The sequence below is a fragment of the Passer domesticus genome, chromosome 3 (assembly GCF_036417665.1).
Source record: "Passer domesticus isolate bPasDom1 chromosome 3, bPasDom1.hap1, whole genome shotgun sequence".
In the NCBI taxonomy this organism is placed as follows: domain Eukaryota; kingdom Metazoa; phylum Chordata; class Aves; order Passeriformes; family Passeridae; genus Passer; species Passer domesticus.
Genome location: NC_087476.1, coordinates 75,960,759 through 76,103,769, shown reverse-complemented (window position 1 = coordinate 76,103,769; position 143,011 = coordinate 75,960,759).

Here is a 143,011-nt window from a genome sequence, read left to right as displayed (position 1 = left end):
CATCTGGGAGGTATCCTCAACCGTGCGGAATTTCAGCAGGCAGCCGGCCCCACTGGGCCGCAAGGCCCTGGACACGATCTATGGCCTTTCCCCAGAGAAACAAAAGTCACCAGGCCAGGTTTCTGATGTCAGTTTGCAGGAGGCACTTGGCACTGTCAAACCAGCCACATGTGCCTCTGCGGGCACTTTCCATCTGGGAGGAATCCTGATCCGTTCAAAATTTCAGCAGGCAGCCAGCCACTCCGGGCCACTAGGTCCTGGACACGACCTATGGCCTTTCCCCAGAGAAACAAAAGACACGAGGTCAGGTTCCTGATGTCAGTTTGCAGGTGGCACTTGGCACAGTCAAAGCAGCCACAGGTGCCTGTGGGGGTACCTTGCATCTCGGCGCCATCCTGATCCCTTCGGAATTTCAGCAGGCAGCCAGCCACTCCGGGCCACCGGGCACGGGAGAGGACCGATGGCCTTTCCCCAGAGAAACAAAAGTCACCAGGCCAGGTTGCTGATGTCAGTTTGTAGGAGGAACTTGGCACTGTCAAACCAGCCACTGTTGCCTGTGGTGGTACCATCGGTCTGGGAGGTAGCCTGATCCATGCGGAATTTCAGCAGGAAGCCTGCCACTCCGGGCCACAAGGCCCTGGACATGAACCATGGCCTTTCCCCTGAGAAACAAAAGTCACCAGGCCAGGTTCCTGATGTCAGTTTGCAGGAGGCACTTGGCACTGTCAAACCAGCCACAGGTGTCTGTAGGGGCACTTTCCATCTGGGAGGCATCCTGATCCGTGCGGAATTTCAGCAGGTAGCCCGGCACTCCGGGCAGCAAGGCCCTGGACTCGACCTATGGCCTTTCCCCAGAGAAACAAAAGTCAGCAGGCCAGGTTCCTGATGTCAGTTTGCAGGAGGCACTTGGCACTGTCAAACGAGCCACTGTTGCCTCTGCGGGCACCTTGCATCTAGGCAGTGTCCTGATCCGTTCGGAATTTCAGCAGGCAGCCGGCCAATCCGGGCCACCCGGCCCTGGACACGAACGATGGCCTTTCCCCAGAGAAACAAAAGTCACCAGGCCAGGTTTCTGATGTCAGTTTGCAGGAGGCACTTGGCACTGTCGAACCAGACACAGTTGCCTGTGGGGGCTCCTTTCATCTGGGAGGTATCCCGATTCATACGGAATTTGACCAGGCAGCCGGCCACTCCTGGCCACCGGGCCCTGGACATGAACGATGGCCTTTCCCCAGAGAAACAAAAGTCACCAGGCCAGGTTCCTGATGTCAGTTTGCAGGAGGCACTTGGCACTGTCAAACCAGCCACAGGTGCCTGTGGGGGTACCTTGCATCTGGGCGGCATCCTGACCCGTTTGGAATTTCAGCAGGCAGCCGGCCACTCCGGGCCGAAGGGTCCAGGATATGAAGCATGGCCTTTCCCCTGAGAAACAAAAGTCACCAGGCCAGGTTGCTGATGTCAGTTTGTAGGAGGCACTTGGCACTGTCAAACCAGCCACAGGTGCCTGTGGGGGCTCCGTGCATCTGGGCGGAATCCTGATCCGTTTGGAATTTTATCAGGCAGCCGGCTACTCTGGGCCACCGGGCCCTGGATAGGAACGATGGCCTTTCCCCAGAGAAACAAAAGTCACCAGGCCAGGTTCCTGATGTCAGTTTGCAGGAGGCACTTGGCACTGTCAAACCAGCCACAGGTGCCTCTGGGTGTACCTTGCATCTGGGCGGCATCCTGACCCGTGCGGAATTTCAGCAGGCAGCCGGCCAGTCCGGGCCTAAGGGTCCAGGATATGAATCATGGCCTTTCCCCTGAGAAACAAAAGTCACCAGGCCAGGTTGCTGATGTCAGTTTGTAGGAGGCACTTGGCACTGTCAAACCAGCCACAGGTGCCTGTGGGGGCACCGTGCATCTGGGCGGAATCCTGATCCGTTTGGAATTTCAGCAGGCAGCCGGCTACTCTGGGCCACCGGGCCCTGGATAGGAACGATGGCCTTTCCCCAGAGAAACAGAAGTCACCAGGCCAGGTTCCTGATGTCAGTTTGCAGGAGGCACTTGGCACTGTCAAACCAGCCACAGTTGCCTGTGGGGGCTCCTTTCATCTGGGAGCTATCCTGATCCGTGCGGAATTTCAGTAGGCATCTGGACACCCCGGGCGACCAGGCCCAGGAGAGGAACGATGGCCTTTCTCAGAGAAACAAAAGTCACCAGGCCAGGTTGTTGATGTCAGTTTGCAGGAGGCACTTGGCACTGTCAAACCAGCACAGGTGCCTTTGGGGGCACCTTGCGTCTGGGAGGTATCCTCACCCGTGCGGAATTTCAGCAGGCAGCCGCCCAACCCGGGCCACCGGGCACTGGAGAGGAACGATGGCCTTTCCCCCGAGAAACAAAAGTCACCAGGCCAGGTTCCTGATGTCAGTTTGCAGGAGGCACTTGGCACAGTCAAACCAGCCACAGGTGTCTGTGGGGGCACCTTGCATCTGGGCGGCATCCTGACCCGTTTGGAATTTCAGCAGGCAGCCGGCCACTCCGGGCCTAAGGGTCCAGGATATGAAGCATGGCCTTTCCCCTGAGAAACAAAAGTCACCAGGCCAGGTTGCTGATGTCAGTTTGTAGGATGCACTTCGCACTGTCAAACCAGCCACAGGTGCCTGAGGGGGCACCGTGCATCTGGGCGGAATCCTGATCCGTTTGGAATTTCAGCAGGCAGCCGGCTACTCTGGGCCACCCGGCCCTGGATAGGAACGATGGCCTTTCCCCAGAGAAACAGAAGTCACCAGGCCAGGTTCCTGATGTCAGTTTGCAGGAGGCACCTGGCACTGTCAAACCAGCCACAGTTGCCTGTGGGGGCTCCTTTCATCTCGGAGCTATCCTGATCCGTGCGGAATTTCAGCGGGCATCCGGACACTCCTGGCGACCAGGCCCAGGAGAGGAACGATGGCCTTTCCCCTGAGAAACAAAACTCACCAGGCTACGTTCCTGATGTCAGTTTGCAGGAGGCACATGGCACTGTCAAACCAGCCACAGTTGCCTGTGGGGGCATCTTGCATCCTTGTGGTATCCTGATCCGTTCGGAATTTCAGCAGGCAGCCGGACACTCCGGGCCACCGGGCCCTAGACATGAACCATGGCCTTTCCCCAGAGAAACAAAAGTCAACGGCAAGGTTCCTGATGTCAGTTTGCAGGAGGCACTTGGCACTGTCAAACCAGCCACTGTTGCCTCTGCGGGCACCTTGCATCTGGGAGGTATCCTCAACCGTGCGGAATTTCAGCAGGCAGCCGGCCCCTCTGGGCCGCAAGGCCCTGGACACGATCTATGGCCTTTCCCCAGAGAAACAAAAGTCACCAGGCCAGGTTTCTGATGTCAGTTTGCAGGAGGCACTTGGCACTGTCAAACCAGCCACATGTGCCTCTGCGGGCACTTTCCATCTGGGAGGAATCCTGATCCGTTCAAAATTTCAGCAGGCAGCCAGCCACTCCGGGCCACCGGGCACGGGAGAGGACCGATGGCCTTTCCCCAGAGAAACAATGGTTCCTGATGTCAGTTTGCAGGAGGCACTTGGCACTGTCAAACAAGAGACACAGTTGCCTGTGGGGGCTCCTTTCATCTGGGAGGTATCCCGATTCATGCGGAATTTGACCAGGCAGCCGGCCACTCCGGGCCACCGGGCCCTGGACATGAACGATGGCCTTTCCCCAGAGAAACAAAAGTCACCAGGCCAGGTTGCTGATGTCAGTTTGGAGGAGGCACTTGGCACTGTCAAACCAGCCACAGGTGCCTGTGGGGGTACCTTGCATCTGGGCGGCATCCTGATCCGTTCGGAATTTCAGCAGGCAGCCAGCCACTCCGGGCCACCGGGCACGGGAGAGGACCGATGGCCTTTCCCCAGAGAAACAAAAGTCACCAGGCCAGGTTGCTGATGTCAGTTTGTAGGAGGAACTTGGCACTGTCAAACCAGCCACAGTTGCCTGTGGTGGTACCATCGGTCTGGGAGGTAGCCTGATCCATGCGGAATTTCAGCAGGAAGCCGGCCACTCCGGGCCACAAGGCCCTGGACATGAACCATGGCCTTTCCCCTGAGAAACAAAAGTCACCAGGCCAGGTTCCTGATGTCAGTTTGCAGGAGGCACTTGGCACTGTCAAACCAGCCACAGGTGCCTGTAGGGGCACTTTCCATCTGGGAGGCATCCTGATCCGTTCGGAATTTCAGCAGGTAGCCCGGCACTCCGGGCAGCAAGGCCCTGAACTCGACATATGGCCTTTCCCCAGAGAAACAAAAGGCACCAGGCCAGGTTCCTGATGTCAGTTTGCAGGAGGCACTTGGCACTGTCAAACCAGCCACTGTTGCCTCTGGGTGCACCTTGCATCTAGGCAGTGTCCAGATCCGTTCGGAATTTCAGCAGGCAGCCGGGCAATCCGGGCCACCCGGCCCTGGACACGAACGATGGCCTTTCCCCAGAGAAACAAAAGTCACCAGGCCAGGTTCCTGATGTCAGTTTGCAGGAGGCACTTGGCACTGTCAAACAAGCCACAGGTGTCTGTGGGGGCACCTTGCGTCTGGGAGGTATCCTCAACCATGCGGAATTTCAGGAGGCAGCCGGCCAATCCGGGCCACGGGCACTGGGCACGAATCATGGCCTTTCCCCAGAGAAACAAAAGTCACCAGGCCAGGTTCCTGATGTCAGTTTGCAGGAGGCACATGGCACTGTCAAACCAGCCACCAGTGCCTGTGGGGGCACTTTCCATCTGGGAGGAATCCTGATCCGTTCAAAATTTCAGCAGGCAGCCAGCCACTCCGGGCCACTAGGTCCTGGACACGATCTATGGCCTTTCCCCAGAGAAACAAAAGTCACGAGGTCAGGTTCCTGATGTCAGTTTGCAGGAGGCACTTGGCACAGTCAAAGCAGCCACAGGTGCCTGTGGGGGTACATTGCATCTCGGCGCCATCCTGATCCGTTCGGAATTTCAGCAGGCAGCCAGCCTCTCCAGGCCACCGGGCACGGGAGAGGACCGATGGCCTTTCCCCAGAGAAACAAAAGTCACCAGGCCAGGTTGCTGATGTCAGTTTGTAGGAGGAACTTGGCACTGTCAAACCAGCCACAGTTGCCTGTGGTGGTACCATCGGTCTGGGAGGTAGCCTGATCCATGCGGAATTTCAGCAGGAAGCCGGCCACTCCGGGCCACAAGGCCCTGGACATGAACCATGGCCTTTCCCCTGAGAAACAAAAGTCACCAGGCCAGGTTCCTGATGTCAGTTTGCAGGAGGCACTTGGCACTGTCAAACCAGCCACAGGTGCCTGTAGGGGCACTTTCCATCTGGGAGGCATCCTGATCCGTTCGGAATTTCAGCAGGCAGCCGGCCAATCCGGGCCACCCGGCCCTGGATAGGAACGATGGCCTTTCCCCAGAGAAACAAAAGTCACCAGGCCAGGTTCCTGATGTCAGTTTGCAGGAGGCACTTGGCACAGTCAAACCAGCCACAGGTGTCTGTGGGGGCACCTTGCGTCTGGGAGGTATCCTCAACCATGCGGAATTTCAGGAGGCAGCCGGCCACTCCGGGCCACCGGGCACTGGGCACGAATCATGGCCTTTCCCCAGAGAAACAAAAGTCACCAGGCCAGGTTCCTGATGTCAGTTTGCAGGAGGCACTTGGCACTGTCAAACCAGCCACTGTTGCCTCTGGGGGCACCTTGCATCTAGGCAGTGTCCCGATCCGTTCGGAATTTCAGCAGGCAGCCGCCCAATCCGGGCCACCGGGCCCTGGACACGAACGATGGCCTTTCCCCAGAGAAACAAAAGTCACCAGGCCAGGTTCCTGATGTCAGTTTGCAGGAGGCACTTGGCACTGTCAAACCAGCCACCAGTGCCTGTGGGGGCACTTTCCATCTGGGAGGAATCCTGATCCGTTCAAAATTTCAGCAGGCAGCCAGCCACTCCGGGCCACTAGGTCCTGGACACGATCTATGGCCTTTCCCCAGAGAAACAAAAGTCACGAGGTCAGGTTCCTGATGTCAGTTTGCAGGAGGCACTTGGCACAGTCAAAGCAGCCACAGGTGCCTGTGGGGGTACCTTGCATCTGGGCGGCATCCTGATCCGTTCGGAATTTCAGCAGGCAGCCAGCCACTCCAGGCCACCGGGCACGGGAGAGGACCGATGGCCTTTCCCCAGAGAAACAAAAGTCACCAGGCCAGGTTGCTGATGTCAGTTTGTAGGAGGAACTTGGCACTGTCAAACCAGCCACAGTTGCCTGTGGTGGTACCATCGGTCTGGGAGGTAGCCTGATCCATGCGGAATTGCAGCAGGAAGCCGGCCACTCCGGGCCACAAGGCCCTGGACATGAACCATGGCCTTTCCCCAGAGAAACAAAACTCACCAGGCCAGGTTCCTGATGTCAGTTTGCAGGAGGCACTTGGCACTGTCAAACCAGCCACAGGTACCTGTAGGGGCACTTTCCATCTGGGAGGCATCCTGATCCGTGCGGAATTTCAGCAGGTAGCCCGGCACTCCGGGCAGCAAGGCCCTGGACTCGACCTATGGCCTTTCCCCAGAGAAACAAAAGTCACCAGGCCAGGTTCCTGATGTCAGTTTTCAGGAGGCACTTGGCACTGTCAAACCAGCCACTGTTGCCTCTGGGGGCACCTTGCATCTAGGCAGTGTCCCGATCCGTTTGGAATTTCAGCAGGCAGCCGGCCAATCCGGGCCACCCGGCCCTGGATAGGAACGATGGCCTTTCCCCAGAGAAACAAAAGTCACCAGGCCAGGTTCCTGATGTCAGTTTGCTGGAGGCACTTGGCACTGTTAAACCAGACACAGTTGCCTGTGGGGGCTCCTTTCATCTGGGAGGTATCCCGATTCATGCGGAATTTGACCAGGCAGCCGGCCACTCCAGGCCACCGGGCCCTGGACATGAACGATGGCCTTTCCCCTGAGAAACAAAAGTCACCAGGCCAGGTTGCTGATGTCAGTTTGTAGGAGGCACTTGGCACTGTCAAACCAGCCACAGGTGCCTGTGGGGGTACCTTGCATCTGGGCGGCATCCTGACCCGTTTGGAATTTCAGCAGGCATCCGGCTACTCAGGGCCACCGGGCCCTGGATAGGAACGATGGCCTTTCCCCAGAGAAACAGAAGTCACCAGGCCAGGTTCCTGATGTCAGTTTGCAGGAGGCACTTGGCACTGTCAAACCAGCCACAGTTGCCTGTGGGGGCTCCTTTCATCTGGGAGCTATCCTGATCCGTGCGGAATTTCAGTAGGCGTCCGGACACCCCGGACGACAAGGCCCAGGAGAGGAACGATGGCCTTTCCCCAGAGAAACAAAAGTCACCAGGCCAGGTTGTTGATGTCAGTTTGCAGGAGGCACTTGGCACTGTCAAACCAGCACAGGTGCCTTTGGGGGCACCTTGAGTCTGGGAGGTATCCTCACCCGTGCGGAATTTCAGCAGGCAGCCGGCCACTCCGGGCCACCGGGCACTGGAGAGGAACGATGGCCTTTCCCCCGAGAAACAAAAGTCACCAGGCCAGGTTCCTGATGTCAGTTTGCAGGAGGCACTTGGCACTGTCAAACCAGCCACAGGTGTCTGTGGGGGCACCTTGCGTCTGGGAGGTATCCTCAACCATGCGGAATTTCAGGAGGCAGCCGGCCAATCCGGGCCACGGGCACTGGGCACGAATCATGGCCTTTCCCCAGCGAAACAAAAGTCACCAGGCCAGGTTCCTGATGTCAGTTTGCAGGAGGCACATGGCACTGTCAAACCAGCCACAGTTGCCTGTGGGGGCATCTTGCATCCTTGTGGTATCCTGATCCGTTCGGAATTTCAGCAGGCAGCCGGACACTCCGGGCCACCGGGCCCTAGACTTGAACCATGGCCTTTCCCCAGAGAAACAAAAGTCAACGGCAAGGTTCCTGATGTCAGTTTGCAGGAGGCACTTGGCACTGTCAAACCAGCCACTGTTGCCTCTGCGGGCACCTTGCATCTGGGAGGTATCCTCAACCGTGCGGAATTTCAGCAGGCAGCCGGCCCCTCTGGGCCGCAAGGCCCTGGACACGAACGATGGCCTTTCCCCAGAGAAACAAAAGTCACCAGGCCAGGTTCCTGATGTCAGTTTGCAGGAGGCACTTGGCACTGTCAAACCAGCCACATGTGCCTCTGCGGGCACCTTGCATCTGGGAGGAATCCTGATCCGTTCAGAATTTCAGCAGGCAGCCAGCCACTCCGGGCCACTAGGTCCTGGACACGATCTATGGCCTTTCCCCAGAGAAACAAAAGTCACGAGGTCAGGTTCCTGATGTCAGTTTGCAGGAGGCACTTGGCACAGTCAAAGCAGCCACAGGTGCCTGTGGGGGTACCTTGCATCTGGGCGGCATCCTGATCCGTTCGGAATTTCAGCAGGCAGCCAGCCACTCCAGGCCACCGGGCACGGGAGAGGACCGATGGCCTTTCCCCAGAGAAACAAAAGTCACCAGGCCAGGTTGCTGATGTCAGTTTGTAGGAGGAACTTGGCACTGTCAAACCAGCCACAGTTGCCTGTGGTGGTACCATCGGTCTGGGAGGTAGCCTGATCCATGCGGAATTGCAGCAGGAAGCCGGCCACTCCGGGCCACAAGGCCCTGGACATGAACCATGGCCTTTCCCCAGAGAAACAAAACTCACCAGGCCAGGTTCCTGATGTCAGTTTGCAGGAGGCACTTGGCACTGTCAAACCAGCCACAGGTACCTGTAGGGGCACTTTCCATCTGGGAGGCATCCTGATCCGTGCGGAATTTCAGCAGGTAGCCCGGCACTCCGGGCAGCAAGGCCCTGGACTCGACCTATGGCCTTTCCCCAGAGAAACAAAAGTCACCAGGCCAGGTTCCTGATGTCAGTTTTCAGGAGGCACTTGGCACTGTCAAACCAGCCACTGTTGCCTCTGGGGGCACCTTGCATCTAGGCAGTGTCCCGATCCGTTTGGAATTTCAGCAGGCAGCCGGCCAATCCGGGCCACCCGGCCCTGGATAGGAACGATGGCCTTTCCCCAGAGAAACAAAAGTCACCAGGCCAGGTTCCTGATGTCAGTTTGCTGGAGGCACTTGGCACTGTTAAACCAGACACAGTTGCCTGTGGGGGCTCCTTTCATCTGGGAGGTATCCCGATTCATGCGGAATTTGACCAGGCAGCCGGCCACTCCAGGCCACCGGGCCCTGGACATGAACGATGGCCTTTCCCCTGAGAAACAAAAGTCACCAGGCCAGGTTGCTGATGTCAGTTTGTAGGAGGCACTTGGCACTGTCAAACCAGCCACAGGTGCCTGTGGGGGTACCTTGCATCTGGGCGGCATCCTGACCCGTTTGGAATTTCAGCAGGCATCCGGCTACTCAGGGCCACCGGGCCCTGGATAGGAACGATGGCCTTTCCCCAGAGAAACAGAAGTCACCAGGCCAGGTTCCTGATGTCAGTTTGCAGGAGGCACTTGGCACTGTCAAACCAGCCACAGTTGCCTGTGGGGGCTCCTTTCATCTGGGAGCTATCCTGATCCGTGCGGAATTTCAGTAGGCGTCCGGACACCCCGGACGACAAGGCCCAGGAGAGGAACGATGGCCTTTCCCCAGAGAAACAAAAGTCACCAGGCCAGGTTGTTGATGTCAGTTTGCAGGAGGCACTTGGCACTGTCAAACCAGCACAGGTGCCTTTGGGGGCACCTTGCGTCTGGGAGGTATCCTCACCCGTGCGGAATTTCAGCAGGCAGCCGGCCACTCCGGGCCACCGGGCACTGGAGAGGAACGATGGCCTTTCCCCCGAGAAACAAAAGTCACCAGGCCAGGTTCCTGATGTCAGTTTGCAGGAGGCACTTGGCACTGTCAAACCAGCCACAGGTGTCTGTGGGGGCACCTTGCGTCTGGGAGGTATCCTCAACCATGCGGAATTTCAGGAGGCAGCCGGCCAATCCGGGCCACGGGCACTGGGCACGAATCATGGCCTTTCCCCAGCGAAACAAAAGTCACCAGGCCAGGTTCCTGATGTCAGTTTGCAGGAGGCACATGGCACTGTCAAACCAGCCACAGTTGCCTGTGGGGGCATCTTGCATCCTTGTGGTATCCTGATCCGTTCGGAATTTCAGCAGGCAGCCGGACACTCCGGGCCACCGGGCCCTAGACTTGAACCATGGCCTTTCCCCAGAGAAACAAAAGTCAACGGCAAGGTTCCTGATGTCAGTTTGCAGGAGGCACTTGGCACTGTCAAACCAGCCACTGTTGCCTCTGCGGGCACCTTGCATCTGGGAGGTATCCTCAACCGTGCGGAATTTCAGCAGGCAGCCGGCCCCTCTGGGCCGCAAGGCCCTGGACACGATCTATGGCCTTTCCCCAGAGAAACAAAAGTCACCAGGCCACGTTCCTGATGTCAGTTTGCAGGAGGCACTTGGCACTGTCAAACCAGCCACTGTTGCCTCTGCGGGCACCTTGCATCTGGGAGGAATCCTGATCCGTTCAGAATTTCAGCAGGCAGCCAGCCACTCCGGGCCACTAGGTCCTGGACACGATCTATGGCCTTTCCCCAGAGAAACAAAAGTCACGAGGTCAGGTTCCTGATGTCTGTTTGCAGGTGGCACTTGGCACAGTCAAAGCAGCCACAGGTACCTGTGAGGGTGCCTTGCATCTCGGCTCCATCCTGATCCGTTCGGAATTTCAGCAGGCAGCCAGCCACTCCGGGCCACCGGGCACGGGAGAGGACCGATGGCCTTTCCCCAGAGAAACAATGGTTCCTGATGTCAGTTTGCAGGAGGCACTTGGCACTGTCAAACCAGACACAGTTGCGTGTGGGGGCTCCTTTCATCTGGGAGGTATCCCGATTCATGCGGAATTTGACCAGGCAGCCGGCCACTCCGGGCCACCGGGCCCTGGACATGAACGATGGCCTTTCCCCTGAGAAACAAAAGTCACCAGGCCAGGTTGCTGATGTCAGTTTGTAGGAGGCACTTGGCACTGTCAAACCAGCCACAGGTGCCTGTGGGGGTACCTTGCATCTGGGCGTCATCCTGACCCGTTTGGAATTTCAGCAGGCAGCCAGCCACTCCGGGCCACCGGGCACGGGAGAGGACCGATGGCCTTTCCCCAGAGAAACAAAAGTCACCAGGACAGGTTGCTGATGTCAGTTTGTAGGAGGAACTTGGCACTGTCAAACCAGCCACAGTTGCCTGTGGTGGTACCATCGGTCTGGGAGGTAGCCTGATCCATGCGGAATTTCAGCAGGAAGCCGGCCACTCCGGGCCACGGGCACTGGGCACGAACTATGGCCTTTCCCCTGAGAAACAAAAGTCACCAGGCCAGGTTCCTGATGTCAGTTTGCAGGAGGCACTTGGCTCTGTCAAACCAGCCACCAGTGCCTGTGGGGGCACTTTCCATCTGGGAGGAATCCTGATCCGTTCAAAATTTCAGCAGGCAGCCAGCCACTCCGGGCCACTAGGTCCTGGACACGATCTATGGCCTTTCCCCAGAGAAACAAAAGTCACGAGGTCAGGTTCCTGATGTCAGTTTGCAGGAGGCACTTGGCACAGTCAAAGCAGCCACAGGTGCCTGTGGGGGTACCTTGCATCTCGGCGGCATCCTGATCCATTCGGAATTTCAGCAGGCAGCCAGCCACTCCGGGCCACCGGGCACGGGAGAGGACCGATGGCCTTTCCCCAGAGAAACAAAAGTCAACGGCCAGGTTCCTGATGTCAGTTTGCAGGAGGCACTTGGCACAGTCAAAGCAGCCACAGGTGCCTGTGGGGGTACCTTGCATCTCGGCGCCATCCTGATCCGTTCGGAATTTCAGCAGGCAGCCAGCCACTCCAGGCCACCGGGCACGGGAGAGGACCGATGGCCTTTCCCCAGAGAAACAAAAGTCACCAGGCCAGGTTGCTGATGTCAGTTTGTAGGAGGAACTTGGCACTGTCAAACCAGCCACAGTTGCCTGTGGTGGTACCATCGGTCTGGGAGGTAGCCTGATCCATGCGGAATTTCAGGAGGCAGCCGGCCACTCCGGGCCACAAGGCCCTGGACATGAACCATGGCCTTTCCCCTGAGAAACAAAAGTCACCAGGCCAGGTTCCTGATGTCAGTTTGCAGGAGGCACTTGGCACTGTCAAACCAGCCACTGTTGCCTGTAGGGGCACTTTCCATCTGGGAGGCATCCTGATCCGTTCGGAATTTCATCAGGCAGCCGCCCAATCCGGGCCACCCGGCCCTGGACACGAACGATGGCCTTTCCCCAGAGAAACAAAAGTCACCAGGACAGGTTCCTGATGTCAGTTTGCAGGAGGCACTTGGCACTGTCAAACCAGACACAGTTGCCTGTGGGGGCTCCTTTCATCTGGGAGGTATCCCGCTTCATGCGGAATTTGACCAGGCAGCCGGCCACTCCGGGCCACCGGGCCCTGGAAATGAACGATGGCCTTTCCCCTGAGAAACAAAAGTCACCAGGCCAGGTTGCTGATGTCAGTTTGTAGGAGGCACTTGGCACTGTCAAACCAGCCACAGGTGCCTGTGGGGGTACCTTGCATCTGGGCGGCATCCTGACCCGTTTGGAATTTCAGCAGGCATCCGGCTACTCTGGGCCACCGGGCCCTGGATAGGAACGATGGCCTTTCCCCAGAGAAACAGAAGTCACCAGGCCAGGTTCCTGATGTCAGTTTGCAGGAGGCACTTGGCACTGTCAAACCAGACACAGTTGCCTGTGGGGGCTCCTTTCATCTGGGAGCTATCCTGATCCGTGCGGAATTTCAGCAGGCGTCCGGACACCCCGGGCGACCAGGCCCAGGAGAGGAACGATGGCCTTTCCCCAGAGAAACAAAAGTCACCAGGCCAGGTTGTTGATGTCAGTTTGCAGGAGGCACTTGGCACTGTCAAACCAGCACAGGTGCCTTTGGGGGCACCTTGCGTCTGGGAGGTATCCTCACCCGTGCGGAATTTCAGCAGGCAGCCGGCCACTCCGGGCCACCGGGCACTGGAGAGGAACGATGGCCTTTCCCCAGAGAAACAAAAGTCACCAGGCCAGGTTCCTGATGTCAGTTTGCAGGAGGCACTTGGCACTGTCAAACCAGCCACAGGTGTCTGTGGGGGCACCTTGCGTCTGGGAGGTATCCTCAACCATGCGGAATTTCAGGAGGCAGCCGGCCAATCCGGGCCACGGGCACTGGGCACGAATCATGGCCTTTCCCCAGAGAAACAAAAGTCACCAGGCCAGGTTCCTGATGTCAGTTTGCAGGAGGCACATGGCACTGTCAAACCAGCCACAGTTGCCTGTTGGGGCATCTTGCATCGTTGCGGTATCCTGATCCGTTCGGAATTTCAGCAGGCAGCCGGACACTCCGGGCCACCGGGCCCTAGACATGAACCATGGCCTTTCCCCAGAGAAACAAAAGTCAACGGCAAGGTTCCTGATGTCAGTTTGCAGGAGGCACTTGGCACTGTCAAACCAGCCACTGTTGCCTCTGCGGGCACCTTGCATCTGGGAGGTATCCTCAACCGTGCGGAATTTCAGCAGGCAGCCGGCCCCTCTGGGCCGCAAGGCCCTGGACACGATCTATGGCCTTTCCCCAGAGAAACAAAAGTCACCAGGCCAGGTTCCTGATGTCAGTTTGCAGGAGGCACTTGGCACTGTCAAACCAGCCACAGGTGCCTCTGCGGGCACCTTGCATCTGGGAGGAATCCTGATCCGTTCAGAATTTCAGCAGGCAGCCAGCCACTCCGGGCCACTAGGTCCTGGACACGATCTATGGCCTTTCCCCAGAGAAACAAAAGTCACGAGGTCAGGTTCCTGATGTCAGTTTGCAGGTGGCACTTGGCACAGTCAAAGCAGCCACAGGTGCCTGTGGGGGTACCTTGCATCTCGGCTCCATCCTGATCCGTTCGGAATTGCAGCAGGCAGCCAGCCACTCCGGGCCACCGGGCACGGGAGAGGACCGATGGCCTTTCCCCAGAGAAACAATGGTTCCTGATGTCAGTTTGCAGGAGGCACTTGGCACTGTCAAAGCAGACACAGTTGCCTCTGGGGGCTCCTTTCATCTGGGAGGTATCCCGATTCATGCGGAATTTGACCAGGCAGCCGGCCACTCCGGGCCACCGGGCCCTGGACATGAACGATGGCCTTTCCCCTGAGAAACAAAAGTCACCAGGCCAGGTTCCTGCTGTCAGTTTGCAGGAGGCACTTGGCACTGTCAAACCAGCCACTGTTGCCTCTGGGGGCACCTTGCATCTAGGCAGTGTCCTGATCCGTTCGGAATTTCAGCAGGCAGCCGGCCAATCCGGGCCACCCGGCCCTGGATAGGAACGATGGCCTTTCCCCAGAGAAACAAAAGTCACCAGGCCAGGTTCCTGATGTCAGTTTGCAGGAGGCACTTGGCACTGTCAAACCAGCCACAGTTGCCTGTGGGGGCTCCTTTCATCTGGGAGGTATCCCGATTCATGCGGAATTTGACCAGGCAGCCGGCCACTCCGGGCCACCGGGCCCTGGACATGAACGATGGCCTTTCCCCTGAGAAACAAAAGTCACCAGGCCAGGTTGCTGATGTCAGTTTGTAGGAGGCACTTGGCACTGTCAAACCAGCCACAGGTGCCTGTGGGTGTACCTTGCATCTGGGCGGCATCCTGACCCGTTTGGAATTTCAGCAGGCATCCGGCTACTCTGGGCCACCGGGCCCTGGATAGGACCGATGGCCTTTCCCCAGAGAAACAGAAGTCACCAGGCCAGGTTCCTGATGTCAGTTTGCAGGAGGCACTTGGCACTGTCAAACCAGCCACAGGTGCCTGTGGGAGCACATTGCGTCTGGGAGGCATCCTCAACCATGTGGAATTTCAGCAGGCAGCCGGCCACTCCGGGCCTAAGGGCACTGGGAACGAATCATGGCCTTTCCCCAGAGAAACAAAAGTCACGAGGTCAGGTTCCTGATGTCAGTTTGCAGGAGGCACTTGGCACTGTCAAACCAGCCACAGGTGCCTGTGGGGGCACCGTGCATCTGGGCGGAATCCTGATCCATGCGGAATTTCAGCAGGCAGCCAGCCACTCCGGGCCACTAGGTCCTGGACACGAATGATGGCCTTTCCCCAGAGAAACAAAAGTCACCAGGCCAGGTTCCTGATGTCAGTTTGCAGGAGGCACTTGGCACTGTCAAACCAGACACAGGTGCCTGTGGGGGCACCTTGCATCTGGGCGTCATCCTGATCCGTGCAGAGTTTCAGGAGGCAGCCGGCCACTCCGGGCCACCGGGCACTGGAGAGGAACGATGGCCTTTCCCCCGAGAAACAAAAGTCACCAGGCCATGTTCCTGTTGTCATTTTGCAGGAGGAACTTGGCACTGTCAAACCAGCCACAGTTGCCTGTGGGGGTAACTTGCGTCTGGGAGTTATCCTCACCCGTGCGGAATTTCAGCAGGCAGCCGGCCAGTCCGGGCCACAAGGCCCTGGACATTTACCATGGCTTTTCCCCAGAGAAACAAAAGTCACCAGGCCAGGTTCCTGATGTCAGTTTGCAGGAGGCACTTGGCACTGTCAAACCAGCCACAGTTGCCTGTGGGGGTAACTTGCGTCTGGGAGTTATCCTCACCCGTGCGGAATTTCAGCAGGCAGCCGGCCAGTCCGGGCCACAGGCACTGGGCACGAACTATGGCCTTTCCCCAGAGAAACAAAAGTCACCAGGACAGGTTCCTGATGTCAGTTTGTAGGAGGCACTTGACACTGTCAAACCAGCCACAGGTGCCTGTGGGGGCACTTTCCATCTGGGAGGCATCCTGATCCGTTCAGAATTTCAGCAGGCAGCCAGCCACTCCGGGCCACTAGGTCCTGGACACGATCTATGGCCTTTCCCCAGAGAAACAAAAGTCACGAGGTCAGGTTCCTGATGTCAGTTTGCAGGAGGCACTTGGCACAGTCAAAGCAGCCACAGGTGCCTGTGGGGGCACCTTGCATCTGGGAGGCATCCTGATCCGTGCAGAATTTCAGCAGGCAGCCGGCCACTACGGGCCACCGGGCACGGGAGAGGACCGATGCCCTTTCCCCAGAGAAACAAAAGTCACCAGGACAGGTTGCTGATGTCAGTTTGTAGGAGGCACTTGGCACTGTCAAACCAGACACAGTTGCCTGTGGTGGTACCATCGGTCTGGGAGGTAGCCTGATCCATGCGGAATTTCAGGAGGCAGCCGGCCACTCCGGGCCACAAGGCCCTGGACATGAACCATGGCCTTTCCCCAGAGAAACAAAAGTCACCAGGCCAGGTTCCTGATGTCAGTTTGCAGGAGGCACTTGGCACTGTCAAACCAGCCACAGGTGCCTGTGGGGGCACCGTGCATCTGGGCGGAATCCTGATCCGTTTGGAATTTCAGCAGGCAGCCGGCTACTCTGGGCCACCCGGCCCTGGATAGGAACGATGGCCTTTCCCCAGAGAAACAGAAGTCACCAGGCCAGGTTCCTGATGTCAGTTTGCAGGAGGCACCTGGCACTGTCAAACCAGCCACAGTTGCCTGTGGGGGCTCCTTTCATCTCGGAGCTATCCTGATCCGTGCGGAATTTCAGCGGGCATCCGGACACTCCTGGCGACCAGGCCCAGGAGAGGAACGATGGCCTTTCCCCTGAGAAACAAAACTCACCAGGCTACGTTCCTGATGTCAGTTTGCAGGAGGCACATGGCACTGTCAAACCAGCCACAGTTGCCTGTGGGGGCATCTTGCATCCTTGTGGTATCCTGATCCGTTCGGAATTTCAGCAGGCAGCCGGACACTCCGGGCCACCGGGCCCTAGACATGAACCATGGCCTTTCCCCAGAGAAACAAAAGTCAACGGCAAGGTTCCTGATGTCAGTTTGCAGGAGGCACTTGGCACTGTCAAACCAGCCACTGTTGCCTCTGCGGGCACCTTGCATCTGGGAGGTATCCTCAACCGTGCGGAATTTCAGCAGGCAGCCGGCCCCTCTGGGCCGCAAGGCCCTGGACACGATCTATGGCCTTTCCCCAGAGAAACAAAAGTCACCAGGCCAGGTTTCTGATGTCAGTTTGCAGGAGGCACTTGGCACTGTCAAACCAGCCACATGTGCCTCTGCGGGCACTTTCCATCTGGGAGGAATCCTGATCCGTTCAAAATTTCAGCAGGCAGCCAGCCACTCCGGGCCACCGGGCACGGGAGAGGACCGATGGCCTTTCCCCAGAGAAACAATGGTTCCTGATGTCAGTTTGCAGGAGGCACTTGGCACTGTCAAACCAGACACAGTTGCCTGTGGGGGCTCCTTTCATCTGGGAGGTATCCCGATTCATGCGGAATTTGACCAGGCAGCCGGCCACTCCGGGCCACCGGGCCCTGGACATGAACGATGGCCTTTCCCCAGAGAAACAAAAGTCACCAGGCCAGGTTGCTGATGTCAGTTTGGAGGAGGCACTTGGCACTGTCAAACCAGCCACAGGTGCCTGTGGGGGTACCTTGCATCTGGGCGGCATCCTGATCCGTTCGGAATTTCAGCAGGCAGCCAGCCACTCCGGGCCACCGGGCACGGGAGAGGACCGATGGCCTTTCCCCAGAGAAACAAAAGTCACCAGGCCAGGTTGCTGATGTCAGTTTGTAGGAGGAACTTGGCACTGTCAAACCAGCCACAGTTGCCTGTGGTGGTACCATCGGTCTGGGAGGTAGCCTGATCCATGCGGAATTTCAGCAGGAAGCCGGCCACTCCGGGCCACAAGGCCCTGGACATGAACCATGGCCTTTCCCCTGAGAAACAAAAGTCACCAGGCCAGGTTCCTGATGTCAGTTTGCAGGAGGCACTTGGCACTGTCAAACCAGCCACAGGTGCCTGTAGGGGCACTTTCCATCTGGGAGGCATCCTGATCCGTTCGGAATTTCAGCAGGTAGCCCGGCACTCCGGGCAGCAAGGCCCTGAACTCGACATATGGCCTTTCCCCAGAGAAACAAAAGGCACCAGGCCAGGTTCCTGATGTCAGTTTGCAGGAGGCACTTGGCACTGTCAAACCAGCCACTGTTGCCTCTGGGTGCACCTTGCATCTAGGCAGTGTCCAGATCCGTTCGGAATTTCAGCAGGCAGCCGGCCAATCCGGGCCACCCGGCCCTGGACACGAACGATGGCCTTTCCCCAGAGAAACAAAAGTCACCAGGCCAGGTTCCTGATGTCAGTTTGCAGGAGGCACTTGGCACTGTCAAACAAGCCACAGGTGTCTGTGGGGGCACCTTGCGTCTGGGAGGTATCCTCAACCATGCGGAATTTCAGGAGGCAGCCGGCCAATCCGGGCCACGGGCACTGGGCACGAATCATGGCCTTTCCCCAGAGAAACAAAAGTCACCAGGCCAGGTTCCTGATGTCAGTTTGCAGGAGGCACATGGCACTGTCAAACCAGCCACCAGTGCCTGTGGGGGCACTTTCCATCTGGGAGGAATCCTGATCCGTTCAAAATTTCAGCAGGCAGCCAGCCACTCCGGGCCACTAGGTCCTGGACACGATCTATGGCCTTTCCCCAGAGAAACAAAAGTCACGAGGTCAGGTTCCTGATGTCAGTTTGCAGGAGGCACTTGGCACAGTCAAAGCAGCCACAGGTGCCTGTGGGGGTACCTTGCATCTCGGCGGCATCCTGATCCGTTCGGAATTTCAGCAGGCAGCCAGCCTCTCCAGGCCACCGGGCACGGGAGAGGACCGATGGCCTTTCCCCAGAGAAACAAAAGTCACCAGGCCAGGTTGCTGATGTCAGTTTGTAGGAGGAACTTGGCACTGTCAAACCAGCCACAGTTGCCTGTGGTGGTACCATCGGTCTGGGAGGTAGCCTGATCCATGCGGAATTTCAGCAGGAAGCCGGCCACTCCGGGCCACAAGGCCCTGGACATGAACCATGGCCTTTCCCCTGAGAAACAAAAGTCACCAGGCCAGGTTCCTGATGTCAGTTTGCAGGAGGCACTTGGCACTGTCAAACCAGCCACAGGTGCCTGTAGGGGCACTTTCCATCTGGGAGGCATCCTGATCTGTGCGGAATTTCAGCAGGTAGCCCGGCACTCCGGGCAGCAAGGCCCTGGACTCGACCTATGGCCTTTCCCCAGAGAAACAAAAGTCACCAGGCCAGGTTCCTGATGTCAGTTTGCAGGAGGCACTTGGCACTGTCAAACCAGCCACTGTTGCCTCTGGGGGCACCTTGCATCTAGGCAGTGTCCTGATCCGTTCGGAATTTCAGCAGGCAGCCGGCCAATCCGGGCCACCGGGCCCTGGACATGAACGATGGCCTTTCCCCAGAGAAACAAAAGTCACCAGGCCAGGTTGCTGATGTCAGTTTGTAGGAGGCACTTGGCACTGTCAAACCAGCCACAGGTGCCTGTGGGGGTACCTTGCATCTGGGCGGCATCCTGACCCGTTTGGAATTTCAGCAGGCATCCGGCTACTCTGGGCCACCGGGCCCTGGATAGGAACGATGGCCTTTCCCCAGAGAAACAGAAGTCACCAGGCCAGGTTCCTGCTGTCAGTTTGCAGGAGGCACTTGGCACTGTCAAACCAGACACAGTTGCCTGTGGGGTCTCCTTTCATCTGGGAGCTATCCTGATCCGTGCGGAATTTCAGTAGGCGTCCGGACACCCCGGACGACAAGGCCCAGGAGAGGAACGATGGCCTTTCCCCAGAGAAACAAAAGTCACCAGGCCAGGTTGCTGATGTCAGTTTGCAGGAGGCACTTGGCCCTGTCAAACCAGCACAGGTGCCTTTGGGGGCACCTTGCGTCTGGGAGGTATCCTCACCCGTGCGGAATTTCAGCAGGCAGCCGGCCACTCCGGGCCACCGGGCACTGGAGAGGAACGATGGCCTTTCCCCAGAGAAACAAAAGTCACCAGGCCAGGTTCCTGATGTCAGTTTGCAGGAGGCACTTGGCACTGTCAAACCAGCCACAGGTGTCTGTGGGGGCACCTTGCGTCTGGGAGGTATCCTCAACCATGCGGAATTTCAGGAGGCAGCCGGCCAATCCGGGCCACGGGCACTGGGCACGAATCATGGCCTTTCCCCAGAGAAACAAAAGTCACCAGGCCAGGTTCCTGATGTCAGTTTGCAGGAGGCACATGGCACTGTCAAACCAGCCACCAGTGCCTGTGGGGGCACTTTCCATCTGGGAGGAATCCTGATCCGTTCAAAATTTCAGCAGGCAGCCAGCCACTCCGGGCCACTAGGTCCTGGACACGATCTATGGCCTTTCCCCAGAGAAACAAAAGTCACGAGGTCAGGTTCCTGATGTCAGTTTGCAGGAGGCACTTGGCACAGTCAAAGCAGCCACAGGTGCCTGTGGGGGTACATTGCATCTCGGCGCCATCCTGATCCGTTCGGAATTTCAGCAGGCAGCCAGCCTCTCCAGGCCACCGGGCACGGGAGAGGACCGATGGCCTTTCCCCAGAGAAACAAAAGTCACCAGGCCAGGTTGCTGATGTCAGTTTGTAGGAGGAACTTGGCACTGTCAAACCAGCCACAGTTGCCTGTGGTGGTACCATCGGTCTGGGAGGTAGCCTGATCCATGCGGAATTTCAGCAGGAAGCCGGCCACTCCGGGCCACAAGGCCCTGGACATGAACCATGGCCTTTCCCCTGAGAAACAAAAGTCACCAGGCCAGGTTCCTGATGTCAGTTTGCAGGAGGCACTTGGCACTGTCAAACCAGCCACAGGTGCCTGTAGGGGCACTTTCCATCTGGGAGGCATCCTGATCCGTTCGGAATTTCAGCAGGCAGCCGGCCAATCCGGGCCACCCGGCCCTGGATAGGAACGATGGCCTTTCCCCAGAGAAACAAAAGTCACCAGGCCAGGTTCCTGATGTCAGTTTGCAGGAGGCACTTGGCACAGTCAAACCAGCCACAGGTGTCTGTGGGGGCACCTTGCGTCTGGGAGGTATCCTCAACCATGCGGAATTTCAGGAGGCAGCCGGCCACTCCGGGCCACCGGGCACTGGGCACGAATCATGGCCTTTCCCCAGAGAAACAAAAGTCACCAGGCCAGGTTCCTGATGTCAGTTTGCAGGAGGCACTTGGCACTGTCAAACCAGCCACTGTTGCCTCTGGGGGCACCTTGCATCTAGGCAGTGTCCCGATCCGTTCGGAATTTCAGCAGGCAGCCGCCCAATCCGGGCCACCGGGCCCTGGACACGAACGATGGCCTTTCCCCAGAGAAACAAAAGTCACCAGGCCAGGTTCCTGATGTCAGTTTGCAGGAGGCACTTGGCACTGTCAAACCAGCCACCAGTGCCTGTGGGGGCACTTTCCATCTGGGAGGAATCCTGATCCGTTCAAAATTTCAGCAGGCAGCCAGCCACTCCGGGCCACTAGGTCCTGGACACGATCTATGGCCTTTCCCCAGAGAAACAAAAGTCACGAGGTCAGGTTCCTGATGTCAGTTTGCAGGAGGCACTTGGCACAGTCAAAGCAGCCACAGGTGCCTGTGGGGGTACCTTGCATCTGGGCGGCATCCTGATCCGTTCGGAATTTCAGCAGGCAGCCAGCCACTCCAGGCCACCGGGCACGGGAGAGGACCGATGGCCTTTCCCCAGAGAAACAAAAGTCACCAGGCCAGGTTGCTGATGTCAGTTTGTAGGAGGAACTTGGCACTGTCAAACCAGCCACAGTTGCCTGTGGTGGTACCATCGGTCTGGGAGGTAGCCTGATCCATGCGGAATTGCAGCAGGAAGCCGGCCACTCCGGGCCACAAGGCCCTGGACATGAACCATGGCCTTTCCCCAGAGAAACAAAACTCACCAGGCCAGGTTCCTGATGTCAGTTTGCAGGAGGCACTTGGCACTGTCAAACCAGCCACAGGTACCTGTAGGGGCACTTTCCATCTGGGAGGCATCCTGATCCGTGCGGAATTTCAGCAGGTAGCCCGGCACTCCGGGCAGCAAGGCCCTGGACTCGACCTATGGCCTTTCCCCAGAGAAACAAAAGTCACCAGGCCAGGTTCCTGATGTCAGTTTTCAGGAGGCACTTGGCACTGTCAAACCAGCCACTGTTGCCTCTGGGGGCACCTTGCATCTAGGCAGTGTCCCGATCCGTTTGGAATTTCAGCAGGCAGCCGGCCAATCCGGGCCACCCGGCCCTGGATAGGAACGATGGCCTTTCCCCAGAGAAACAAAAGTCACCAGGCCAGGTTCCTGATGTCAGTTTGCTGGAGGCACTTGGCACTGTTAAACCAGACACAGTTGCCTGTGGGGGCTCCTTTCATCTGGGAGGTATCCCGATTCATGCGGAATTTGACCAGGCAGCCGGCCACTCCAGGCCACCGGGCCCTGGACATGAACGATGGCCTTTCCCCTGAGAAACAAAAGTCACCAGGCCAGGTTGCTGATGTCAGTTTGTAGGAGGCACTTGGCACTGTCAAACCAGCCATGGTGCCTGTGGGGGTACCTTGCATCTGGGCGGCATCCTGACCCGTTTGGAATTTCAGCAGGCATCCGGCTACTCAGGGCCACCGGGCCCTGGATAGGAACGATGGCCTTTCCCCAGAGAAACAGAAGTCACCAGGCCAGGTTCCTGATGTCAGTTTGCAGGAGGCACTTGGCACTGTCAAACCAGCCACAGTTGCCTGTGGGGGCTCCTTTCATCTGGGAGCTATCCTGATCCGTGCGGAATTTCAGTAGGCGTCCGGACACCCCGGACGACAAGGCCCAGGAGAGGAACGATGGCCTTTCCCCAGAGAAACAAAAGTCACCAGGCCAGGTTGTTGATGTCAGTTTGCAGGAGGCACTTGGCACTGTCAAACCAGCACAGGTGCCTTTGGGGGCACCTTGCGTCTGGGAGGTATCCTCACCCGTGCGGAATTTCAGCAGGCAGCCGGCCACTCCGGGCCACCGGGCACTGGAGAGGAACGATGGCCTTTCCCCCGAGAAACAAAAGTCACCAGGCCAGGTTCCTGATGTCAGTTTGCAGGAGGCACTTGGCACTGTCAAACCAGCCACAGGTGTCTGTGGGGGCACCTTGCGTCTGGGAGGTATCCTCAACCATGCGGAATTTCAGGAGGCAGCCGGCCAATCCGGGCCACGGGCACTGGGCACGAATCATGGCCTTTCCCCAGAGAAACAAAAGTCACCAGGCCAGGTTCCTGATGTCAGTTTGCAGGAGGCACATGGCACTGTCAAACCAGCCACAGTTGCCTGTGGGGGCATCTTGCATCCTTGTGGTATCCTGATCCGTTCGGAATTTCAGCAGGCAGCCGGACACTCCGGGCCACCGGGCCCTAGACTTGAACCATGGCCTTTCCCCAGAGAAACAAAAGTCAACGGCAAGGTTCCTGATGTCAGTTTGCAGGAGGCACTTGGCACTGTCAAACCAGCCACTGTTGCCTCTGCGGGCACCTTGCATCTGGGAGGTATCCTCAACCGTGCGGAATTTCAGCAGGCAGCCGGCCCCTCTGGGCCGCAAGGCCCTGGACACGATCTATGGCCTTTCCCCAGAGAAACAAAAGTCACCAGGCCACGTTCCTGATGTCAGTTTGCAGGAGGCACTTGGCACTGTCAAACCAGCCACATGTGCCTCTGCGGGCACCTTGCATCTGGGAGGAATCCTGATCCGTTCAGAATTTCAGCAGGCAGCCAGCCACTCCGGGCCACTAGGTCCTGGACACGATCTATGGCCTTTCCCCAGAGAAACAAAAGTCACGAGGTCAGGTTCCTGATGTCTGTTTGCAGGTGGCACTTGGCACAGTCAAAGCAGCCACAGGTACCTGTGAGGGTGCCTTGCATCTCGGCTCCATCCTGATCCGTTCGGAATTTCAGCAGGCAGCCAGCCACTCCGGGCCACCGGGCACGGGAGAGGACCGATGGCCTTTCCCCAGAGAAACAATGGTTCCTGATGTCAGTTTGCAGGAGGCACTTGGCACTGTCAAACCAGACACAGTTGCGTGTGGGGGCTCCTTTCATCTGGGAGGTATCCCGATTCATGCGGAATTTGACCAGGCAGCCGGCCACTCCGGGCCACCGGGCCCTGGACATGAACGATGGCCTTTCCCCTGAGAAACAAAAGTCACCAGGCCAGGTTGCTGATGTCAGTTTGTAGGAGGCACTTGGCACTGTCAAACCAGCCACAGGTGCCTGTGGGGGTACCTTGCATCTGGGCGGCATCCTGACCCGTTTGGAATTTCAGCAGGCAGCCAGCCACTCCGGGCCACCGGGCACGGGAGAGGACCGATGGCCTTTCCCCAGAGAAACAAAAGTCACCAGGACAGGTTGCTGATGTCAGTTTGTAGGAGGAACTTGGCACTGTCAAACCAGCCACAGTTGCCTGTGGTGGTACCATCGGTCTGGGAGGTAGCCTGATCCATGCGGAATTTCAGCAGGAAGCCGGCCACTCCGGGCCACGGGCACTGGGCACGAACTATGGCCTTTCCCCTGAGAAACAAAAGTCACCAGGCCAGGTTCCTGATGTCAGTTTGCAGGAGGCACTTGGCTCTGTCAAACCAGCCACCAGTGCCTGTGGGGGCACTTTCCATCTGGGAGGAATCCTGATCCGTTCAAAATTTCAGCAGGCAGCCAGCCACTCCGGGCCACTAGGTCCTGGACACGATCTATGGCCTTTCCCCAGAGAAACAAAAGTCACGAGGTCAGGTTCCTGATGTCAGTTTGCAGGAGGCACTTGGCACAGTCAAAGCAGCCACAGGTGCCTGTGGGGGTACCTTGCATCTCGGCGGCATCCTGATCCATTCGGAATTTCAGCAGGCAGCCAGCCACTCCGGGCCACCGGGCACGGGAGAGGACCGATGGCCTTTCCCCAGAGAAACAAAAGTCAACGGCCAGGTTCCTGATGTCAGTTTGCAGGAGGCACTTGGCACAGTCAAAGCAGCCACAGGTGCCTGTGGGGGTACCTTGCATCTCGGCGCCATCCTGATCCGTTCGGAATTTCAGCAGGCAGCCAGCCACTCCAGGCCACCGGGCACGGGAGAGGACCTATGGCCTCTCCCCAGAGAAACAAAAGTCACCAGGCCAGGTTGCTGATGTCAGTTTGTAGGAGGAACTTGGCACTGTCAAACCAGCCACAGTTGCCTGTGGTGGTACCATCGGTCTGGGAGGTAGCCTGATCCATGCGGAATTTCAGGAGGCAGCCGGCCACTCCGGGCCACAAGGCCCTGGACATGAACCATGGCCTTTCCCCTGAGAAACAAAAGTCACCAGGCCAGGTTCCTGATGTCAGTTTGCAGGAGGCACTTGGCACTGTCAAACCAGCCACTGTTGCCTGTAGGGGCACTTTCCATCTGGGAGGCATCCTGATCCGTTCGGAATTTCATCAGGCAGCCGCCCAATCCGGGCCACCCGGCCCTGGACACGAACGATGGCCTTTCCCCAGAGAAACAAAAGTCACCAGGACAGGTTCCTGATGTCAGTTTGCAGGAGGCACTTGGCACTGTCAAACCAGACACAGTTGCCTGTGGGGGCTCCTTTCATCTGGGAGGTATCCCGCTTCATGCGGAATTTGACCAGGCAGCCGGCCACTCCGGGCCACCGGGCCCTGGAAATGAACGATGGCCTTTCCCCTGAGAAACAAAAGTCACCAGGCCAGGTTGCTGATGTCAGTTTGTAGGAGGCACTTGGCACTGTCAAACCAGCCACAGGTGCCTGTGGGGGTACCTTGCATCTGGGCGGCATCCTGACCCGTTTGGAATTTCAGCAGGCATCCGGCTACTCTGGGCCACCGGGCCCTGGATAGGAACGATGGCCTTTCCCCAGAGAAACAGAAGTCACCAGGCCAGGTTCCTGATGTCAGTTTGCAGGAGGCACTTGGCACTGTCAAACCAGACACAGTTGCCTGTGGGGGCTCCTTTCATCTGGGAGCTATCCTGATCCGTGCGGAATTTCAGCAGGCGTCCGGACACCCCGGGCGACCAGGCCCAGGAGAGGAACGATGGCCTTTCCCCAGAGAAACAAAAGTCACCAGGCCAGGTTGTTGATGTCAGTTTGCAGGAGGCACTTGGCACTGTCAAACCAGCACAGGTGCCTTTGGGGGCACCTTGCGTCTGGGAGGTATCCTCACCCGTGCGGAATTTCAGCAGGCAGCCGGCCACTCCGGGCCACCGGGCACTGGAGAGGAACGATGGCCTTTCCCCAGAGAAACAAAAGTCACCAGGCCAGGTTCCTGATGTCAGTTTGCAGGAGGCACTTGGCACTGTCAAACCAGCCACAGGTGTCTGTGGGGGCACCTTGCGTCTGGGAGGTATCCTCAACCATGCGGAATTTCAGGAGGCAGCCGGCCAATCCGGGCCACGGGCACTGGGCACGAATCATGGCCTTTCCCCAGAGAAACAAAAGTCACCAGGCCAGGTTCCTGATGTCAGTTTGCAGGAGGCACATGGCACTGTCAAACCAGCCACAGTTGCCTGTTGGGGCATCTTGCATCGTTGCGGTATCCTGATCCGTTCGGAATTTCAGCAGGCAGCCGGACACTCCGGGCCACCGGGCCCTAGACATGAACCATGGCCTTTCCCCAGAGAAACAAAAGTCAACGGCAAGGTTCCTGATGTCAGTTTGCAGGAGGCACTTGGCACTGTCAAACCAGCCACTGTTGCCTCTGCGGGCACCTTGCATCTGGGAGGTATCCTCAACCGTGCGGAATTTCAGCAGGCAGCCGGCCCCTCTGGGCCGCAAGGCCCTGGACACGATCTATGGCCTTTCCCCAGAGAAACAAAAGTCACCAGGCCAGGTTCCTGATGTCAGTTTGCAGGAGGCACTTGGCACTGTCAAACCAGCCACAGGTGCCTCTGCGGGCACCTTGCATCTGGGAGGAATCCTGATCCGTTCAGAATTTCAGCAGGCAGCCAGCCACTCCGGGCCACTAGGTCCTGGACACGATCTATGGCCTTTCCCCAGAGAAACAAAAGTCACGAGGTCAGGTTCCTGATGTCAGTTTGCAGGTGGCACTTGGCACAGTCAAAGCAGCCACAGGTGCCTGTGGGGGTACCTTGCATCTCGGCTCCATCCTGATCCGTTCGGAATTGCAGCAGGCAGCCAGCCACTCCGGGCCACCGGGCACGGGAGAGGACCGATGGCCTTTCCCCAGAGAAACAATGGTTCCTGATGTCAGTTTGCAGGAGGCACTTGGCACTGTCAAAGCAGACACAGTTGCCTCTGGGGGCTCCTTTCATCTGGGAGGTATCCCGATTCATGCGGAATTTGACCAGGCAGCCGGCCACTCCGGGCCACCGGGCCCTGGACATGAACGATGGCCTTTCCCCTGAGAAACAAAAGTCACCAGGCCAGGTTCCTGCTGTCAGTTTGCAGGAGGCACTTGGCACTGTCAAACCAGCCACAGGTGCCTGTAGGGGCACTTTCCATCTGGGAGGCATCCTGATCCGTGCGGAATTTCTGCAGGTAGCCCGGCACTCCGGGCAGCAAGACCCTGGACTCGACATATGGCCTTTCCCCAGAGAAACAGAAGTCACCAGGCCAGGTTCCTGATGTCAGTTTGCAGGAGGCACTTGGCACTGTCAAACCAGCCACTGTTGCCTCTGGGGGCACCTTGCATCTAGGCAGTGTCCTGATCCGTTCGGAATTTCAGCAGGCAGCCGGCCAATCCGGGCCACCCGGCCCTGGATAGGAACGATGGCCTTTCCCCAGAGAAACAAAAGTCACCAGGCCAGGTTCCTGATGTCAGTTTGCAGGAGGCACTTGGCACTGTCAAACCAGCCACAGTTGCCTGTGGGGGCTCCTTTCATCTGGGAGGTATCCCGATTCATGCGGAATTTGACCAGGCAGCCGGCCACTCCGGGCCACCGGGCCCTGGACATGAACGATGGCCTTTCCCCTGAGAAACAAAAGTCACCAGGCCAGGTTGCTGATGTCAGTTTGTAGGAGGCACTTGGCACTGTCAAACCAGCCACAGGTGCCTGTGGGTGTACCTTGCATCTGGGCGGCATCCTGACCCGTTTGGAATTTCAGCAGGCATCCGGCTACTCTGGGCCACCGGGCCCTGGATAGGACCGATGGCCTTTCCCCAGAGAAACAGAAGTCACCAGGCCAGGTTCCTGATGTCAGTTTGCAGGAGGCACTTGGCACTGTCAAACCAGCCACAGGTGCCTGTGGGAGCACATTGCGTCTGGGAGGCATCCTCAACCATGTGGAATTTCAGCAGGCAGCCGGCCACTCCGGGCCACGGGCACTGGGAACGAATCATGGCCTTTCCCCAGAGAAACAAAAGTCACGAGGTCAGGTTCCTGATGTCAGTTTGCAGGAGGCACTTGGCACTGTCAAACCAGCCACAGGTGCCTGTGGGGGCACCGTGCATCTGGGCGGAATCCTGATCCATGCGGAATTTCAGCAGGCAGCCAGCCACTCCGGGCCACTAGGTCCTGGACACGAATGATGGCCTTTCCCCAGAGAAACAAAAGTCACCAGGCCAGGTTCCTGATGTCAGTTTGCAGGAGGCACTTGGCACTGTCAAACCAGACACAGGTGCCTGTGGGGGCACCTTGCATCTGGGCGTCATCCTGATCCGTGCAGAGTTTCAGGAGGCAGCCGGCCACTCCGGGCCACCGGGCACTGGAGAGGAACGATGGCCTTTCCCCCGAGAAACAAAAGTCACCAGGCCATGTTCCTGTTGTCATTTTGCAGGAGGAACTTGGCACTGTCAAACCAGCCACAGTTGCCTGTGGGGGTAACTTGCGTCTGGGAGTTATCCTCACCCGTGCGGAATTTCAGCAGGCAGCCGGCCAGTCCGGGCCACAAGGCCCTGGACATTTACCATGGCTTTTCCCCAGAGAAACAAAAGTCACCAGGCCAGGTTCCTGATGTCAGTTTGCAGGAGGCACTTGGCACTGTCAAACCAGCCACAGTTGCCTGTGGGGGTAACTTGCGTCTGGGAGTTATCCTCACCCGTGCGGAATTTCAGCAGGCAGCCGGCCAGTCCGGGCCACAGGCACTGGGCACGAACTATGGCCTTTCCCCAGAGAAACAAAAGTCACCAGGACAGGTTCCTGATGTCAGTTTGTAGGAGGCACTTGACACTGTCAAACCAGCCACAGGTGCCTGTGGGGGCACTTTCCATCTGGGAGGCATCCTGATCCGTTCAGAATTTCAGCAGGCAGCCAGCCACTCCGGGCCACTAGGTCCTGGACACGATCTATGGCCTTTCCCCAGAGAAACAAAAGTCACGAGGTCAGGTTCCTGATGTCAGTTTGCAGGAGGCACTTGGCACAGTCAAAGCAGCCACAGGTGCCTGTGGGGGCACCTTGCATCTGGGAGGCATCCTGATCCGTGCAGAATTTCAGCAGGCAGCCGGCCACTCCGGGCCACCGGGCACGGGAGAGGACCGATGCCCTTTCCCCAGAGAAACAAAAGTCACCAGGCCAGGTTGCTGATGTCAGTTTGTAGGAGGCACTTGGCACTGTCAAACCAGACACAGTTGCCTGTGGTGGTACCATCGGTCTGGGAGGTAGCCTGATCCATGCGGAATTTCAGGAGGCAGCCGGCCACTCCGGGCCACAAGGCCCTGGACATGAACCATGGCCTTTCCCCAGAGAAACAAAAGTCACCAGGCCAGGTTCCTGATGTCAGTTTGCAGGAGGCACTTGGCACTGTCAAACCAGCCACAGGTGCCTGTGGGGGCACCGTGCATCTGGGCGGAATCCTGAACCGTGAGGAATTTCAGCAGGCATCCGGCTACTCAGGGCCACCGGGCCCTGGATAGGAACGATGGCCTTTCCCCAGAGAAACAGAAGTCACCAGGCCAGGTTCCTGCTGTCAGTTTGCAGGAGGCACTTGGCACTGTCAAACCAGCCACAGTAGCCTCTGGGGGCATCTTGCATCCTTGTGGTATCCTGATCCGTTCGGAATTTCAGCAGGCAGCCGGACACTCCGGGCCACCGGGCCCTGAACATGAACCATGGCCTTTCCCCAGAGAAACAAAAGTCAACGGCCAGGTTCCTGATGTCAGTTTGCAGGAGGCACTTGGCACTGTCAAACCAGCCACAGGTGCCTCTGCGGGCACCTTGCATCTGGGAGGTATCCTGAACCGTGAGGAATTTCAGCAGGCAGCAGGACACTCAGGGCCTCAAGGACCTGGATACGATCTATGGCCTTTCCCCAGAGAAACAAAAGTCACCAGGCCAGGTTCCTGATGTCAGTTTGCAGGAGGCACTTGGCACTGTCAAACCAGCCACAGGTGCCTGTGGGAGCACATTGCGTCTGGGAGGCATCCTCAACCATGTGGAATTTCAGCAGGCAGCCGGCCACTCCGGGCCACGGGCACTGGGCACGCATCATGGCCTTTCCCCAGAGAAACAAAAGTCACGAGGTCAGGTTCCTGATGTCAGTTTGCAGGAGGCACTTGGCACTGTCAAACCAGCCACAGGTGCCTGTGGGGGCACCGTGCTTCTGGGCGGAATCCTGATCCATGCGGAATTTCAGCAGGCAGCCAGCCACTCCGGGCCACTAGGTCCTGGACACGAATGATGGCCTTTCCCCAGAGAAACAAAAGTCACCAGGCCAGGTTCCTGATGTCAGTTTGCAGGAGGCACTTGGCACTGTCAAACCAGACACAGGTGCCTGTGGGGGCACCTTGCATCTGGGCGTCATCCTGATCCGTGCAGAGTTTCAGGAGGCAGCCGGCCACTCCGGGCCACCGGGCACTGGAGAGGAACGATGGCCTTTCCCCCGAGAAACAAAAGTCACCAGGCCATGTTCCTGTTGTCAGTTTGCAGGAGGAACTTGGCACTGTCAAACCAGCCACAGTTGCCTGTGGGGGTAACTTGCGTCTGGGAGGTATCCTCACCCGTGCGGAATTTCAGCAGGCAGCCGGCCAGTCCGGGCCACAAGGCCCTGGACATTTACCATGGCTTTTCCCCAGAGAAACAAAAGTCACCAGGCCAGGTTCCTGATGTCAGTTTGCAGGAGGCACTTGGCACTGTCAAACCAGCCACAGTTGCCTGTGGGGGTAACTTGCGTCTGGGAGTTATCCTCACCCGTGCGGAATTTCAGCAGGCAGCCGGCCAGTCCGGGCCACAGGCACTGGGCACGAACTATGGCCTTTCCCCAGAGAAACAAAAGTCACCAGGACAGGTTCCTGATGTCAGTTTGTAGGAGGCACTTGACACTGTCAAACCAGCCACAGGTGCCTGTGGGGGCACTTTCCATCTGGGAGGCATCCTGATCCGTTCAGAATTTCAGCAGGCAGCCAGCCACTCCGGGCCACTAGGTCCTGGACACGATCTATGGCCTTTCCCCAGAGAAACAAAAGTCACGAGGTCAGGTTCCTGATGTCAGTTTGCAGGAGGCACTTGGCACAGTCAAAGCAGCCACAGGTGCCTGTGGGGGCACCTTGCATCTGGGCGTCATCCTGATCCGTGCAGAATTTCAGCAGGCAGCCGGCCACTCCGGGCCACCGGGCACGGGAGAGGACCGATGCCCTTTCCCCAGAGAAACAAAAGTCACCAGGACAGGTTGCTGATGTCAGTTTGTAGGAGGCACTTGGCACTGTCAAACCAGACACAGTTGCCTGTGGTGGTACCATCGGTCTGGGAGGTAGCCTGATCCATGCGGAATTTCAGGAGGCAGCCGGCCACTCCGGGCCACAAGGCCCTGGACATGAACCATGGCCTTTCCCCAGAGAAACAAAAGTCACCAGGCCAGGTTCCTGATGTCAGTTTGCAGGAGGCACTTGGCACTGTCAAACCAGCCACAGGTGCCTGTGGGGGCACCGTGCATCTGGGCGGAATCCTGAACCGTGAGGAATTTCAGCAGGCATCCGGCTACTCAGGGCCACCGGGCCCTGGATAGGAACGATGGCCTTTCCCCAGAGAAACAGAAGTCACCAGGCCAGGTTCCTGCTGTCAGTTTGCAGGAGGCACTTGGCACTGTCAAACCAGCCACAGTAGCCTCTGGGGGCATCTTGCATCCTTGTGGTATCCTGATCCGTTCGGAATTTCAGCAGGCAGCCGGACACTCCGGGCCACCGGGCCCTGAACATGAACCATGGCCTTTCCCCAGAGAAACAAAAGTCAACGGCCAGGTTCCTGATGTCAGTTTGCAGGAGGCACTTGGCACTGTCAAACCAGCCACAGGTGCCTCTGCGGGCACCTTGCATCTGGGAGGTATCCTGAACCGTGAGGAATTTCAGCAGGCAGCAGGACACTCAGGGCCTCAAGGACCTGGATACGATCTATGGCCTTTCCCCAGAGAAACAAAAGTCACCAGGCCAGGTTCCTGATGTCAGTTTGCAGGAGGCACTTGGCACTGTCAAACCAGCCACAGGTGCCTCTGCGGGCACCTTGCATCTGGGAGGTATCCTCAACCGTTCAGAATTTCAGCAGGCCGCCGGCCACTCCGGGCCACCGGGCACTGAACAAAAACCATGGCCTTTCCTCAGAGAAACAAAAGTCACCAGGCCAGGTTCCTGATGTCAGTTTGCAGGAGGCACTTGGCACTGTCAAACCAGCCACAGTTGCCTGTGGTGGAACCATCGGTCTGGGAGGTAGCCTGATCCATGCGGAATTTCAGCAGGAAGCCGGCCACTCCGGGCCACAAGGCCCTGGACATGAACCATGGCCTTTCCCCAGAGAAACAAAAGTCACCAGGCCAGGTTCCTGATGTCAGTTTGCAGGAGGCACTTGGCACTGTCAAACCAGACACAGGTGCCTGTGGGGGCACCGTGCATCTGGGCGGAATCCTGATCCGTGCAGAATTTCAGCAGGCAGCCGGCTACCCAGGGCCACCGGGCCCTGGATAGGAACGATGGCCTTTCCCCAGAGAAACAGAAGTCACCAGGCCAGGTTCCTGATGTCAGTTTGCAGGAGGCACTTGGCACTGTCAAACCAGACACAGTTGCCTGTGGGGGCTCCTTTCATCTGGGAGCTATCCTGATCCGTGCGGAATTTCAGCAGGCATCCGGACACTCCGGGCGACCAGGCCCAGGAGAGGAACTATGCCCTTTCCCCAGAGAAACAAAACTCACCAGGCCACATTCCTGATGTCAGTTTGCAGGAGGCACTTGGCACTGTCAAACCAGCCACAGTTGCCTGTGGGGGCATCTTGCATCCTTGTGGTATCCTGATCCGTTCGGAATTTCAGCTGGCAGCCGGACACTCCGGGCCACCGGGCCCTGGACATGAACCATGGCCTTTCCCCAGAGAAACAAAAGTCAACGGCCAGGTTCCTGATGTCAGTTTGCAGGAGGCACTTGGCACTGTCGAACCAGCCACAGGTGCCTCTGCGGGCACCTTTCATCTGGGAGGTATCCTCAACCGTGAGGAATTTCAGCAGGCAGCAGGACACTCCGGTCCGCAAGGCCCTGGACACGATCTATGGCCTTTCCCCAGAGAAACAAAAGTCACCAGGCCAGGTTCCTGATGTCAGTTTGCAGGAGGCACTTGGCACTGTCAAACCAGCCACATGTGCCTCTGCGGGCACCTTGCATCTGGGAGGTATCCTCAACCATGTGGAATTTCAGCAGGCAGCCGGCCATTCCGGGCCAACGGGCACTGAACAAAAACCATGGCCTTTCCTCAGAGAAACAAAAGTCACCAGGCCAGGTTCCTGATGTCAGTTTGCAGGAGGCACTTGGCACTGTCAAACCAGCCACAGTTGCCTGTGGTGGTACCATCGGTCTGGGAGGTAGCCTGATCCATGCGGAATTTCAGCAGGAAGCCGGCCACTCCGGGCCACAAGGCCCTGGACATGAACCATGGCCTTTCCCCAGAGAAACAAAAGTCAGCAGGCCAGGTTGCTGATGTCAGTTTGCAGGAGGCACTTGGCACTGTCAAACCAGCCACAGTTGCCTGTGGTTCACCTTGCGTCTGGGAGTTATCCTCACCCGTGCGGAATTTCAGCAGGCAGCCGGCCACTCCGGGCCACTAGGTCCTGGACACGATCTATGGCCTTTCCCCAGAGAAACAAAAGTCACGAGGTCAGGTTCCTGATGTCAGTTTGCAGGAGGCACTTGGCACAGTCAAAGCAGCCACAGGTGCCTGTGGGGGCACCTTGCATCTGGGCGTCATCCTGATCCGTGCAGAATTTCAGCAGGCAGCCGGCCACTACGGGCCACCGGGCACGGGAGAGGACCGATGCCCTTTCCCCAGAGAAACAAAAGTCACCAGGACAGGTTGCTGATGTCAGTTTGTAGGAGGCACTTGGCACTGTCAAACCAGACACAGTTGCCTGTGGTGGTACCATCGGTCTGGGAGGTAGCCTGATCCATGCGGAATTTCAGGAGGCAGCCGGCCACTCCGGGCCACAAGGCCCTGGACATGAACCATGGCCTTTCCCCAGAGAAACAAAAGTCACCAGGCTACGTTCCTGATGTCAGTTTGCAGGAGGCACTTGGCACTGTCAAACCAGCCACAGGTGCCTGTGGGGGCACCGTGCATCTGGGCGGAATCCTGATCCGTTTGGAATTTCAGCAGGCATCCGGCTACTCAGGGCCACCGGGCCCTGGATAGGAACGATGGCCTTTCCCCAGAGAAACAAAAGTCAACGGCCAGGTTCCTGATGTCAGTTTGCAGGAGGCACTTGGCACTGTCAAACCAGCCACAGGTGCCTCTGCGGGCACCTTGCATCTTGGAGGTATCCTGAACCGTGAGGAATTTCAGCAGGCAGCAGGACACTCAGGGCCTCAAGGACCTGGATACGATCTATGGCCTTTCCCCAGAGAAACAAAAGTCACCAGGCCAGGTTCCTGATGTCAGTTTGCAGGAGGCACTTGGCACTGTCAAACCAGCCACAGGTGCCTCTGCGGGCACCTTGCATCTGGGAGGTATCCTCAACCGTTCAGAATTTCAGCAGGCCGCCGGCCACTCCGGGCCACCGGGCACTGAACAAAAACCATGGCCTTTCCCCAGAGAAACAAAAGTCACCAGGCCAGGTTCCTGATGTCAGTTTGCAGGAGGCACTTGGCACTGTCAAACCAGCCACAGTTGCCTGTGGTGGTACCATCGGTCTGGGAGGTAGCCTGATCCATGCGGAATTTCAGCAGGCAGCCGGCCACTCCGGGCCACAAGGCCCTGGACATGAACCATGGCCTTTCCCCAGAGAAACAAAAGTCACCAGGCCAGGTTCCTGATGTCAGTTTGCAGGAGGCACTTGGCACTGTCAAACCAGCCACAGGTGCCTGTGGGGGCACTTTCCATCTGAGAGGCATCCTGATCCGTGCGAAATGTCAGCAGGTAGCCCGGCCACTCCGGGCAGCAAGGCCCTGGACTCGACCTATGGCCTTTCCCCAGAGAAACAGAAGTCAGCAGGCCAGGTTCCTGATGTCAGTTTGCAGGAGGCACTTGGCACTGTCAAACGAGCCACTGTTGCCTCTGGGGGCACCTTGCATCTAGGCAGTGTCCTGATCCGTTCGGAATTTCAGCAGGCAGCCGGCCAATCTGGGCCACCCGGCCCTGGACACGAACGATGGCCTTTCCCCAGAGAAACAAAAGTCACCAGGCCAGGTTCCTGATGTCAGTTTGCAGGAGGCACTTGGCACTGTCAAACCAGCCACAGGTGCCTGTGGGGGCACCGTGCATCCGGGCGGAATCCTGATCCGTTCGCAATTTCAGCAGGCATCCGGCTACTCAGGGCCAACGGGCCCTGGATGGGAACGATGGCCTTTCCCCAGAGAAACAGAAGTCACCAGGCCAGGTTCCTGATGTCAGTTTGCAGGAGGCACTTGGCACTGTCAAACCAGCCACAGTTGCCTGTGGGGGTTCCTTTCATCTGGGAGCTATCCTGATCCGTGCGGAATTTCAGCAGGCACTCCGGGCGACCAGGCCCTGGAGAGGAACTATGCCCTTTCCCCAGAGAAACAAAACTCACCAGGCCACGTTCCTGATGTCAGTTTGCAGGAGGCACTTGGCACTGTCAAACCAGCCACAGTTGCCTGTTGGGGCATCTTGCATCCTTGTGGAATCCTGATCCGTTTGGAATTTCAGCTGGCAGCCGGACACTCCGGGCCACCGGGCCCTGGACATGAACCATGGCCTTTCCCCAGAGAAACAAAAGTCAACGGCCAGGTTCCTGATGTCAGTTTGCAGGAGGCACTTGGCACTGTCGAACCAGCCACAGGTGCCTCTGCGGGCACCTTGCATCTGGGAGGTATCCTCAACCGTGAGGAATTTCAGCAGGCAGCAGGACACTCCGGGCCGCAAGGCCCTGGACACGATCTATGGCCTTTCCCCAGAGAAACAAAAGTCACCAGGCCAGGTTCCTGATGTCAGTTTGCAGGAGGCACTTGGCACTGTCAAACTAGCCACATGTGCCTCTGCGGGCACCTTGCATCTGGGAGGTATCCTCAACCATGTGGAATTTCAGCAGGCCGCCGGCCACTCCGGGCCAACGGGCACTGAACAAAAACCATGGCCTTTCCTCAGAGAAACAAAAGTCACCAGGCCAGGTTCCTGATGTCAGTTTGCAGGAGGCACTTGGCACTGTCAAACGAGCCACTGTTGCCTGTGGGGGCACCTTGCATCTAGGCAGTGTCCTGATCCGTTCGGAATTTCAGCAGGCAGCCGGCCACTCCAGGCCACCCGGCCCTGGACACGAATGATGGCCTTTCCCCAGAGAAACAAACGTCACCAGGCCAGGTTCCTGATGTCAGTTTGCAGGAGTGACTTGGCTCTGTCGAACCAGACAGAGTTGCCTGTGGGGGCTCCTTTCATCTGGGAGGTATCCTGATTCATGCGGAATTTGACCAGGCCGCCGGCCACTCCAGGCCACCGGGCCCTGGACATGAACGATGGCGTTTCCCCTGAGAAACAAAAGTCACCAGGCCAGGTTCCTGATGTCAGTTTGTAGGAGGCACTTGGCACTGTCAAACCAGCCACAGTTGCCTGTGGGGGCTCCTTTCATCTGGGAGGTATCCTGATTCATGCGGAATTTCAGCAGGCAGCCGGCCACTCCAGGCCACCCGGCCCTGGACACGAACGATGGCCTTTCCCCAGAGAAACAAAAGTCACCAGGCCAGGTTGCTGATGTCAGTTTGCAGGAGGCACTTGGCTCTGTCGAACCAGACAGAGTTGCCTGTGGGGGCTCCTTTCATCTGGGAGGTATCCTGATTCATGCGGAATTTGACCAGGCCGCCGGCCACTCCAGGCCACCCGGCCCTGGACATGAACGATGGCGTTTCCCCTGAGAAACAAAAGTCACCAGGCCAGGTTCCTGATGTCAGTTTGTAGGAGGCACTTGGCACTGTCAAACCAGCCACAGTTGCCTGTGGGGGCTCCTTTCTTCTGGGAGCTATCCTGACCCGTGGGGAATTTCAGCAGGCAGCCGGCCACTCCAGGCCACCGGACACTGAACACAAACCATGGCCTTTCCCCAGAGAAACAAAAGTCACCAGGCCAGGTTGTTGATGTCAGTTTGCAGGAGGCACTTGGCACTGTCAAACGAGCCACTGTTGCCTCTGGGGGCACCTTGCATCTTGGAGCTATCCTCAACCGTGCGGAATTTCAGCAGGCAGCCGGCCACTCCGGGCCACAAGGCCCTGGACATGAAGCATGGCCTTTCCCCAGAGAAACAAAAATCACCAGGCCAGGTTCCTGATGTCAGTTTGCAGGAGGCACTTGGCACTGTCAAACCAGCCACTGTTGCCTGTGGGGGCATCTTGCACCCTTGTGGTATCCTGATCCGTTCGGAATTTCAGAAGGCAGCCGGACACTCCGGGCCACCGGGCCCTGGACATGAACCATGGCCTTTCCCCAGAGAAAGAAAAGTCAACGGCCAGGTTCCTGATGTCAGTTTGCAGGAGGCACTTGGCACTGTCAAACCAGCCACTGTTGCCTCTGCAGGCACCTTGCATCTGGGATGTATCCTCAACCGTGAGGAATTTCAGCAGGCAGCCGGCCACTCCGGGCCACGGTCACTGGGCACGAACTATGGCCTTTCACCAGAAAAACAAAAGTCACCAGGCCAGGTTCCTGATGTCAGTTTGCAGGAGGCACTTGACACTGTCAAACCAGCCACAGGTGCCAGTGGGGGCACTTTCCATCTGGGAGGCATCCTGATCCGTTCAGAATTTCAGCAGGCAGCCAGCCACTCCGGGCCACTAGGTCCTGGACACGATCTAAGGCCTTTCCCCAGAGAAACAAAAGTCACGAGGTCAGGTTCCTGATGTCAGTTTGCAGGAGGCACTTGGCACAGTCAAAGCAGCCACAGGTACCTGTGGGGGTAACTTGCATCTCGGCAGCATCCTGATCCGTTCGGAATTTCAGCAGGCAGCCAGCCACTCCGGGCCACTAGGTCCTGGACACGAACGATGGCCTTTCCCCAGAGAAACAAAAGTCACCAGGCCAGGTTCCTGATGTCAGTTTGCAGGAGGCACTTGGCACTGTCAAACCAGCCACAGGTGCCTGTGGGGGCACCTTGCATCTGGGCGTCATCCTGATCCGTGCAGAGTTTCAGCAGGCAGCCGGCCACTCCGGGCCACCGGGCACTGGAGAGGAACGATGGCCTTTCCCCCGAGAAACAAAAGTCACCAGGCCAGGTTCCTGTTGTCAGTTTGCAGGAGGAACTTGGCACTGTCAAACCAGCCACTGTTGCCTGTGGTGGTACCATCGGTCTGGGAGGTAGCCTGATCCATGCGGAATTTCAGCAGGAAGCCATCCACTCCGGGCCACAAGACCCTGGACATGAACCATGGCCTTTCCCCAGAGAAACAGAAGTCACCAGGCCAGGTTCCTGATGTCAGTTTGCAGGAGGCACTTGGCACTGTCAAACCAGCCACAGTTGCTTGTGGGGGCACCTTGCGTCTGGGAGATATCCTCACCCGTGCGGAATTTCAGCGGGCAGCCGGCCAGTCCGGGCCACAGGCTCTGGGCACGAACTATGGCCTTTCACCAGAGAAACAAAAGTCACCAGGCCAGGTTCCTGATGTCAGTTTGCAGGAGGCACTTGGCACTGTCAAACCAGACACAGGTCCCTGTGGGGGCACCTTGCATCTGGGCGTCATCCTGATCCGTGCAGAATTTCAGCAGGCAGCCCGCCACTCCGGGCCACCGGGCACGGGAGAGGACCGATGGCCTTTCCCCAGAGAAACAAAAGTCACCAGGACAGGTTGCTGATGTCAGTTTGCAGGAGGCACTTGGCACTGTCAAACCAGCCACATGCGCCTGTGGGGGCACCGTGCATCTGGGGGAATCCTGATCCGTTTGGAATTTCAGCAGGCATCCGGCTACTCAGGGCCACCGGGCCCTGGATAGGAACGATGGCCTTTCCCCAGAGAAACAGAAGTCACCAGGCCAGGTTCCTGATGTCAGTTTGCAGGAGGCACTTGGCACTGTCAAACCAGACACAGTTGCCTGTGGGGGCTCCTTTCATCTGGGAGCTATCCTGATCCGTGCGGAATTTCAGCAGGCATCCGGACACTCCGGGCGACCCGGCCCAGGAGAGGAACTATGCCCTTTCTCCAGAGAAACAAAACTCACCAGGCCACGTTCCTGATGTCAGTTTGCAGGAGGCACTTGGCACTGTCAAACCAGCCACAGTTGCCTGTGGGGGCATCTTGCATCCTTGTGGTATCCTGATCCGTGCGGAATTTCAGCTGGCAGCCGGACACTCCGGGCCACCGGGCCCTGGACATGAACCATGGCCTTTCCCCAGAGAAAGAAAAGTCAACGGCCAGGTTCCTGATGTCAGTTTGCAGGAGGCACTTGGCACTGTCGAACCAGCCACACGTGCCTCTGCGGGCACCTTGCATCTGGGAGGTATCCTCAACCGTGAGGAATTTCAGCAGGCAGCAGGACACTCCGGGCCGCAAGGCCCTGGACACGATCTATGGCCTTTTCCCAGAGAAACAAAAGTCACCAGGCCAGGTTCCTGATGTCAGTTTGCAGGAGGCACTTGGCACTGTCAAACCAGCACCAGTTGCCTGCGATGGTACCATCGGTCTGGGAGGTAGCCTGATCCATGCGGAATTTCAGCAGGAAGCCGGCCACTCCGGGCCACAAGGCCCTGGACATGAACCATGGCCTTTCCCCAGAGAAACAAAAGTCACCAGGCCAGGTTCCTGATGTCAGTTTGCAGGAGGCACTTGGCACTGTCAAACCAGCCACAGGTGCCTCTGCGGGCACCTTGCATCTAGGCAGTGTCCTGATCCATTCGGAATTTCAGCAGGCAGCCGGCCACTCCAGGCCACCCGGCCCTGGACACGAACGATGGCCTTTCCCCAGAGAAACAAACGTCACCAGGCCAGGTTCCTGATGTCAGTTTGCAGGAGTGACTTGGCTCTGTCGAAGCAGACAGAGTTGCCTGTGGGGGCTCCTTTCATCTGGGAGGTATCCTGATTCATGCGGAATTTGACCAGGCCGCCGGCCACTCCAGGCCACCGGGCCCTGGACATGAACGATGGCGTTTCCCCTGAGAAACAAAAGTCACCAGGCCAGGTTCCTGATGTCAGTTTGTAGGAGGCACTTGGCACTGTCAAACCAGCCACAGTTGCCTGTGGGGGCTCCTTTCTTCTGGGAGCTATCCTGACCCGTGGGGAATTTCAGCAGGCAGCCGGCCACTCCAGGCCACCGGACACTGAACACAAACCATGGCCTTTCCCCAGAGAAACAAAAGTCACCAGGCCAGGTTGCTGATGTCAGTTTGCAGGAGGCACTTGGCACTGTCAAACGAGCCACTGTTGCCTCTGGGGGCACCTTGCATCTTGGAGGTATCCTCAACCGTGCGGAATTTCAGCAGGGAGCCGGCCACTCCGGGCCACCGGGCCCTGGACATGAACCATGGCCTTTCCCCAGAGAAAGAAAAGTCAACGGCCAGGTTGCTGATGTCAGTTTGCAGGAGGCACTTGGCACTGTCAAACCAGCCACATGTGCCTCTGCGGGCATCTTGCATCTGGGAGGAATCCTGATCCGTTCAGAATTTCAGCAGGCAGCCAGCCACTCCGGGCCACTAGGTCCTGGACACGATCTATGGCCTTTCCCCAGAGAAACAAAAGTCACGAGGTCAGGTTCCTGATGTCTGTTTGCAGGTGGCACTTGGCACAGTCAAAGCAGCCACAGGTGCCTGTGGGGGTACCTTGAATCTCGGCTCCATCCTGATCCGTTCGGAATTTCAGCAGGCAGCCGGCCACTCCGGGCCACCGGGCACGGGAGAGGACCGATGGCCTTTCCCCAGAGAAACAATGGTTCCTGATGTCAGTTTGCAGGAGGCACTTGGCACTGTCAAACCAGACACAGGTGCCTGTGGGGGCTCCTTTCATCTGGGAGGTATCCCGATTCATGCGGAATTTGACCAGGCAGCCGGCCACTCCGGGCCACCGGGCCCTGGACATGAACCATGGCCTTTCCCCTGAGAAACAAAAGTCACCAGGCCAGGTTCCTGATGTCAGTTTGCAGGAGGCACTTGGCACTGTCAAACCAGCCACAGGTGCCTGTAGGGGCACTTTCCATCTGGGAGGCATCCTGATCCGTGCGGAATTTCAGCAGGTAGCCCGGCACTCCGGGCAGCAAGGCCCTGGACTCGACATATGGCCTTTCCCCAGAGAAACAGAAGTCACCAGGCCAGGTTCCTGATGTCAGTTTGCAGGAGGCACTTGGCACTGTCAAACCAGCCACTGTTGCCTCTGGGGGCACCTTGCATCTAGGCAGTGTCCTGATCCGTTCGGAATTTCAGCAGGCAGCCGGCCTATCCGGGCCACCCGGCCCTGGATAGGAACGATGGCCTTTCCCCAGAGAAACAAAAGTCACCAGGCCAGGTTCCTGATGTCAGTTTGCAGGAGGCCCTTGGCACTGTCAAACCAGCCACAGGTGCCTGTGGGGGCTCCTTTCATCTGGGAGGTATCCCGATTCATGCGGAATTTGACCAGGCAGCCGGCCACTCCGGGCCACCGGGCCCTGGACATGAACGATGGCCTTTCCCCTGAGAAACAAAAGTCACCAGGCCAGGTTGCTGATGTCAGTTTGTAGGAGGCACTTGGCACTGTCAAACCAGCCACAGGTGCCTGTGGGTGTACCTTGCATCTGGGCGGCATCCTGACCCGTTTGGAATTTCAGCAGGCATCCGGCTACTCTGGGCCACCGGGCCCTGGATAGGACCGATGGCCTTTCCCCAGAGAAACAAAAGTCACCAGGCCAGGTTCCTGATGTCAGTTTGCAGGAGGCACTTGGCACTGTCAAACCAGCCACAGGTGCCTGTGGGAGCACATTGCGTCTGGGAGGCATCCTCAACCATGTGGAATTTCAGCAGGCAGCCAGCCACTCCGGGCCACTCGGTCCTGGACACGAACGATGGCCTTTCCCCAGAGAAACAAAAGTCACCAGGCCAGGTTCCTGATGTCAGTTTGCAGGAGGCACTTGGCACTGTCAAACCAGACACAGGTGCCTGTGGGGGCACCTTGCATCTGGGCGTCATCCTGATCCGTGCAGAGTTTCAGCAGGCAGCCGGCCACTCCGGGCCACCGGGCACTGGAGAGGAACGATGGCCTTTCCCCTGAGAAACAAAAGTCACCAGGCCATGTTCCTGTTGTCAGTTTGCAGGAGGAACTTGGCACTGTCAAACCAGCCACAGTTGCCTGTGGTGGTACCATCTGTCTGGGAGGTAGCCTGATCCATGCGGAATTTCAGCAGGAAGCCGGCCACTCCGGGCCACAAGGCCCTGGACATGAACCATGGCTTTTCCCCAGAGAAACAAAAGTCACCAGGCCAGGTTCCTGATGTCAGTTTGCAGGAGGCACTTGGCACTGTCAAACCAGCCACAGTTGCCTGTGGGGGTAACTTGCGTCTGGGAGTTATCCTCACCCGTGCGGAATTTCAGCAGGCAGCCGGCCAGTCCGGGCCACAGGCACTGGGCACGAACTATGGCCTTTCCCCAGAGAAACAAAAGTCACCAGGACAGGTTCCTGATGTCAGTTTGTAGGAGGCACTTGGCACTGTCAAACCAGCCACAGTTGCCTGTGGTAGTACCATCGGTCTGGGAGGTAGCCTGATCCATGCGGAATTTCAGGAGGCAGCCGGCCACTCCTGGCCACAAGGCCCTGGACATGAACCATGGCCTTTCCCCAGGGAAACAAAAGTCACCAGGCCAGGTTCCTGATGTCAGTTTGCAGGAGGCACTTGGCACTGTCAAACCAGCTACAGTTGCCTGTGGGGGCACCGTGCATCTGGGTGGAATCCTGATCCGTTTGGAATTTCAGCAGGCATCCGGCTACTCAGGGCCACCGGGCCCTGGATAGGAACGATGGCCTTTCCCCAGAGAAACAGAAGTCACCAGGCCAGGTTCCTGATGTCAGTTTGCAGGAGGCACTTGGCACTGTCAAACCAGACACAGTTGCCTGTGGGGGCTCCTTTCATCTGGGAGCTATCCTGATCCGTGCGGAATTTCAGCAGGCATCCGGACACTCCGGGCGACCAGGCCCAGGAGAGGAACTATGCCCTTTCCCCAGAGAAACAAAACTCACCAGGCCACATTCCTGATGTCAGTTTGCAGGAGGCACTTGGCACTGTCAAACCAGCCACAGTTGCCTGTGGGGGCATCTTGCATCCTTGTGGTATCCTGATCCGTTCGGAATTTCAGCTGGCAGCCGGCCAATTCGGGCCACCGGGCCCTGGACATGAACCATGGCCTTTCCCCAGAGAAACAAAAGTCAACGGCCAGGTTCCTGATGTCAGTTTGCAGGAGGCACTTGGCACTGTCGAACCAGCCACAGGTGCCTCTGCGGGCACATTTCATCTGGGAGGTATCCTCAACCGTGAGGAATTTCAGCAGGCAGCAGGACACTCCGGTCCGCAAGGCCCTGGAAACGATCTATGGCCTTTCCCCAGAGAAACAAAAGTCACTAGGCCAGGTTCCTGATGTCAGTTTGCAGGAGGCACTTGGCACTGTCAAACCAGCCACATGTGCCTCTGCGGGCACCTTGCATCTGGGAGGTATCCTCAACCATGTGGAATTTCAGCAGGCAGCCGGCCATTCCGGGCCAACGGGCACTGAACAAAAACCATGGCCTTTCCTCAGAGAAACAAAAGTCACCAGGCCAGGTTCCTGATGTCAGTTTGCAGGAGGCACTTGGCACTGTCAAACCAGCCACAGTTGCCTGTGGTGGTACCATCGGTCTGGGAGGTAGCCTGATCCATGCGGAATTTCAGCAGGAAGCCGGCCACTCCGGGCCACAAGGCCCTGGACATGAACCATGGCCTTTCCCCAGAGAAACAAAAGTCACCAGGCCAGGTTCCTGATGTCAGTTTGCAGGAGGCACTTGGCACTGTCAAACCAGCCACAGTTGCCTGTGGTTCACCTTGCGTCTGGGAGTTATTCTCACCCGTGCGGAATTTCAGCAGGCAGCCGGCCACTCCGGGCCACAGGCACTGGGCACGAACTATGGCCTTTCACCAGAAAAACAAAAGTCACCAGGCCAGGTTTCTGATGTCAGTTTGCAGGAGGCACTTGACACTGTCAAACCAGCCACAGGTGCCTGTGGGGGCACTTTCCATCTGGGAGGCATCCTGATCCGTTCAGAATTTCAGCAGGCAGCCAGCCACTCCGGGCCACTAGGTCCTGGACACGATCTATGGCCTTTCCCCAGAGAAACAAAAGTCACGAGGTCAGGTTCCTGATGTCAGTTTGCAGGAGGCACTTGGCACAGTCAAAGCAGCCACAGGTGCCTGTGGGGGCACCTTGCATCTGGGCGTCATCCTGATCCGTGCAGAATTTCAGCAGGCAGCCGGCCACTCCGGGCCACCGGGCACGGGAGAGGACCGATGCCCTTTCCCCAGAGAAACAAAAGTCACCAGGACAGGTTGCTGATGTCAGTTTGTAGGAGGCACTTGGCACTGTCAAACCAGACACAGTTGCCTGTGGTGGTACCATCGGTCTGGGAGGTAGCCTGATCCATGCGGAATTTCAGGAGGCAGCCGGCCACTCCGGGCGACCAGGCCCAGGAGAGGAACTATGCCCTTTCCCCAGAGAAACAAAAGTCACCAGGCCAGGTTGCTGATGTCAGTTTGCAGGAGGCACTTGGCACTGTCAAACCAGCCACAGTTGCCTGTGGGGGCATCTTGCATCCTTGTGGTATCCTGATCCGTGCGGAATTTCAGAAGGCAGCCGGACACTCCGGGCCACCGGGCCCTGGACATGAACCATGGCCTTTCCCCAGAGAAACAAAAGTCAACGGCCAGGTTCCTGATGTCAGTTTGCAGGAGGCACTTGGCACTGTCGAACCAGCCACATGTGCCTCTGCGGGCACCTTGCAATTGGGAGGTATCCTCAACCGTGAGGAATTTCAGCAGGCAGCAGGACACTCCGGGCCGCAAGGCCCTGGACACGATCTATGGCCTTTCCCCAGAGAAACAAAAGTCACCAGGCCAGGTTCCTGATGTCAGTTTGCAGGAGGCACTTGGCACTGTCAAACCAGCCACATGTGCCTCTGCGGGCACCTTGCATCTGGGAGGTATCCTCAACCATGTGGAATTTCAGCAGGCAGCCGGCCACTCCGGGCCAACGGGCACTGAACAAAAACCATGGCCTTTCCTCAGAGAAACAAAAGTCACCAGGCCAGGTTCCTGATGTCAGTTTGCAGGAGGCACTTGGCACTGTCAAACCAGCCACAGGTGCCTCTGCGGGCACCTTGCATCTAGGCAGTGTCCTGATCCATTCGGAATTTCAGCAGGCAGCCGGCCACTCCAGGCCACCCGGCCCTGGACACGAACGATGGCCTTTCCCCAGAGAAACAAACGTCACAAGGCCAGGTTCCTGATGTCAGTTTGCAGGAGTGACTTGGCTCTGTCGAAGCAGACACAGTTGCCTGTGGGGGCTCCTTTCATCTGGGAGGTATCCTGATTCATGCGGAATTTGACCAGGCCGCCGGCCACTCCAGGCCAACGGGCCCTGGACATGAACGATGGCGTTTCCCCTGAGAAACAAAAGTCACCAGGCCAGGTTCCTGATGTCAGTTTGTAGGAGGCACTTGGCACTGTCAAACCAGCCACAGTTGCCTGTGGGGGCTCCTTTCTTCTGGGAGCTATCCTGACCCGTGGGGAATTTCAGCAGGCAGCCAGCCACTCCAGGCCACCGGACACTGAACACAAACCATGGCCTTTCCCCAGAGAAACAAAAGTCACCAGGCCAGGTTGCTGATGTCAGTTTGCAGGAGGCACTTGGCACTGTCAAACGAGCCACTGTTGCCTCTGGGGGCACCTTGCATCTTGGAGGTATCCTCAACCGTGCGGAATTTCAGCAGGCAGCCGGCCACTCCGGGCCACCGGGCCCTGGACATGAACCATGGCCTTTCCCCAGAGAAAGAAAAGTCAACGGCCAGGTTGCTGATGTCAGTTTGCAGGAGGCACTTGGCACTGTCAAACCAGCCACATGTGCCTCTGCGGGCATCTTGCATCTGGGAGGAATCCTGATCCGTTCAGAATTTCAGCAGGCAGCCAGCCACTCCGGGCCACTAGGTCCTGGACACGATCTATGGCCTTTCCCCAGAGAAACAAAAGTCACGAGGTCAGGTTCCTGATGTCTGTTTGCAGGTGGCACTTGGCACAGTCAAAGCAGCCACAGGTGCCTGTGGGGGTACCTTGAATCTCGGCTCCATCCTGATCCGTTCGGAATTTCAGCAGGCAGCCAGCCACTCCGGGCCACCGGGCACGGGAGAGGACCGATGGCCTTTCCCCAGAGAAACAATGGTTCCTGATGTCAATTTGCAGGAGGCACTTGGCACTGTCAAACCAGACACAGTTGCCTGTGGGGGCTCCTTTCATCTGGGAGGTATCCCGATTCATGCGGAATTTGACCAGGCAGCCGGCCACTCCGGGCCACCGGGCCCTGGACATGAACCATGGCCTTTCCCCTGAGAAACAAAAGTCACCAGGCCAGGTTCCTGATGTCAGTTTGCAGGAGGCACTTGGCACTGTCAAACCAGCCACAGGTGCCTGTAGGGGCACTTTCCATCTGGGAGGCATCCTGATCCGTGCGGAATTTCAGCAGGTAGCCCGGCACTCCGGGCAGCAAGGCCCTGGACTCGACATATGGCCTTTCCCCAGAGAAACAGAAGTCACCAGGCCAGGTTCCTGATGTCAGTTTGCAGGAGGCACTTGGCACTGTCAAACCAGCCACTGTTGCCTCTGGGGGCACCTTGCATCTAGGCAGTGTCCTGATCCGTTCGGAATTTCAGCAGGCAGCCGGCCAATCCGGGCCACCCGGCCCTGGATAGGAACGATGGCCTTTCCCCAGAGAAACAAAAGTCACCAGGCCAGGTTCCTGATGTCAGTTTGCAGGAGGCACTTGGCACTGTCAAACCAGACACAGGTGCCTGTGGGGGCTCCTTTCATCTGGGAGGTATCCCGATTCATGCGGAATTTGACCAGGCAGCCGGCCACTCCGGGCCACCGGGCCCTGGACATGAACGATGGCCTTTCCCCTGAGAAACAAAAGTCACCAGGCCAGGTTGCTGATGTCAGTTTGTAGGAGGCACTTGGCACTGTCAAACCAGCCACAGGTGCCTGTGGGTGTACCTTGCATCTGGGCGGCATCCTGACCCGTTTGGAATTTCAGCAGGCATCCGGCTACTCTGGGCCACCGGGCCCTGGATAGGAACGATGGCCTTTCCCCAGAGAAACAGAAGTCACCAGGCCAGGTTCCTGATGTCAGTTTGCAGGAGGCACTTGGCACTGTCAAACCAGCCACAGGTGCCTGTGGGAGCACATTGCGTCTGGGAGGCATCCTCAACCATGTGGAATTTCAGCAGGCAGCCAGCCACTCCGGGCCACTCGGTCCTGGACACGAACGATGGCCTTTCCCCAGAGAAACAAAAGTCACCAGGCCAGGTTCCTGATGTCAGTTTGCAGGAGGCACTTGGCACTGTCAAACCAGACACAGGTGCCTGTGGGGGCACCTTGCATCTGGGCGTCATCCTGATCCGTGCAGAGTTTCAGCAGGCAGCCGGCCACTCCGGGCCACCGGGCACTGGAGAGGAACGATGGCCTTTCCCCTGAGAAACAAAAGTCACCAGGCCATGTTCCTGTTGTCAGTTTGCAGGAGGAACTTGGCACTGTCAAACCAGCCACAGTTGCCTGTGGTGGTACCATCTGTCTGGGAGGTAGCCTGATCCATGCGGAATTTCAGCAGGAAGCCGGCCACTCCGGGCCACAAGGCCCTGGACATGAACCATGGCTTTTCCCCAGAGAAACAAAAGTCACCAGGCCAGGTTCCTGATGTCAGTTTGCAGGAGGCACTTGGCACTGTCAAACCAGCCACAGTTGCCTGTGGGGGTAACTTGCGTCTAGGAGTTATCCTCACCCGTGCGGAATTTCAGCAGGCAGCCGGCCAGTCCGGGCCACAGGCACTGGGCACGAACTATGGCCTTTCCCCAGAGAAACAAAAGTCACCAGGCCAGGTTCCTGATGTCAGTTTGCAGGAGGCACTTGGCACTGTCAAACCAGACACAGGTGCCTGTGGGGGCACCTTGCATCTGGGAGGTATCCTCAACCGTTCAGAATTTCAGCAGGCCGCCGGCCACTCCGGGCCACCGGGCACTGAACAAAAACCATGGCCTTTCCTCAGAGAAACAAAAGTCACCAGGCCAGGTTCCTGATGTCAGTTTGCAGGAGGCACTTGGCACTGTCAAAGCAGACACAGGTGCCTGTGGGGGCACCATGCATCTGGGCGGAATCCTGATCCGTTTGGAATTTCAGCAGGCATCCGGCTACTCAGGGCCACCGGGCCCTGGATAGGAACGATGGCCTTTCCCCAGAGAAACAGAAGTCACCAGGCCACATTCCTGATGTCAGTTTGCAGAAGGCACTTGGCACTGTCAAACCAGCCACAGTTGCCTGTGGGGGCATCTTGCATCCTTTTGGTATCCTGATCCGTTCGGTATTTCAGTTGGCAGCCGGACACTCCGGGCCACCGGGCCCTGGACACGATCTATGGCCTTTCCCCAGAGAAACAAAAGTCACCAGGCCAGGTTCCTGATGTCAGTTTGCAGGAGGCACTTGGCACTGTCAAACCAGCCACAGTTGCCTGTGGTGGTACCATCGGTCTGGGAGGTAGCCTGATCCATGCGGAATTTCAGCAGGCAGCCGGCCACTCCGGGCCACAAGGCCCTGGACATGAACCATGGCCTTTCCCCAGAGAAACAAAAGTCACCAGGCCAGGTTCCTGATTTCAGTTTGCAGGAGGCACTTGGCACTGTCAAACCAGCCACAGGTGCCTGTGGGAGCACATTGCGTCTGGGAGGCATCCTCAACCATGTGGAATTTCAGCAGGCAGCCGGCCACTCCGGGCCACGGGCACTGGGAACGAATCATGGCCTTTCCCCAGAGAAACAAAAGTCACGAGGTCAGGTTCCTGATGTCAGTTTGCAGGAGGCACTTGGCACTGTCAAACCAGCCACAGGTGCCTGTGGGTGCACCGTGCATCTGGGCGGAATCCTGATCCATGCGGAATTTCAGCAGGCAGCCAGCCACTCCGGGCCACTCGGTCCTGGACACGAACGATGGCCTTTCCCCAGAGAAACAAAAGTCACCAGGCCAGGTTCCTGATGTCAGTTTGCAGGAGGCACTTGGCACTGTCAAACCAGACACAGGTGCCTGTGGGGGCACCTTGCATCTGGGCGTCATCCTGATCCGTGCAGAGTTTCAGCAGGCAGCCGGCCACTCCGGGCCACCGGGCACTGGAGAGGAACGATGGCCTTTCCCCCGAGAAACAAAAGTCACCAGGCCATGTTCCTGTTGTCAGTTTGCAGGAGGAACTTGGCACTGTCAAACCAGCCACAGTTGCCTGTGGTGGTACCATCTGTCTGGGAGGTAGCCTGATCCATGCGGAATTTCAGCAGGAAGCCGGCCACTCCGGGCCACAAGGCCCTGGACATGAACCATGGCTTTTCCCCAGAGAAACAAAAGTCACCAGGCCAGGTTCCTGATGTCAGTTTGCAGGAGGCACTTGGCACTGTCAAACCAGCCACAGGTGCCTCTGCGGGCACCTTGCATCTGGGAGGTATCCTGAACCGTGAGGAATTTCAGCAGGCAGCAGGACACTCAGGGCCTCAAGGACCTGGATACGATCTATGGCCTTTCCCCAGAGAAACAAAAGTCACCAGGCCAGGTTCCTGATGTCAGTTTGCAGGAGGCACTTGGCACTGTCAAACCAGCCACAGGTGCCTCTGCGGGCACCTTGCATCTGGGAGGTATCCTCAACCGTTCAGAATTTCAGCAGGCCGCCGGCCACTCCGGGCCACCGGGCACTGAACAAAAACCATGGCCTTTCCTCAGAGAAACAAAAGTCACCAGGCCAGGTTCCTGATGTCAGTTTGCAGGAGGCACTTGGCACTGTCAAACCAGCCACAGTTGCCTGTGGTGGTACCATCGGTCTGGGAGGTAGCCTGATCCATGCGGAATTTCAGCAGGAAGCCGGCCACTCCGGGCCACAAGGCCCTGGACATGAACCATGGCCTTTCCCCAGAGAAACAAAAGTCACCAGGCCAGGTTCCTGATGTCAGTTTGCAGGAGGCACTTGGCACTGTCAAACCAGACACAGGTGCCTGTGGGGGCACCGTGCATCTGGGCGGAATCCTGATCCGTTTGGAATTTCAGCAGGCATCCGGCTACTCAGGGCCACCGGGCCCTGGATAGGAACGATGGCCTTTCCCCAGAGAAACAGAAGTCACCAGGCCAGGTTCCTGATGTCAGTTTGCAGGAGGCACTTGGCACTGTCAAACCAGACACAGTTGCCTGTGGGGGCTCCTTTCATCTGGGAGCTATCCTGATCCGTGTGGAATTTCAGCAGGCATCCGGATACTCCGGGCGACCAGGCCCAGGAGAGGAACTATGCCCTTTCCCCAGAGAAACAAAACTCACCAGGCCACATTCCTGATGTCAGTTTGCAGGAGGCACTTGGCACTGTCAAACCAGCCACAGTTGCCTGTGGGGGCATCTTGCATCCTTGTGGTACCCTGATCTGTTCGGAATTTCAGCTGGCAGCAGGACACTCCGGGCCACCGGGCCCTGGACATGAACCATGGCCTTTCCCCAGAGAAACAAAAGTCAACGGCCAGATTCCTGATGTCAGTTTGCAGGAGGCACTTGGCACTGTCGAACCAGCCACAGGTGCATCTGCGGGCACCTTTCATCTGGGAGGTATCCTCAACCGTGAGGAATTTCAGCAGGCAGCAGGACACTCCGGTCCGCAAGGCCCTGGACACGATCTATGGCCTTTCCCCAGAGAAACAAAAGTCACCAGGCCAGGTTCCTGATGTCAGTTTGCAGGAGGCACTTGGCACTGTCAAACCAGCCACATGTGCCTCTGCGGGCACCTTGCATCTGGGATGTATCCTCAACCATGTGGAATTTCAGCAGGCAGCCGGCCAGTCCGGGCCACAGGCACTGGGCACGAACTATGGCCTTTCCCCAGAGAAACAAAAGTCACCAGGACAGGTTCCTGATGTCAGTTTGTAGGAGGCACTTGGCACTGTCAAACCAGCCACAGTTGCCTGTGGTAGTACCATCGGTCTGGGAGGTAGCCTGATCCATGCAGAATTTCAGGAGGCAGCCGGCCACTCCTGGCCACAAGGCCCTGGACATGAACCATGGCCTTTCCCCAGGGAAACAAAAGTCACCAGGCCAGGTTCCTGATGTCAGTTTGCAGGAGGCACTTGGCACTGTCAAACCAGCCACAGGTGCCTGTGGGAGCACATTGCGTCTGGGAGGCATCCTCAACCATGTGGAATTTCAGCAGGCAGCCGGCCACTCCGGGCCACGGGCACTGGGAACGAATCATGGCCTTTCCCCAGAGAAACAAAAGTCACGAGGTCAGGTTCCTGATGTCAGTTTGCAGGAGGCACTTGGCACTGTCAAACCAGCCACAGGTGCCTGTGGGTGCACCGTGCATCTGGGCGGAATCCTGATCCATGCGGAATTTCAGCAGGCAGCCAGCCACTCCGGGCCACTCGGTCCTGGACACGAACGATGGCCTTTCCCCAGAGAAACAAAAGTCACCAGGCCAGGTTCCTGATGTCAGTTTGCAGGAGGCACTTGGCACTGTCAAACCAGACACAGGTGCCTGTGGGGGCACCTTGCATCTGGGCGTCATCCTGATCCGTGCAGAGTTTCAGCAGGCAGCCGGCCACTCCGGGCCACCGGGCACTGGAGAGGAACGATGGCCTTTCCCCCGAGAAACAAAAGTCACCAGGCCATGTTCCTGTTGTCAGTTTGCAGGAGGAACTTGGCACTGTCAAACCAGCCACAGTTGCCTGTGGTGGTACCATCTGTCTGGGAGGTAGCCTGATCCATGCGGAATTTCAGCAGGAAGCCGGCCACTCCGGGCCACAAGGCCCTGGACATGAACCATGGCTTTTCCCCAGAGAAACAAAAGTCACCAGGCCAGGTTCCTGATGTCAGTTTGCAGGAGGCACTTGGCACTGTCAAACCAGCCACAGGTGCCTCTGCGGGCACCTTGCATCTGGGAGGTATCCTGAACCGTGAGGAATTTCAGCAGGCAGCAGGACACTCAGGGCCTCAAGGACCTGGATACGATCTATGGCCTTTCCCCAGAGAAACAAAAGTCACCAGGCCAGGTTCCTGATGTCAGTTTGCAGGAGGCACTTGGCACTGTCAAACCAGCCACAGGTGCCTCTGCGGGCACCTTGCATCTGGGAGGTATCCTCAACCGTTCAGAATTTCAGCAGGCCGCCGGCCACTCCGGGCCACCGGGCACTGAACAAAAACCATGGCCTTTCCTCAGAGAAACAAAAGTCACCAGGCCAGGTTCCTGATGTCAGTTTGCAGGAGGCACTTGGCACTGTCAAACCAGCCACAGTTGCCTGTGGTGGTACCATCGGTCTGGGAGGTAGCCTGATCCATGCGGAATTTCAGCAGGAAGCCGGCCACTCCGGGCCACAAGGCCCTGGACATGAACCATGGCCTTTCCCCAGAGAAACAAAAGTCACCAGGCCAGGTTCCTGATGTCAGTTTGCAGGAGGCACTTGGCACTGTCAAACCAGACACAGGTGCCTGTGGGGGCACCGTGCATCTGGGCGGAATCCTGATCCGTTTGGAATTTCAGCAGGCATCCGGCTACTCAGGGCCACCGGGCCCTGGATAGGAACGATGGCCTTTCCCCAGAGAAACAGAAGTCACCAGGCCAGGTTCCTGATGTCAGTTTGCAGGAGGCACTTGGCACTGTCAAACCAGACACAGTTGCCTGTGGGGGCTCCTTTCATCTGGGAGCTATCCTGATCCGTGTGGAATTTCAGCAGGCATCCGGATACTCCGGGCGACCAGGCCCAGGAGAGGAACTATGCCCTTTCCCCAGAGAAACAAAACTCACCAGGCCACATTCCTGATGTCAGTTTGCAGGAGGCACTTGGCACTGTCAAACCAGCCACAGTTGCCTGTGGGGGCATCTTGCATCCTTGTGGTACCCTGATCTGTTCGGAATTTCAGCTGGCAGCAGGACACTCCGGGCCACCGGGCCCTGTACATGAACCATGGCCTTTCCCCAGAGAAACAAAAGTCAACGGCCAGATTCCTGATGTCAGTTTGCAGGAGGCACTTGGCACTGTCGAACCAGCCACAGGTGCATCTGCGGGCACCTTTCATCTGGGAGGTATCCTCAACCGTTTGGAATTTCAGCAGGCAGCAGGACACTCCGGTCCGCAAGGCCCTGGACACGATCTATGGCCTTTCCCCAGAGAAACAAAAGTCACCAGGCCAGGTTCCTGATGTCAGTTTGCAGGAGGCACTTGGCACTGTCAAACCAGCCACATGTGCCTCTGCGGGCACCTTGCATCTGGGATGTATCCTCAACCATGTGGAATTTCAGCAGGCAGCCGGCCAGTCCGGGCCACAGGCACTGGGCACGAACTATGGCCTTTCCCCAGAGAAACAAAAGTCACCAGGACAGGTTCCTGATGTCAGTTTGTAGGAGGCACTTGGCACTGTCAAACCAGCCACAGTTGCCTGTGGTAGTACCATCGGTCTGGGAGGTAGCCTGATCCATGCAGAATTTCAGGAGGCAGCCGGCCACTCCTGGCCACAAGGCCCTGGACATGAACCATGGCCTTTCCCCAGGGAAACAAAAGTCACCAGGCCAGGTTCCTGATGTCAGTTTGCAGGAGGCACTTGGCACTGTCAAACCAGCCACAGTTGCCTGTGGGGGCACCGTGCATCTGGGCGGAATCCTGATCCGTTTGGAATTTCAGCAGGCATCCGGCTACTCAGGGCCACCGGGCCCTGGATAGGAACGATGGCCTTTCCCCAGAGAAACAGAAGTCACCAGGCCAGGTTCCTGATGTCAGTTTGCAGGAGGCACTTGGCACTGTCAAACCAGACACAGTTGCCTGTGGGGGCTCCTTTCATCTGGGAGCTATCCTGATCCGTGCGGAATTTCAGCAGGCATCCGGACACTCCGGGCGACCAGGCCCAGGAGAGGAACTATGCCCTTTCCCCAGAGAAACAAAACTCACCAGGCCACATTCCTGATGTCAGTTTGCAGGAGGCACTTGGCACTGTCAAACCAGCCACAGTTGCCTGTGGGGGCATCTTGCATCCTTGTGGTATCCTGATCCGTTCGGAATTTCAGCTGGCAGCCGGCCAATTCGGGCCACCGGGCCCTGGACATGAACCATGGCCTTTCCCCAGAGAAACAAAAGTCAACGGCCAGGTTCCTGATGTCAGTTTGCAGGAGGCACTTGGCACTGTCGAACCAGCCACAGGTGCCTCTGCGGGCACATTTCATCTGGGAGGTATCCTCAACCGTGAGGAATTTCAGCAGGCAGCAGGACACTCCGGTCCGCAAGGCCCTGGAAACGATCTATGGCCTTTCCCCAGAGAAACAGAAGTCACCAGGCCAGGTTCCTGATGTCAGTTTGCAGGAGGCACTTGGCACTGTCAAACCAGCCACATGTGCCTCTGCGGGCACCTTGCATCTGGGAGGTATCCTCAACCATGTGGAATTTCAGCAGGCAGCCGGCCATTCCGGGCCAACGGGCACTGAACAAAAACCATGGCCTTTCCTCAGAGAAACAAAAGTCACCAGGCCAGGTTCCTGATGTCAGTTTGCAGGAGGCACTTGGCACTGTCAAACCAGCCACAGTTGCCTGTGGTGGTACCATCGGTCTGGGAGGTAGCCTGATCCATGCGGAATTTCAGCAGGAAGCCGGCCACTCCTGGTCACAAGGCCCTGGACATGAACCATGGCCTTTCCCCAGAGAAACAAAAGTCACCAGGCCAGGTTCCTGATGTCAGTTTGCAGGAGGCACTTGGCACTGTCAAACCAGCCACAGTTGCCTGTGATTCACCTTGCGTCTGGGAGTTATTCTCACCCGTGCGGAATTTCAGCAGGCAGCCGGCCACTCCGGGCCACAGGCACTGGGCACGAACTATGGCCTTTCACCAGAAAAACAAAAGTCACCAGGCCAGGTTTCTGATGTCAGTTTGCAGGAGGCACTTGACACTGTCAAACCAGCCACAGGTGCCTGTGGGGGCACTTTCCATCTGGGAGGCATCCTGATCCGTTCAGAATTTCAGCAGGCAGCCAGCCACTCCGGGCCACTAGGTCCTGGACACGATCTATGGCCTTTCCCCAGAGAAACAAAAGTCACGAGGTCAGGTTCCTGATGTCAGTTTGCAGGAGGCACTTGGCACAGTCAAAGCAGCCACAGGTGCCTGTGGGGGCACCTTGCATCTGGGCGTCATCCTGATCCGTGCAGAATTTCAGCAGGCAGCCGGCCACTCCGGGCCACCGGGCACGGGAGAGGACCGATGCCCTTTCCCCAGAGAAACAAAAGTCACCAGGCCAGGTTGCTGATGTCAGTTTGCAGGAGGCACTTGGCACTGTCAAACCAGACACAGTTGCCTGTGGTGGTACCATCGGTCTGGGAGGTAGCCTGATCCATGCGGAATTTCAGGAGGCAGCCGGCCACTCCGGGCGACCAGGCCCAGGAGAGGAACTATGCCCTTTCCCCAGAGAAACAAAAGTCACCAGGCCAGGTTGCTGATGTCAGTTTGCAGGAGGCACTTGGCACTGTCAAACCAGCCACAGTTGCCTGTGGGGGCATCTTGCATCCTTGTGGTATCCTGATCCGTGCGGAATTTCAGAAGGCAGCCGGACACTCCGGGCCACCGGGCCCTGGACATGAACCATGGCCTTTCCCCAGAGAAACAAAAGTCAACGGCCAGGTTGCTGATGTCAGTTTGCAGGAGGCACTTGGCACTGTCGAACCAGCCACAGGTGCCTCTGCGGGCACCTTGCAATTGGGAGGTATCCTCAACCGTGAGGAATTTCAGCAGGCCGCAGGACACTCCGGGCCGCAAGGCCCTGGACACGATCTATGGCCTTTCCCCAGAGAAACAAAAGTCACCAGGCCAGGTTCCTGATGTCAGTTTGCAGGAGGCACTTGGCACTGTCAAACCAGCCACATGTGCCTCTGCGGGCACCTTGCATCTGGGAGGTATCCTCAACCATGTGGAATTTCAGCAGGCCGCCGGCCACTCCGGGCCACCGGGCACTGAACAAAAACCATGGCCTTTCCTCAGAGAAACAAAAGTCACCAGGCCAGGTTGCTGATGTCAGTTTGCAGGAGGCACTTGGCACTGTCAAACCAGCACCAGTTGCCTGTGATGGTACCATCGGTCTGGGAGGTAGCCTGATCCATGCGGAATTTCAGCAGGAAGCCGGCCACTCCGGGCCACAAGGCCCTGGACATGAACCATGGCCTTTCCCCAGAGAAACAAAAGTCACCAGGCCAGGTTCCTGATGTCAGTTTGCAGGAGGCACTTGGCACTGTCAAACCAGCCACAGGTGCCTCTGCGGGCACCTTGCATCTAGGCAGTGTCCTGATCCATTCGGAATTTCAGCAGGCAGCCGGCCACTCCAGGCCACCCGGCCCTGGACACGAACGATGGCCTTTCCCCAGAGAAACAAACGTCACAAGGCCAGGTTCCTGATGTCAGTTTGCAGGAGTGACTTGGCTCTGTCGAAGCAGACACAGTTGCCTGTGGGGGCTCCTTTCATCTGGGAGGTATCCTGATTCATGCGGAATTTGACCAGGCCGCCGGCCACTCCAGGCCACCGGGCCCTGGACATGAACGATGGCGTTTCCCCTGAGAAACAAAAGTCACCAGGCCAGGTTCCTGATGTCAGTTTGTAGGAGGCACTTGGCACTGTCAAACCAGCCACAGTTGCCTGTGGGGGCTCCTTTCTTCTGGGAGCTATCCTGACCCGTGGGGAATTTCAGCAGGCAGCCAGCCACTCCAGGCCACCGGACACTGAACACAAACCATGGCCTTTCCCCAGAGAAACAAAAGTCACCAGGCCAGGTTGCTGATGTCAGTTTGCAGGAGGCACTTGGCACTGTCAAACGAGCCACTGTTGCCTCTGGGGGCACCTTGCATCTTGGAGGTATCCTCAACCGTGCGGAATTTCAGCAGGCAGCCGGCCACTCCGGGCCACCGGGCCCTGGACATGAACCATGGCCTTTCCCCAGAGAAAGAAAAGTCAACGGCCAGGTTGCTGATGTCAGTTTGCAGGAGGCACTTGGCACTGTCAAACCAGCCACATGTGCCTCTGCGGGCATCTTGCATCTGGGAGGAATCCTGATCCGTTCAGAATTTCAGCAGGCATCCGGCTACTCAGGGCCACCGGGCCCTGGATAGGAACGATGGCCTTTCCCCAGAGAAACAGAAGTCACCAGGCCAGGTTCCTGATGTCAGTTTGCAGGAGGCACTTGGCACTGTCAAACCAGACACAGTTGCCTGTGGGGGCTCCTTTCATCTGGGAGCTATCCTGATCCGTGTGGAATTTCAGCAGGCATCCGGATACTCCGGGCGACCAGGCCCAGGAGAGGAACTATGCCCTTTCCCCAGAGAAACAAAACTCACCAGGCCACATTCCTGATGTCAGTTTGCAGGAGGCACTTGGCACTGTCAAACCAGCCACAGTTGCCTGTGGGGGCATCTTGCATCCTTGTGGTACCCTGATCTGTTCGGAATTTCAGCTGGCAGCAGGACACTCCGGGCCACCGGGCCCTGGACATGAACCATGGCCTTTCCCCAGAGAAACAAAAGTCAACGGCCAGATTCCTGATGTCAGTTTGCAGGAGGCACTTGGCACTGTCGAACCAGCCACAGGTGCATCTGCGGGCACCTTTCATCTGGGAGGTATCCTCAACCGTGAGGAATTTCAGCAGGCAGCAGGACACTCCGGTCCGCAAGGCCCTGGACACGATCTATGGCCTTTCCCCAGAGAAACAAAAGTCACCAGGCCAGGTTCCTGATGTCAGTTTGCAGGAGGCACTTGGCACTGTCAAACCAGCCACATGTGCCTCTGCGGGCACCTTGCATCTGGGATGTATCCTCAACCATGTGGAATTTCAGCAGGCAGCCGGCCAGTCCGGGCCACAGGCACTGGGCACGAACTATGGCCTTTCCCCAGAGAAACAAAAGTCACCAGGACAGGTTCCTGATGTCAGTTTGTAGGAGGCACTTGGCACTGTCAAACCAGCCACAGTTGCCTGTGGTAGTACCATCGGTCTGGGAGGTAGCCTGATCCATGCAGAATTTCAGGAGGCAGCCGGCCACTCCTGGCCACAAGGCCCTGGACATGAACCATGGCCTTTCCCCAGGGAAACAAAAGTCACCAGGCCAGGTTCCTGATGTCAGTTTGCAGGAGGCACTTGGCACTGTCAAACCAGCCACAGGTGCCTGTGGGAGCACATTGCGTCTGGGAGGCATCCTCAACCATGTGGAATTTCAGCAGGCAGCCGGCCACTCCGGGCCACGGGCACTGGGAACGAATCATGGCCTTTCCCCAGAGAAACAAAAGTCACGAGGTCAGGTTCCTGATGTCAGTTTGCAGGAGGCACTTGGCACTGTCAAACCAGCCACAGGTGCCTGTGGGTGCACCGTGCATCTGGGCGGAATCCTGATCCATGCGGAATTTCAGCAGGCAGCCAGCCACTCCGGGCCACTCGGTCCTGGACACGAACGATGGCCTTTCCCCAGAGAAACAAAAGTCACCAGGCCAGGTTCCTGATGTCAGTTTGCAGGAGGCACTTGGCACTGTCAAACCAGACACAGGTGCCTGTGGGGGCACCTTGCATCTGGGCGTCATCCTGATCCGTGCAGAGTTTCAGCAGGCAGCCGGCCACTCCGGGCCACCGGGCACTGGAGAGGAACGATGGCCTTTCCCCCGAGAAACAAAAGTCACCAGGCCATGTTCCTGTTGTCAGTTTGCAGGAGGAACTTGGCACTGTCAAACCAGCCACAGTTGCCTGTGGTGGTACCATCTGTCTGGGAGGTAGCCTGATCCATGCGGAATTTCAGCAGGAAGCCGGCCACTCCGGGCCACAAGGCCCTGGACATGAACCATGGCTTTTCCCCAGAGAAACAAAAGTCACCAGGCCAGGTTCCTGATGTCAGTTTGCAGGAGGCACTTGGCACTGTCAAACCAGCCACAGGTGCCTCTGCGGGCACCTTGCATCTGGGAGGTATCCTGAACCGTGAGGAATTTCAGCAGGCAGCAGGACACTCAGGGCCTCAAGGACCTGGATACGATCTATGGCCTTTCCCCAGAGAAACAAAAGTCACCAGGCCAGGTTCCTGATGTCAGTTTGCAGGAGGCACTTGGCACTGTCAAACCAGCCACAGGTGCCTCTGCGGGCACCTTGCATCTGGGAGGTATCCTCAACCGTTCAGAATTTCAGCAGGCCGCCGGCCACTCCGGGCCACCGGGCACTGAACAAAAACCATGGCCTTTCCTCAGAGAAACAAAAGTCACCAGGCCAGGTTCCTGATGTCAGTTTGCAGGAGGCACTTGGCACTGTCAAACCAGCCACAGTTGCCTGTGGTGGTACCATCGGTCTGGGAGGTAGCCTGATCCATGCGGAATTTCAGCAGGAAGCCGGCCACTCCGGGCCACAAGGCCCTGGACATGAACCATGGCCTTTCCCCAGAGAAACAAAAGTCACCAGGCCAGGTTCCTGATGTCAGTTTGCAGGAGGCACTTGGCACTGTCAAACCAGACACAGGTGCCTGTGGGGGCACCGTGCATCTGGGCGGAATCCTGATCCGTTTGGAATTTCAGCAGGCATCCGGCTACTCAGGGCCACCGGGCCCTGGATAGGAACGATGGCCTTTCCCCAGAGAAACAGAAGTCACCAGGCCAGGTTCCTGATGTCAGTTTGCAGGAGGCACTTGGCACTGTCAAACCAGACACAGTTGCCTGTGGGGGCTCCTTTCATCTGGGAGCTATCCTGATCCGTGTGGAATTTCAGCAGGCATCCGGATACTCCGGGCGACCAGGCCCAGGAGAGGAACTATGCCCTTTCCCCAGAGAAACAAAACTCACCAGGCCACATTCCTGATGTCAGTTTGCAGGAGGCACTTGGCACTGTCAAACCAGCCACAGTTGCCTGTGGGGGCATCTTGCATCCTTATGGTACCCTGATCTGTTCGGAATTTCAGCTGGCAGCAGGACACTCCGGGCCACCGGGCCCTGTACATGAACCATGGCCTTTCCCCAGAGAAACAAAAGTCAACGGCCAGATTCCTGATGTCAGTTTGCAGGAGGCACTTGGCACTGTCGAACCAGCCACAGGTGCATCTGCGGGCACCTTTCATCTGGGAGGTATCCTCAACCGTGAGGAATTTCAGCAGGCAGCAGGACACTCCGGTCCGCAAGGCCCTGGACACGATCTATGGCCTTTCCCCAGAGAAACAAAAGTCACCAGGCCAGGTTCCTGATGTCAGTTTGCAGGAGGCACTTGGCACTGTCAAACCAGCCACATGTGCCTCTGCGGGCACCTTGCATCTGGGATGTATCCTCAACCATGTGGAATTTCAGCAGGCAGCCGGCCAGTCCGGGCCACAGGCACTGGGCACGAACTATGGCCTTTCCCCAGAGAAACAAAAGTCACCAGGACAGGTTCCTGATGTCAGTTTGTAGGAGGCACTTGGCACTGTCAAACCAGCCACAGTTGCCTGTGGTAGTACCATCGGTCTGGGAGGTAGCCTGATCCATGCAGAATTTCAGGAGGCAGCCGGCCACTCCTGGCCACAAGGCCCTGGACATGAACCATGGCCTTTCCCCAGGGAAACAAAAGTCACCAGGCCAGGTTCCTGATGTCAGTTTGCAGGAGGCACTTGGCACTGTCAAACCAGCCACAGTTGCCTGTGGGGGCACCGTGCATCTGGGCGGAATCCTGATCCGTTTGGAATTTCAGCAGGCATCCGGCTACTCAGGGCCACCGGGCCCTGGATAGGAACGATGGCCTTTCCCCAGAGAAACAGAAGTCACCAGGCCAGGTTCCTGATGTCAGTTTGCAGGAGGCACTTGGCACTGTCAAACCAGACACAGTTGCCTGTGGGGGCTCCTTTCATCTGGGAGCTATCCTGATCCGTGCGGAATTTCAGCAGGCATCCGGACACTCCGGGCGACCAGGCCCAGGAGAGGAACTATGCCCTTTCCCCAGAGAAACAAAACTCACCAGGCCACATTCCTGATGTCAGTTTGCAGGAGGCACTTGGCACTGTCAAACCAGCCACAGTTGCCTGTGGGGGCATCTTGCATCCTTGTGGTATCCTGATCCGTTCGGAATTTCAGCTGGCAGCCGGCCAATTCGGGCCACCGGGCCCTGGACATGAACCATGGCCTTTCCCCAGAGAAACAAAAGTCAACGGCCAGGTTCCTGATGTCAGTTTGCAGGAGGCACTTGGCACTGTCGAACCAGCCACAGGTGCCTCTGCGGGCACATTTCATCTGGGAGGTATCCTCAACCGTGAGGAATTTCAGCAGGCAGCAGGACACTCCGGTCCGCAAGGCCCTGGAAACGATCTATGGCCTTTCCCCAGAGAAACAGAAGTCACCAGGCCAGGTTCCTGATGTCAGTTTGCAGGAGGCACTTGGCACTGTCAAACCAGCCACATGTGCCTCTGCGGGCACCTTGCATCTGGGAGGTATCCTCAACCATGTGGAATTTCAGCAGGCAGCCGGCCATTCCGGGCCAACGGGCACTGAACAAAAACCATGGCCTTTCCTCAGAGAAACAAAAGTCACCAGGCCAGGTTCCTGATGTCAGTTTGCAGGAGGCACTTGGCACTGTCAAACCAGCCACAGTTGCCTGTGGTGGTACCATCGGTCTGGGAGGTAGCCTGATCCATGCGGAATTTCAGCAGGAAGCCGGCCACTCCTGGTCACAAGGCCCTGGACATGAACCATGGCCTTTCCCCAGAGAAACAAAAGTCACCAGGCCAGGTTCCTGATGTCAGTTTGCAGGAGGCACTTGGCACTGTCAAACCAGCCACAGTTGCCTGTGATTCACCTTGCGTCTGGGAGTTATTCTCACCCGTGCGGAATTTCAGCAGGCAGCCGGCCACTCCGGGCCACAGGCACTGGGCACGAACTATGGCCTTTCACCAGAAAAACAAAAGTCACCAGGCCAGGTTTCTGATGTCAGTTTGCAGGAGGCACTTGACACTGTCAAACCAGCCACAGGTGCCTGTGGGGGCACTTTCCATCTGGGAGGCATCCTGATCCGTTCAGAATTTCAGCAGGCAGCCAGCCACTCCGGGCCACTAGGTCCTGGACACGATCTATGGCCTTTCCCCAGAGAAACAAAAGTCACGAGGTCAGGTTCCTGATGTCAGTTTGCAGGAGGCACTTGGCACAGTCAAAGCAGCCACAGGTGCCTGTGGGGGCACCTTGCATCTGGGCGTCATCCTGATCCGTGCAGAATTTCAGCAGGCAGCCGGCCACTCCGGGCCACCGGGCACGGGAGAGGACCGATGCCCTTTCCCCAGAGAAACAAAAGTCACCAGGCCAGGTTGCTGATGTCAGTTTGCAGGAGGCACTTGGCACTGTCAAACCAGACACAGTTGCCTGTGGTGGTACCATCGGTCTGGGAGGTAGCCTGATCCATGCGGAATTTCAGGAGGCAGCCGGCCACTCCGGGCGACCAGGCCCAGGAGAGGAACTATGCCCTTTCCCCAGAGAAACAAAAGTCACCAGGCCAGGTTGCTGATGTCAGTTTGCAGGAGGCACTTGGCACTGTCAAACCAGCCACAGTTGCCTGTGGGGGCATCTTGCATCCTTGTGGTATCCTGATCCGTGCGGAATTTCAGAAGGCAGCCGGACACTCCGGGCCACCGGGCCCTGGACATGAACCATGGCCTTTCCCCAGAGAAACAAAAGTCAACGGCCAGGTTGCTGATGTCAGTTTGCAGGAGGCACTTGGCACTGTCGAACCAGCCACAGGTGCCTCTGCGGGCACCTTGCAATTGGGAGGTATCCTCAACCGTGAGGAATTTCAGCAGGCCGCAGGACACTCCGGGCCGCAAGGCCCTGGACACGATCTATGGCCTTTCCCCAGAGAAACAAAAGTCACCAGGCCAGGTTCCTGATGTCAGTTTGCAGGAGGCACTTGGCACTGTCAAACCAGCCACATGTGCCTCTGCGGGCACCTTGCATCTGGGAGGTATCCTCAACCATGTGGAATTTCAGCAGGCCGCCGGCCACTCCGGGCCACCGGGCACTGAACAAAAACCATGGCCTTTCCTCAGAGAAACAAAAGTCACCAGGCCAGGTTGCTGATGTCAGTTTGCAGGAGGCACTTGGCACTGTCAAACCAGCACCAGTTGCCTGTGATGGTACCATCGGTCTGGGAGGTAGCCTGATCCATGCGGAATTTCAGCAGGAAGCCGGCCACTCCGGGCCACAAGGCCCTGGACATGAACCATGGCCTTTCCCCAGAGAAACAAAAGTCACCAGGCCAGGTTCCTGATGTCAGTTTGCAGGAGGCACTTGGCACTGTCAAACCAGCCACAGGTGCCTCTGCGGGCACCTTGCATCTAGGCAGTGTCCTGATCCATTCGGAATTTCAGCAGGCAGCCGGCCACTCCAGGCCACCCGGCCCTGGACACGAACGATGGCCTTTCCCCAGAGAAACAAACGTCACAAGGCCAGGTTCCTGATGTCAGTTTGCAGGAGTGACTTGGCTCTGTCGAAGCAGACACAGTTGCCTGTGGGGGCTCCTTTCATCTGGGAGGTATCCTGATTCATGCGGAATTTGACCAGGCCGCCGGCCACTCCAGGCCACCGGGCCCTGGACATGAACGATGGCGTTTCCCCTGAGAAACAAAAGTCACCAGGCCAGGTTCCTGATGTCAGTTTGTAGGAGGCACTTGGCACTGTCAAACCAGCCACAGTTGCCTGTGGGGGCTCCTTTCTTCTGGGAGCTATCCTGACCCGTGGGGAATTTCAGCAGGCAGCCAGCCACTCCAGGCCACCGGACACTGAACACAAACCATGGCCTTTCCCCAGAGAAACAAAAGTCACCAGGCCAGGTTGCTGATGTCAGTTTGCAGGAGGCACTTGGCACTGTCAAACGAGCCACTGTTGCCTCTGGGGGCACCTTGCATCTTGGAGGTATCCTCAACCGTGCGGAATTTCAGCAGGCAGCCGGCCACTCCGGGCCACCGGGCCCTGGACATGAACCATGGCCTTTCCCCAGAGAAAGAAAAGTCAACGGCCAGGTTGCTGATGTCAGTTTGCAGGAGGCACTTGGCACTGTCAAACCAGCCACATGTGCCTCTGCGGGCATCTTGCATCTGGGAGGAATCCTGATCCGTTCAGAATTTCAGCAGGCAGCCAGCCACTCCGGGCCACTAGGTCCTGGACACGATCTATGGCCTTTCCCCAGAGAAACAAAAGTCACGAGGTCAGGTTCCTGATGTCTGTTTGCAGGTGGCACTTGGCACAGTCAAAGCAGCCACAGGTGCCTGTGGGGGTACCTTGAATCTCGGCTCCATCCTGATCCGTTCGGAATTTCAGCAGGCAGCCAGCCACTCCGGGCCACCGGGCACGGGAGAGGACCGATGGCCTTTCCCCAGAGAAACAATGGTTCCTGATGTCAATTTGCAGGAGGCACTTGGCACTGTCAAACCAGACACAGTTGCCTGTGGGGGCTCCTTTCATCTGGGAGGTATCCCGATTCATGCGGAATTTGACCAGGCAGCCGGCCACTCCGGGCCACCGGGCCCTGGACATGAACCATGGCCTTTCCCCTGAGAAACAAAAGTCACCAGGCCAGGTTCCTGATGTCAGTTTGCAGGAGGCACTTGGCACTGTCAAACCAGCCACAGGTGCCTGTAGGGGCACTTTCCATCTGGGAGGCATCCTGATCCGTGCGGAATTTCAGCAGGTAGCCCGGCACTCCGGGCAGCAAGGCCCTGGACTCGACATATGGCCTTTCCCCAGAGAAACAGAAGTCACCAGGCCAGGTTCCTGATGTCAGTTTGCAGGAGGCACTTGGCACTGTCAAACCAGCCACTGTTGCCTCTGGGGGCACCTTGCATCTAGGCAGTGTCCTGATCCGTTCGGAATTTCAGCAGGCAGCCGGCCAATCCGGGCCACCCGGCCCTGGATAGGAACGATGGCCTTTCCCCAGAGAAACAAAAGTCACCAGGCCAGGTTCCTGATGTCAGTTTGCAGGAGGCACTTGGCACTGTCAAACCAGCCACAGGTGCCTGTGGGGGCTCCTTTCATCTGGGAGGTATCCCGATTCATGCGGAATTTGACCAGGCAGCCGGCCACTCCGGGCCACCGGGCCCTGGACATGAACGATGGCCTTTCCCCAGAGAAACAAAAGTCACCAGGCCAGGTTGCTGATGTCAGTTTGTAGGAGGCACTTGGCACTGTCAAACCAGCCACAGGTGCCTGTGGGTGTACCTTGCATCTGGGCGGCATCCTGACCCGTTTGGAATTTCAGCAGGCATCCGGCTACTCTGGGCCACCGGGCCCTGGATAGGACCGATGGCCTTTCCCCAGAGAAACAGAAGTCACCAGGCCAGGTTCCTGATGTCAGTTTGCAGGAGGCACTTGGCACTGTCAAACCAGCCACAGGTGCCTGTGGGAGCACATTGCGTCTGGGAGGCATCCTCAACCATGTGGAATTTCAGCAGGCAGCCAGCCACTCCGGGCCACTCGGTCCTGGACACGAACGATGGCCTTTCCCCAGAGAAACAAAAGTCACCAGGCCAGGTTCCTGATGTCAGTTTGCAGGAGGCACTTGGCACTGTCAAACCAGACACAGGTGCCTGTGGGGGCACCTTGCATCTGGGCGTCATCCTGATCCGTGCAGAGTTTCAGCAGGCAGCCGGCCACTCCGGGCCACCGGGCACTGGAGAGGAACGATGGCCTTTCCCCTGAGAAACAAAAGTCACCAGGCCATGTTCCTGTTGTCAGTTTGCAGGAGGAACTTGGCACTGTCAAACCAGCCACAGTTGCCTGTGGTGGTACCATCTGTCTGGGAGGTAGCCTGATCCATGCGGAATTTCAGCAGGAAGCCGGCCACTCCGGGCCACAAGGCCCTGGACATGAACCATGGCTTTTCCCCAGAGAAACAAAAGTCACCAGGCCAGGTTGCTGATGTCAGTTTGCAGGAGGCACTTGGCACTGTCAAACCAGCCACAGTTGCCTGTGGGGGTAACTTGCGTCTAGGAGTTATCCTCACCCGTGCGGAATTTCAGCAGGCAGCCGGCCAGTCCGGGCCACAGGCACTGGGCACGAACTATGGCCTTTCCCCAGAGAAACAAAAGTCACCAGGACAGGTTCCTGATGTCAGTTTGTAGGAGGCACTTGGCACTGTCAAACCAGCCACAGTTGCCTGTGGTAGTACCATCGGTCTGGGAGGTAGCCTGATCCATGCGGAATTTCAGGAGGCAGCCGGCCACTCCTGGCCACAAGGCCCTGGACATGAACCATGGCCTTTCCCCAGGGAAACAAAAGTCACCAGGCCAGGTTCCTGATGTCAGTTTGCAGGAGGCACTTGGCACTGTCAAACCAGCCACAGTTGCCTGTGGGGGCACCGTGCATCTGGGCGGAGTCCTGATCCGTTTGGAATTTCAGCAGGCATCCGGCTACTCAGGGCCACCGGGCCCTGGATAGGAACGATGGCCTTTCCCCAGAGAAACAGAAGTCACCAGGCCAGGTTCCTGATGTCAGTTTGCAGGAGGCACTTGGCACTGTCAAACCAGACACAGTTGCCTGTGGGGGCATCTTGCATCCTTGTGGTATCCTGATCCGTTCGGAATTTCAGCAGGCAGCCGGACACTCCGGGCCACCGGGCCCTGAACATGAACCATGGCCTTTCCCCAGAGAAACAAAAGTCAACGGCCAGGTTCCTGATGTCAGTTTGCAGGAGGCACTTGGCACTGTCAAACCAGCCACAGGTGCCTCTGCGGGCACCTTGCATCTGGGAGGTATCCTGAACCGTGAGGAATTTCAGCAGGCCGCAGGACACTCAGGGCCTCAAGGACCTGGATACGATCTATGGCCTTTCCCCAGAGAAACAAAAGTCACCAGGCCAGGTTCCTGATGTCAGTTTGCAGGAGGCACTTGGCACTGTCAAACCAGCCACAGGTGCCTCTGCGGGCACCTTGCATCTGGGAGGTATCCTCAACCGTTCAGAATTTCAGCAGGCCGCCGGCCACTCCGGGCCACCGGGCACTGAACAAAAACCATGGCCTTTCCTCAGAGAAACAAAAGTCACCAGGCCAGGTTCCTGATGTCAGTTTGCAGGAGGCACTTGGCACTGTCAAAGCAGACACAGGTGCCTGTGGGGGCACCATGCATCTGGGCGGAATCCTGATCCGTTTGGAATTTCAGCAGGCATCCGGCTACTCAGGGCCACCGGGCCCTGGATAGGAACGATGGCCTTTCCCCAGAGAAACAGAAGTCACCAGGCCAGGTTCCTGATGTCAGTTTGCAGGAGGCACTTGGCACTGTCAAACCAGACACAGTTGCCTGTGGGGGCTCCTTTCATCTGGGAGCTATCCTGATCCGTGCGGAATTTCAGCAGGCATCCGGACACTCCGGGCGACCAGGCCCAGGAGAGGAACTATGCCCTTTCCCCAGAGAAACAAAACTCACCAGGCCACATTCCTGATGTCAGTTTGCAGAAGGCACTTGGCACTGTCAAACCAGCCACAGTTGCCTGTGGGGGCATCTTGCATCCTTTTGGTATCCTGATCCGTTCGGTATTTCAGTTGGCAGCCGGACACTCCGGGCCACCGGGCCCTGGACATGAACCATGGCCTTTCCCCAGAGAAACAAAAGTCAACAGCCAGGTTCCTGATGTCAGTTTGCAGGAGGCACTTGGCACTGTCAAACCAGACACAGGTGCCTCTGCGGGCACCTTTCATCTGGGAGGTATCCTCAACCGTGAGGAATTTCAGCAGGCAGCAGGACACTCCGGTACGCAAGACCCTGGACACGATCTATGGCCTTTCCCCAGAGAAACAAAAGTCACCAGGCCAGGTTCCTGATGTCAGTTTGCAGGAGGCACTTGGCACTGTCAAACCAGCCACAGGTGCCTGTGGGAGCACATTGCGTCTGGGAGGCATCCTCAACCATGTGGAATTTCAGCAGGCAGCCGGCCACTCCGGGCCACGGGCACTGGGAACGAATGAAGGCCTTTCCCCAGAGAAACAAAAGTCACCAGGCCAGGTTCCTGATGTCAGTTTGCAGGAGGCACTTGGCACTGTCAAACCAGCCACATGTGCCTCTGCGGGCACCTTGCATCTGGGAGGTATCCTCAACCATGTGGAATTTCAGCAGGCAGCCGGCCATTCCGGGCCAACGGGCACTGAACAAAAACCATGGCCTTTCCTCAGAGAAACAAAAGTCACCAGGCCAGGTTCCTGATGTCAGTTTGCAGGAGGCACTTGGCACTGTCAAACCAGCCACAGGTGCCTGTGGTGGTACCATCGGTCTGGGAGGTAGCCTGATCCATGCGGAATTTCAGCAGTAAGCCGGCCACTCCTGGCCACAAGGCCCTGGACATGAACCATGGCCTTTCCCCAGAGAAACAAAAGTCACCAGGCCAGGTTCCTGATGTCAGTTTGCAGGAGGCACTTGGCACTGTCAAACCAGCCACAGTTGCCTGTGATTCACCTTGCGTCTGGGAGTTATTCTCACCCGTGCGGAATTTCAGCAGGCAGCCGGCCACTCCGGGCCACAGGCACTGGGCACGAACTATGGCCTTTCACCAGAAAAACAAAAGTCACCAGGCCAGGTTTCTGATGTCAGTTTGCAGGAGGCACTTGACACTGTCAAACCAGCCACAGGTGCCTGTGGGGGCACCTTGCATCTGGGCGTCATCCTGATCCGTGCAGAATTTCAGCAGGCAGCCGGCCACTCCGGGCCACCGGGCACGGGAGAGGACCGATGCCCTTTCCCCAGAGAAACAAAAGTCACCAGGACAGGTTGCTGATGTCAGTTTGTAGGAGGCACTTGGCACTGTCAAACCAGACACAGTTGCCTGTGGTGGTACCATCGGTCTGGGAGGTAGCCTGATCCATGCGGAATTTCAGGAGGCAGCCGGCCACTCCGGGCGACCAGGCCCAGGAGAGGAACTATGCCCTTTCCCCAGAGAAACAAAAGTCACCAGGCCAGGTTGCTGATCTCAGTTTGCAGGAGGCACTTGGCACTGTCAAACCAGCCACAGTTGCCTGTGGGGGCATCTTGCATCCTTGTGGTATCCTGATCCGTGCGGAATTTCAGAAGGCAGCCGGACACTCCGGGCCACCGGGCCCTGGACATGAACCATGGCCTTTCCCCAGAGAAACAAAAGTCAACGGCCATGTTGCTGATGTCAGTTTGCAGGAGGCACTTGGCACTGTCGAACCAGCCACATGTGCCTCTGCGGGCACCTTGCAATTGGGAGGTATCCTCAACCGTGAGGAATTTCAGCATGCAGCAGGACACTCCGGGCCGCAAGGCCCTGGACACGATCTATGGCCTTTCCCCAGAGAAACAAAAGTCACCAGGCCAGGTTCCTGATGTCAGTTTGCAGGAGGCACTTGGCACTGTCAAACCAGCCACATGTGCCTCTGCGGGCACCTTGCATCTGGGAGGTATCCTCAACCATGTGGAATTTCAGCAGGCCGCCGGCCACTCCGGGCCAACGGGCACTGAACAAAAACCATGGCCTTTCCTCAGAGAAACAAAAGTCACCAGGCCAGGTTCCTGATGTCAGTTTGCAGGAGGCACTTGGCACTGTCAAACCAGCACCAGTTGCCTGTGATGGTACCATCGGTCTGGGAGGTAGCCTGATCCATGCGGAATTTCAGCAGGAAGCCGGCCACTCCGGGCCACAAGGCCCTGGACATGAACCATGGCCTTTCCCCAGAGAAACAAAAGTCACCAGGCCAGGTTCCTGATGTCAGTTTGCAGGAGGCACTTGGCACTGTCAAACCAGCCACAGGTGCCTCTGCGGGCACCTTGCATCTAGGCAGTGTCCTGATCCATTCGGAATTTCAGCAGGCAGCCGGCCACTCCAGGCCACCCGGCCCTGGACACGAACGATGGCCTTTCCCCAGAGAAACAAACGTCACAAGGCCAGGTTCCTGATGTCAGTTTGCAGGAGTGACTTGGCTCTGTCGAAGCAGACACAGTTGCCTGTGGGGGCTCCTTTCATCTGGGAGGTATCCTGATTCATGCGGAATTTGACCAGGCCGCCGGCCACTCCAGGCCACCGGGCCCTGGACATGAACGATGGCGTTTCCCCTGAGAAACAAAAGTCACCAGGCCAGGTTCCTGATGTCAGTTTGTAGGAGGCACTTGGCACTGTCAAACCAGCCACAGTTGCCTGTGGGGGCTCCTTTCTTCTGGGAGCTATCCTGACCCGTGGGGAATTTCAGCAGGCAGCCAGCCACTCCAGGCCACCGGACACTGAACACAAACCATGGCCTTTCCCCAGAGAAACAAAAGTCACCAGGCCAGGTTGCTGATGTCAGTTTGCAGGAGGCACTTGGCACTGTCAAACGAGCCACTGTTGCCTCTGGGGGCACCTTGCATCTTGGAGGTATCCTCAACCGTGCGGAATTTCAGCAGGCAGCCGGCCACTCCGGGCCACCGGGCCCTGGACATGAACCATGGCCTTTCCCCAGAGAAAGAAAAGTCAACGGCCAGGTTGCTGATGTCAGTTTGCAGGAGGCACTTGGCACTGTCAAACCAGCCACATGTGCCTCTGCGGGCATCTTGCATCTGGGAGGAATCCTGATCCGTTCAGAATTTCAGCAGGCAGCCAGCCACTCCGGGCCACTAGGTCCTGGACACGATCTATGGCCTTTCCCCAGAGAAACAAAAGTCACGAGGTCAGGTTCCTGATGTCTGTTTGCAGGTGGCACTTGGCACAGTCAAAGCAGCCACAGGTGCCTGTGGGGGTACCTTGAATCTCGGCTCCATCCTGATCCGTTCGGAATTTCAGCAGGCAGCCAGCCACTCCGGGCCACCGGGCACGGGAGAGGACCGATGGCCTTTCCCCAGAGAAACAATGGTTCCTGATGTCAATTTGCAGGAGGCACTTGGCACTGTCAAACCAGACACAGTTGCCTGTGGGGGCTCCTTTCATCTGGGAGGTATCCCGATTCATGCGGAATTTGACCAGGCAGCCGGCCACTCCGGGCCACCGGGCCCTGGACATGAACCATGGCCTTTCCCCTGAGAAACAAAAGTCACCAGGCCAGGTTCCTGATGTCAGTTTGCAGGAGGCACTTGGCACTGTCAAACCAGCCACAGGTGCCTGTAGGGGCACTTTCCATCTGGGAGGCATCCTGATCCGTGCGGAATTTCAGCAGGTAGCCCGGCACTCCGGGCAGCAAGGCCCTGGACTCGACATATGGCCTTTCCCCAGAGAAACAGAAGTCACCAGGCCAGGTTGCTGATGTCAGTTTGCAGGAGGCACTTGGCACTGTCAAACCAGCCACTGTTGCCTCTGGGGGCACCTTGCATCTAGGCAGTGTCCTGATCCGTTCGGAATTTCAGCAGGCAGCCGGCCAATCCGGGCCACCCGGCCCTGGATAGGAACGATGGCCTTTCCCCAGAGAAACAAAAGTCACCAGGCCAGGTTCCTGATGTCAGTTTGCAGGAGGCACTTGGCACTGTCAAACCAGACACAGGTGCCTGTGGGTGTACCTTGCATCTGGGCGGCATCCTGACCCGTTTGGAATTTCAGCAGGCATCCGGCTACTCTGGGCCACCGGGCCCTGGATAGGACCGATGGCCTTTCCCCAGACAAACAGAAGTCACCAGGCCAGGTTCCTGATGTCAGTTTGCAGGAGGCACTTGGCACTGTCAAACCAGCCACAGGTGCCTGTGGGAGCACATTGCGTCTGGGAGGCATCCTCAACCATGTGGAATTTCAGCAGGCAGCCAGCCACTCCGGGCCACTCGGTCCTGGACACGAACGATGGCCTTTCCCCAGAGAAACAAAAGTCACCAGGCCAGGTTCCTGATGTCAGTTTGCAGGAGGCACTTGGCACTGTCAAACCAGACACAGGTGCCTGTGGGGGCACCTTGCATCTGGGCGTCATCCTGATCCGTGCAGAGTTTCAGCAGGCAGCCGGCCACTCCGGGCCACCGGGCACTGGAGAGGAACGATGGCCTTTCCCCTGAGAAACAAAAGTCACCAGGCCATGTTCCTGTTGTCAGTTTGCAGGAGGAACTTGGCACTGTCAAACCAGCCACAGTTGCCTGTGGTGGTACCATCTGTCTGGGAGGTAGCCTGATCCATGCGGAATTTCAGCAGGAAGCCGGCCACTCCGGGCCACAAGGCCCTGGACATGAACCATGGCTTTTCCCCAGAGAAACAAAAGTCACCAGGCCAGGTTGCTGATGTCAGTTTGCAGGAGGCACTTGGCACTGTCAAACCAGCCACAGTTGCCTGTGGGGGTAACTTGCGTCTAGGAGTTATCCTCACCCGTGCGGAATTTCAGCAGGCAGCCGGCCAGTCCGGGCCACAGGCACTGGGCACGAACTATGGCCTTTCCCCAGAGAAACAAAAGTCACCAGGACAGGTTCCTGATGTCAGTTTGTAGGAGGCACTTGGCACTGTCAAACCAGCCACAGTTGCCTGTGGTAGTACCATCGGTCTGGGAGGTAGCCTGATCCATGCGGAATTTCAGGAGGCAGCCGGCCACTCCTGGCCACAAGGCCCTGGACATGAACCATGGCCTTTCCCCAGGGAAACAAAAGTCACCAGGCCAGGTTCCTGATGTCAGTTTGCAGGAGGCACTTGGCACTGTCAAACCAGCCACAGTTGCCTGTGGGGGCACCGTGCATCTGGGCGGAATCCTGATCCGTTTGGAATTTCAGCAGGCATCCGGCTACTCAGGGCCACCGGGCCCTGGATAGGAACGATGGCCTTTCCCCAGAGAAACAGAAGTCACCAGGCCAGGTTCCTGATGTCAGTTTGCAGGAGGCACTTGGCACTGTCAAACCAGACACAGTTGCCTGTGGGGGCATCTTGCATCCTTGTGGTATCCTGATCCGTTCGGAATTTCAGCAGGCAGCCGGACACTCCGGGCCACCGGGCCCTGAACATGAACCATGGCCTTTCCCCAGAGAAACAAAAGTCAACGGCCAGGTTCCTGATGTCAGTTTGCAGGAGGCACTTGGCACTGTCAAACCAGCCACAGGTGCCTCTGCGGGCACCTTGCATCTGGGAGGTATCCTGAACCGTGAGGAATTTCAGCAGGCCGCAGGACACTCAGGGCCTCAAGGACCTGGATACGATCTATGGCCTTTCCCCAGAGAAACAAAAGTCACCAGGCCAGGTTCCTGATGTCAGTTTGCAGGAGGCACTTGGCACTGTCAAACCAGCCACAGGTGCCTCTGGGGGCACCTTGCATCTGGGAGGTATCCTCAACCGTTCAGAATTTCAGCAGGCCGCCGGCCACTCCGGGCCACCGGGCACTGAACAAAAACCATGGCCTTTCCTCAGAGAAACAAAAGTCACCAGGCCAGGTTCCTGATGTCAGTTTGCAGGAGGCACTTGGCACTGTCAAAGCAGACACAGGTGCCTGTGGGGGCACCATGCATCTGGGCGGAATCCTGATCCGTTTGGAATTTCAGCAGGCATCCGGCTACTCAGGGCCACCGGGCCCTGGATAGGAACGATGGCCTTTCCCCAGAGAAACAGAAGTCACCAGGCCAGGTTCCTGATGTCAGTTTGCAGGAGGCACTTGGCACTGTCAAACCAGACACAGTTGCCTGTGGGGGCTCCTTTCATCTGGGAGCTATCCTGATCCGTGCGGAATTTCAGCAGGCATCCGGACACTCCGGGCGACCAGGCCCAGGAGAGGAACTATGCCCTTTCCCCAGAGAAACAAAACTCACCAGGCCACATTCCTGATGTCAGTTTGCAGAAGGCACTTGGCACTGTCAAACCAGCCACAGTTGCCTGTGGGGGCATCTTGCATCCTTTTGGTATCCTGATCCGTTCGGTATTTCAGTTGGCAGCCGGACACTCCGGGCCACCGGGCCCTGGACATGAACCATGGCCTTTCCCCAGAGAAACAAAAGTCAACAGCCAGGTTCCTGATGTCAGTTTGCAGGAGGCACTTGGCACTGTCAAACCAGACACAGGTGCCTCTGCGGGCACCTTTCATCTGGGAGGTATCCTCAACCGTGAGGAATTTCAGCAGGCAGCAGGACACTCCGGTACGCAAGACCCTGGACACGATCTATGGCCTTTCCCCAGAGAAACAAAAGTCACCAGGCCAGGTTCCTGATGTCAGTTTGCAGGAGGCACTTGGCACTGTCAAACCAGCCACAGTTGCCTGTGGTGGTACCATCGGTCTGGGAGGTAGCCTGATCCATGCGGAATTTCAGCAGGAAGCCGGCCACTCCGGGCCACAAGGCCCTGGACATGAACCATGGCCTTTCCCCAGAGAAACAAAAGTCACCAGGCCAGGTTCCTGATGTCAGTTTGCAGGAGGCACTTGGCACTGTCAAACCAGCCACTGTTGCCTCTGGGGGCACCTTGCATCTAGGCAGTGTCCTGATCCGTTCGGAATTTCAGCAGGCAGCCGGCCAATCCGGGCCACCCGGCCCTGGATAGGAACGATGGCCTTTCCCCAGAGAAACAAAAGTCACCAGGCCAGGTTCCTGATGTCAGTTTGCAGGAGGCACTTGGCACTGTCAAACCAGCCACAGGTGCCTGTGGGGGCTCCTTTCATCTGGGAGGTATCAGGATTCATGCGGAATTTGACCAGGCAGCCGGCCACTCCGGGCCACCGGGCCCTGGACATGAACGATGGCCTTTCCCCTGAGAAACAAAAGTCACCAGGCCAGGTTGCTGATGTCAGTTTGTAGGAGGCACTTGGCACTGTCAAACCAGCCACAGGTGCCTGTGGGTGTACCTTGCATCTGGGCGGCATCCTGACCCGTTCGGAATTTCAGCAGGCATCCGGCTACTCTGGGCCACCGGGCCCTGGATAGGACCGATGGCCTTTCCCCAGAGAAACAGAAGTCACCAGGCCAGGTTCCTGATGTCAGTTTGCAGGAGGCACTTGGCACTGTCAAACCAGCCACAGGTGCCTGTGGGAGCACATTGCGTCTGGGAGGCATCCTCAACCATGTGGAATTTCAGCAGGCAGCCGGCCACTCCGGGCCACGGGCACTGGGAACGAATCATGGCCTTTCCCCAGAGAAACAAAAGTCACGAGGTCAGGTTCCTGATGTCAGTTTGCAGGAGGCACTTGGCACTGTCAAACCAGCCACAGGTGCCTGTGGGTGCACCGTGCATCTGGGCGGAATCCTGATCCATGCGGAATTTCAGCAGGCAGCCAGCCACTCCGGGCCACTCGGTCCTGGACACGAACGATGGCCTTTCCCCAGAGAAACAAAAGTCACCAGGCCAGGTTCCTGATGTCAGTTTGCAGGAGGCACTTGGCACTGTCAAACCAGACACAGGTGCCTGTGGGGGCACCTTGCATCTGGGCGTCATCCTGATCCGTGCAGAGTTTCAGCAGGCAGCCGGCCACTCCGGGCCACCGGGCCCTGGACATGAACCATGGCCTTTCCCCAGAGAAACAAAAGTCACCAGGCCATGTTCCTGTTGTCAGTTTGCAGGAGGAACTTGGCACTGTCAAACCAGCCACAGTTGCCTGTGGTGGTACCATCGGTCTGGGAGGTAGCCTGATCCATGCGGAATTTCAGCAGGAAGCCGGCCACTCCGGGCCACAAGGCCCTGGACATGAACCATGGCTTTTCCCCAGAGAAACAAAAGTCACCAGGCCAGGTTCCTGATGTCAGTTTGCAGGAGGCACTTGGCACTGTCAAACCAGCCACAGGTGCCTCTGCGGGCACCTTGCATCTGGGAGGTATCCTGAACCGTGAGGAATTTCAGCAGGCAGCAGGACACTCAGGGCCTCAAGGACCTGGATACGATCTATGGCCTTTCCCCAGAGAAACAAAAGTCACCAGGCCAGGTTCCTGATGTCAGTTTGCAGGAGGCACTTGGCACTGTCAAACCAGCCACAGGTGCCTCTGCGGGCACCTTGCATCTGGGAGGTATCCTCAACCGTTCAGAATTTCAGCAGGCCGCCGGCCACTCCGGGCCACCGGGCACTGAACAAAAACCATGGCCTTTCCTCAGAGAAACAAAAGTCACCAGGCCAGGTTCCTGATGTCAGTTTGCAGGAGGCACTTGGCACTGTCAAACCAGACACAGTTGCCTGTGGTGGTACCATCGGTCTGGGAGGTAGCCTGATCCATGCGGAATTTCAGCAGGAAGCCGGCCACTCCGGGCCACAAGGCCCTGGACATGAACCATGGCCTTTCCCCAGAGAAACAAAAGTCACCAGGCCAGGTTCCTGATGTCAGTTTGCAGGAGGCACTTGGCACTGTCAAACCAGACACAGGTGCCTGTGGGGGCACCGTGCATCTGGGCGGAATCCTGATCCGTTTGGAATTTCAGCAGGCATCCGGCTACTCAGGGCCACCGGGCCCTGGATAGGAACGATGGCCTTTCCCCAGAGAAACAGAAGTCACCAGGCCAGGTTGCTGATGTCAGTTTGCAGGAGGCACTTGGCACTGTCAAACCAGACACAGTTGCCTGTGGGGGCTCCTTTCATCTGGGAGCTATCCTGATCCGTGTGGAATTTCAGCAGGCATCCGGACACTCCGGGCGACCAGGCTCAGGAGAGGAACTATGCCCTTTCCCCAGAGAAACAAAACTCACCAGGCCACATTCCTGATGTCAGTTTGCAGGAGGCACTTGGCACTGTCAAACCAGCCACAGTTGCCTGTGGGGGCATCTTGCAACCTTGTGGTATCCTGATCTGTTCGGAATTTCAGCTGGCAGCAGGACACTCCGGGCCACCGGGCCCTGGACATGAACCATGGCCTTTCCCCAGAGAAACAAAAGTCAACGGCCAGATTCCTGATGTCAGTTTGCAGGAGGCACTTGGCACTGTCGAACCAGCCACAAGTGCATCTGCGGGCACCTTTCATCTGGGAGGTATCCTCAACCGTGAGGAATTTCAGCAGGCAGCAGGACACTCCGGTCCGCAAGGCCCTGGACACGATCTATGGCCTTTCCCCAGAGAAACAAAAGTCACCAGGCCAGGTTCCTGATGTCAGTTTGCAGGAGGCACTTGGCACTGTCAAACCAGCCACATGTGCCTCTGCGGGCACCTTGCATCTGGGAGGTATCCTCAACCATGTGGAATTTCAGCAGGCAGCCGGCCATTCCGGGCCAACGGGCACTGAACAAAAACCATGGCCTTTCCTCAGAGAAACAAAAGTCACCAGGCCAGGTTCCTGATGTCAGTTTGCAGGAGGCACTTGGCACTGTCAAACCAGCCTCAGTTGCCTGTGGTGGTACCATCGGTCTGGGAGGTAGCCTGATCCATGCGGAATTTCAGCAGGAAGCCGGCCACTCCGGGCCACAAGGCCCTGGACATGAACCATGGCCTTTCCCCAGAGAAACAAAAGTCACCAGGCCAGGTTGCTGATGTCAGTTTGCAGGAGGCACTTGGCACTGTCAAACCAGCCACAGTTGCCTGTGGTTCACCTTGCGTCTGGGAGTTATCCTCACCCGTGCGGAATTTCAGCAGGCAGCCGGCCACTCCGGGCCACAGGCACTGGGCACGAACTATGGCCTTTCACCAGAAAAACAAAAGACACCAGGCCAGGTTCCTGATGTCAGTTTGCAGGAGGCACTTGACACTGTCAAACCAGCCACAGGTGCCTGTGGGTGCACTTTCCATCTGGGAGGCATCCTGATCCGTTCAGAATTTCAGCAGGCAGCCGGCCACTCCGGGCCACTAGGTCCTGGACACGATCTATGGCCTTTCCCCAGAGAAACAAAAGTCACGAAGTCAGGTTCCTGATGTCAGTTTGCAGGAGGCACTTGGCACAGTCAAAGCAGCCACAGGTGCCTGTGGGGGCACCTTGCATCTGGGCGTCATCCTGATCCGTGCAGAATTTCAGCAGGCAGCCGGCCACTCCGGGCCACCGGGCACGGGAGAGGACCGATACCCTTTCCCCAGAGAAACAAAAGTCACCAGGACAGGTTGCTGATGTCAGTTTGTAGGAGGCACTTGGCACTGTCAAACCAGACACAGTTGCCTGTGGTGGTACCATCGGTCTGGGAGGTAGCCTGATCCATGCGGAATTTCAGCAGGAAGCCGGCCACTCCGGGCCACAAGGCCCTGGACATGAACCATGGCCTTTCCCCAGAGAAACAAAAGTCACCAGGCCAGGTTGCTGATGTCAGTTTGCAGGAGGCACTTGGCACTGTCAAACCAGCCACAGTTGCCTGTGGTTCACCTTGCGTCTGGGAGTTATCCTCACCCGTGCGGAATTTCAGCAGGCAGCCGGCCACTCCGGGCCACAGGCACTGGGCACGAACTATGGCCTTTCACCAGAAAAACAAAAGACACCAGGCCAGGTTCCTGATGTCAGTTTGCAGGAGGCACTTGACACTGTCAAACCAGCCACAGGTGCCTGTGGGTGCACTTTCCATCTGGGAGGCATCCTGATCCGTTCAGAATTTCAGCAGGCAGCCAGCCACTCCGGGCCACTAGGTCCTGGACACGATCTATGGCCTTTCCCCAGAGAAACAAAAGTCACGAGGTCAGGTTCCTGATGTCAGTTTGCAGGAGGCACTTGGCACAGTCAAAGCAGCCACAGGTGCCTGTGGGGGCACCTTGCATCTGGGAGGCATCCTGATCCGTGCAGAATTTCAGCAGGCAGCCGGCCACTCCGGGCCACCGGGCACGGGAGAGGACCGATACCCTTTCCCCAGAGAAACAAAAGTCACCAGGACAGGTTGCTGATGTCAGTTTGTAGGAGGCACTTGGCACTGTCAAACCAGACACAGTTGCCTGTGGTGGTACCATCGGTCTGGGAGGTAGCCTGATCCATGCGGAATTTCAGGAGGCAGCCGGCCACTCCGGGCCACAAGGCCCTGGACATGAACCATGGCCTTTCCCCAGAGAAACAAAAGTCACCAGGCCAGGTTCCTGATGTCAGTTTGCAGGAGGCACTTGGTACTGTCAAACCAGCCACAGGTGCCTGTGGGGGCACCGTGCATCTGGGCGGAATCCTGATCCGTTTGGAATTTCAGCAGGCATCCGGCTACTCAGGGCCACCGGGCCCTGGATAGGAACGATGGCCTTTCCCCAGAGAAACAGAAGTCACCAGGCCAGGTTCCTGCTGTCAGTTTGCAGGAGGCACTTGGCACTGTCAAACCAGCCACAGTTGCCTGTGGGGGCATCTTGCATCCTTGTGGTATCCTGATCCGTTCGGAATTTCAGCAGGCAGCCGGACACTCCAGGCCACCGGGCCCTGAACATGAACCATGGCCTTTCCCCAGAGAAACAAAAGTCAACGGCCAGGTTCCTGATGTCAGTTTGCAGGAGGCACTTGGCACTGTCAAACCAGCCACAGGTGCCTCTGCGGGCACCTTGCATCTGGGAGGTATCCTGAACCGTGAGGAATTTCAGCAGGCAGCAGGACACTCAGGGCCTCAAGGACCTGGATACGATCTATGGCCTTTCCCCAGAGAAACAAAAGTCACCAGGCCAGGTTCCTGATGTCAGTTTGCAGGAGGCACTTGGCACTGTCAAACCAGCCACAGGTGCCTCTGCAGGCACCTTGCATCTGGGAGGTATCCTCAACCGTTCAGAATTTCAGCAGGCCGCCGGCCACTCCGGGCCACCGGGCACTGAACAAAAACCATGGCCTTTCCTCAGAGAAACAAAGGTCACCAGGCCAGGTTCCTGATGTCAGTTTGCAGGAGGCACTTGGCACTGTCAAACCAGCCACAGTTGCCTGTGGTGGTACCATCGGTCTGGGAGGTAGCCTGATCCATGCGGAATTTCAGCAGGAAGCCGGCCACTCCGGGCCACAAGGCCCTGGACATGAACGATGGCCTTTCCCCAGAGAAACAAAAGTCACCAGGCCAGGTTCCTGATGTCAGTTTGCAGGAGGCACTTGGCACTGTCAAACCAGCCACAGGTGCCTGTGGGGGCACTTTCCATATGAGAGGCATCCTGATCCGTGCGAAATTTCAGCAGGTAGCCCGGCCACTCCGGGCAGCAAGGCCCTGGACTCGACCTATGGCCTTTCCCCAGAGAAACAATAGTCAGCAGGCCAGGTTCCTGATGTCAGTTTGCAGGAGGCACTTGGCACTGTCAAACGAGCCACTGTTGCCTCTGGGGGCACCTTGCATCTAGGCAGTGTCCTGATCCGTTCGGAATTTCAGCAGGCAGCCGGCCAATCCGGGCCACCCGGCCCTGGACACGAACCATGGCCTTTCCCCAGAGAAACAAAAGTCACCAGGCCAGGTTCCTGATGTCAGTTTGCAGGAGGCACTTGGCACTGTCAAACCAGCCACAGGTGCCTGTGGGGGCACCGTGCATCCGGGCGGAATCCTGATCCGTTCGGAATTTCAGCAGGCATCCGGCTACTCAGGGCCAACGGGCCCTGGATGGGAACGATGGCCTTTCCCCAGAGAAACAGAAGTCACCAGGCCAGGTTCCTGATGTCAGTTTGCAGGAGGCACTTGGCACTGTCAAACCAGCCACAGGTGCCTGTGGGAGCACATTGCGTCTGGGAGGCATCCTCAACCATGTGGAATTTCAGCAGGCAGCCGGCCACTCCGGGCCACGGGCACTGGGAACGAATCATGGCCTTTCCCCAGAGAAACAAAAGTCACGAGGTCAGGTTCCTGATGTCAGTTTGCAGGAGGCACTTGGCACTGTCAAACCAGCCACAGGTGCCTGTGGGTGCACCGTGCATCTGGGCGGAATTCTGATCCATGCGGAATTTCAGCAGGCAGCCAGCCACTCTGGGCCACTCGGTCCTGGACACGAACGATGGCCTTTCCCCAGAGAAACAAAAGTCACCAGGCCAGGTTCCTGATGTCAGTTTGCAGGAGGCACTTGGCACTGTCAAACCAGACACAGGTGCCTGTGGGGGCACCTTGCATCTGGGCGTCACCCTGATCCGTGCAGAGTTTCAGCAGGCAGCCGGCCACTCCGGGCCACCGGGCACTGGAGAGGAACGATGGCCTTTCCCCCGAGAAACAAAAGTCACCAGGCCATGTTCCTGTTGTCAGTTTGCAGGAGGAACTTGGCACTGTCAAACCAGCCACAGTTGCCTGTGGTGGTACCATCGGTCTGGGAGGTAGCCTGATCCATGCGGAATTTCAGCAGGAAGCCGGCCACTCCGGGCCACAAGGCCCTGGACATGAACCATGGCTTTTCCCCAGAGAAACAAAAGTCACCAGGCCAGGTTCCTGATGTCAGTTTGCAGGAGGCACTTGGCACTGTCAAACCAGCCACAGGTGCCTCTGCGGGCACCTTGCATCTGGGAGGTATCCTGAACCGTGAGGAATTTCAGCAGGCAGCAGGACACTCAGGGCCTCAAGGACCTGGATACGATCTATGGCCTTTCCCCAGAGAAACAAAAGTCACCAGGCCAGGTTCCTGATGTCAGTTTGCAGGAGGCACTTGGCACTGTCAAACCAGCCACAGGTGCCTCTGCGGGCACCTTGCATCTGGGAGGTATCCTCAACCGTTCAGAATTTCAGCAGGCCGCCGGCCACTCCGGGCCACCGGGCACTGAACAAAAACCATGGCCTTTCCTCAGAGAAACAAAAGTCACCAGGCCAGGTTCCTGATGTCAGTTTGCAGGAGGCACTTGGCACTGTCAAACCAGCCACAGTTGCCTGTGGTGGTACCATCGGTCTGGGAGGTAGCCTGATCCATGCGGAATTTCAGCAGGAAGCCGGCCACTCCGGGCCACAAGGCCCTGGACATGAACCATGGCCTTTCCCCAGAGAAACAAAAGTCACCAGGCCAGGTTCCTGATGTCAGTTTGCAGGAGGCACTTGGCACTGTCAAACCAGACACAGGTGCCTGTGGGGGCACCGTGCATCTGGGCGGAATCCTGATCCGTTTGGAATTTCAGCAGGCATCCGGCTACTCAGGGTCACCGGGCCCTGGATAGGAACGATGGCCTTTCCCCAGAGAAACAGAAGTCACCAGGCCAGGTTGCTGATGTCAGTTTGCAGGAGGCACTTGGCACTGTCAAACCAGACACAGTTGCCTGTGGGGGCTCCTTTCATCTGGGAGCTATCCTGATCCGTGTGGAATTTCAGCAGGCATCCGGACACTCCGGGCGACCAGGCTCAGGAGAGGAACTATGCCCTTTCCCCAGAGAAACAAAACTCACCAGGCCACATTCCTGATGTCAGTTTGCAGGAGGCACTTGGCACTGTCAAACCAGCCACAGTTGCCTGTGGGGGCATCTTGCATCCTTGTGGTATCCTGATCTGTTCGGAATTTCAGCTGGCAGCAGGACACTCCGGGCCACCGGGCCCTGGACATGAACCATGGCCTTTCCCCAGAGAAACAAAAGTCAACGGCCAGATTCCTGATGTCAGTTTGCAGGAGGCACTTGGCACTGTCGAACCAGCCACAAGTGCATCTGCGGGCACCTTTCATCTGGGAGGTATCCTCAACCGTGAGGAACTTCAGCAGGCAGCAGGACACTCCGGACCGCAAGGCCCTGGACACGATCTATGGCCTTTCCCCAGAGAAACAAAAGTCACCAGGCCAGGTTCCTGATGTCAGTTTGCAGGAGGCACTTGGCACTGTCAAACCAGCCACATGTGCCTCTGCGGGCACCTTGCATCTGGGAGGTATCCTCAACCATGTGGAATTTCAGCAGGCAGCCGGCCATTCCGGGCCACCGGGCACTGAACAAAAACCATGGCCTTTCCTCAGAGAAACAAAAGTCACCAGGCCAGGTTCCTGATGTCAGTTTGCAGGAGGCACTTGGCACTGTCAAACCAGCCACAGTTGCCTGTGGTGGTACCATCGGTCTGGGAGGTAGCCTGATCCATGCGGAATTTCAGCAGGAAGCCGGCCACTCCGGGCCACAAGGCCCTGGACATGAACCATGGCCTTTCCCCAGAGAAACAAAAGTCACCAGGCCAGGTTGCTGATGTCAGTTTGCAGGAGGCACTTGGCACTGTCAAACCAGCCACAGTTGCCTGTGGTTCACCTTGCGTCTGGGAGTTATCCTCACCCGTGCGGAATTTCAGCAGGCAGCCGGCCACTCCGGGCCACAGGCACTGGGTACGAACTATGGCCTTTCACCAGAAAAACAAAAGACACCAGGCCAGGTTCCTGATGTCAGTTTGCAGGAGGCACTTGACACTGTCAAACCAGCCACAGGTGCCTGTGGGTGCACTTTCCATCTGGGAGGCATCCTGATCCGTTCAGAATTTCAGCAGGCAGCCAGCCACTCCGGGCCACTAGGTCCTGGACACGATCTATGGCCTTTCCCCAGAGAAACAAAAGTCACGAGGTCAGGTTCCTGATGTCAGTTTGCAGGAGGCACTTGGCACAGTCAAAGCAGCCACAGGTGCCTGTGGGGGCACCTTGCATCTGGGCGTCATCCTGATCCGTGCAGAATTTCAGCAGGCAGCCGGCCACTCCGGGCCACCGGGCACGGGAGAGGACCGATACCCTTTCCCCAGAGAAACAAAAGTCACCAGGACAGGTTGCTGATGTCAGTTTGTAGGAGGCACTTGGCACTGTCAAACCAGACACAGTTGCCTGTGGTGGTACCATCGGTCTGGGAGGTAGCCTGATCCATGCGGAATTTCAGGAGGCAGCCGGCCACTCCGGGCCACAAGGCCCTGGACATGAACCATGGCCTTTCCCCAGAGAAACAAAAGTCAACGGCCAGGTTCCTGATGTCAGTTTGCAGGAGGCACTTGGCACTGTCAAACCAGCCACAGTTGCCTGTGGTTCACCTTGCGTCTGGGAGTTATCCTCACCCGTGCGGAATTTCAGCAGGCAGCCGGCCACTCCGGGCCACAGGCACTGGGCACGAACTATGGCCTTTCACCAGAAAAACAAAAGACACCAGGCCAGGTTCCTGATGTCAGTTTGCAGGAGGCACTTGACACTGTCAAACCAGCCACAGGTGCCTGTGGGTGCACTTTCCATCTGGGAGGCATCCTGATCCGTTCAGAATTTCAGCAGGCAGCCAGCCACTCCGGGCCACTAGGTCCTGGACACGATCTATGGCCTTTCCCCAGAGAAACAAAAGTCACGAGGTCAGGTTCCTGATGTCAGTTTGCAGGAGGCACTTGGCACAGTCAAAGCAGCCACAGGTGCCTGTGGGGGCACCTTGCATCTGGGCGTCATCCTGATCCGTGCAGAATTTCAGCAGGCAGCCGGCCACTCCGGGCCACCGGGCACGGGAGAGGACCGATACCCTTTCCCCAGAGAAACAAAAGTCACCAGGACAGGTTGCTGATGTCAGTTTGTAGGAGGCACTTGGCACTGTCAAACCAGACACAGTTGCCTGTGGTGGTACCATCGGTCTGGGAGGTAGCCTGATCCATGCGGAATTTCAGGAGGCAGCCGGCCACTCCGGGCCACAAGGCCCTGGACATGCACCATGGCCTTTCCCCAGAGAAACAAAAGTCACCAGGCCAGGTTCCTGATGTCAGTTTGCAGGAGGCACTTGGCACTGTCAAACCAGCCACAGGTGCCTGTGGGGGCACCGTGCATCTGGGCGGAATCCTGATCCGTTTGGAATTTCAGCAGGCATCCGGCTACTCAGGGCCACCGGGCCCTGGATAGGAACGATGGCCTTTCCCCAGAGAAACAGAAGTCACCAGGCCAGGTTCCTGCTGTCAGTTTGCAGGAGGCACTTGGCACTGTCAAACCAGCCACAGTTGCCTGTGGGGGCATCTTGCATCCTTGTGGTATCCTGATCCGTTCGGAATTTCAGCAGGCAGCCGGACACTCCGGGCCACCGGGCCCTGAACATGAACCATGGCCTTTCCCCAGAGAAACAAAAGTCAACGGCCAGGTTCCTGATGTCAGTTTGCAGGAGGCACTTGGCACTGTCAAACCAGCCACAGGTGCCTCTGCGGGCACCTTGCATCTGGGAGGTATCCTGAACCGTGAGGAATTTCAGCAGGCAGCAGGACACTCAGGGCCTCAAGGACCTGGATACGATCTATGGCCTTTCCCCAGAGAAACAAAAGTCACCAGGCCAGGTTCCTGATGTCAGTTTGCAGGAGGCACTTGGCACTGTCAAACCAGCCACAGGTGCCTCTGCAGGCACCTTGCATCTGGGAGGTATCCTCAACCGTTCAGAATTTCAGCAGGCCGCCGGCCACTCCGGGCCACCGGGCACTGAACAAAAACCATGGCCTTTCCTCAGAGAAACAAAAGTCACCAGGCCAGGTTCCTGATGTCAGTTTGCAGGAGGCACTTGGCACTGTCAAACCAGCCTCAGTTGCCTGTGGTGGTACCATCGGTCTGGGAGGTAGCCTGATCCATGCGGAATTTCAGCAGGAAGCCGGCCACTCCGGGCCACAAGGCCCTGGACATGAACCATGGCCTTTCCCCAGAGAAACAAAAGTCACCAGGCCAGGTTCCTGATGTCAGTTTGCAGGAGGCACTTGGCACTGTCAAACCAGCCACAGGTGCCTGTGGGGGCACTTTCCATATGAGAGGCATCCTGATCCGTGCGAAATTTCAGCAGGTAGCCCGGCCACTCCGGGCAGCAAGGCCCTGGACTCGACCTATGGCCTTTCCCCAGAGAAACAATAGTCAGCAGGCCAGGTTCCTGATGTCAGTTTGCAGGAGGCACTTGGCACTGTCAAACGAGCCACTGTTGCCTCTGGGGGCACCTTGCATCTAGGCAGTGTCCTGATCCGTTCGGAATTTCAGCAGGCAGCCGGCCAATCCGGGCCACCCGGCCCTGGACACGAACCATGGCCTTTCCCCAGAGAAACAAAAGTCACCAGGCCAGGTTCCTGATGTCAGTTTGCAGGAGGCACTTGGCACTGTCAAACCAGCCACAGGTGCCTGTGGGGGCACCGTGCATCCGGGCGGAATCCTGATCCGTTCGGAATTTCAGCAGGCATCCGGCTACTCAGGGCCAACGGGCCCTGGATGGGAACGATGGCCTTTCCCCAGAGAAACAGAAGTCACCAGGCCAGGTTCCTGATGTCAGTTTGCAGGAGGCACTTGGCACTGTCAAACCAGCCACAGGTGCCTGTGGGAGCACATTGCGTCTGGGAGGCATCCTCAACCATGTGGAATTTCAGCAGGCAGCCGGCCACTCCGGGCCACGGGCACTGGGAACGAATCATGGCCTTTCCCCAGAGAAACAAAAGTCACGAGGTCAGGTTCCTGATGTCAGTTTGCAGGAGGCACTTGGCACTGTCAAACCAGCCACAGGTGCCTGTGGGTGCACCGTGCACCTGGGCGGAATTCTGATCCATGCGGAATTTCAGCAGGCAGCCAGCCACTCTGGGCCACTCGGTCCTGGACACGAACGATGGCCTTTCCCCAGAGAAACAAAAGTCACCAGGCCAGGTTCCTGATGTCAGTTTGCAGGAGGCACTTGGCACTGTCAAACCAGACACAGGTGCCTGTGGGGGCACCTTGCATCTGGGCGTCACCCTGATCCGTGCAGAGTTTCAGCAGGCAGCCGGCCACTCCGGGCCACCGGGCACTGGAGAGGAACGATGGCCTTTCCCCCGAGAAACAAAAGTCACCAGGCCATGTTCCTGTTGTCAGTTTGCAGGAGGAACTTGGCACTGTCAAACCAGCCACAGTTGCCTGTGGTGGTACCATCGGTCTGGGAGGTAGCCTGATCCATGCGGAATTTCAGCAGGAAGCCGGCCACTCCGGGCCACAAGGCCCTGGACATGAACCATGGCTTTTCCCCAGAGAAACAAAAGTCACCAGGCCAGGTTCCTGATGTCAGTTTGCAGGAGGCACTTGGCACTGTCAAACCAGCCACAGGTGCCTCTGCGGGCACCTTGCATCTGGGAGGTATCCTGAACCGTGAGGAATTTCAGCAGGCAGCAGGACACTCAGGGCCTCAAGGACCTGGATACGATCTATGGCCTTTCCCCAGAGAAACAAAAGTCACCAGGCCAGGTTCCTGATGTCAGTTTGCAGGAGGCACTTGGCACTGTCAAACCAGCCACAGGTGCCTCTGCGGGCACCTTGCATCTGGGAGGTATCCTCAACCGTTCAGAATTTCAGCAGGCCGCCGGCCACTCCGGGACACCGGGCACTGAACAAAAACCATGGCCTTTCCTCAGAGAAACAAAAGTCACCCGGCCAGGTTCCTGATGTCAGTTTGCAGGAGGCACTTGGCACTGTCAAACCAGACACAGTTGCCTGTGGTGGTACCATCGGTCTGGGAGGTAGCCTGATCCATGCGGAATTTCAGCAGGGAGCCGGCCACTCCGGGCCACAAGGCCCTGGACATGAACCATGGCCTTTCCCCAGAGAAACAAAAGTCACCAGGCCAGGTTCCTGATGTCAGTTTGCAGGAGGCACTTGGCACTGTCAAACCAGACACAGGTGCCTGTGGGGGCACCGTGCATCTGGGCGGAATCCTGATCCGTTTGGAATTTCAGCAGGCATCCGGCTACTCAGGGCCACCGGGCCCTGGATAGGAACGATGGCCTTTCCCCAGAGAAACAGAAGTCACCAGGCCAGGTTGCTGATGTCAGTTTGCAGGAGGCACTTGGCACTGTCAAACCAGACACAGTTGCCTGTGGGGGCTCCTTTCATCTGGGAGCTATCCTGATCCGTGTGGAATTTCAGCAGGCATCCGGACACTCCGGGCGACCAGGCTCAGGAGAGGAACTATGCCCTTTCCCCAGAGAAACAAAACTCACCAGGCCACATTCCTGATGTCAGTTTGCAGGAGGCACTTGGCACTGTCAAACCAGCCACAGTTGCCTGTGGGGGCATCTTGCAACCTTGTGGTATCCTGATCTGTTCGGAATTTCAGCTGGCAGCAGGACACTCCGGGCCACCGGGCCCTGGACATGAACCATGGCCTTTCCCCAGAGAAACAAAAGTCAACGGCCAGATTCCTGATGTCAGTTTGCAGGAGGCACTTGGCACTGTCGAACCAGCCACAAGTGCATCTGCGGGCACCTTTCATCTGGGAGGTATCCTCAACCGTGAGGAATTTCAGCAGGCAGCAGGACACTCCGGTCCGCAAGGCCCTGGACACGATCTATGGCCTTTCCCCAGAGAAACAATAGTCAGCAGGCCAGGTTCCTGATGTCAGTTTGCAGGAGGCACTTGGCACTGTCAAACCAGCCACATGTGCCTCTGCGGGCACCTTGCATCTGGGAGGTATCCTCAACCATGTGGAATTTCAGCAGGCAGCCGGCCATTCCGGGCCAACGGGCACTGAACAAAAACCATGGCCTTTCCTCAGAGAAACAAAAGTCACCAGGCCAGGTTCCTGATGTCAGTTTGCAGGAGGCACTTGGCACTGTCAAACCAGCCACAGTTGCCTGTGGTGGTACCATCGGTCTGGGAGGTAGCCTGATCCATGCGGAATTTCAGCAGGAAGCCGGCCACTCCGGGCCACAAGGCCCTGGACATGAACCATGGCCTTTCCCCAGAGAAACAAAAGTCACCAGGCCAGGTTGCTGATGTCAGTTTGCAGGAGGCACTTGGCACTGTCAAACCAGCCACAGTTGCCTGTGGTTCACCTTGCGTCTGGGAGTTATCCTCACCCGTGCGGAATTTCAGCAGGCAGCCGGCCACTCCGGGCCACAGGCACTGGGCACGAACTATGGCCTTTCACCAGAAAAACAAAAGACACCAGGCCAGGTTCCTGATGTCAGTTTGCAGGAGGCACTTGACACTGTCAAACCAGCCACAGGTGCCTGTGGGTGCACTTTCCATCTGGGAGGCATCCTGATCCGTTCAGAATTTCAGCAGGCAGCCAGCCACTCCGGGCCACTAGGTCCTGGACACGATCTATGGCCTTTCCCCAGAGAAACAAAAGTCACGAGGTCAGGTTCCTGATGTCAGTTTGCAGGAGGCACTTGGCACAGTCAAAGCAGCCACAGGTGCCTGTGGGGGCACCTTGCATCTGGGCGTCATCCTGATCCGTGCAGAATTTCAGCAGGCAGCCGGCCACTCCGGGCCACCGGGCCCTGGATAGGAACGATGGCCTTTCCCCAGAGAAACAAAAGTCACCAGGCCAGGTTGCTGATGTCAGTTTGTAGGAGGCACTTGGCACTGTCAAACCAGACACAGTTGCCTGTGGTGGTACCATCGGTCTGGGAGGTAGCCTGATCCATGCGGAATTTCAGCAGGAAGCCGGCCACTCCGGGCCACAAGGCCCTGGACATGAACCATGGCCTTTCCCCAGAGAAACAAAAGTCACCAGGCCAGGTTGCTGATGTCAGTTTGCAGGAGGCACTTGGCACTGTCAAACCAGCCACAGTTGCCTGTGGTTCACCTTGCGTCTGGGAGTTATCCTCACCCGTGCGGAATTTCAGCAGGCAGCCGGCCACTCCGGGCCACAGGCACTGGGCACGAACTATGGCCTTTCACCAGAAAAACAAAAGACACCAGGCCAGGTTCCTGATGTCAGTTTGCAGGAGGCACTTGACACTGTCAAACCAGCCACAGGTGCCTGTGGGTGCACTTTCCATCTGGGAGGCATCCTGATCCGTTCAGAATTTCAGCAGGCAGCCAGCCACTCCGGGCCACTAGGTCCTGGACACGATCTATGGCCTTTCCCCAGAGAAACAAAAGTCACGAGGTCAGGTTCCTGATGTCAGTTTGCAGGAGGCACTTGGCACAGTCAAAGCAGCCACAGGTGCCTGTGGGGGCACCTTGCATCTGGGCGTCATCCTGATCCGTGCAGAATTTCAGCAGGCAGCCGGCCACTCCGGGCCACCGGGCACGGGAGAGGACCGATACCCTTTCCCCAGAGAAACAAAAGTCACCAGGACAGGTTGCTGATGTCAGTTTGTAGGAGGCACTTGGCACTGTCAAACCAGACACAGTTGCCTGTGGTGGTACCATCGGTCTGGGAGGTAGCCTGATCCATGCGGAATTTCAGGAGGCAGCCGGCCACTCCGGGCCACAAGGCCCTGGACATGAACCATGGCCTTTCCCCAGAGAAACAAAAGTCACCAGGCCAGGTTCCTGATGTCAGTTTGCAGGAGGCACTTGGCACTGTCAAACCAGCCACAGGTGCCTGTGGGGGCACCGTGCATCTGGGCGGAATCCTGATCCGTTTGGAATTTCAGCAGGCATCCGGCTACCCAGGGCCACCGGGCCCTGGATAGGAACGATGGCCTTTCCCCAGAGAAACAGAAGTCACCAGGCCAGGTTCCTGCTGTCAGTTTGCAGGAGGCACTTGGCACTGTCAAACCAGCCACAGTTGCCTGTGGGGGCATCTTGCATCCTTGTGGTATCCTGATCCGTTCGGAATTTCAGCAGGCAGCCGGACACTCCAGGCCACCGGGCCCTGAACATGAACCATGGCCTTTCCCCAGAGAAACAAAAGTCAACGGCCAGGTTCCTGATGTCAGTTTGCAGGAGGCACTTGGCACTGTCAAACCAGCCACAGTTGCCTGTGGTGGTACCATCGGTCTGGGAGGTAGCCTGATCCATGCGGAATTTCAGCAGGAAGCCGGCCACTCCGGGCCACAAGGCCCTGGACATGAACCATGGCCTTTCCCCAGAGAAACAAAAGTCACCAGGCCAGGTTCCTGATGTCAGTTTGCAGGAGGCACTTGGCACTGTCAAACCAGCCACAGGTGCCTGTGGGGGCACTTTCCATATGAGAGGCATCCTGATCCGTGCGAAATTTCAGCAGGTAGCCCGGCCACTCCGGGCAGCAAGGCCCTGGACTCGACCTATGGCCTTTCCCCAGAGAAACAATAGTCAGCAGGCCAGGTTCCTGATGTCAGTTTGCAGGAGGCACTTGGCACTGTCAAACGAGCCACTGTTGCCTCTGGGGGCACCTTGCATCTAGGCAATGTCCTGATCCGTTCGGAATTTCAGCAGGCAGCCGGCCAATCCGGGCCACCCGGCCCTGGACACGAACCATGGCCTTTCCCCAGAGAAACAAAAGTCACCAGGCCAGGTTCCTGATGTCAGTTTGCAGGAGGCACTTGGCACTGTCAAACCAGCCACAGGTGCCTGTGGGGGCACCGTGCATCCGGGCGGAATCCTGATCCGTTCGGAATTTCAGCAGGCATCCGGCTACTCAGGGCCAACGGGCCCTGGATGGGAACGATGGCCTTTCCCCAGAGAAACAGAAGTCACCAGGCCAGGTTCCTGATGTCAGTTTGCAGGAGGCTCTTGGCACTGTCAAACCAGCCACAGGTGCCTGTGGGAGCACATTGCGTCTGGGAGGCATCCTCAACCATGTGGAATTTCAGCAGGCAGCCGGCCACTCCGGGCCACGGGCACTGGGAACGAATCATGGCCTTTCCCCAGAGAAACAAAAGTCACGAGGTCAGGTTCCTGATGTCAGTTTGCAGGAGGCACTTGGCACTGTCAAACCAGCCACAGGTGCCTGTGGGTGCACCGTGCATCTGGGCGGAATTCTGATCCATGCGGAATTTCAGCAGGCAGCCAGCCACTCTGGGCCACTCGGTCCTGGACACGAACGATGGCCTTTCCCCAGAGAAACAAAAGTCACCAGGCCAGGTTCCTGATGTCAGTTTGCAGGAGGCACTTGGCACTGTCAAACCAGACACAGGTGCCTGTGGGGGCACCTTGCATCTGGGCGTCACCCTGATCCGTGCAGAGTTTCAGCAGGCAGCCGGCCACTCCGGGCCACCGGGCACTGGAGAGGAACGATGGCCTTTCCCCCGAGAAACAAAAGTCACCAGGCCATGTTCCTGTTGTCAGTTTGCAGGAGGAACTTGGCACTGTCAAACCAGCCACAGTTGCCTGTGGTGGTACCATCGGTCTGGGAGGTAGCCTGATCCATGCGGAATTTCAGCAGGAAGCCGGCCACTCCGGGCCACAAGGCCCTGGACATGAACCATGGCCTTTCCCCAGAGAAACAGAAGTCACCAGGCCAGGTTCCTGATGTCAGTTTGCAGGAGGCACTTGGCACTGTCAAACCAGCCACAGTTGCCTGTGGGGGCATCTTGCATCCTTGTGGTATCCTGATCCGTTCGGAATTTCAGCAGGCAGCCGGACACTCCGGGCCACCGGGCCCTGAACATGAACCATGGCCTTTCCCCAGAGAAACAAAAGTCAACGGCCAGGTTCCTGATGTCAGTTTGCAGGAGGCACTTGGCACTGTCAAACCAGCCACAGGTGCCTCTGCGGGCACCTTGCATCTGGGAGGTATCCTGAACCGTGAGGAATTTCAGCAGGCAGCAGGACACTCAGGGCCTCAAGGACCTGGATACGATCTATGGCCTTTCCCCAGAGAAACAAAAGTCACCAGGCCAGGTTCCTGATGTCAGTTTGCAGGAGGCACTTGGCACTGTCAAACCAGCCACAGGTGCCTCTGCAGGCACCTTGCATCTGGGAGGTATCCTCAACCGTTCAGAATTTCAGCAGGCCGCCGGCCACTCCGGGCCACCGGGCACTGAACAAAAACCATGGCCTTTCCTCAGAGAAACAAAAGTCACCAGGCCAGGTTCCTGATGTCAGTTTGCAGGAGGCACTTGGCACTGTCAAACCAGCCTCAGTTGCCTGTGGTGGTACCATCGGTCTGGGAGGTAGCCTGATCCATGCGGAATTTCAGCAGGAAGCCGGCCACTCCGGGCCACAAGGCCCTGGACATGAACCATGGCCTTTCCCCAGAGAAACAAAAGTCACCAGGCCAGGTTCCTGATGTCAGTTTGCAGGAGGCACTTGGCACTGTCAAACCAGCCACAGGTGCCTGTGGGGGCACTTTCCATATGAGAGGCATCCTGATCCGTGCGAAATTTCAGCAGGTAGCCCGGCCACTCCGGGCAGCAAGGCCCTGGACTCGACCTATGGCCTTTCCCCAGAGAAACAATAGTCAGCAGGCCAGGTTCCTGATGTCAGTTTGCAGGAGGCACTTGGCACTGTCAAACGAGCCACTGTTGCCTCTGGGGGCACCTTGCATCTAGGCAGTGTCCTGATCCGTTCGGAATTTCAGCAGGCAGCCGGCCAATCCGGGCCACCCGGCCCTGGACACGAACCATGGCCTTTCCCCAGAGAAACAAAAGTCACCAGGCCAGGTTCCTGATGTCAGTTTGCAGGAGGCACTTGGCACTGTCAAACCAGCCACAGGTGCCTGTGGGGGCACCGTGCATCCGGGCGGAATCCTGATCCGTTCGGAATTTCAGCAGGCATCCGGCTACTCAGGGCCAACGGGCCCTGGATGGGAACGATGGCCTTTCCCCAGAGAAACAGAAGTCACCAGGCCAGGTTCCTGATGTCAGTTTGCAGGAGGCACTTGGCACTGTCAAACCAGCCACAGGTGCCTGTGGGAGCACATTGCGTCTGGGAGGCATCCTCAACCATGTGGAATTTCAGCAGGCAGCCGGCCACTCCGGGCCACGGGCACTGGGAACGAATCATGGCCTTTCCCCAGAGAAACAAAAGTCACGAGGTCAGGTTCCTGATGTCAGTTTGCAGGAGGCACTTGGCACTGTCAAACCAGCCACAGGTGCCTGTGGGTGCACCGTGCATCTGGGCGGAATTCTGATCCATGCGGAATTTCAGCAGGCAGCCAGCCACTCTGGGCCACTCGGTCCTGGACACGAACGATGGCCTTTCCCCAGAGAAACAAAAGTCACCAGGCCAGGTTCCTGATGTCAGTTTGCAGGAGGCACTTGGCACTGTCAAACCAGACACAGGTGCCTGTGGGGGCACCTTGCATCTGGGCGTCACCCTGATCCGTGCAGAGTTTCAGCAGGCAGCCGGCCACTCCGGGCCACCGGGCACTGGAGAGGAACGATGGCCTTTCCCCCGAGAAACAAAAGTCACCAGGCCATGTTCCTGTTGTCAGTTTGCAGGAGGAACTTGGCACTGTCAAACCAGCCACAGTTGCCTGTGGTGGTACCATCGGTCTGGGAGGTAGCCTGATCCATGCGGAATTTCAGCAGGAAGCCGGCCACTCCGGGCCACAAGGCCCTGGACATGAACCATGGCTTTTCCCCAGAGAAACAAAAGTCACCAGGCCAGGTTCCTGATGTCAGTTTGCAGGAGGCACTTGGCACTGTCAAACCAGCCACAGGTGCCTCTGCGGGCACCTTGCATCTGGGAGGTATCCTGAACCGTGAGGAATTTCAGCAGGCAGCAGGACACTCAGGGCCTCAAGGACCTGGATACGATCTATGGCCTTTCCCCAGAGAAACAAAAGTCACCAGGCCAGGTTCCTGATGTCAGTTTGCAGGAGGCACTTGGCACTGTCAAACCAGCCACAGGTGCCTCTGCGGGCACCTTGCATCTGGGAGGTATCCTCAACCGTTCAGAATTTCAGCAGGCCGCCGGCCACTCCGGGACACCGGGCACTGAACAAAAACCATGGCCTTTCCTCAGAGAAACAAAAGTCACCAGGCCAGGTTCCTGATGTCAGTTTGCAGGAGGCACTTGGCACTGTCAAACCAGACACAGTTGCCTGTGGTGGTACCATCGGTCTGGGAGGTAGCCTGATCCATGCGGAATTTCAGCAGGAAGCCGGCCACTCCGGGCCACAAGGCCCTGGACATGAACCATGGCCTTTCCCCAGAGAAACAAAAGTCACCAGGCCAGGTTCCTGATGTCAGTTTGCAGGAGGCACTTGGCACTGTCAAACCAGACACAGGTGCCTGTGGGGGCACCGTGCATCTGGGCGGAATCCTGATCCGTTTGGAATTTCAGCAGGCATCCGGCTACTCAGGGCCACCGGGCCCTGGATAGGAACGATGGCCTTTCCCCAGAGAAACAGAAGTCACCAGGCCAGGTTGCTGATGTCAGTTTGCAGGAGGCACTTGGCACTGTCAAACCAGACACAGTTGCCTGTGGGGGCTCCTTTCATCTGGGAGCTATCCTGATCCGTGTGGAATTTCAGCAGGCATCCGGACACTCCGGGCGACCAGGCTCAGGAGAGGAACTATGCCCTTTCCCCAGAGAAACAAAACTCACCAGGCCACATTCCTGATGTCAGTTTGCAGGAGGCACTTGGCACTGTCAAACCAGCCACAGTTGCCTGTGGGGGCATCTTGCAACCTTGTGGTATCCTGATCTGTTCGGAATTTCAGCTGGCAGCAGGACACTCCGGGCCACCGGGCCCTGGACATGAACCATGGCCTTTCCCCAGAGAAACAAAAGTCAACGGCCAGATTCCTGATGTCAGTTTGCAGGAGGCACTTGGCACTGTCGAACCAGCCACAAGTGCATCTGCGGGCACCTTTCATCTGGGAGGTATCCTCAACCGTGAGGAATTTCAGCAGGCAGCAGGACACTCCGGTCCGCAAGGCCCTGGACACGATCTATGGCCTTTCCCCAGAGAAACAATAGTCAGCAGGCCAGGTTCCTGATGTCAGTTTGCAGGAGGCACTTGGCACTGTCAAACCAGCCACATGTGCCTCTGCGGGCACCTTGCATCTGGGAGGTATCCTCAACCATGTGGAATTTCAGCAGGCAGCCGGCCATTCCGGGCCAACGGGCACTGAACAAAAACCATGGCCTTTCCTCAGAGAAACAAAAGTCACCAGGCCAGGTTCCTGATGTCAGTTTGCAGGAGGCACTTGGCACTGTCAAACCAGCCACAGTTGCCTGTGGTGGTACCATCGGTCTGGGAGGTAGCCTGATCCATGCGGAATTTCAGCAGGAAGCCGGCCACTCCGGGCCACAAGGCCCTGGACATGAACCATGGCCTTTCCCCAGAGAAACAAAAGTCACCAGGCCAGGTTGCTGATGTCAGTTTGCAGGAGGCACTTGGCACTGTCAAACCAGCCACAGTTGCCTGTGGTTCACCTTGCGTCTGGGAGTTATCCTCACCCGTGCGGAATTTCAGCAGGCAGCCGGCCACTCCGGGCCACAGGCACTGGGCACGAACTATGGCCTTTCACCAGAAAAACAAAAGACACCAGGCCAGGTTCCTGATGTCAGTTTGCAGGAGGCACTTGACACTGTCAAACCAGCCACAGGTGCCTGTGGGTGCACTTTCCATCTGGGAGGCATCCTGATCCGTTCAGAATTTCAGCAGGCAGCCAGCCACTCCGGGCCACTAGGTCCTGGACACGATCTATGGCCTTTCCCCAGAGAAACAAAAGTCACGAGGTCAGGTTCCTGATGTCAGTTTGCAGGAGGCACTTGGCACAGTCAAAGCAGCCACAGGTGCCTGTGGGGGCACCTTGCATCTGGGCGTCATCCTGATCCGTGCAGAATTTCAGCAGGCAGCCGGCCACTCCGGGCCACCGGGCACGGGAGAGGACCGATACCCTTTCCCCAGAGAAACAAAAGTCACCAGGCCAGGTTGCTGATGTCAGTTTGTAGGAGGCACTTGGCACTGTCAAACCAGACACAGTTGCCTGTGGTGGTACCATCGGTCTGGGAGGTAGCCTGATCCATGCGGAATTTCAGCAGGAAGCCGGCCACTCCGGGCCACAAGGCCCTGGACATGAACCATGGCCTTTCCCCAGAGAAACAAAAGTCACCAGGCCAGGTTGCTGATGTCAGTTTGCAGGAGGCACTTGGCACTGTCAAACCAGCCACAGTTGCCTGTGGTTCACCTTGCGTCTGGGAGTTATCCTCACCCGTGCGGAATTTCAGCAGGCAGCCGGCCACTCCGGGCCACAGGCACTGGGCACGAACTATGGCCTTTCACCAGAAAAACAAAAGACACCAGGCCAGGTTCCTGATGTCAGTTTGCAGGAGGCACTTGACACTGTCAAACCAGCCACAGGTGCCTGTGGGTGCACTTTCCATCTGGGAGGCATCCTGATCCGTTCAGAATTTCAGCAGGCAGCCAGCCACTCCGGGCCACTAGGTCCTGGACACGATCTATGGCCTTTCCCCAGAGAAACAAAAGTCACGAGGTCAGGTTCCTGATGTCAGTTTGCAGGAGGCACTTGGCACAGTCAAAGCAGCCACAGGTGCCTGTGGGGGCACCTTGCATCTGGGCGTCATCCTGATCCGTGCAGAATTTCAGCAGGCAGCCGGCCACTCCGGGCCACCGGGCACGGGAGAGGACCGATACCCTTTCCCCAGAGAAACAAAAGTCACCAGGACAGGTTGCTGATGTCAGTTTGTAGGAGGCACTTGGCACTGTCAAACCAGACACAGTTGCCTGTGGTGGTACCATCGGTCTGGGAGGTAGCCTGATCCATGCGGAATTTCAGGAGGCAGCCGGCCACTCCGGGCCACAAGGCCCTGGACATGAACCATGGCCTTTCCCCAGAGAAACAAAAGTCACCAGGCCAGGTTCCTGATGTCAGTTTGCAGGAGGCACTTGGCACTGTCAAACCAGCCACAGGTGCCTGTGGGGGCACCGTGCATCTGGGCGGAATCCTGATCCGTTTGGAATTTCAGCAGGCATCCGGCTACTCAGGGCCACCGGGCCCTGGATAGGAACGATGGCCTTTCCCCAGAGAAACAGAAGTCACCAGGCCAGGTTCCTGCTGTCAGTTTGCAGGAGGCACTTGGCACTGTCAAACCAGCCACAGTTGCCTGTGGGGGCATCTTGCATCCTTGTGGTATCCTGATCCGTTCGGAATTTCAGCAGGCAGCCGGACACTCCAGGCCACCGGGCCCTGAACATGAACCATGGCCTTTCCCCAGAGAAACAAAAGTCAACGGCCAGGTTCCTGATGTCAGTTTGCAGGAGGCACTTGGCACTGTCAAACCAGCCACAGGTGCCTCTGCGGGCACCTTGCATCTGGGAGGTATCCTGAACCGTGAGGAATTTCAGCAGGCAGCAGGACACTCAGGGCCTCAAGGACCTGGATACGATCTATGGCCTTTCCCCAGAGAAACAAAAGTCACCAGGCCAGGTTCCTGATGTCAGTTTGCAGGAGGCACTTGGCACTGTCAAACCAGCCACAGGTGCCTCTGCAGGCACCTTGCATCTGGGAGGTATCCTCAACCGTTCAGAATTTCAGCAGGCCGCCGGCCACTCCGGGCCACCGGGCACTGAACAAAAACCATGGCCTTTCCTCAGAGAAACAAAGGTCACCAGGCCAGGTTCCTGATGTCAGTTTGCAGGAGGCACTTGGCACTGTCAAACCAGCCACAGTTGCCTGTGGTGGTACCATCGGTCTGGGAGGTAGCCTGATCCATGCGGAATTTCAGCAGGAAGCCGGCCACTCCGGGCCACAAGGCCCTGGACATGAACCATGGCCTTTCCCCAGAGAAACAAAAGTCACCAGGCCAGGTTCCTGATGTCAGTTTGCAGGAGGCACTTGGCACTGTCAAACCAGCCACAGGTGCCTGTGGGGGCACTTTCCATATGAGAGGCATCCTGATCCGTGCGAAATTTCAGCAGGTAGCCCGGCCACTCCGGGCAGCAAGGCCCTGGACTCGACCTATGGCCTTTCCCCAGAGAAACAATAGTCAGCAGGCCAGGTTCCTGATGTCAGTTTGCAGGAGGCACTTGGCACTGTCAAACGAGCCACTGTTGCCTCTGGGGGCACCTTGCATCTAGGCAGTGTCCTGATCCGTTCGGAATTTCAGCAGGCAGCCGGCCAATCCGGGCCACCCGGCCCTGGACACGAACCATGGCCTTTCCCCAGAGAAACAAAAGTCACCAGGCCAGGTTCCTGATGTCAGTTTGCAGGAGGCACTTGGCACTGTCAAACCAGCCACAGGTGCCTGTGGGGGCACCGTGCATCCGGGCGGAATCCTGATCCGTTCGGAATTTCAGCAGGCATCCGGCTACTCAGGGCCAACGGGCCCTGGATGGGAACGATGGCCTTTCCCCAGAGAAACAGAAGTCACCAGGCCAGGTTCCTGATGTCAGTTTGCAGGAGGCACTTGGCACTGTCAAACCAGCCACAGGTGCCTGTGGGAGCACATTGCGTCTGGGAGGCATCCTCAACCATGTGGAATTTCAGCAGGCAGCCGGCCACTCCGGGCCACGGGCACTGGGAACGAATCATGGCCTTTCCCCAGAGAAACAAAAGTCACGAGGTCAGGTTCCTGATGTCAGTTTGCAGGAGGCACTTGGCACTGTCAAACCAGCCACAGGTGCCTGTGGGTGCACCGTGCATCTGGGCGGAATTCTGATCCATGCGGAATTTCAGCAGGCAGCCAGCCACTCTGGGCCACTCGGTCCTGGACACGAACGATGGCCTTTCCCCAGAGAAACAAAAGTCACCAGGCCAGGTTCCTGATGTCAGTTTGCAGGAGGCACTTGGCACTGTCAAACCAGACACAGGTGCCTGTGGGGGCACCTTGCATCTGGGCGTCACCCTGATCCGTGCAGAGTTTCAGCAGGCAGCCGGCCACTCCGGGCCACCGGGCACTGGAGAGGAACGATGGCCTTTCCCCCGAGAAACAAAAGTCACCAGGCCATGTTCCTGTTGTCAGTTTGCAGGAGGAACTTGGCACTGTCAAACCAGCCACAGTTGCCTGTGGTGGTACCATCGGTCTGGGAGGTAGCCTGATCCATGCGGAATTTCAGCAGGAAGCCGGCCACTCCGGGCCACAAGGCCCTGGACATGAACCATGGCTTTTCCCCAGAGAAACAAAAGTCACCAGGCCAGGTTCCTGATGTCAGTTTGCAGGAGGCACTTGGCACTGTCAAACCAGCCACAGGTGCCTCTGCGGGCACCTTGCATCTGGGATGTATCCTGAACCGTGAGGAATTTCAGCAGGCAGCAGGACACTCAGGGCCTCAAGGACCTGGATACGATCTATGGCCTTTCCCCAGAGAAACAAAAGTCACCAGGCCAGGTTCCTGATGTCAGTTTGCAGGAGGCACTTGGCACTGTCAAACCAGCCACAGGTGCCTCTGCGGGCACCTTGCATCTGGGAGGTATCCTCAACCGTTCAGAATTTCAGCAGGCCGCCGGCCACTCCGGGCCACCGGGCACTGAACAAAAACCATGGCCTTTCCTCAGAGAAACAAAAGTCACCAGGCCAGGTTCCTGATGTCAGTTTGCAGGAGGCACTTGGCACTGTCAAACCAGCCACAGTTGCCTGTGGTGGTACCATCGGTCTGGGAGGTAGCCTGATCCATGCGGAATTTCAGCAGGAAGCCGGCCACTCCGGGCCACAAGGCCCTGGACATGAACCATGGCCTTTCCCCAGAGAAACAAAAGTCACCAGGCCAGGTTCCTGATGTCAGTTTGCAGGAGGCACTTGGCACTGTCAAACCAGACACAGGTGCCTGTGGGGGCACCGTGCATCTGGGCGGAATCCTGATCCGTTTGGAATTTCAGCAGGCATCCGGCTACTCAGGGTCACCGGGCCCTGGATAGGAACGATGGCCTTTCCCCAGAGAAACAGAAGTCACCAGGCCAGGTTGCTGATGTCAGTTTGCAGGAGGCACTTGGCACTGTCAAACCAGACACAGTTGCCTGTGGGGGCTCCTTTCATCTGGGAGCTATCCTGATCCGTGTGGAATTTCAGCAGGCATCCGGACACTCCGGGCGACCAGGCTCAGGAGAGGAACTATGCCCTTTCCCCAGAGAAACAAAACTCACCAGGCCACATTCCTGATGTCAGTTTGCAGGAGGCACTTGGCACTGTCAAACCAGCCACAGTTGCCTGTGGGGGCATCTTGCATCCTTGTGGTATCCTGATCTGTTCGGAATTTCAGCTGGCAGCAGGACACTCCGGGCCACCGGGCCCTGGACATGAACCATGGCCTTTCCCCAGAGAAACAAAAGTCAACGGCCAGATTCCTGATGTCAGTTTGCAGGAGGCACTTGGCACTGTCGAACCAGCCACAAGTGCATCTGCGGGCACCTTTCATCTGGGAGGTATCCTCAACCGTGAGGAACTTCAGCAGGCAGCAGGACACTCCGGTCCGCAAGGCCCTGGACACGATCTATGGCCTTTCCCCAGAGAAACAAAAGTCACCAGGCCAGGTTCCTGATGTCAGTTTGCAGGAGGCACTTGGCACTGTCAAACCAGCCACATGTGCCTCTGCGGGCACCTTGCATCTGGGAGGTATCCTCAACCATGTGGAATTTCAGCAGGCAGCCGGCCATTCCGGGCCAACGGGCACTGAACAAAAACCATGGCCTTTCCTCAGAGAAACAAAAGTCACCAGGCCAGGTTCCTGATGTCAGTTTGCAGGAGGCACTTGGCACTGTCAAACCAGCCACAGTTGCCTGTGGTGGTACCATCGGTCTGGGAGGTAGCCTGATCCATGCGGAATTTCAGCAGGAAGCCGGCCACTCCGGGCCACAAGGCCCTGGACATGAACCATGGCCTTTCCCCAGAGAAACAAAAGTCACCAGGCCAGGTTGCTGATGTCAGTTTGCAGGAGGCACTTGGCACTGTCAAACCAGCCACAGTTGCCTGTGGTTCACCTTGCGTCTGGGAGTTATCCTCACCCGTGCGGAATTTCAGCAGGCAGCCGGCCACTCCGGGCCACAGGCACTGGGCACGAACTATGGCCTTTCACCAGAAAAACAAAAGACACCAGGCCAGGTTCCTGATGTCAGTTTGCAGGAGGCACTTGACACTGTCAAACCAGCCACAGGTGCCTCTGGGTGCACTTTCCATCTGGGAGGCATCCTGATCCGTTCAGAATTTCAGCAGGCAGCCAGCCACTCCGGGCCACTAGGTCCTGGACACGATCTATGGCCTTTCCCCAGAGAAACAAAAGTCACGAGGTCAGGTTCCTGATGTCAGTTTGCAGGAGGCACTTGGCACAGTCAAAGCAGCCACAGGTGCCTGTGGGGGCACCTTGCATCTGGGCGTCATCCTGATCCGTGCAGAATTTCAGCAGGCAGCCGGCCACTCCGGGCCACCGGGCACGGGAGAGGACCGATACCCTTTCCCCAGAGAAACAAAAGTCACCAGGACACGTTGCTGATGTCAGTTTGTAGGAGGCACTTGGCACTGTCAAACCAGACACAGTTGCCTGTGGTGGTACCATCGGTCTGGGAGGTAGCCTGATCCATGCGGAATTTCAGGAGGCAGCCGGCCACTCCGGGCCACAAGGCCCTGGACATGAACCATGGCCTTTCCCCAGAGAAACAAAAGTCAACGGCCAGGTTGCTGATGTCAGTTTGCAGGAGGCACTTGACACTGTCAAACCAGCCACAGGTGCCTGTGGGTGCACTTTCCATCTGGGAGGCATCCTGATCCGTTCAGAATTTCAGCAGGCAGCCAGCCACTCCGGGCCACTAGGTCCTGGACACGATCTATGGCCTTTCCCCAGAGAAACAAAAGTCACGAGGTCAGGTTCCTGATGTCAGTTTGCAGGAGGCACTTGGCACAGTCAAAGCAGCCACAGGTGCCTGTGGGGGCACCTTGCATCTGGGCGTCATCCTGATCCGTGCAGAATTTCAGCAGGCAGCCGGCCACTCCGGGCCACCGGGCACGGGAGAGGACCGATACCCTTTCCCCAGAGAAACAAAAGTCACCAGGACAGGTTGCTGATGTCAGTTTGTAGGAGGCACTTGGCACTGTCAAACCAGACACAGTTGCCTGTGGTGGTACCATCGGTCTGGGAGGTAGCCTGATCCATGCGGAATTTCAGGAGGCAGCCGGCCACTCCGGGCCACAAGGCCCTGGACATGAACCATGGCCTTTCCCCAGAGAAACAAAAGTCACCAGGCCAGGTTCCTGATGTCAGTTTGCAGGAGGCACTTGGCACTGTCAAACCAGCCACAGGTGCCTGTGGGGGCACCGTGCATCTGGGCGGAATCCTGATCCGTTTGGAATTTCAGCAGGCATCCGGCTACTCAGGGCCACCGGGCCCTGGATAGGAACGATGGCCTTTCCCCAGAGAAACAGAAGTCACCAGGCCAGGTTCCTGCTGTCAGTTTGCAGGAGGCACTTGGCACTGTCAAACCAGCCACAGTTGCCTGTGGGGGCATCTTGCATCCTTGTGGTATCCTGATCCGTTCGGAATTTCAGCAGGCAGCCAGACATTCCGGGCCACCGGGCCCTGAACATGAACCATGGCCATTCCCCAGAGAAACAAAAGTCAACGGCCAGGTTCCTGATGTCAGTTTGCAGGAGGCACTTGGCACTGTCAAACCAGCCACAGGTGCCTCTGCGGGCACCTTGCATCTGGGAGGTATCCTGAACCGTGAGGAATTTCAGCAGGCAGCAGGACACTCAGGGCCTCAAGGACCTGGATACGATCTATGGCCTTTCCCCAGAGAAACAAAAGTCACCAGGCCAGGTTCCTGATGTCAGTTTGCAGGAGGCACTTGGCACTGTCAAACCAGCCACAGGTGCCTCTGCAGGCACCTTGCATCTGGGAGGTATCCTCAACCGTTCAGAATTTCAGCAGGCCGCCGGCCACTCCGGGCCACCGGGCACTGAACAAAAACCATGGCCTTTCCTCAGAGAAACAAAAGTCACCAGGCCAGGTTCCTGATGTCAGTTTGCAGGAGGCACTTGGCACTGTAAAACCAGCCTCAGTTGCCTGTGGTGGTACCATCGGTCTGGGAGGTAGCCTGATCCATGCGGAATTTCAGCAGGAAGCCGGCCACTCCGGGCCACAAGGCCCTGGACATGAACCATGGCCTTTCCCCAGAGAAACAAAAGTCACCAGGCCAGGTTCCTGATGTCAGTTTGCAGGAGGCACTTGGCACTGTCAAACCAGCCACAGGTGCCTGTGGGGGCACTTTCCATATGAGAGGCATCCTGATCCGTGCGAAATTTCAGCAGGTAGCCCGGCCACTCCGGGCAGCAAGGCCCTGGACTCGACCTATGGCCTTTCCCCAGAGAAACAATAGTCAGCAGGCCAGGTTCCTGATGTCAGTTTGCAGGAGGCACTTGGCACTGTCAAACGAGCCACTGTTGCCTCTGGGGGCACCTTGCATCTAGGCAGTGTCCTGATCCGTTCGGAATTTCAGCAGGCAGCCGGCCAATCCGGGCCACCCGGCCCTGGACACGAACCATGGCCTTTCCCCAGAGAAACAAAAGTCACCAGGCCAGGTTCCTGATGTCAGTTTGCAGGAGGCACTTGGCACTGTCAAACCAGCCACAGGCGCCTGTGGGGGCACCGTGCATCCGGGCGGAATCCTGATCCGTTCGGAATTTCAGCAGGCATCCGGCTACTCAGGGCCAACGGGCCCTGGATGGGAACGATGGCCTTTCCCCAGAGAAACAGAAGTCACCAGGCCAGGTTCCTGATGTCAGTTTGCAGGAGGCACTTGGCACTGTCAAACCAGCCACAGGTGCCTGTGGGAGCACATTGCGTCTGGGAGGCATTCTCAACCATGTGGAATTTCAGCAGGCAGCCGGCCACTCCGGGCCACGGGCACTGGGAACGAATCATGGCCTTTCCCCAGAGAAACAAAAGTCACGAGGTCAGGTTCCTGATGTCAGTTTGCAGGAGGCACTTGGCACTGTCAAACCAGCCACAGGTGCCTGTGGGTGCACCGTGCATCTGGGCGGAATTCTGATCCATGCGGAATTTCAGCAGGCAGCCAGCCACTCTGGGCCACTCGGTCCTGGACACGAACGATGGCCTTTCCCCAGAGAAACAAAAGTCACCAGGCCAGGTTCCTGATGTCAGTTTGCAGGAGGCACTTGGCACTGTCAAACCAGACACAGGTGCCTGTGGGGGCACCTTGCATCTGGGCGTCACCCTGATCCGTGCAGAGTTTCAGCAGGCAGCCGGCCACTCCGGGCCACCGGGCACTGGAGAGGAACGATGGCCTTTCCCCCGAGAAACAAAAGTCACCAGGCCATGTTCCTGTTGTCAGTTTGCAGGAGGAACTTGGCACTGTCAAACCAGCCACAGTTGCCTGTGGTGGTACCATCGGTCTGGGAGGTAGCCTGATCCATGCGGAATTTCAGCAGGAAGCCGGCCACTCCGGGCCACAAGGCCCTGGACATGAACCATGGCTTTTCCCCAGAGAAACAAAAGTCACCAGGCCAGGTTCCTGATGTCAGTTTGCAGGAGGCACTTGGCACTGTCAAACCAGCCACAGGTGCCTCTGCGGGCACCTTGCATCTGGGAGGTATCCTGAACCGTGAGGAATTTCAGCAGGCAGCAGGACACTCAGGGCCTCAAGGACCTGGATACGATCTATGGCCTTTCCCCAGAGAAACAAAAGTCACCAGGCCAGGTTCCTGATGTCAGTTTGCAGGAGGCACTTGGCACTGTCAAACCAGCCACAGGTGCCTCTGCGGGCACCTTGCATCTGGGAGGTATCCTCAACCGTTCAGAATTTCAGCAGGCCGCCGGCCACTCCGGGCCACCGGGCACTGAACAAAAACCATGGCCTTTCCTCAGAGAAACAAAAGTCACCAGGCCAGGTTCCTGATGTCAGTTTGCAGGAGGCACTTGGCACTGTCAAACCAGCCACAGTTGCCTGTGGTGGTACCATCGGTCTGGGAGGTAGCCTGATCCATGCGGAATTTCAGCAGGAAGCCGGCCACTCCGGGCCACAAGGCCCTGGACATGAACCATGGCCTTTCCCCAGAGAAACAAAAGTCACCAGGCCAGGTTCCTGATGTCAGTTTGCAGGAGGCACTTGGCACTGTCAAACCAGACACAGGTGCCTGTGGGGGCACCGTGCACATGGGCGGAATCCTGATCCGTTTGGAATTTCAGCAGGCATCCGGCTACTCAGGGGCACCGGGCCCTGGATAGGAACGATGGCCTTTCCCCAGAGAAACAGAAGTCACCAGGCCAGGTTGCTGATGTCAGTTTGCAGGAGGCACTTGGCACTGTCAAACCAGACACAGTTGCCTGTGGGGGCTCCTTTCATCTGGGAGCTATCCTGATCCGTGTGGAATTTCAGCAGGCATCCGGACACTCCGGGCGACCAGGCTCAGGAGAGGAACTATGCCCTTTCCCCAGAGAAACAAAACTCACCAGGCCACATTCCTGATGTCAGTTTGCAGGAGGCACTTGGCACTGTCAAACCAGCCACAGTTGCCTGTGGGGGCATCTTGCATCCTTGTGGTATCCTGATCTGTTCGGAATTTCAGCTGGCAGCAGGACACTCCGGGCCACCGGGCCCTGGACATGAACCATGGCCTTTCCCCAGAGAAACAAAAGTCAACGGCCAGATTCCTGATGTCAGTTTGCAGGAGGCACTTGGCACTGTCGAACCAGCCACAAGTGCATCTGCGGGCACCTTTCATCTGGGAGGTATCCTCAACCGTGAGGAACTTCAGCAGGCAGCAGGACACTCCGGTCCGCAAGGCCCTGGACACGATCTATGGCCTTTCCCCAGAGAAACAAAAGTCACCAGGCCAGGTTCCTGATGTCAGTTTGCAGGAGGCACTTGGCACTGTCAAACCAGCCACATGTGCCTCTGCGGGCACCTTGCATCTGGGAGGTATCCTCAACCATGTGGAATTTCAGCAGGCAGCCGGCCATTCCGGGCCAACGGGCACTGAACAAAATCCATGGCCTTTCCTCAGAGAAACAAAAGTCACCAGGCCAGGTTCCTGATGTCAGTTTGCAGGAGGCACTTGGCACTGTCAAACCAGCCACAGTTGCCTGTGGTGGTACCATCGGTCTGGGAGGTAGCCTGATCCATGCGGAATTTCAGCAGGAAGCCGGCCACTCCGGGCCACAAGGCCCTGGACATGAACCATGGCCTTTCCCCAGAGAAACAAAAGTCACCAGGCCAGGTTGCTGATGTCAGTTTGCAGGAGGCACTTGGCACTGTCAAACCAGCCACAGTTGCCTGTGGTTCACCTTGCGTCTGGGAGTTATCCTCACCCGTGCGGAATTTCAGCAGGCAGCCGGCCACTCCGGGCCACAGGCACTGGGCACGAACTATGGCCTTTCACCAGAAAAACAAAAGACACCAGGCCAGGTTCCTGATGTCAGTTTGCAGGAGGCACTTGACACTGTCAAACCAGCCACAGGTGCCTCTGGGTGCACTTTCCATCTGGGAGGCATCCTGATCCGTTTGGAATTTCAGCAGGCAGCCAGCCACTCCGGGCCACTAGGTCCTGGACACGATCTATGGCCTTTCCCCAGAGAAACAAAAGTCACGAGGTCAGGTTCCTGATGTCAGTTTGCAGGAGGCACTTGGCACAGTCAAAGCAGCCACAGGTGCCTGAGGGGGCACCTTGCATCTGGGCGTCATCCTGATCCGTGCAGAATTTCAGCAGGCAGCCGGCCACTCCGGGCCACCGGGCACGGGAGAGGACCGATACCCTTTCCCCAGAGAAACAAAAGTCACCAGGACAGGTTGCTGATGTCAGTTTGTAGGAGGCACTTGGCACTGTCAAACCAGACACAGTTGCCTGTGGTGGTACCATCGGTCTGGGAGGTAGCCTGATCCATGCGGAATTTCAGGAGGCAGCCGGCCACTCCGGGCCACAAGGCCCTGGACATGAACCATGGCCTTTCCCCAGAGAAACAAAAGTCAACGGCCAGGTTGCTGATGTCAGTTTGCAGGAGGCACTTGGCACTGTCAAACCAGCCACAGTTGCCTGTGGTTCACCTTGCGTCTGGGAGTTATCCTCACCCGTGCGGAATTTCAGCAGGCAGCCGGCCACTCCGGGCCACAGGCACTGGGCACGAACTATGGCCTTTCACCAGAAAAACAAAAGACACCAGGCCAGGTTCCTGATGTCAGTTTGCAGGAGGCACTTGACACTGTCAAACCAGCCACAGGTGCCTGTGGGTGCACTTTCCATCTGGGAGGCATCCTGATCCGTTCAGAATTTCAGCAGGCAGCCAGCCACTCCGGGCCACTAGGTCCTGGACACGATCTATGGCCTTTCCCCAGAGAAACAAAAGTCACGAGGTCAGGTTCCTGATGTCAGTTTGCAGGAGGCACTTGGCACAGTCAAAGCAGCCACAGGTGCCTGTGGGGGCACCTTGCATCTGGGCGTCATCCTGATCCGTGCAGAATTTCAGCAGGCAGCCGGCCACTCCGGGCCACCGGGCACGGGAGAGGACCGATACCCTTTCCCCAGAGAAACAAAAGTCACCAGGACAGGTTGCTGATGTCAGTTTGTAGGAGGCACTTGGCACTGTCAAACCAGACACAGTTGCCTGTGGTGGTACCATCGGTCTGGGAGGTAGCCTGATCCATGCGGAATTTCAGGAGGCAGCCGGCCACTCCGGGCCACAAGGCCCTGGACATGAACCATGGCCTTTCCCCAGAGAAACAAAAGTCACCAGGCCAGGTTCCTGATGTCAGTTTGCAGGAGGCACTTGGCACTGTCAAACCAGCCACAGGTGCCTGTGGGGGCACCGTGCATCTGGGCGGAATCCTGATCCGTTTGGAATTTCAGCAGGCATCCGGCTACTCAGGGCCACCGGGCCCTGGATAGGAACGATGGCCTTTCCCCAGAGAAACAGAAGTCACCAGGCCAGGTTCCTGCTGTCAGTTTGCAGGAGGCACTTGGCACTGTCAAACCAGCCACAGTTGCCTGTGGGGGCATCTTGCATCCTTGTGGTATCCTGATCCGTTCGGAATTTCAGCAGGCAGCCGGACACTCCGGGCCACCGGGCCCTGAACATGAACCATGGCCTTTCCCCAGAGAAACAAAAGTCAACGGCCAGGTTCCTGATGTCAGTTTGCAGGAGGCACTTGGCACTGTCAAACCAGCCACAGGTGCCTCTGCAGGCACCTTGCATCTGGGAGGTATCCTCAACCGTTCAGAATTTCAGCAGGCCGCCGGCCACTCCGGGCCACCGGGCACTGAACAAAAACCATGGCCTTTCCTCAGAGAAACAAAAGTCACCAGGCCAGGTTCCTGATGTCAGTTTGCAGGAGGCACTTGGCACTGTCAAACCAGCCTCAGTTGCCTGTGGTGGTACCATCGGTCTGGGAGGTAGCCTGATCCATGCGGAATTTCAGCAGGAAGCCGGCCACTCCGGGCCACAAGGCCCTGGACATGAACCATGGCCTTTCCCCAGAGAAACAAAAGTCACCAGGCCAGGTTCCTGATGTCAGTTTGCAGGAGGCACTTGGCACTGTCAAACCAGCCACAGGTGCCTGTGGGGGCACTTTCCATATGAGAGGCATCCTGATCCGTGCGAAATTTCAGCAGGTAGCCCGGCCACTCCGGGCAGCAAGGCCCTGGACTCGACCTATGGCCTTTCCCCAGAGAAACAATAGTCAGCAGGCCAGGTTCCTGATGTCAGTTTGCAGGAGGCACTTGGCACTGTCAAACGAGCCACTGTTGCCTCTGGGGGCACCTTGCATCTAGGCAGTGTCCTGATCCGTTCGGAATTTCAGCAGGCAGCCGGCCAATCCGGGCCACCCGGCCCTGGACACGAACCATGGCCTTTCCCCAGAGAAACAAAAGTCACCAGGCCAGGTTCCTGATGTCAGTTTGCAGGAGGCACTTGGCACTGTCAAACCAGCCACAGGTGCCTGTGGGGGCACCGTGCATCCGGGCGGAATCCTGATCCGTTCGGAATTTCAGCAGGCATCCGGCTACTCAGGGCCAACGGGCCCTGGATGGGAACGATGGCCTTTCCCCAGAGAAACAGAAGTCACCAGGCCAGGTTCCTGATGTCAGTTTGCAGGAGGCACTTGGCACTGTCAAACCAGCCACAGTTGCCTGTGGGGGTTCCTTTCATCTGGGAGCTATCCTGATCCGTGCGGAATTTCAGCAGGCATCCGGACACTCCGGGCGACCAGGCCCAGGAGAGGAACTATGCCCTTTCCCCAGAGAAACAAAACTCACCAGGCCACGTTCCTGATGTCAGTTTGCAGGAGGCACTTGGCACTGTCAAACCAGCCACAGTTGCCTGTGGGGGCATCTTGCATCCTTGTGGTATCCTGATCCGTTTGGAATTTCAGCTGGCAGCCGGACACTCCGGGCCACCGGGCCCTGGACATGAACCATGGCCTTTCCCCAGAGAAACAAAAGTCAACGGCCAGGTTCCTGATGTCAGTTTGCAGGAGGCACTCGGCACTGTCGAACCAGCCACAGGTGCCTCTGCGGGCACCTTGCATCTGGGAGGTATCCTCAACCGTGAGGAATTTCAGCAGGCAGCAGGACACTCCGGGCCGCAAGGCCCTGGACACGATCTATGGCCTTTCCCCAGAGAAACAAAAGTCACCAGGCCAGGTTCCTGATGTCAGTTTGCAGGAGGCACTTGGCACTGTCAAACCAGCCACATGTGCCTCTGCGGGCACCTTGCATCTGGGAGGTATCCTCAACCATGTGGAATTTCAGCAGGCCGCCGGCCACTCCGGGCCACCGGGCACTGAACAAAAACCATGGCCTTTCCTCAGAGAAACAAAAGTCACCAGGCCAGGTTCCTGATGTCAGTTTGCAGGAGGCACTTGGCACTGTCAAACCAGCACCAGTTGCCTGTGGTGGTACCATCGGTCTGGGAGGTAGCCTGATCCATGCGGAATTTCAGCAGGAAGCCGGCCACTCCGGGCCACAAGGCCCTGGACATGAACCATGGCCTTTCCCCAGAGAAACAGAAGTCACCAGGCCAGGTTCCTGATGTCAGTTTGCAGGAGGCACTTGGCACTGTCAAACGAGCCACTGTTGCCTGTGGGGGCACCTTGCATCTAGGCAGTGTCCTGATCCGTTCGGAATTTCAGCAGGCAGCCGGCCACTCCAGGCCACCCGGCCCTGGACACGAACGATGGCCTTTCCCCAGAGAAACAAACGTCACCAGGCCAGGTTCCTGATGTCAGTTTGCAGGAGTGACTTGGCTCTGTCGAACCAGACAGAGTTGCCTGTGGGGGCTCCTTTCATCTGGGAGGTATCCTGATTCATGCGGAATTTGACCAGGCCGCCGGCCAATCCAGGCCACCGGGCCCTGGACATGAACGATGGCGTTTCCCCTGAGAAACAAAAGTCACCAGGCCAGGTTCCTGATGTCAGTTTGTAGGAGGCACTTGGCACTGTCAAACCAGCCACAGTTGCCTGTGGGGGCTCCTTTCTTCTGGGAGCTATCCTGACCCGTGGGGAATTTCAGCAGGCAGCCGGCCTCTCCAGGCCACCGGACACTGAACACAAACCATGGCCTTTCCCCAGAGAAACAAAAGTCACCAGGCCAGGTTCCTGATGTCAGTTTGCAGGAGGCACTTGGCACTGTCAAACGAGCCACTGTTGCCTCTGGGGGCACCTTGCATCTTGGAGGTATCCTCAACCGTGCGGAATTTCAGCAGGCAGCCGGCCACTCCGGGCCACAAGGCCCTGGACATGAACCATGGCCTTTCCCCAGAGAAACAAAAGTCACCAGGCCAGGTTCCTGATGTCAGTTTGCAGGAGGCACTTGGCACTGTCAAACGAGCCACTGTTGCCTCTGGGGGCACCTTGCATCTTGGTGGTATCCTCAACCGTGCGGAATTTCAGCAGGCAGCCGGCCACTCCGGGCCACAAGGCCCTGGACATGAACCATGGCCTTTCCCCAGAGAAACAAAAGTCACCAGGCCAGGTTCCTGATGTCAGTTTGCAGGAGGCACATGGCACTGTCAAACCAGCCACTGTTGCCTCTGCAGGCACCTTGCATCTGGGATGTATCCTCAACCGTGAGGAATTTCAGCAGGCAGCCGGCCACTCCGGGCCACGGGCACTGGGCACGAACTATGGCCTTTCACCAGAAAAACAAAAGTCACCAGGCCAGGTTCCTGATGTCAGTTTGCAGGAGGCACTTGACACTGTCAAACCAGCCACAGGTGCCAGTGTGCGCACTTTCCATCTGGGAGGCATCCTGATCCGTTCAGAATTTCAGCAGGCAGCCAGCCACTCCGGGCCACTAGGTCCTGGACACGATCTAAGGCCTTTCCCCAGAGAAACAAAAGTCACGAGGTCAGGTTCCTGATGTCAGTTTGCAGGAGGCACTTGGCACAGTCAAAGCAGCCACAGGTGCCTGTGGGGGTAACTTGCATCTCGGCAGCATCCTGATCCGTTCGGAATTTCAGCAGGCAGCCAGCCACTCCGGGCCACTAGGTCCTGGACACGAACGATGGCCTTTCCCCAGAGAAACAAAAGTCACCAGGCCAGGTTCCTGATGTCAGTTTGCAGGAGGCACTAGGCACTGTCAAACCAGCCACAGGTGCCTCTGCGGGCACCTTGCATCTGGGAGGTATCCTCAACCGTTCAGAATTTCAGCAGGCCGCCGGCCACTCCGGGCCACCGGGCACTGAACAAAAACCATGGCCTTTCCTCAGAGAAACAAATGTCACCAGGCCAGGTTCCTGATGTCAGTTTGCAGGAGGCACTTGGCACTGTCAAACCAGCACCAGTTGCCTGTGGTGGTACCATCGGTCTGGGAGGTAGCCTGATCCATGCGGAATTTCAGCAGGAAGCCGGCCACTCCGGGCCACAAGGCCCTGGACATGAACCATGGCCTTTCCCCAGAGAAACAAAAGTCACCAGGCCAGGTTCCTGATGTCAGTTTGCAGGAGGCACTTGGCACTGTCAAACCAGCCACAGGTGCCTGTGGGGGCACTTTCCATCTGAGAGGCATCCTGATCCGTGCGAAATTTCAGCAGGTAGCCCGGCCACTCCGGGCAGCAAGGCCCTGGACTCGACCTATGGCCTTTCCCCAGAGAAACAAAAGTCAGCAGGCCAGGTTCCTGATGTCAGTTTGCAGGAGGCACTTGGCACTGTCAAACGAGCCACTGTTGCCTCTGGGGGCACCTTGCATCTAGGCAGTGTCCTGATCCGTTCGGAATTTCAGCAGGCAGCCGGCCAATCCGGGCCACCCGGCCCTGGACACGAACGATGGCCTTTCCCCAGAGAAACAAAAGTCACCAGGCCAGGTTCCTGATGTCAGTTTGCAGGAGGCACTTGGCACTGTCAAACCAGCCACAGGTGCCTGTGGGGGCACCGTGCATCCGGGCGGAATCCTGATCCGTTCGGAATTTCAGCAGGCATCCGTCTACTCAGGGCCCACGGGCCCTGGATGGGAACGATGGCCTTTCCCCAGAGAAACAGAAGTCACCAGGCCAGGTTCCTGATGTCAGTTTGCAGGAGGCACTTGGCACTGTCAAACCAGACACAGTTGCCTGTGGGGGTTCCTTTCATCTGGGAGCTATCCTGATCCGTGCGGAATTTCAGCAGGCATCCGGACACTCCGGGCCACCAGGCCCAGGAGAGGAACTATGCCCTTTCCCCAGAGAAACAAAAGTCACCAGGCCAGGTTCCTGATGTCAGTTTGCAGGAGGCACTTGGCACTGTCAAACCAGCCACAGTTGCCTGTGGGGGCATCTTGCATCCTTGTGGTATCCTGATCCGTTTGGAATTTCAGCTGGCAGCCGGACACTCCGGGCCACCGGGCCCTGGACATGAACCATGGCCTTTCCCCAGAGAAACAAAAGTCAACGGCCAGGTTCCTGATGTCAGTTTGCAGGAGGCACTTGGCACTGTCGAACCAGCCACAGGTGCCTCTGCGGGCACCTTGCATCTGGGAGGTATCCTCAACCGTGAGGAATTTCAGCAGGCAGCAGGACACTCCGGGCCGCAAGGCCCTGGACACGATCTATGGCCTTTCCCCAGAGAAACAAAAGTCACCAGGCCAGGTTCCTGATGTCAGTTTGCAGGAGGCACTTGGCACTGTCAAACCAGCCACAGGTGCCTCTGCGGGCACCTTGCATCTGGGAGGTATCCTCAACCATGTGGAATTTCAGCAGGCCGCCGGCCACTCCGGGCCACCGGGCACTGAACAAAAACCATGGCCTTTCCTCAGAGAAACAAAAGTCACCAGGCCAGGTTGCTGATGTCAGTTTGCAGGAGGCACTTGGCACTGTCAAACCAGCACCAGTTGCCTGTGGTGGTACCATCGGTCTGGGAGGTAGCCTGATCCATGCGGAATTTCAGCAGGAAGCCGGCCACTCCGGGCCACAAGGCCCTGGACATGAACCATGGCCTTTCCCCAGAGAAACAAAAGTCACCAGGCCAGGTTCCTGATGTCAGTTTGTAGGAGGCACTTGGCACTGTCAAACCAGCCACAGTTGCCTGTGGGGGCTCCTTTCTTCTGGGAGCTATCCTGACCCGTGGGGAATTTCAGCAGGCAGCCGGCCTCTCCAGGCCACCGGACACTGAACACAAACCATGGCCTTTCCCCAGAGAAACAAAAGTCACCAGGCCAGGTTCCTGATGTCAGTTTGCAGGAGGCACTTGGCACTGTCAAACGAGCCACTGTTGCCTCTGGGGGCACCTTGCATCTTGGAGGTATCCTCAACCGTGCGGAATTTCAGCAGGCAGCCGGCCACTCCGGGCCACAAGGCCCTGGACATGAACCATGGCCTTTCCCCAGAGAAACAAAAGTCACCAGGCCAGGTTCCTGATGTCAGTTTGCAGGAGGCACTTGGCACTGTCAAACGAGCCACTGTTGCCTCTGGGGGCACCTTGCATCTTGGTGGTATCCTCAACCGTGCGGAATTTCAGCAGGCAGCCGGCCACTCCGGGCCACAAGGCCCTGGACATGAACCATGGCCTTTCCCCAGAGAAACAAAAGTCACCAGGCCAGGTTCCTGATGTCAGTTTGCAGGAGGCACATGGCACTGTCAAACCAGCCACTGTTGCCTCTGCAGGCACCTTGCATCTGGGATGTATCCTCAACCGTGAGGAATTTCAGCAGGCAGCCGGCCACTCCGGGCCACGGGCACTGGGCACGAACTATGGCCTTTCACCAGAAAAACAAAAGTCACCAGGCCAGGTTCCTGATGTCAGTTTGCAGGAGGCACTTGACACTGTCAAACCAGCCACAGGTGCCAGTGTGCGCACTTTCCATCTGGGAGGCATCCTGATCCGTTCAGAATTTCAGCAGGCAGCCAGCCACTCCGGGCCACTAGGTCCTGGACACGATCTAAGGCCTTTCCCCAGAGAAACAAAAGTCACGAGGTCAGGTTCCTGATGTCAGTTTGCAGGAGGCACTTGGCACAGTCAAAGCAGCCACAGGTGCCTGTGGGGGTAACTTGCATCTCGGCAGCATCCTGATCCGTTCGGAATTTCAGCAGGCAGCCAGCCACTCCGGGCCACTAGGTCCTGGACACGAACGATGGCCTTTCCCCAGAGAAACAAAAGTCACCAGGCCAGGTTCCTGATGTCAGTTTGCAGGAGGCACTAGGCACTGTCAAACCAGCCACAGGTGCCTCTGCGGGCACCTTGCATCTGGGAGGTATCCTCAACCGTTCAGAATTTCAGCAGGCCGCCGGCCACTCCGGGCCACCGGGCACTGAACAAAAACCATGGCCTTTCCTCAGAGAAACAAATGTCACCAGGCCAGGTTCCTGATGTCAGTTTGCAGGAGGCACTTGGCACTGTCAAACCAGCACCAGTTGCCTGTGGTGGTACCATCGGTCTGGGAGGTAGCCTGATCCATGCGGAATTTCAGCAGGAAGCCGGCCACTCCGGGCCACAAGGCCCTGGACATGAACCATGGCCTTTCCCCAGAGAAACAAAAGTCACCAGGCCAGGTTCCTGATGTCAGTTTGCAGGAGGCACTTGGCACTGTCAAACCAGCCACAGGTGCCTGTGGGGGCACTTTCCATCTGAGAGGCATCCTGATCCGTGCGAAATTTCAGCAGGTAGCCCGGCCACTCCGGGCAGCAAGGCCCTGGACTCGACCTATGGCCTTTCCCCAGAGAAACAAAAGTCAGCAGGCCAGGTTCCTGATGTCAGTTTGCAGGAGGCACTTGGCACTGTCAAACGAGCCACTGTTGCCTCTGGGGGCACCTTGCATCTAGGCAGTGTCCTGATCCGTTCGGAATTTCAGCAGGCAGCCGGCCAATCCGGGCCACCCGGCCCTGGACACGAACGATGGCCTTTCCCCAGAGAAACAAAAGTCACCAGGCCAGGTTCCTGATGTCAGTTTGCAGGAGGCACTTGGCACTGTCAAACCAGCCACAGGTGCCTGTGGGGGCACCGTGCATCCGGGCGGAATCCTGATCCGTTCGGAATTTCAGCAGGCATCCGTCTACTCAGGGCCCACGGGCCCTGGATGGGAACGATGGCCTTTCCCCAGAGAAACAGAAGTCACCAGGCCAGGTTCCTGATGTCAGTTTGCAGGAGGCACTTGGCACTGTCAAACCAGACACAGTTGCCTGTGGGGGTTCCTTTCATCTGGGAGCTATCCTGATCCGTGCGGAATTTCAGCAGGCATCCGGACACTCCGGGCGACCAGGCCCAGGAGAGGAACTATGCCCTTTCCCCAGAGAAACAAAAGTCACCAGGCCAGGTTCCTGATGTCAGTTTGCAGGAGGCACTTGGCACTGTCAAACCAGCCACAGTTGCCTGTGGGGGCATCTTGCATCCTTGTGGTATCCTGATCCGTTTGGAATTTCAGCTGGCAGCCGGACACTCCGGGCCACCGGGCCCTGGACATGAACCATGGCCTTTCCCCAGAGAAACAAAAGTCAACGGCCAGGTTCCTGATGTCAGTTTGCAGGAGGCACTTGGCACTGTCGAACCAGCCACAGGTGCCTCTGCGGGCACCTTGCATCTGGGAGGTATCCTCAACCGTGAGGAATTTCAGCAGGCAGCAGGACACTCCGGGCCGCAAGGCCCTGGACACGATCTATGGCCTTTCCCCAGAGAAACAAAAGTCACCAGGCCAGGTTCCTGATGTCAGTTTGCAGGAGGCACTTGGCACTGTCAAACCAGCCACAGGTGCCTCTGCGGGCACCTTGCATCTGGGAGGTATCCTCAACCATGTGGAATTTCAGCAGGCCGCCGGCCACTCCGGGCCACCGGGCACTGAACAAAAACCATGGCCTTTCCTCAGAGAAACAAAAGTCACCAGGCCAGGTTGCTGATGTCAGTTTGCAGGAGGCACTTGGCACTGTCAAACCAGCACCAGTTGCCTGTGGTGGTACCATCGGTCTGGGAGGTAGCCTGATCCATGCGGAATTTCAGCAGGAAGCCGGCCACTCCGGGCCACAAGGCCCTGGACATGAACCATGGCCTTTCCCCAGAGAAACAAAAGTCACCAGGCCAGGTTCCTGATGTCAGTTTGCAGGAGGCACTTGGCACTGTCAAACGAGCCACTGTTGCCTGTGGGGGCACCTTGCATCTAGGCAGTGTCCTGATCCGTTCGGAATTTCAGCAGGCAGCCGGCCACTCCAGGCCACCCGGCCCTGGACACGAACGATGGCCTTTCCCCAGAGAAACAAACGTCACCAGGCCAGGTTCCTGATGTCAGTTTGCAGGAGTGACTTGGCTCTGTCGAACCAGACAGAGTTGCCTGTGGGGGCTCCTTTCATCTGGGAGGTATCCTGATTCATGCGGAATTTGACCAGGCCGCCGGCCACTCCAGGCCACCGGGCCCTGGACATGAACGATGGCGTTTCCCCTGAGAAACAAAAGTCACCAGGCCAGGTTCCTGATGTCAGTTTGTAGGAGGCACTTGGCACTGTCAAACCAGCCACAGTTGCCTGTGGGGGCTCCTTTCTTCTGGGAGCTATCCTGACCCGTGGGGAATTTCAGCAGGCAGCCGGCCACTCCAGGCCACCGGACACTGAACAGAAACCATGGCCTTTCCCCAGAGAAACAAAAGTCACCAGGCCAGGTTGCTGATGTCAGTTTGCAGGAGGCACTTGGCACTGTCAAACGAGCCACTGTTGCCTCTGGGGGCACCTTGCATCTTGGAGGTATCCTCAACCGTGCGGAATTTCAGCAGGCAGCCGGCCACTCCGGGCCACAAGGCCCTGGACATGAACCATGGCCTTTCCCCAGAGAAACAAAAGTCACCAGGCCAGGTTCCTGATGTCAGTTTGCAGGAGGCACTTGGCACTGTCAAACCAGCCACTGTTGCCTGTGGGGGCATCTTGCATCCTTGTGGTATCCTGATCCGTTCGGATTTTCAGAAGGCAGCCGGACACTCCGGGCCACCGGGCCCTGGACATGAACTATGGCCTTTCCCCAGAGAAAGAAAAGTCAACGGCCAGGTTCCTGATGTCAGTTTGCAGGAGGCACTTGGCACTGTCAAACCAGCCACTGTTGCCTCTGCAGGCACCTTGCATCTGGGATGTATCCTCAACCGTGAGGAATTTCAGCAGGCAGCCGGCCACTCCGGGCCACGGGCACTGGGCACGAACTATGGCCTTTCACCAGAAAAACAAAAGTCACCAGGCCAGGTTCCTGATGTCAGTTTGCAGGAGGCACTTGACACTGTCAAAGCAACCACAGGTGCCAGTGGGCGCACTTTCCATCTGGGAGGCATCCTGATCCGTTCAGAATTTCAGCAGGCAGCCAGCCACTCCGGGCCACTAGGTCCTGGACACGATCTAAGGCCTTTCCCCAGAGAAACAAAAGTCACGAGGTCAGGTTCCTGATGTCAGTTTGCAGGAGGCACTTGGCACAGTCAAAGCAGCCACAGGTGCCTGTGGGGGTAACTTGCATCTCGGCAGCATCCTGATCCGTTCGGAATTTCAGCAGGCAGCCAGCCACTCCGGGCCACTAGGTCCTGGACACGAACGATGGCCTTTCCCCAGAGAAACAAAAGTCACCAGGCCAGGTTCCTGATGTCAGTTTGCAGGAGGCACTTGGCACTGTCAAACCAGCCACAGGTGCCTGTGGGGGCACCTTGCATCTGGGCGTCATCCTGATCCGTGCAGAGTTTCAGCAGGCAGCCGGCCACTCCGGGCCACCGGGCACTGGAGAGGAACGATGGCCTTTCCCCCGAGAAACAAAAGTCACCAGGCCAGGTTCCTGTTGTCAGTTTGCAGGAGGAACTTGGCACTGTCAAACCAGCCACAGTTGCCTGTGGTGGTACCATCGGTCTGGGAGGTAGCCTGATCCATGCGGAATTTCAGCAGGAAGCCGGCCACTCCGGGCCACAAGACCCTGGACATGAACCATGGCTTTACCCCAGAGAAACAAAAGTCACCAGGCCAGGTTCCTGATGTCAGTTTGCAGGAGGCACTTGGCACTGTCAAACCAGCCACAGTTGCCTGTGGGGGCACCTTGTGTCTGGGAGATATCCTCACCCGTGCGGAATTTCAGCGGGCAGCCGGCCAGTCCGGGCCACAGGCTCTGGGCACGAACTATGGCCTTTCAACAGAGAAACAAAAGTCACCAGGCCAGGTTCCTGATGTCAGTTTGCAGGAGGCACTTGGCACTGTCAAACCAGACACAGGTGCCTCTGTGGGGGCACCTTGCATCTGGGCGTCATCCTGATCCGTGCAGAATTTCAGCAGGCAGCCTGCCACTCCGGGCCACCGGGCACGGGAGAGGACCGATGGCCTTTCCCCAGAGAAACAAAAGTCACCAGGACAGGTTGCTGATGTCAGTTTGCAGGAGGCACTTGGCACTGTCAAACCAGCCACAGGTGCCTGTGGGGGCACCGTGCATCTGGGCGGAATCCTGATCCGTTTGGAATTTCAGCAGGCATCCGGCTACTCAGGGCCACCGGGCCCTGGATAGGAACGATGGCCTTTCCCCAGAGAAACAGAAGTCACCAGGCCAGGTTCCTGATGTCAGTTTGCAGGAGGCACTTGGCACTGTCAAACCAGACACAGTTGCCTGTGGGGGCTCCTTTCATCTGGGAGCTATCCTGATCCGTGCGGAATTTCAGCAGGCATCCGGACACTCCGGGCGACCAGGCCCAGGAGAGGAACTATGCCCTTTCCCCAGAGAAACAAAACTCACCAGGCCAGGTTGCTGATGTCAGTTTGCAGGAGGCACTTGGCACTGTCAAACCAGCCACAGTTGCCTGTGGGGGCATCTTGCATCCTTGTGGTATCCTGATCCGTTTGGAATTTCAGCTGGCAGCCGGACACTCCGGGCCACCGGGCCCTGGACATGAACCATGGCCTTTCCCCAGAGAAACAAAAGTCAACGGCCAGGTTCCTGATGTCAGTTTGCAGGAGGCACTTGGCACTGTCGAACCAGCCACAGGTGCCTCTGCGGGCACCTTGCATCTGGGAGGTATCCTCAACCGTGAGGAATTTCAGCAGGCAGCAGGACACTCCGGGCCGCAAGGCCCTGGACACGATCTATGGCCTTTCCCCAGAGAAACAAAAGTCACCAGGCCAGGTTCCTGATGTCAGTTTGCAGGAGGCACTTGGCACTGTCAAACCAGCCACATGTGCCTCTGCGGGCACCTTGCATCTGGGATGTATCCTCAACCATGTGGAATTTCAGCAGGCAGCCGGCCACTCCGGGCCAACGGTCACTGAACAAAAACCATGGCCTTTCCTCAGAGAAACAAAAGTCACCAGGCCAGGTTCCTGATGTCAGTTTGCAGGAGGCACTTGGCACTGTCAAACCAGCCACAGTTGCCTGTGATGGTACCATCGGTCTGGGAGGTAGCCTGATCCATGCGGAATTTCAGCAGGAAGCCGGCCACTCCGGGCCACAAGGCCCTGGACATGAACCATGGCCTTTCCCCAGAGAAACAAAAGTCACCAGGCCAGGTTCCTGATGTCAGTTTGCAGGAGTGACTTGGCTCTGTCGAACCAGACAGAGTTGCCTATGGGGGCTCCTTTCATCTGGGAGGTATTCTGATTCATGCGGAATTTGAACAGGCCGCCGGCCACTCCAGGCCACCGGGCCCTGGACATGAACGATGGCGTTTCCCCTGAGAAACAAAAGTCACCAGGCCAGGTTGCTGATGTCAGTTTGCAGGAGGCACTTGGCACTGTCAAACGAGCCACTGTTGCCTCTGGGGGCACCTTGCATCTTGGAGGTATCCTCAACCGTGCGGAATTTCAGCAGGCAGCCGGCCACTCCGGGCCACAAGGCCCTGGACATGAAACATGGCCTTTCCCCAGAGAAACAAAAGTCACCAGGACAGGTTCCTGATGTCAGTTTGCAGGAGGCACTTGGCACTGTCAAACCAGCCACTGTTGCCTGTGGGGGCATCTTGCATCCTTGTGGTATCCTGATCCGTTCGGAATTTCAGAAGGCAGCCGGACACTCCGGGCCACCGGGCCCTGGACATGAACCATGGCCTTTCCCCAGAGAAAGAAAAGTCAACGGCCAGGTTCCTGATGTCAGTTTGCAGGAGGCACTTGGCACTGTCAAACCAGCCACTGTTGCCTCTGCAGGCACCTTGCATCTGGGATGTATCCTCAACCGTGAGGAATTTCAGCAGGCAGCCGGCCACTCCGGGCACGGTCACTGGGCACGAACTATGGCCTTTCACCAGAAAAACAAAAGTCACCAGGCCAGGTTCCTGATGTCAGTTTGCAGGAGGCACTTGACACTGTCAAACCAGCCACAGGTGCCAGTGGGGGCACTTTCCATCTGGGAGGCATCCTGATCCGTTCAGAATTTCAGCAGGCAGCCAGCCACTCCGGGCCACTAGGTCCTGGACACGATCTAAGGCCTTTCCCCAGAGAAACAAAAGTCACGAGGTCAGGTTCCTGATGTCAGTTTGCAGGAGGCACTTGGCACAGTCAAAGCAGCCACAGGTGCCTGTGGGGGTAACTTGCATCTCGGCAGCATCCTGATCCGTTCGGAATTTCAGCAGGCAGCCAGCCACTCCGGGCCACTAGGTCCTGGACACGAACGATGGCCTTTCCCCAGAGAAACAAAAGTCACCAGGCCAGGTTCCTGATGTCAGTTTGCAGGAGGCACTTGGCACTGTCAAACCAGACACAGGTGCCTGTGGGGGCACCTTGCATCTGGGCGTCATCCTGATCCGTGCAGAGTTTCAGCAGGCAGCCGGCCACTCCGGGCCACCGGGCACTGGAGAGGAACGATGGCCTTTCCCCCGAGAAACAAAAGTCACCAGGCCAGGTTCCTGTTGTCAGTTTGCAGGAGGAACTTGGCACTGTCAAACCAGCCACAGTTGCCTGTGGTGGTACCATCGGTCTGGGAGGTAGCCTGATCCATGCGGAATTTCAGCAGGAAGCCGGCCACTCCGGGCCACAAGACCCTGGACATGAACCATGGCTTTACCCCAGAGAAACAAAAGTCACCAGGCCAGGTTCCTGATGTCAGTTTGCAGGAGGCACTTGGCACTGTCAAACCAGCCACAGTTGCCTGTGGGGGCACCTTGCGTCTGGGAGATATCCTCACCCGTGCGGAATTTCAGCGGGCAGCCGTCCAGTCCGGGCCACAGGCTCTGGGCACGAACTATGGCCTTTCACCAGAGAAACAAAAGTCACCAGGCCAGGTTCCTGATGTCAGTTTGCAGGAGGCACTTGACACTGTCAAACCAGCCACAGGTGCCTGTGGGGGCACCTTGCATCTGGGCGTCATCCTGATCCGTGCAGAATTTCAGCAGGCAGCCGGCCACTCCGGGCCACCGGGCACGGGAGAGGACTGATGGCCTTTCCCCAGAGAAACAAAAGTCACCAGGACAGGTTGCTGATGTCAGTTTGCAGGAGGCACTTGGCACTGTCAAACCAGCCACAGGTGCCAGTGGGGGCACCGTGCATCTGGGCGGAATCCTGATCCGTTTGGAATTTCAGCAGGCATCCGGCTACTCAGGGCCACCGGGCCCTGGATAGGAACGATGGCCTTTCCCCAGAGAAACAGAAGTCACCAGGCCAGGTTCCTGATGTCAGTTTGCAGGAGGCACTTGGCACTGTCAAACCAGACACAGTTGCCTGTGGGGGCTCCTTTCATCTGGGAGCTATCCTGATCCGTGCGGAATTTCAGCAGGCATCCGGACACTCCGGGCCACCAGGCCCAGGAGAGGAACTATGCCCTTTCCCCAGAGAAACAAAACTCACCAGGCCACGTTCCTGATGTCAGTTTGCAGGAGGCACTTGGCACTGTCAAACCAGCCACAGTTGCCTGTGGGGGCCACCGGGCCCTGGACATGAACCATGGCCTTTCCCCAGAGAAACAAAAGTCAACGGCCAGGTTCCTGATGTCAGTTTGCAGGAGGCACTTGGCACTGTCGAACCAGCCACAGGTGCCTCTGCGGGCACCTTGCATCTGGGAGGTATCCTCAACCGTGAGGAATTTCAGCAGGCAGCAGGACACTCCGGGCCGCAAGGCCCTGGACACCATCTATGGCCTTTCCCCAGAGAAACAAAAGTCACCAGGCCAGGTTCCTGATGTCAGTTTGCAGGAGGCACTTGGCACTGTCAAACCAGCCACATGTGCCTCTGCGGGCACCTTGCATCTGGGATGTATCCTCAACCATGTGGAATTTCAGCAGGCAGCCGGCCACTCCGGGCCAACGGTCACTGAACAAAAACCATGGCCTTTCCTCAGAGAAACAAAAGTCACCAGGCCAGGTTCCTGATGTCAGTTTGCAGGAGGCACTTGGCACTGTCAAACCAGCCACAGTTGCCTGTGATGGTACCATCGGTCTGGGAGGTAGCCTGATCCATGCGGAATTTCAGCAGGAAGCCGGCCACTCCGGGCCACAAGGCCCTGGACATGAACCATGGCCTTTCCCCAGAGAAACAAAAGTCACCAGGCCAGGTTCCTGATGTCAGTTTGCAGGAGGCACTTGGCACTGTCAAACCAGACACAGTTGCCTGTGGGGGCACCATGCATCTGGGCGGAATCCTGATCCGTTTGGAATTTCAGCAGGCATCCGGCTACTCAGGGCCACCGGGCCCTGGATAGGAACGATGGCCTTTCCCCAGAGAAACAGAAGTCACCAGGCCAGGTTGCTGATGTCAGTTTGCAGGAGGCACTTGGCACTGTCAAACCAGACACAGTTGCCTGTGGGGGCTCCTTTCATCTGGGAGCTATCCTGATCCGTGCGGAATTTCAGCAGGCATCCGGACACTCCGGGCGACCAGGCCCAGGAGAGGAACTATGGCCTTTCCCCAGAGAAACAAAACTCACCAGGCCACATTCCTGATGTCAGTTTGCAGAAGGCACTTGGCACTGTCAAACCAGCCACAGTTGCCTGTGGGGGCATCTTGCATCCTTGTGGTATCCTGATCCGTTCGGAATTTCAGTTGGCAGCCGGACACTCCGGGCCACCGGGCCATGGACATGAACCATGGCCTTTCCCCAGAGAAACAAAAGTCAACAGCCAGGTTCCTGATGTCAGTTTGCAGGAGGCACTTGGCACTGTCAAACCAGACCCAGGTGTCTCTGCGGGCACCTTTCATCTGGGAGGTATCCTCAACCGTGAGGAATTTCAGCAGGCAGCAGGACACTCCGGTACGCAAGACCCTGGACACGATCTATGGCCTTTCCCCAGAGAAACAAAAGTCACCAGGCCAGGTTCCTGATGTCAGTTTGCAGGAGGCACTTGGCACTGTCAAACCAGCCACATGTGCCTCTGCGGGCACCTTGCATCTGGGAGGTATCCTCAACCATGTGGAATTTCAGCAGGCAGCCGGCCATTCCGGGCCAACGGGCACTGAACAAAAACCATGGCCTTTCCTCAGAGAAACAAAAGTCACCAGGCCAGGTTCCTGATGTCAGTTTGCAGGAGGCACTTGGCACAGTCAAAGCAGCCACAGGTGCCTGTGGGGGCACCTTCCATCTGGGCGTCATCCTGATCCGTGCAGAATTTGACCAGGCAGCCGGCCACTCCGGGCCACCGGGCCCTGGACATGAACGATGGCCTTTCCCCTGAGAAACAAAAGTCACCAGGCCAGGTTCCTGATGTCAGTTTGCAGGAGGCACTTGGCACTGTCAAACCAGCCACAGGTGCCTGTAGGGGCACTTTCCATCTGGGAGGCATCCTGATCCGTGCGGAATTTCAGCAGGCAGCCCGGCACTCCAGGCAGCAAGGCCCTGGACTCGACATATGGCCTTTCCCCAGAGAAACAGAAGTCACCAGGCCATGTTCCTGATGTCAGTTTGCAGGAGGCACTTGGCACTGTCAAACCAGCCACTGTTGCCTCTGGGGGCACCTTGCATCTAGGCAGTGTCCTGATCCGTTCGGAATTTCAGCAGGCAGCCGGCCAATCCGGGCCACCCGGCCCTGGATAGGAACGATGGCCTTTCCCCAGAGAAACAAAAGTCACCAGGCCAGGTTCCTGATGTCAGTTTGCAGGAGGCACTTGGCACTGTCAAACCAGCCACAGGTGCCTGTGGGGGCTCCTTTCATCTGGGAGGTATCAGGATTCATGCGGAATTTGACCAGGCAGCCGGCCACTCCGGGCCACCGGGCCCTGGACATGAACGATGGCCTTTCCCCTGAGAAACAAAAGTCACCAGGCCAGGTTGCTGATGTCAGTTTGTAGAAGGCACTTGGCACTGTCAAACCAGCCGCAGGTGCCTGTGGGTGTACCTTGCATCTGGGCGGCATCCTGACCCGTTCGGAATTTCAGCAGGCATCCGGCTACTCTGGGCCACCGGGCCCTGGATAGGACCGATGGCCTTTCCCCAGAGAAACAGAAGTCACCAGGCCAGGTTCCTGATGTCAGTTTGCAGGAGGCACTTGGCACTGTCAAACCAGCCACAGGTGCCTGTGGGAGCACATTGCGTCTGGGAGGCATCCTCAACCATGTGGAATTTCAGCAGGCAGCCGGCCACTCCGGGCCACGGGCACTGGGAACGAATCATGGCCTTTCCCCAGAGAAACAAAAGTCACGAGGTCAGGTTCCTGATGTCAGTTTGCAGGAGGCACTTGGCACTGTCAAACCAGCCACAGGTGCCTGTGGGTGCACCGTGCATCTGGGCGGAATCCTGATCCATGCGGAATTTCAGCAGGCAGCCAGCCACTCCGGGCCACTCGGTCCTGGACACGAACGATGGCCTTTCCCCAGAGAAACAAAAGTCACCAGGCCAGGTTCCTGATGTCAGTTTGCAGGAGGCACTTGGCACTGTCAAACCAGACACAGGTGCCTGTGGGGGCACCTTGCATCTGGGCGTCATCCTGATCCGTGCAGAGTTTCAGCAGGCAGCCGGCCACTCCGGTCCACCGGGCACTGGAGAGGAACGATGGCCTTTCCCCCGAGAAACAAAAGTCACCAGGCCATGTTCCTGTTGTCAGTTTGCAGGAGGAACTTGGCACTGTCAAACCAGCCACAGTTGCCTGTGGTGGTACCATCGGTCTGGGAGGTAGCCTGATCCATGCGGAATTTCAGCAGGAAGCCGGCCACTCCGGGCCACAAGGCCCTGGACATGAGCCATGGCTTTTCCCCAGAGAAACAAAAGTCACCAGGCCAGGTTCCTGATGTCAGTTTGCAGGAGGCACTTGGCACTGTCAAACCAGCCACAGGTGCCTCTGCGGGCACCTTGCATCTGGGAGGTATCCTGAACCGTGAGGAATTTCAGCAGGCAGCAGGACACTCAGGGCCTCAAGGACCTGGATACGATCTATGGCCTTTCCCCAGAGAAACAAAAGTCACCAGGCCAGGTTCCTGATGTCAGTTTGCAGGAGGCACTTGGCACTGTCAAACCAGCCACAGGTGCCTCTGCGGGCACCTTGCATCTGGGAGGTATCCTCAACCGTTCAGAATTTCAGCAGGCCGCCGGCCACTCCGGGCCACCGGGCACTGAACAAAAACCATGGCCTTTCCTCAGAGAAACAAAAGTCACCAGGCCAGGTTCCTGATGTCAGTTTGCAGGAGGCACTTGGCACTGTCAAACCAGACACAGTTGCCTGTGGTGGTACCATCGGTCTGGGAGGTAGCCTGATCCATGCGGAATTTCAGCAGGAAGCCGGCCACTCCGGGCCACAAGGCCCTGGACATGAACCATGGCCTTTCCCCAGAGAAACAAAAGTCACCAGGCCAGGTTCCTGATGTCAGTTTGCAGGAGGCACTTGGCACTGTCAAACCAGACACAGTTGCCTGTGGGGGCACCGTGCATCTGGGCGGAATCCTGATCCGTTTGGAATTTCAGCAGGCATCCGGCTACTCAGGGCCACCGGGCCCTGGATAGGAACGATGGCCTTTCCCCAGAGAAACAGAAGTCACCAGGCCAGGTTGCTGATGTCAGTTTGCAGGAGGCACTTGGCACTGTCAAACCAGACACAGTTGCCTGTGGGGGCTCCTTTCATCTGGGAGCTATCCTGATCCGTGTGGAATTTCAGCAGGCATCCGGACACTCCGGGCGACCAGGCTCAGGAGAGGAACTATGCCCTTTCCCCAGAGAAACAAAACTCACCAGGCCACATTCCTGATGTCAGTTTGCAGGAGGCACTTGGCACTGTCAAACCAGCCACAGTTGCCTGTGGGGGCATCTTGCATCCTTGTGGTATCCTGATCTGTTCGGAATTTCAGCTGGCAGCAGGACACTCCGGGCCACCGGGCCCTGGACATGAACCATGGCCTTTCCCCAGAGAAACAAAAGTCAACGGCCAGATTCCTGATGTCAGTTTGCAGGAGGCACTTGGCACTGTCGAACCAGCCACAAGCGCATCTGCGGGCACCTTTCATCTGGGAGGTATCCTCAACTGTGAGGAATTTCAGCAGGCAGCAGGACACTCCGGTCCGCAAGGCCCTGGACACGATCTATGGCCTTTCCCCAGAGAAACAAAAGTCACCAGGCCAGGTTCCTGATGTCAGTTTGCAGGAGGCACTTGGCACTGTCAAACCAGCCACATGTGCCTCTGCGGGCACCTTGCATCTGGGAGGTATCCTCAACCATGTGGAATTTCAGCAGGCAGCCGGCCATTCCGGGCCAACGGGCACTGAACAAAAACCATGGCCTTTCCTCAGAGAAACAAAAGTCACCAGGCCAGGTTCCTGATGTCAGTTTGCAGGAGGCACTTGGCACTGTCAAACCAGCCACAGTTGCCTGTGGTGGTACCATCGGTCTGGGAGGTAGCCTGATCCATGCGGAATTTCAGCAGGAAGCCGGCCACTCCGGGCCACAAGGCCCTGGACATGAACCATGGCCTTTCCCCAGAGAAACAAAAGTCACCAGGCCAGGTTGCTGATGTCAGTTTGCAGGAGGCACTTGGCACTGTCAAACCAGCCACAGTTGCCTGTGGTTCACCTTGCGTCTGGGAGTTATCCTCACCCGTGCGGAATTTCAGCAGGCAGCCGGCCACTCCGGGCCACAGGCACTGGGCACGAACTATGGCCTTTCCCCAGAGAAACAAAAGTCACCAGGCCAGGTTCCTGATGTCAGTTTGCAGGAGGCACTTGGCACTGTCAAACCAGCCACATGTGCCTCTGCGGGCACCTTGCATCTGGGAGGTATCCTCAACCATGTGGAATTTCAGCAGGCAGCCGGCCATTCCGGGCCAACGGGCACTGAACAAAAACCATGGCCTTTCCTCAGAGAAACAAAAGTCACCAGGCCAGGTTCCTGATGTCAGTTTGCAGGAGGCACTTGGCACTGTCAAACCAGCCACAGTTGCCTGTGGTGGTACCATCGGTCTGGGAGGTAGCCTGATCCATGCGGAATTTCAGCAGGAAGCCGGCCACTCCGGGCCACAAGGCCCTGGACATGAACCATGGCCTTTCCCCAGAGAAACAAAAGTCACCAGGCCAGGTTCCTGATGTCAGTTTGCAGGAGGCACTTGGCACAGTCAAAGCAGCCACAGGTGCCTGTGGGGGCACCTTGCATCTGGGCGTCATCCTGATCCGTGCAGAATTTGACCAGGCAGCCGGCCACTCCGGGCCACCGGGCCCTGGACATGAACGATGGCCTTTCCCCTGAGAAACAAAAGTCACCAGGCCAGGTTCCTGATGTCAGTTTGCAGGAGGCACTTGGCACTGTCAAACCAGCCACAGGTGCCTGTAGGGGCACTTTCCATCTGGGAGGCATCCTGATCCGTGCGGAATTTCAGCAGGCAGCCCGGCACTCCAGGCAGCAAGGCCCTGGACTCGACATATGGCCTTTCCCCAGAGAAACAGAAGTCACCAGGCCAGGTTCCTGATGTCAGTTTGCAGGAGGCACTTGGCACTGTCAAACCAGCCACTGTTGCCTCTGGGGGCACCTTGCATCTAGGCAGTGTCCTGATCCGTTCGGAATTTCAGCAGGCAGCCGGCCAATCCGGGCCACCCGGCCCTGGATAGGAACGATGGCCTTTCCCCAGAGAAACAAAAGTCACCAGGCCAGGTTCCTGATGTCAGTTTGCAGGAGGCACTTGGCACTGTCAAACCAGCCACAGGTGCCTGTGGGGGCTCCTTTCATCTGGGAGGTATCAGGATTCATGCGGAATTTGACCAGGCAGCCGGCCACTCCGGGCCACCGGGCCCTGGACATGAACGATGGCCTTTCCCCTGAGAAACAAAAGTCACCAGGCCAGGTTGCTGATGTCAGTTTGTAGAAGGCACTTGGCACTGTCAAACCAGCCGCAGGTGCCTGTGGGTGTACCTTGCATCTGGGCGGCATCCTGACCCGTTTGGAATTTCAGCAGGCATCCGGCTACTCTGGGCCACCGGGCCCTGGATAGGACCGATGGCCTTTCCCCAGAGAAACAGAAGTCACCAGGCCAGGTTCCTGATGTCAGTTTGCAGGAGGCACTTGGCACTGTCAAACCAGCCACAGGTGCCTGTGGGAGCACATTGCGTCTGGGAGGCATCCTCAACCATGTGGAATTTCAGCAGGCAGCCGGCCACTCCGGGCCACGGGCACTGGGAACGAATCATGGCCTTTCCCCAGAGAAACAAAAGTCACGAGGTCAGGTTCCTGATGTCAGTTTGCAGGAGGCACTTGGCACTGTCAAACCAGCCACAGGTGCCTGTGGGTGCACCGTGCATCTGGGCGGAATCCTGATCCATGCGGAATTTCAGCAGGCAGCCAGCCACTCCGGGCCACTCGGTCCTGGACACGAACGATGGCCTTTCCCCAGAGAAACAAAAGTCACCAGGCCAGGTTCCTGATGTCAGTTTGCAGGAGGCACTTGGCACTGTCAAACCAGACACAGGTGCCTGTGGGGGCACCTTGCATCTGGGCGTCATCCTGATCCGTGCAGAGTTTCAGCAGGCAGCCGGCCACTCCGGGCCACCGGGCACTGGAGAGGAACGATGGCCTTTCCCCCGAGAAACAAAAGTCACCAGGCCATGTTCCTGTTGTCAGTTTGCAGGAGGAACTTGGCACTGTCAAACCAGCCACAGTTGCCTGTGGTGGTACCATCGGTCTGGGAGGTAGCCTGATCCATGCGGAATTTCAGCAGGAAGCCGGCCACTCCGGGCCACAAGGCCCTGGACATGAGCCATGGCTTTTCCCCAGAGAAACAAAAGTCACCAGGCCAGGTTCCTGATGTCAGTTTGCAGGAGGCACTTGGCACTGTCAAACCAGCCACAGGTGCCTCTGCGGGCACCTTGCATCTGGGAGGTATCCTGAACCGTGAGGAATTTCAGCAGGCAGCAGGACACTCAGGGCCTCAAGGACCTGGATACGATCTATGGCCTTTCCCCAGAGAAACAAAAGTCACCAGGCCAGGTTCCTGATGTCAGTTTGCAGGAGGCACTTGGCACTGTCAAACCAGCCACAGGTGCCTCTGCGGGCACCTTGCATCTGGGAGGTATCCTCAACCGTTCAGAATTTCAGCAGGCCGCCGGCCACTCCGGGCCACCGGGCACTGAACAAAAACCATGGCCTTTCCTCAGAGAAACAAAAGTCACCAGGCCAGGTTCCTGATGTCAGTTTGCAGGAGGCACTTGGCACTGTCAAACCAGACACAGTTGCCTGTGGTGGTACCATCGGTCTGGGAGGTAGCCTGATCCATGCGGAATTTCAGCAGGAAGCCGGCCACTCCGGGCCACAAGGCCCTGGACATGAACCATGGCCTTTCCCCAGAGAAACAAAAGTCACCAGGCCAGGTTCCTGATGTCAGTTTGCAGGAGGCACTTGGCACTGTCAAACCAGACACAGTTGCCTGTGGGGGCACCGTGCATCTGGGCGGAATCCTGATCCGTTTGGAATTTCAGCAGGCATCCGGCTACTCAGGGCCACCGGGCCCTGGATAGGAACGATGGCCTTTCCCCAGAGAAACAGAAGTCACCAGGCCAGGTTGCTGATGTCAGTTTGCAGGAGGCACTTGGCACTGTCAAACCAGACACAGTTGCCTGTGGGGGCTCCTTTCATCTGGGAGCTATCCTGATCCGTGTGGAATTTCAGCAGGCATCCGGACACTCCGGGCGACCAGGCTCAGGAGAGGAACTATGCCCTTTCCCCAGAGAAACAAAACTCACCAGGCCACATTCCTGATGTCAGTTTGCAGGAGGCACTTGGCACTGTCAAACCAGCCACAGTTGCCTGTGGGGGCATCTTGCATCCTTGTGGTATCCTGATCTGTTCGGAATTTCAGCTGGCAGCAGGACACTCCGGGCCACCGGGCCCTGGACATGAACCATGGCCTTTCCCCAGAGAAACAAAAGTCAACGGCCAGATTCCTGATGTCAGTTTGCAGGAGGCACTTGGCACTGTCGAACCAGCCACAAGTGCATCTGCGGGCACCTTTCATCTGGGAGGTATCCTCAACCGTGAGGAATTTCAGCAGGCAGCAGGACACTCCGGTCCGCAAGGCCCTGGACACGATCTATGGCCTTTCCCCAGAGAAACAAAAGTCACCAGGCCAGGTTCCTGATGTCAGTTTGCAGGAGGCACTTGGCACTGTCAAACCAGCCACAGGTGCCTCTGCGGGCACCTTGCATCTGGGAGGTATCCTCAACCATGTGGAATTTCAGCAGGCAGCCGGCCATTCCGGGCCAACGGGCACTGAACAAAAACCATGGCCTTTCCTCAGAGAAACAAAAGTCACCAGGCCAGGTTCCTGATGTCAGTTTGCAGGAGGCACTTGGCACTGTCAAACCAGCCACAGTTGCCTGTGGTGGTACCATCGGTCTGGGAGGTAGCCTGATCCATGCGGAATTTCAGCAGGAAGCCGGCCACTCCGGGCCACAAGGCCCTGGACATGAACCATGGCCTTTCCCCAGAGAAACAAAAGTCACCAGGCCAGGTTCCTGATGTCAGTTTGCAGGAGGCACTTGGCACTGTCAAACCAGCCACAGTTGCCTGTGGTTCACCTTGCGTCTGGGAGTTATCCTCACCCGTGCGGAATTTCAGCAGGCAGCCGGCCACTCCGGGCCACAGGCACTGGGCACGAACTATGGCCTTTCCCCAGAGAAACAAAAGTCACCAGGCCAGGTTCCTGATGTCAGTTTGCAGGAGGCACTTGGCACTGTCAAACCAGCCACATGTGCCTCTGCGGGCACCTTGCATCTGGGAGGTATCCTCAACCATGTGGAATTTCAGCAGGCAGCCGGCCATTCCGGGCCAACGGGCACTGAACAAAAACCATGGCCTTTCCTCAGAGAAACAAAAGTCACCAGGCCAGGTTCCTGATGTCAGTTTGCAGGAGGCACTTGGCACTGTCAAACCAGCCACAGTTGCCTGTGGTGGTACCATCGGTCTGGGAGGTAGCCTGATCCATGCGGAATTTCAGCAGGAAGCCGGCCACTCCGGGCCACAAGGCCCTGGACATGAACCATGGCCTTTCCCCAGAGAAACAAAAGTCACCAGGCCAGGTTCCTGATGTCAGTTTGCAGGAGGCACTTGGCACAGTCAAAGCAGCCACAGGTGCCTGTGGGGGCACCTTGCATCTGGGCGTCATCCTGATCCGTGCAGAATTTGACCAGGCAGCCGGCCACTCCGGGCCACCGGGCCCTGGACATGAACGATGGCCTTTCCCCTGAGAAACAAAAGTCACCAGGCCAGGTTGCTGATGTCAGTTTGTAGAAGGCACTTGGCACTGTCAAACCAGCCGCAGGTGCCTGTGGGTGTACCTTGCATCTGGGCGGCATCCTGACCCGTTCGGAATTTCAGCAGGCATCCGGCTACTCTGGGCCACCGGGCCCTGGATAGGACCGATGGCCTTTCCCCAGAGAAACAGAAGTCACCAGGCCAGGTTCCTGATGTCAGTTTGCAGGAGGCACTTGGCACTGTCAAACCAGCCACAGGTGCCTGTGGGAGCACATTGCGTCTGGGAGGCATCCTCAACCATGTGGAATTTCAGCAGGCAGCCGGCCACTCCGGGCCACGGGCACTGGGAACGAATCATGGCCTTTCCCCAGAGAAACAAAAGTCACGAGGTCAGGTTCCTGATGTCAGTTTGCAGGAGGCACTTGGCACTGTCAAACCAGCCACAGGTGCCTGTGGGTGCACCGTGCATCTGGGCGGAATCCTGATCCATGCGGAATTTCAGCAGGCAGCCAGCCACTCCTGGCCACTCGGTCCTGGACACGAACGATGGCCTTTCCCCAGAGAAACAAAAGTCACCAGGCCAGGTTCCTGATGTCAGTTTGCAGGAGGCACTTGGCACTGTCAAACCAGACACAGGTGCCTGTGGGGGCACCTTGCATCTGGGCGTCATCCTGATCCGTGCAGAGTTTCAGCAGGCAGCCGGCCACTCCGGGCCACCGGGCACTGGAGAGGAACGATGGCCTTTCCCCCGAGAAACAAAAGTCACCAGGCCATGTTCCTGTTGTCAGTTTGCAGGAGGAACTTGGCACTGTCAAACCAGCCACAGTTGCCTGTGGTGGTACCATCGGTCTGGGAGGTAGCCTGATCCATGCGGAATTTCAGCAGGAAGCCGGCCACTCCGGGCCACAAGGCCCTGGACATGAGCCATGGCTTTTCCCCAGAGAAACAAAAGTCACCAGGCCAGGTTCCTGATGTCAGTTTGCAGGAGGCACTTGGCACTGTCAAACCAGCCACAGGTGCCTCTGCGGGCACCTTGCATCTGGGAGGTATCCTGAACCGTGAGGAATTTCAGCAGGCAGCAGGACACTCAGGGCCTCAAGGACCTGGATACGATCTATGGCCTTTCCCCAGAGAAACAAAAGTCACCAGGCCAGGTTCCTGATGTCAGTTTGCAGGAGGCACTTGGCACTGTCAAACCAGCCACAGGTGCCTCTGCGGGCACCTTGCATCTGGGAGGTATCCTCAACCGTTCAGAATTTCAGCAGGCCGCCGGCCACTCCGGGCCACCGGGCACTGAACAAAAACCATGGCCTTTCCTCAGAGAAACAAAAGTCACCAGGCCAGGTTCCTGATGTCAGTTTGCAGGAGGCACTTGGCACTGTCAAACCAGACACAGTTGCCTGTGGTGGTACCATCGGTCTGGGAGGTAGCCTGATCCATGCGGAATTTCAGCAGGAAGCCGGCCACTCCGGGCCACAAGGCCCTGGACATGAACCATGGCCTTTCCCCAGAGAAACAAAAGTCACCAGGCCAGGTTCCTGATGTCAGTTTGCAGGAGGCACTTGGCACTGTCAAACCAGACACAGTTGCCTGTGGGGGCACCGTGCATCTGGGCGGAATCCTGATCCGTTTGGAATTTCAGCAGGCATCCGGCTACTCAGGGCCACCGGGCCCTGGATAGGAACGATGGCCTTTCCCCAGAGAAACAGAAGTCACCAGGCCAGGTTGCTGATGTCAGTTTGCAGGAGGCACTTGGCACTGTCAAACCAGACACAGTTGCCTGTGGGGGCTCCTTTCATCTGGGAGCTATCCTGATCCGTGTGGAATTTCAGCAGGCATCCGGACACTCCGGGCGACCAGGCTCAGGAGAGGAACTATGCCCTTTCCCCAGAGAAACAAAACTCACCAGGCCACATTCCTGATGTCAGTTTGCAGGAGGCACTTGGCACTGTCAAACCAGCCACAGTTGCCTGTGGGGGCATCTTGCATCCTTGTGGTATCCTGATCTGTTCGGAATTTCAGCTGGCAGCAGGACACTCCGGGCCACCGGGCCCTGGACATGAACCATGGCCTTTCCCCAGAGAAACAAAAGTCAACGGCCAGATTCCTGATGTCAGTTTGCAGGAGGCACTTGGCACTGTCGAACCAGCCACAAGCGCATCTGCGGGCACCTTTCATCTGGGAGGTATCCTCAACTGTGAGGAATTTCAGCAGGCAGCAGGACACTCCGGTCCGCAAGGCCCTGGACACGATCTATGGCCTTTCCCCAGAGAAACAAAAGTCACCAGGCCAGGTTCCTGATGTCAGTTTGCAGGAGGCACTTGGCACTGTCAAACCAGCCACATGTGCCTCTGCGGGCACCTTGCATCTGGGAGGTATCCTCAACCATGTGGAATTTCAGCAGGCAGCCGGCCATTCCGGGCCAACGGGCACTGAACAAAAACCATGGCCTTTCCTCAGAGAAACAAAAGTCACCAGGCCAGGTTCCTGATGTCAGTTTGCAGGAGGCACTTGGCACTGTCAAACCAGCCACAGTTGCCTGTGGTGGTACCATCGGTCTGGGAGGTAGCCTGATCCATGCGGAATTTCAGCAGGAAGCCGGCCACTCCGGGCCACAAGGCCCTGGACATGAACCATGGCCTTTCCCCAGAGAAACAAAAGTCACCAGGCCAGGTTGCTGATGTCAGTTTGCAGGAGGCACTTGGCACTGTCAAACCAGCCACAGTTGCCTGTGGTTCACCTTGCGTCTGGGAGTTATCCTCACCCGTGCGGAATTTCAGCAGGCAGCCGGCCACTCCGGGCCACAGGCACTGGGCACGAACTATGGCCTTTCCCCAGAGAAACAAAAGTCACCAGGCCAGGTTCCTGATGTCAGTTTGCAGGAGGCACTTGGCACTGTCAAACCAGCCACATGTGCCTCTGCGGGCACCTTGCATCTGGGAGGTATCCTCAACCATGTGGAATTTCAGCAGGCAGCCGGCCATTCCGGGCCAACGGGCACTGAACAAAAACCATGGCCTTTCCTCAGAGAAACAAAAGTCACCAGGCCAGGTTCCTGATGTCAGTTTGCAGGAGGCACTTGGCACTGTCAAACCAGCCACAGTTGCCTGTGGTGGTACCATCGGTCTGGGAGGTAGCCTGATCCATGCGGAATTTCAGCAGGAAGCCGGCCACTCCGGGCCACAAGGCCCTGGACATGAACCATGGCCTTTCCCCAGAGAAACAAAAGTCACCAGGCCAGGTTCCTGATGTCAGTTTGCAGGAGGCACTTGGCACAGTCAAAGCAGCCACAGGTGCCTGTGGGGGCACCTTGCATCTGGGCGTCATCCTGATCCGTGCAGAATTTGACCAGGCAGCCGGCCACTCCGGGCCACCGGGCCCTGGACATGAACGATGGCCTTTCCCCTGAGAAACAAAAGTCACCAGGCCAGGTTCCTGATGTCAGTTTGCAGGAGGCACTTGGCACTGTCAAACCAGCCACAGGTGCCTGTAGGGGCACTTTCCATCTGGGAGGCATCCTGATCCGTGCGGAATTTCAGCAGGCAGCCCGGCACTCCAGGCAGCAAGGCCCTGGACTCGACATATGGCCTTTCCCCAGAGAAACAGAAGTCACCAGGCCAGGTTCCTGATGTCAGTTTGCAGGAGGCACTTGGCACTGTCAAACCAGCCACTGTTGCCTCTGGGGGCACCTTGCATCTAGGCAGTGTCCTGATCCGTTCGGAATTTCAGCAGGCAGCCGGCCAATCCGGGCCACCCGGCCCTGGATAGGAACGATGGCCTTTCCCCAGAGAAACAAAAGTCACCAGGCCAGGTTCCTGATGTCAGTTTGCAGGAGGCACTTGGCACTGTCAAACCAGCCACAGGTGCCTGTGGGGGCTCCTTTCATCTGGGAGGTATCAGGATTCATGCGGAATTTGACCAGGCAGCCGGCCACTCCGGGCCACCGGGCCCTGGACATGAACGATGGCCTTTCCCCTGAGAAACAAAAGTCACCAGGCCAGGTTGCTGATGTCAGTTTGTAGAAGGCACTTGGCACTGTCAAACCAGCCGCAGGTGCCTGTGGGTGTACCTTGCATCTGGGCGGCATCCTGACCCGTTCGGAATTTCAGCAGGCATCCGGCTACTCTGGGCCACCGGGCCCTGGATAGGACCGATGGCCTTTCCCCAGAGAAACAGAAGTCACCAGGCCAGGTTCCTGATGTCAGTTTGCAGGAGGCACTTGGCACTGTCAAACCAGCCACAGGTGCCTGTGGGAGCACATTGCGTCTGGGAGGCATCCTCAACCATGTGGAATTTCAGCAGGCAGCCGGCCACTCCGGGCCACGGGCACTGGGAACGAATCATGGCCTTTCCCCAGAGAAACAAAAGTCACGAGGTCAGGTTCCTGATGTCAGTTTGCAGGAGGCACTTGGCACTGTCAAACCAGCCACAGGTGCCTGTGGGTGCACCGTGCATCTGGGCGGAATCCTGATCCATGCGGAATTTCAGCAGGCAGCCAGCCACTCCGGGCCACTCGGTCCTGGACACGAACGATGGCCTTTCCCCAGAGAAACAAAAGTCACCAGGCCAGGTTCCTGATGTCAGTTTGCAGGAGGCACTTGGCACTGTCAAACCAGACACAGGTGCCTGTGGGGGCACCTTGCATCTGGGCGTCATCCTGATCCGTGCAGAGTTTCAGCAGGCAGCCGGCCACTCCGGGCCACCGGGCACTGGAGAGGAACGATGGCCTTTCCCCCGAGAAACAAAAGTCACCAGGCCATGTTCCTGTTGTCAGTTTGCAGGAGGAACTTGGCACTGTCAAACCAGCCACAGTTGCCTGTGGTGGTACCATCGGTCTGGGAGGTAGCCTGATCCATGCGGAATTTCAGCAGGAAGCCGGCCACTCCGGGCCACAAGGCCCTGGACATGAGCCATGGCTTTTCCCCAGAGAAACAAAAGTCACCAGGCCAGGTTCCTGATGTCAGTTTGCAGGAGGCACTTGGCACTGTCAAACCAGCCACAGGTGCCTCTGCGGGCACCTTGCATCTGGGAGGTATCCTGAACCGTGAGGAATTTCAGCAGGCAGCAGGACACTCAGGGCCTCAAGGACCTGGATACGATCTATGGCCTTTCCCCAGAGAAACAAAAGTCACCAGGCCAGGTTCCTGATGTCAGTTTGCAGGAGGCACTTGGCACTGTCAAACCAGCCACAGGTGCCTCTGCGGGCACCTTGCATCTGGGAGGTATCCTCAACCGTTCAGAATTTCAGCAGGCCGCCGGCCACTCCGGGCCACCGGGCACTGAACAAAAACCATGGCCTTTCCTCAGAGAAACAAAAGTCACCAGGCCAGGTTCCTGATGTCAGTTTGCAGGAGGCACTTGGCACTGTCAAACCAGACACAGTTGCCTGTGGTGGTACCATCGGTCTGGGAGGTAGCCTGATCCATGCGGAATTTCAGCAGGAAGCCGGCCACTCCGGGCCACAAGGCCCTGGACATGAACCATGGCCTTTCCCCAGAGAAACAAAAGTCACCAGGCCAGGTTCCTGATGTCAGTTTGCAGGAGGCACTTGGCACTGTCAAACCAGACACAGTTGCCTGTGGGGGCACCGTGCATCTGGGCGGAATCCTGATCCGTTTGGAATTTCAGCAGGCATCCGGCTACTCAGGGCCACCGGGCCCTGGATAGGAACGATGGCCTTTCCCCAGAGAAACAGAAGTCACCAGGCCAGGTTGCTGATGTCAGTTTGCAGGAGGCACTTGGCACTGTCAAACCAGACACAGTTGCCTGTGGGGGCTCCTTTCATCTGGGAGCTATCCTGATCCGTGTGGAATTTCAGCAGGCATCCGGACACTCCGGGCGACCAGGCTCAGGAGAGGAACTATGCCCTTTCCCCAGAGAAACAAAACTCACCAGGCCACATTCCTGATGTCAGTTTGCAGGAGGCACTTGGCACTGTCAAACCAGCCACAGTTGCCTGTGGGGGCATCTTGCATCCTTGTGGTATCCTGATCTGTTCGGAATTTCAGCTGGCAGCAGGACACTCCGGGCCACCGGGCCCTGGACATGAACCATGGCCTTTCCCCAGAGAAACAAAAGTCAACGGCCAGATTCCTGATGTCAGTTTGCAGGAGGCACTTGGCACTGTCGAACCAGCCACAAGCGCATCTGCGGGCACCTTTCATCTGGGAGGTATCCTCAACTGTGAGGAATTTCAGCAGGCAGCAGGACACTCCGGTCCGCAAGGCCCTGGACACGATCTATGGCCTTTCCCCAGAGAAACAAAAGTCACCAGGCCAGGTTCCTGATGTCAGTTTGCAGGAGGCACTTGGCACTGTCAAACCAGCCACATGTGCCTCTGCGGGCACCTTGCATCTGGGATGTATCCTCAACCATGTGGAATTTCAGCAGGCAGCCGGCCATTCCGGGCCAACGGGCACTGAACAAAAACCATGGCCTTTCCTCAGAGAAACAAAAGTCACCAGGCCAGGTTCCTGATGTCAGTTTGCAGGAGGCACTTGGCACTGTCAAACCAGCCACAGTTGCCTGTGGTGGTACCATCGGTCTGGGAGGTAGCCTGATCCATGCGGAATTTCAGCAGGAAGCCGGCCACTCCGGGCCACAAGGCCCTGGACATGAACCATGGCCTTTCCCCAGAGAAACAAAAGTCACCAGGCCAGGTTGCTGATGTCAGTTTGCAGGAGGCACTTGGCACTGTCAAACTAGCCACAGTTGCCTGTGGTTCACCTTGCGTCTGGGAGTTATCCTCACCCGTGCGGAATTTCAGCAGGCAGCCGGCCACTCCGGGCCACAGGCACTGGGCACGAACTATGGCCTTTCCCCAGAGAAACAAAAGTCACCAGGCCAGGTTCCTGATGTCAGTTTGCAGGAGGCACTTGGCACTGTCAAACCAGCCACATGTGCCTCTGCGGGCACCTTGCATCTGGGAGGTATCCTCAACCATGTGGAATTTCAGCAGGCAGCCGGCCATTCCGGGCCAACGGGCACTGAACAAAAACCATGGCCTTTCCTCAGAGAAACAAAAGTCACCAGGCCAGGTTCCTGATGTCAGTTTGCAGGAGGCACTTGGCACTGTCAAACCAGCCACAGTTGCCTGTGGTGGTACCATCGGTCTGGGAGGTAGCCTGATCCATGCGGAATTTCAGCAGGAAGCCGGCCACTCCGGGCCACAAGGCCCTGGACATGAACCATGGCCTTTCCCCAGAGAAACAAAAGTCACCAGGCCAGGTTCCTGATGTCAGTTTGCAGGAGGCACTTGGCACAGTCAAAGCAGCCACAGGTGCCTGTGGGGGCACCTTGCATCTGGGCGTCATCCTGATCCGTGCAGAATTTGACCAGGCAGCCGGCCACTCCGGGCCACCGGGCCCTGGACATGAACGATGGCCTTTCCCCTGAGAAACAAAAGTCACCAGGCCAGGTTCCTGATGTCAGTTTGCAGGAGGCACTTGGCACTGTCAAACCAGCCACAGGTGCCTGTAGGGGCACTTTCCATCTGGGAGGCATCCTGATCCGTGCGGAATTTCAGCAGGCAGCCCGGCACTCCAGGCAGCAAGGCCCTGGACTCGACATATGGCCTTTCCCCAGAGAAACAGAAGTCACCAGGCCAGGTTCCTGATGTCAGTTTGCAGGAGGCACTTGGCACTGTCAAACCAGCCACTGTTGCCTCTGGGGGCACCTTGCATCTAGGCAGTGTCCTGATCCGTTCGGAATTTCAGCAGGCAGCCGGCCAATCCGGGCCACCCGGCCCTGGATAGGAACGATGGCCTTTCCCCAGAGAAACAAAAGTCACCAGGCCAGGTTCCTGATGTCAGTTTGCAGGAGGCACTTGGCACTGTCAAACCAGCCACAGGTGCCTGTGGGGGCTCCTTTCATCTGGGAGGTATCAGGATTCATGCGGAATTTGACCAGGCAGCCGGCCACTCCGGGCCACCGGGCCCTGGACATGAACGATGGCCTTTCCCCTGAGAAACAAAAGTCACCAGGCCAGGTTGCTGATGTCAGTTTGTAGAAGGCACTTGGCACTGTCAAACCAGCCGCAGGTGCCTGTGGGTGTACCTTGCATCTGGGCGGCATCCTGACCCGTTCGGAATTTCAGCAGGCATCCGGCTACTCTGGGCCACCGGGCCCTGGATAGGACCGATGGCCTTTCCCCAGAGAAACAGAAGTCACCAGGCCAGGTTCCTGATGTCAGTTTGCAGGAGGCACTTGGCACTGTCAAACCAGCCACAGGTGCCTGTGGGAGCACATTGCGTCTGGGAGGCATCCTCAAACATGTGGAATTTCAGCAGGCAGCCGGCCACTCCGGGCCACGGGCACTGGGAACGAATCATGGCCTTTCCCCAGAGAAACAAAAGTCACGAGGTCAGGTTCCTGATGTCAGTTTGCAGGAGGCACTTGGCACTGTCAAACCAGCCACAGGTGCCTGTGGGTGCACCTTGCATCTGGGCGGAATCCTGATTCATGCGGAATTTCAGCAGGCAGCCAGCCACTCCGGGCCACTCGGTCCTGGACACGAACGATGGCCTTTCCCCAGAGAAACAAAAGTCACCAGGCCATGTTCCTGTTGTCAGTTTGCAGGAGGAACTTGGCACTGTCAAACCAGCCACAGTTGCCTGTGGTGGTACCATCGGTCTGGGAGGTAGCCTGATCCATGCGGAATTTCAGCAGGAAGCCGGCCACTCCGGGCCACAAGGCCCTGGACATGAGCCATGGCTTTTCCCCAGAGAAACAAAAGTCACCAGGCCAGGTTCCTGATGTCAGTTTGCAGGAGGCACTTGGCACTGTCAAACCAGCCACAGGTGCCTCTGCGGGCACCTTGCATCTGGGAGGTATCCTGAACCGTGAGGAATTTCAGCAGGCAGCAGGACACTCAGGGCCTCAAGGACCTGGATACGATCTATGGCCTTTCCCCAGAGAAACAAAAGTCACCAGGCCAGGTTCCTGATGTCAGTTTGCAGGAGGCACTTGGCACTGTCAAACCAGCCACAGGTGCCTCTGCGGGCACCTTGCATCTGGGAGGTATCCTCAACCGTTCAGAATTTCAGCAGGCCGCCGGCCACTCCGGGCCACCGGGCACTGAACAAAAACCATGGCCTTTCCTCAGAGAAACAAAAGTCACCAGGCCAGGTTCCTGATGTCAGTTTGCAGGAGGCACTTGGCACTGTCAAACCAGACACAGTTGCCTGTGGTGGTACCATCGGTCTGGGAGGTAGCCTGATCCATGCGGAATTTCAGCAGGAAGCCGGCCACTCCGGGCCACAAGGCCCTGGACATGAACCATGGCCTTTCCCCAGAGAAACAAAAGTCACCAGGCCAGGTTCCTGATGTCAGTTTGCAGGAGGCACTTGGCACTGTCAAACCAGACACAGTTGCCTGTGGGGGCACCGTGCATCTGGGCGGAATCCTGATCCGTTTGGAATTTCAGCAGGCATCCGGCTACTCAGGGCCACCGGGCCCTGGATAGGAACGATGGCCTTTCCCCAGAGAAACAGAAGTCACCAGGCCAGGTTGCTGATGTCAGTTTGCAGGAGGCACTTGGCACTGTCAAACCAGACACAGTTGCCTGTGGGGGCTCCTTTCATCTGGGAGCTATCCTGATCCGTGTGGAATTTCAGCAGGCATCCGGACACTCCGGGCGACCAGGCTCAGGAGCGGAACTATGCCCTTTCCCCAGAGAAACAAAACTCACCAGGCCACATTCCTGATGTCAGTTTGCAGGAGGCACTTGGCACTGTCAAACCAGCCACAGTTGCCTGTGGGGGCATCTTGCATCCTTGTGGTATCCTGATCTGTTCGGAATTTCAGCTGGCAGCAGGACACTCCGGGCCACCGGGCCCTGGACATGAACCATGGCCTTTCCCCAGAGAAACAAAAGTCAACGGCCAGATTCCTGATGTCAGTTTGCAGGAGGCACTTGGCACTGTCGAACCAGCCACAAGCGCATCTGCGGGCACCTTTCATCTGGGAGGTATCCTCAACCGTGAGGAATTTCAGCAGGCAGCAGGACACTCCGGTCCGCAAGGCCCTGGACACGATCTATGGCCTTTCCCCAGAGAAACAAAAGTCACCAGGCCAGGTTCCTGATGTCAGTTTGCAGGAGGCACTTGGCACTGTCAAACCAGCCACATGTGCCTCTGCGGGCACCTTGCATCTGGGAGGTATCCTCAACCATGTGGAATTTCAGCAGGCAGCCGGCCATTCCGGGCCAACGGGCACTGAACAAAAACCATGGCCTTTCCTCAGAGAAACAAAAGTCACCAGGCCAGGTTCCTGATGTCAGTTTGCAGGAGGCACTTGGCACTGTCAAACCAGCCACAGTTGCCTGTGGTGGTACCATCGGTCTGGGAGGTAGCCTGATCCATGCGGAATTTCAGCAGGAAGCCGGCCACTCCGGGCCACAAGGCCCTGGACATGAACCATGGCCTTTCCCCAGAGAAACAAAAGTCACCAGGCCAGGTTGCTGATGTCAGTTTGCAGGAGGCACTTGGCACTGTCAAACCAGCCACAGTTGCCTGTGGTTCACCTTGCGTCTGGGAGTTATCCTCACCCGTGCGGAATTTCAGCAGGCAGCCGGTCACTCCGGGCCAACGGGCACTGAACAAAAACCATGGCCTTTCCTCAGAGAAACA